Source organism: Narcine bancroftii, chromosome 6 (assembly GCF_036971445.1).
Source record: "Narcine bancroftii isolate sNarBan1 chromosome 6, sNarBan1.hap1, whole genome shotgun sequence".
Classification (NCBI taxonomy): domain Eukaryota; kingdom Metazoa; phylum Chordata; class Chondrichthyes; order Torpediniformes; family Narcinidae; genus Narcine; species Narcine bancroftii.
In genome coordinates, this window is record NC_091474.1 from 149,378,120 (window position 1) to 149,522,298 (window position 144,179).

Here is a 144,179-nt window from a genome sequence, read left to right on the forward strand (position 1 = left end):
TCCTCAGATAATTCAAGATTCAAGAAATAAAGGAATGTTCTGTGAACAGAAGAATGAAAATCAATCCCTGGTGCTTTCTTTGTTAGTCAAGTTAATCATGCCTGATCTGGACTCCATGCAACCATTTTTGTCCCATATCCCCTATTATCTTTAGCTAACAAAAAGATATTGACCTCAGACATGAACATTTTAATTGAGCAATTAACCCAATATCAACACCCATTTTAGGGAAAGGTTTTCCACTTACTATTGTGCGTTCCCGAATTTCACATATCTAATGATAAAATAGAACCGATTTCTTTTGGATTACTCTCCTACCCCTCATAATTCTAATGCCAAAACAAATAGTTATATTGCATCTATCATCAGTGGTCTGTTTGCTTTTAAGCATAAATTTTTTTTTGCCTCATAAATTAACCCTCCATGCCCTGTTCAGATAATCTGTGCTGTCACCCTACCAGGTTCAATGGCTTCTCTACAGAAAAGCTTTGACAGCCACTTATAGCACACTCATAAGGCTGAACTGAGAAGTGCATCAAATCCAAAGATTTAAAGAAATGTTAAAATAGTTACACCACTCATGTTTAAGAAAATGTAAATATGAGTTATCTCTCCTCCTCACAGCTGCTCCTGTCCTTTGAAATAAATGGAGTCATCTTACCTGTGCCTTGCTTAACCTGGTACAGATTCCACAGTCAGAATTCCCCATATAACTGCTGTCAAACTGATGTTGGCAGTTCATAATGAAGATTACAGACAGAATGATAATGGTTATCAACTATGTGACATCTGGGGACTTGAGTATCAGCACACCATCCTTAGTTTCAGAGGTTACTATTAATAATTGTGTAAAAAAAATGTCACAAATGTTGATACAATATACTTTCCTGAGGCTCTACATCTAAAATCTAACACAATGTTTCAGATGAATTTTGTTCCAGGCTATCACCACAGAAACAATATGTGTATTCCAACTAACTTGTATTCCAGTAATCTACTTGCATGTTGATTAATTTTTATATTTGAGCCTTTCGAAATCTATAAAGGATAACACCAAAATTCTTAGGTCCTCCCATCAGGAAAGAGATACAGAAGTTTCAGTGCCAGAACCCTAGAGAAACAGTTTCTTCCCACGGGCACTGAGACTGCTAAATAACTAATGAACTGCTCATACAATCCCTCCAAAACTCTACTTTGTATTGAACAATAGTTAATTATTTTTATATATGTACTGCATATAAATTGTTTGTAAATATGTGTGCTATGTCCATCTACATATTTTTATGTTTTTACACCAAATGCGAAGAACACTGTTTCATCCAGTTACAATTACTTATGTAATTGTATGACAATAATAAACTTGAATGAACAGAACCATAGAACACTACAGCACAGAAGCAGGTTCTTTGGCCCATCTAGTCCATGCCAGACTATTGTTCTGCCTAGTCCCATTGACCTGCACCCAGACTAGAGCCCTTCATACCCCTCCCATCCAGGTATCTCTCTAAATTTCCCTTGAATATCAAAATGCCAAAATCAGATTCACGTTCACCATTTCTGCTGGCAGCTCATTTCACCTACCACTTTAGCATAATATCCTAACTCCTGTACTCAATGTTTTGATTTATGAAGGCCAATGTGCCAAAAGCTCTCTTTATAGCCCAATCTACTTGTGTTGCCCCTTTCAGAGCATTATGTATCAGTATTCCCAGATCCCTCTATTCTACTGCATTCTACAATGCCCTACCATTTACCATATAAGTCTTACTCTAGTTTGTCCTCCCAAAGTGTATCACCTCAGACTTGTCATCATTAAACACCATCTGCCATTTTTCAGCCCATTTTTCCAGCTGGTCCAGATCCCACTACAAGCATTGAAAGCCTTCCTCACAGTCCACTACCCCACTATTCCCTCCCTTCCCCCCCCCCCCCACCATGGCAGCCCCACACAATTTTAATGTAATCTGCAAACTTGCTAATCCAATTTACTACATTGTCATCCAGATCATTGATATTGATCACAAACAACCATGGACCCAGCACCGATCCCTGACACACACCACTAGTCACAGGCCTCCAGTCAGAGAGGCAATCATTTACTACCACTCCCTAGCTTCTTCCACAAGGCCAATGTCAAATTCAATTTATAGACACCAAATAACTGCACATTCTTGACCATCCTCCCATTCTGGACTTTGTCAAAGGCCTCACTAAAGTCCATGTAGACAGCATCTACTGCCTTTCCTACATCAACTTCCATGGTAACCTCTTTAAAAAAACTCTACAACATTGGTAAGACATGACATACCACACGCTATTCCTCACCATTTCCTATCTATCTAAATACATATTATTCTGATCTCATAGGATACCTTGCAATGATTTAGCCAGCACTGATGTCAGGCTCACTGGCCTATAATTTCCTGTATTACTCTCAAGCCTTTCTTAAACAATGGAACAACATTAGCTATCCTCCAATCCTGTTATGATTAAGGACATTTTAAATCATTTTGCTAGGGTTCCTACAATATCTGCATTAGGTTCCCTCAAGGTCCAAGGAAATATCTTGTCAAGTCCTCAGTATTTATCCACCCTTATTTGCCTCAGGACAGCAAGCACTTCATCCCCTGCCACCTACTTAAGGTATATGGCCTCCCTGCTGTTTTACCTCACTTCCAGAAACACTGTATCTGCCTCCCAAATAAATACAGATGCAAAAAATCTAATTTAGAACTTCCCATCTATTTTGGCTTCATGGATGGATGACGACTCTGTTTTTCAATTTTGTCCCTTGCTATCCTTTTGCTGTTAATTTCACAAGCACTTGGGATTTCCCTTCATCTTTAATTTCTCCACAGTTCTCAGACTTCTGTTATTCAATATAGCATTTATTCTTTTTTATGTTTTCAAGATGTACGTCCACTAACTTCTCTGAACTGAAACCTCCTTGCCATTATGTCACTTTCTCTGTGTCTTACCATGACTGTTATATTACTACGGTAAAACCCCTGGTATCCAGCACCTATGGGGATTGGTAGATGCTGGAAAAGTGTATTTTCTGGTTGCTTGAAACTTACTCTTAAAATGCCTAACTAATACATTTGCATTAGGAATAAACAATTTAAAAGACAAGAATGCTATACTGTACTTACACTGAACAAACTTCACTTGCATGAATATATAAACCTTAAAGCATTTTACTTTATTTTCAGTCACATTCTGTGAAAACATTTTAACAGTCGGTGCATCTGCAGAGTTCCTCCCCCTCCACGGAGCTGCCTGAAAGATGAACAATAACATTACAAATAATTAAACCTCCCCTGCCTTCTCCAAGTTTAAAGATAATGCCTCTCTCCAGGGGCATTCTTACTAAGCAGGATTAAAGAAACACTTTAAGAGAGTCACCCCAACGGCGAGGGTCACCAACCAGCTCTTCTTCCTGGGTGATGTCAATGCTGCTTCACACAAATCTTCTCAAACAGCTGTTACGAGCAAAGCATGACCAAGGCACTCACTCTGCTGGCTGAATATTTGCTCCCATCTTCACCAAAAGTTTATGTGTTACTTCAGAGAACTTTTACAATTTTATATTTAACTTTTTTTATAATTTATTGTCCTCATTTTTTTTGATGGTTGCTTGAGGCAGCCAATTGCTTGAATTCCAGGTACCAGGGGTTTTATTGTATCTGGTTGCACATTAATTTCTGTTGATACTTCCCATGTTGAGCATTGCAACTTGGGCTTGTAGCAGCATTACAATGAGGTTTGCTTGGAAATTTGTTTTCATCTTTCACACATGTCCATCTGAGAATCAATTAATCTTCAGAGTGGTGATATGAATAAACAACATGCAATTGTTAAAATGTTTTCGATCAACTGTAGAATGTTGGCTTTGAGGTCAGCGACAACAATTTCATTCTTACATTCTAATTGTTAAATATGGTCTGAAGCAAAATGATAAAATTATCAAGGCTCATAATTCAGTATAATCAGTTTTCATATTTCTCTTTAATGTACTCCAGAGAAAATATAAACACTAATATAAACACTAGTAAAACACAGGATTCTGTTGACACCATGGTTAAGTGAAAAAGACACACAAATGCTGGAGAAACTAAGCAGGTTAAACAATGGCTTTATGTAGCAAAGGTGAAGATACATCACCAACATTTTGGGCTTGTGCCCTTCATCAAGTGTGGGGGAGCATGAGAGATGCCTGAACAAAAGAGGGAAGAGGGGAGGGGGGTGGTGAGGGTGGGAGATGATAGGTGGGGGTGGGGGGGGAGGACCGCAGGAAGGGGGGAGGTGGTCTAGGCTAGGTGAAGAGAGAACAAAAAGTAGGAATTGTTATAACTAGTTAAAGTTGGGGAGGGGGAAAAAAGGCAAGCTGATTTGTAGAATGTTCACACCCTGGGGTTGGAGGATGCCCAGATGAAAAGTGAAGTGTTGTTCTTCCAATCTGTGGGTGGTCAGTGGGGGGTAGTGTGAAAAGCCATGGACAGACGTATGAGCTTGAGAGTGTGGCTCAGAATTGAAATGGTTGGATACGGGGAGGTCGCTAATTTCTTTGTGCTTTAGATAATATTCTTTTTACTGTTAAACATTGAACACTATTCACAGACATTGATGTCCTTTATCTTCAAACAGTAGTCAAGCTAACAATCACTCAGAGGTGCTTATCCCCATTTATATAGTGGACTATCTGTGTTTTAATGTTCCTTTTCACAGTTCTGAGCTGAACCCTACATGTACTTGTTTACAAGAATCCTTTATTGTCCTGCACATAAATACATTTTCTTGGTGGAGAGCTTGTTTTCTTGTTGTAAAGCACACAAAGAGATGCTACTCGCCCGGTGCCCCCACCAGTAAGAGAAAGAGAAGCAAAACAGAAACCCTTCAGAGACACCAAGTGTCTTTATAACATTAAAAAAACATACATTCGATAATGATCAGCCCTTTTGTCTATTCCTCCAACCCCCTTATTTAATTTGATAATTTTCCATAATCACCAGTGTCCATTAGTTAGTCCATTGACATTTAGTAAACATCCTTATACTGTTTAATTTTCAGCCATTATACCAACTTATTTTGATGAGAAATGTTCTGGTATTATCAGGATTTTGAAAGATTAGTAAATAAGATTTACTGTAGAGATGATGGTAATGTTATTTTTTTGCACTGAGTCATATCAATAACAACATCCACAAGTGATCATCAACAATATATACATAGTGACATTTTTTTATTTTCCCCCACTTCCTCTCTCCCCTTCCCCACCCTCATCAAAAATCAATAAATAATAAAACACTTAAAACAAAGAAATAACCAAAAAAAGGAAAAAAGTTGTATTGTCTCCTTTCACACTTACTGTGCTCATAATTATGTTGTTTTACGAGATGAAGGTTTGTGGTCGGCATTCTCCGACATATTTTAGGTATGATTCCCAAATTTGTTTGAATAATGTACACTTGTCTTTCCGATTGTATGTAATTTTTTTCTACTGGAATACACTTGTTTATTTCTGTATACCACTGTTGTATTTTAAGGTTTGTTTCCATTTTCCAGGTTGTCATAATACATTTTATTGCTACTGCTAGGGCTATCATAATAAATCTTATTTGGGCTTTGTCTAATTTGAGTCCTAATTTTTTTGTCTTTTATATTATTTAACAGAAATTTTTTTGGATCTTTTGGTATATTATTTTTTTGTGATTTTGTTTAATACTAGGTTTAGATCTTCCCAGAAAGTTTTTACTTTTGAGCATGTCCAAATTGCATGTAATTTTGATCCAATTTCTTTTTTGCAATGAAAACATCTATCCACTGCTGTTGGGTCCCACTCTTTTAATTTCTGAGGAGTGATATATAATCTATGTAGCCAGTTATATTGAATCATATATAATCTACTACTTACCCTGTTCCTCATTGTTCCTAGACATAGCTTCTCCCATGTTTTGTTCTTTATCTCTGTGTTTAAATCTTTTTTCCCAAATTTGTTTTGGTTTATGCTTTATTTCATCTTCTTTTTTATGTTGTAATTTGATGTACATGATTGTAATAATTTTTAAAATGATCATTATGTCTGTGATTAAATATTCATAGTTCCTTCTTTCTGGTAATCTCAAGCTATTTCCCAGTTTATCTTTTAGATAAGTTTTCAATTGGTAATATGCAAACATTGTACTTTGTGTTATTCCATATTTATCTTTAAATTGCTCAAATGTTAATAAATTATTTCCCAAAAAGCAATCTTCTATTTTCTTGATTTCTTTTCTATCCCATTCCTTGAAAAATAAATTGTGTATTGTAAAGGGGATTAATGGGTTTTGTTTTAATATCATTTTTGGTATTTGATAATTTAGCTTTTTTTCTTCCAGGTGTATTTTTTCCATAATTTAAGTATGTGATGTAGTACTGGTGAATTGCTATATTCCACCAATTTTTCTTGACCTTTTAAAAGGCTACAGGGTCGATTCTAGGCAAAGTGAAGCCATGGAATGATGGATAAGGATCTTTGACCTGTAATATTAAGTTTGATTCTCTTTTCATGGACACTGTGTGTGTTTCCAGTTTTTTTTTGTTTTCAATAGAGATTTCTGCAATTATTTTATTTTATGGCTCATATCTGTTGAGTTGCTTTGCAACATTGGTTTTCAGCCTGACCACAGGGATTTGAGGTACAAGGTGGACAGTTAAATTAAAACAAGTACATATTCTGGTATGGCCTGATCATTCCAGTTAGTTCCTAGTTACTATAATCAAAAAGTCAGTCAGTCGTGTCTGTGTCTCCAGGTGAATGATTTCTCTTGCATTCTATTCAGCTCACAGCTTGACTTAAAAGTTCATTTGAAAATCCTGTTGTTTCCTTGTGACACACTGGGATATGAAGCTTGGCCAGTTTATGCAACTGAAGTTGCATTTATAGAAAAGCTGCATGACGCTAGTTTATTTTGTGTTTAACGTTGGCCTCGTCATTAATCTTGGTGTATTTAAGAAACTTTATTGTGTTTTCCCCTCAGTAAATTCTTCTGAAAACTTAGATGGCATTCAAATGAGTTAAAATACATAAAAGATGATGAGAACCATTGAAAAAAGCCAAATCTGTTTTGGACAAGGGCAAAAAAAATAAAACAGTGAAATCCCTAAAATTGATATTATTGCAAAAAGCAATATATTTACTTTGAGAAATGATGCAGCATGCATTTATTTTTACATTTTTAAGCACCTGGGATACTTTTGAAGATATTTGCCAATTTTACCCAGTTGCATCAATTTCAAACGCAGTCTTTCAAAAACTATAAAGTCCTGCGCATTGGAAACATTCCCAGATTGCCTGGGGCCATTTCTCTTTGTTACCCATTCTATCTTGGCATGAATCATGCAATAAACACCACTACAAAATAATATCAAAGCTAAGGTGGAAACATGTTGCCTATTTTCGAGATGAAATGTAAGGACAAAGGTACTGTTAAAAGCATTTTAATGCTTGAAAATTTTCTGCTGTAGATGAATTTGCAAAGAGAAAAGTAATAATGGACATTTCTGTTGTTAATAATGATCAATAAATAGACCAGCAGTCAATTAAAGGTAATAAATGATCTTTTTTCTTTCAGTTCTGACAGTTAACCTGCATTATACAATTAACTATATACTATTGTTGGACATCAAAATAACACAGTGCTTACAACACACAATCAAAATGTATTTTTGAACGAGTGAGCACCTGCCCCTTTCTACAGTCATCGTCACCTTAGGCTAGACAGTTCAAATAGCTTTCAATTATTTTATTCCCATGTGGCTGTGATTAAAGAGTAGTCTAAACTGTCAAACAAATACTCTAAATCATAGGTTTGTTGAGGTTTGCAGATGAAAAGTGGACATTTTTAAAGTTAATCTTTTCTCTGACTCTAAATTTATATTAATGATTGTCATTCCTTAGCTGTGCTTCTAAGGGAAGGCCGTAAATTATGGTTGAAGGAGAAATAAAATACATGTTGCCCAAGGCAATATTCAGCAATCTTATTAACTCCCTTGGTGTTAAATAATTATTTACATCCTGCTGCTGCCTTTGACACTTTGTGGAAGTCATTTTGTTTTTTTGGGTGAATGGTGATAATGTTCTGGACTTTGCAGGTCTTTCTGGCAGTTTTGCCACAGCAGAGGAAGAGCTTGCTGCAGTTGCTCAGCATTTACCCTGAAGAGTCTAATCTCGGATCCTATTGCAGGTTAGACTTGGAGCAGAACCTATTATGAGAATATTCGTTTGAATGAATCCAGCTGTAAGGAGGTGGGGGGGGGGGGGGGGGGAAGATAAAGTGAGATACTAGAGACTGGAAGTACTGGAATCTGGAGCATAAAACAAAGTGTTGAGGGGACTCAGCAGATCGAGCAACATCTGTTGGGAAGAAAGGAATTGCCAATATTTTGGTTCAAGGTCCTGCAATCCCTCACATCTACTGCTTGACTTGTTGAGTTCACTCCAGCAGTTTGATTTTGCTTTGGGAAAGATAAAGTGAAATCTTTTGAATTATTTGTGTTTTCTGTTATTAATGCATTGAACATTTAAGATAATTTTGGAGATAATTCCTATTTACTATGTTTAATTTAAGTCAATTTTAAAAACCTGAAACTTTTAAAATGTTTCTGGAAGCAAAAAGTGTGTCCTTCCAAGCCTTATAGATAAGTTTCATGGAGAGGGACTCTTGTGCTGGACAACCCAGGTGCGTGAATACTATTCAGTGAGGCCCCCTGGCTCTGGATAATCGTGGCTGTCAAGGTTGCTTTCCCTGACGTGCACAAGGTAAGGGCACAATTTCATTTTGGGTCTTCATTTTGGCTCATCCTTTATCTCTACAAAACTTCATGCCAAAACAAATTAAGTTTTGTTGAGCCATAACTTCATGCCACAAGGGGGAAAAAAAAATTGATCTGGATGCAATGAGATCCCATAGATTGGGAATAAAATTAATTACTGGTAAACTGGCATTCTAGTTATGTGAGAAAATAAATTGCTAGCAGAAACTCTTTACTGTCCTCCTCATTCAGTGTCATGGGGTATGGTCTCTAAACCCATAGAACAGTCAGAAACCTTTGCCTTTATCACTCGGTCTGGTTGACAGTACCTCTTAAAAATGCAGCAATTCCCTAGCACTGTCTCATATTATTCAAGCAACAACTTTCTGATTCAGAGATGCATCACCAACTCCATAAAGCTGACAGATAATTCATACTGCACCATGTTTTGCTATTTCTTGAGGAGTCATCATAATGAAATATTTGCATGTAATGATCTGTTTATTCTAGTGATCCTGAGTCTCACTGCTCATTCCACTGTCATTGCTGGACATTTCTAAACCAAAACACGGAAATTATTTGCCAGAAGCAAAGAAGGTTGTTAGATAAAATTAGAAATATTAGCAGCAGGATGGGAAAATATAGCGAGCATTGGTCACATCAAAATCCTAAGTACAGCCATATTCCAACTCTCATAACTTTGATTTCTAAAATATATGTCGCAGAAAAAAAAATGACCAAGATGCTTTTCAGAAGAACTTTTAAAACTGCAAAGTAAAAATTTGCCTCCAGGTAGAAGTTTACATATTTACAATAAGCTGCAAAAAAAAAAGAGTTCATTTGAACCCATATTCTCCTTCATTTGACCCGTAGTGCATAAGCACCTTGTAAACTGTCAAGATGATTGAACTAATAAGTGAAAAGAAAGGACGGACATTGTAATGCAGACACACAAGGGATAGTGGATGCTGTAAACTTCAGCAAAATAACAAGCTGCTGAATGCACAAGGAGCTGATTGACATTTAGGAGTTTGAGTTCAGCGCTGTCTTTAAGGACTTTGCATATTCTCCTGTGTGTTTTCTCTGATTTCCTCCCACCCTCCAAAAGAACATGTGGGCTTGGTAGGGTAGTCTTATGCTTGTTCTTTCAAGAAGAACAACATTACGAGTTTAACACTTAACCGACTTTATTTTCCTGAGCTGCTTCAACTGACTTCCATTGATTACCCCCGTCATATGTCGCCTTCGGTTTCTGCCAACTACTGGGAAATGTAGCCCTTATTTGAACACATAATAACATGGTTAGTAAGATGTAATTAGACAGCATGAGTTTCATGGGATGGAAAGGCTGTATCATTAAAATTTAAAATTAAATTAAATCCTGCATCTGGACTGAGAATGTGTAGAAGAGACAGACAGAACAAGGAAGTGAGAGGGAGAGATGAGATAGGCAAGTGGTACATAGAATGAGATGAGGAGAAGGTTGATAGGAAGATAGAGACAATAGGAGGGGTGGAGTTAGGAGATAGCGGCTGGTGGGTCATAGGTGGAAAAAGAGAGAAAAACAGGGGCATTTGTGGCCAGTTGTAAAGGAGGATGGAGGTAGAGTCAAAGATTGGAAGGTCATAAGTGAAACAAGAAGCCACAGATACTGGTGATGTGGAATTAAGCAAGGGAGGGATGATGGACAAATGAGACCCCTTCAGGAGATGGAGTTGGAGATTCCTGAGGTTAAGTGTGTGAGTATAATAGGTAGATGGGATCTGGTAAGGGAGGGAAATGAAACTGGGTAATAGGGGATTAGGAAAAGGGGATGAGAGAACCTGAGTAGACAAAATGATAGAGAAAGAAGCACAGGGGGGGCAAGTTAGCTGAAGATGGGAAATTCAATGTTTGTGTCATTGGATTGCATACTAACCAGGCAGAATATGAGGTGTTGTTCTAGTTTGCTAGAGGAAGGCCAAACATAAATAAGAAGAACTCCACCTCATATCCTACATCAGAATATAGAGGTACAAAGGGAAATTAATGATGAAGGTTGACCTAGAAAACAAATTGAACTGTATTCATGTAGCAAAGGGAAACAGGAAAAAGACATCATTCCTGCTGGCAGAGGAAGGAGCCTTGTGTAGACTGAACTTTAAATCAAATAAATGACTGCAACGAAAAGTGCAGAGTGGAGTAAGTGCAACTTCTCCATTACTCTGGCATAACGCTGCTGGATCCTGAAAGTTGCTGGAAGCTGTCTGCACATGATATACCATCAACATCAACTGCAGGGAATACTTTACCATCCAATGAACTGTGCCTCAATGTAGTAACACACCAATTACTGTCCCAACATGATACAAGGCAGGTAACGCCAACAGCAGAAACCTTCAGACACTGCTTCGGTGGTTTGGAGTCAACCAATAAATGGTGAGGAAGTAGGTAGTTGGTGTGATGCACCTGCTGTGCAGATGGCAGAGAACCAGTGGATTATACAGCAGGGAACCAGCAGATTGCACTCAGGGAACCTACAGTGTATGTGGCAGGGAACCAGCAGATTGCACTCAGGGAACCTACAGTGTATGTGGCAGGGAACCAGCAGATTGCACTCAGGGAACCTACAGTGTATGTGGCAGGGAACCAGCAGATTGCACTCAGGGAACCTACAGTGTATGTGGCAGGGAACCAGCAGATTGCACTCAGGGAACCTACAGTGTATGTGGCAGGGAACCAGCAGATTGCACTCAGGGAACCTACAGTGTATGTGGCAGGGAACCAGCAGATTGCACTCAGGGAACCTACAGTGTATGTGGCAGGGAACCAGCAGATTGCACTCAGGGAACCTACAGTGTATGTGGCAGGGAACCAGCAGATTGCACTCAGGGAACCTACAGTGTATGTGGCAGGGAACCAGCAGATTGCACTCAGGGAACCTACAGTGTATGTGGCAGGGAACCAGCAGATTGCACTCAGGGAACCTACAGTGTATGTGGCAGGGAACCAGCAGATTGCACTCAGGGAACCTACAGTGTATGTGGCAGGGAACCAGCAGATTGCACTCAGGGAACCTACAGTGTATGTGGCAGGGAACCAGCAGATTGCACTCAGGGAACCTACAGTGTATGTGGCAGGGAACCAGCAGATTGCACTCAGGGAACCTACAGTGTATGTGGCAGGGAACCAGCAGATTGCACTCAGGGAACCTACAGTGTATGTGGCAGGGAACCAGCAGATTGCACTCAGGGAACCTACAGTGTATGTGGCAGGGAACCAGCAGATTGCACTCAGGGAACCTACAGTGTATGTGGCAGGGAACCAGCAGATTGCACTCAGGGAACCTACAGTGTATGTGGCAGGGAACCAGCAGATTGTCCTCCGAAGAACAAGCAGAATGACTTTCTGCTGACATCTTATTTTTTTGTCTTACCTGTTCTCAGGTCTACTGACTCTTGAGTTAACTTCTGAATTATCCTCCTAAATATTGAGACAAAGGCACAAGGTTACTTGCTTTGGATATCCTGTTCCTTAAACATATTTTACTTGAAAAGAGCATTGAAAACAATAATTTATTTCTTAACAATATCTAATTAAGCTTGTGAGGTGATTGACTTTTTAGTTGTCAGTCAATAAATAGTTTGGTAAGCATTCTCTTAAGAAAATAGATTTTAAGCTCTTAAAAAATATCCCCCTTTTTTTAATCAAGGAAAAGCAGGTGGTTATACTTCTTTAATTCCACACTTAGTCATCCTGTATTGAAATTGCAGTTTCAGGACCTATCTCTGAGACACAGTCAGTCTTGGCAGAGAAAGGTGAGGAGTGAGAAGCAGAAATCTGGTTGGGGCATTTACAATACCGTTTAAGTTTTTTGGGGGCATTTTGATTTTGTTGTGGTCTGGGTGGAGCAGGAAGAGCCTGGTAAAAGATTAGGAGATGTTGAACTCAGACAGGGGTAGGGGGAAATGGATGGAGAGGGAGGATGTCCAACCTAGATATCTCCCTCAGCAGATTTCAGATTTCAGATTACAGATTTATTGTCAGAGTGCATACATTACGTCACATACAACCCTTGAGATTCTGTTTCCTGTGAGCCCAGCAGAATTACCACTTGTGGGTAGTACAAATAAACTGTACTCAATATGCACATGTAAACAAATAAAGAAATGTAAACAAACTGACTACAATACAGAGAGAAAAAAACCCAATAAAGTACAAAAGTAAGAGTCCTTAAATGAGTCCTTGGTTGAGTTTGTTGCTGACGAGTCTAATGCTGGAGGAGGAGGAGCTGTTCCTGAACTTGGTGGTGCATGTCTTGTGGCATCTATATCTCTTTCCTCATGGGAGCAGTGAAAATAGAGCAGGTACTGGGTGATGTAGATCCTTAAGGATTGCTGCTGCCCTCTGACAGCAGTGTACCCTATAGATGTTCTCGATGGTTTTGCTTGTGATCTCTTGGGCTGTGTCTACAACTTTCTGGTTGGGCTTTCTGATCAGGGATATTGGTGCCCACCAAATGGGGACATGATGCAGCCATTTTCCACTTTTAGAAATTTGCCTGGGTTTCCGATGTCATACCAAACCTCCACAAACTCCCGAGTAACTAAATGCTTTCTTCACATCAATAGATGGAGGTACTTTCAGACCAAGAAGTCCAATCTTGGCAGCAAAACAGACATCAGGCAGGTGAGGAGCATGATTTCCAATCAGCAAACAGTTCAGTAAAGGGATCAAGCTCAAGACATTTCAGAAACGAATGCAATGCAAATCTTTCCATTTTTACCTTCATTCAACATAAAAGCTATAAAACAAGCTGTGGCCTATTTGGTCTTACTTCTGATGTGAAGTACTTTTAATGATAGAATGATGGACCAATTGCAAAAGTGTGAGTGGAGCAAAGAGAGGCTGAAAAAGTTTGGTGAGGTTTACCAAACCACATTGAATTTCAGAAAGTAGTAATTAAATTGATAAGGAAAATGTTTGTGGATAACATCTACAGTATATGGACTGCCAGAGGTATTCTGTAGTTCCTCAGCTGTAGCTAAAATTAAAATTAAAACTCGTGGAATTAAAAGCAATTACATTCGAGGTCATCCATTGTTGACCAAACCATGATACACCCAAAGATGTTTACAATGAAAAGCTAGTATAGTGGGCATACAAATAGATTCAGGGGTTTGTGTAGTCAGAATGGTAAAATATAAAATTCAGACACTAAAATAAACCTGAAAAGGCTAAAAGATCATTAGACTTTAAAATCAGTGGTTTGTAATAAAGAATGATGTTTCAGCAATAAAGCACTGGTTAGAACAAAGATGGAGTATTCCTGCTCTGAGCAACACACCTTAAAAAGGAAGATTAGCTTCAGAAGAAGATATTTATTATCTACATGTGATACATGTGTGTTTCCTAAAGGGTTTTAGTCAATCAAATGTTTTTTTTTACAATGACCAAGTAGTCTTTAGGTTATTATTGCTGCAGACAGGTTTACTGGCCAGATTAATTTAATTTTTTTGGATTTAATTCCCTCTCTGTTGTAATTGGGTATGATATCAAGGCTCAGGCCATTGAATGTGAGCCTGTTTACTTCACTATAATGCTATTTTTAATCATATCTGAATAAGCTGAAACATAAGCAATAATTTAAACCCTTAAAAAAATGGCAGCAGTGCTGGAGCTGTTGCAACAGCACTGTTGCCACCGGTGCAGAAGTGCGGAGAGCAGAGACACATTGCTCCATTGCAGGTTTCTACCGCCCAGTCCAACTACCCATGTCTCTCTACAGGCTTTAAATGGACTGTAAAAGGAGCCGACTGGGATTTATTTTAAAATTCAGGAAGTGCAGGATCTGGGCCCAAGATGGCCATGACTGTGTTCGGCAGTGGCCTCAAGGTCATACACACTCAGGGGAAGCAGAGAACTGGCTCTAAAAGAGAAGCACAGGAGATAGCAGATCAATTATAAGGTCTGTGGCTGAAGAACACACAGGCTATGGGTGACTCAGTGGGGGGGGTGGGGGGGGGGTGGGTGAGGAACCCATGCAGGCTGCCTGCTGCTGGCGACTATAATCAAAATACTGGAGAGTAGCTTTGGAACCGAGATGCAAGGGGGTGCTGAGGGCACTGAAGGCTTTCCATGCATGTTGGAGGTTTGGATCTGGAGCTCAAGTTGCTGATGGTTTGAACTGGACGCTGTGTTGCTGAGGAGGTTGTGGGAGCACTGGAGATGAATCCATGGACACTCAGTGACTCTGCAGGGACTCTCTTGAGTTTCTCTTTCTTTGACAATAAGGGGCTCTGGGTAATTTCTGCTGATGGCAAATCTTTGCCTGCCCTATGGCAAACCAAAGAGAATTTTGTTTAATATTACATCTATTTTTTCAAAATTTTTATTTAAAAAAATTTAGACATGCAGCATGGTAACAGGGCCATTTCAGCCCATGAGTCCATGCCTCCCTATTTGCACCCAATTAACCTACACCTCCGGTATGTTTTGAACAGTGGGAGGAAGCCAGAACCCCCGGGGAAAACAGACAGGAGAGAATGTTTTAACTTCTTACAGATAGTGTGGGATTCGAACCCCAGTCCCAATCACTGGCACTGTAAAGGTGTTGCGCTACCCGTTATGCCAACTGTGTTGCCCTTGTTGAATCTAAATATGAGGTGTGGTTGGGGTGAGTCGGAAATTAAAGCATAAAATCGGAAATAATCCAATCTCCTTCATAGTTCTCTCTGTCTCACTTTGAACAGAGTCTAGATGAGGAACATGATGAGGAACAGGTCAATTCATCCTCAGGAGGCAGGTTGTCCACTCAAAGGCTTTATTGTAGGAGCCACAAGGCTCCTAGCATCAAGAAAGCATCAGGAGGTCCAAAAGATGAAAGAAGCGATGTGCTGAATTGCTGCTGGGCCAGGGAGAAGAAATATTTACAACTGCTGCAGCAAACTTTTACCATAACTAGACACATCACCTCTACATTCTCCACAAAAGGCTCAAACATAATTGAACACCTCATGCAGTCATTTTTGAACCACCTCCATCCCAAGCTGCTGATGACCTCTCTGGCCCCTCCCTATCCATGAAACTTACCAGCTTCTACATGAATGTTTTAATTTTACAATCCACCACCCCCATAATTTCTCAGACCCCCAAAGTTCCCTGAAACCTATTCTAAAGCTCTCCCTGCTGTGACAATCAGATTGACTTCCAGGCAAGAAAACTATTCAAAAAAACTGGGATGTGCCTTGAATTTATAACTTCAGGGCAGTCAGAAATCATAAATCCTTTCCCAATTCAGATTCCCCACTACCTCACCACTATACATATGTAACCTTCACATAATGACATTTGGCACCTTATAAAAGTGGACGATGGTTTGTAGATTTGTTTCACTGCCATCCTTTGTCTAATGTTATTGCAGTATCAAAGTTTGCACTTCTGAACTAAGCAGTTGACAAACTTAAAATATTCTGATCCTATGATAGCTATATTTCATAAATGAAATAAATCCAAAATGTTATACCCCTTTTATTTTTTCAATTAAAAACATCAAACAATTCTCTAATATCTAGAAGGCTAATAGCCACTCACAGTGATAGAATTGCAATTTACATTTCATGGTCCTGGGATTAGGATTAAAAATCTTTTCAATCAGTAGACTGTCAGTTATGATAAAAATCACACTTAACTCATTCCTCTGGCATCATATTGTGCTAACTGCATGATGCACATAAAATTGGTTTTCCAAAACATATGCTATTACTTTCTTTAACTGCTCTCTTTCTTAATAAGAAAACATCATCTTGCTTCATTTAGAATCTCTGTGTTTTTGGATGCTTTTACCAGTTATTACGATTGATTTTCAGAGAACCTTGGTGTTGCATGAATCTTATTCTTTCAGAGGCTGGAATTGTGCAGCAATAAATCTTTTTTTTCTCTGAACATTGTACTTCACCAAATTAGAGAGCACTCAATAGAACTGTTGGAATGAGTATAAATAGCTGCTTAATCTTTATTTTTAACTTCCAGAATTTGTATAATTGTATCCTTTAAATAAGCTATAACAGTTTTAAATTCTTTATCTACTTATATGATTGGTCATATCAATTCTATTAAAATGAATACCTTATTTTTTGTATCTTTTCCAATCTATACCAATTTTCATGTTCATTTCCATATCCTTTTTTGATTCATTTGAATCGCTCATATCTTCCCACATATGGCAAGGAAAACGCCCCCACTTAAATAAAATTCATCTTCAAAAAGCTAAAAGGAATGGTGGACTGACACTTCCTAATTTTAGATTTTGTTATCGGGTGGTCAATATACAGAATTTGATTCTTTTGCTACATTTTGATAATCGAGTTGACTGCCCTTTATGGGTAGAGATGGAACTGAACTTTACTAAGAATACTTCCATATTACCAATGTTAGGGTCCTCCTTATCCTATTCTTTATATAAATTAACTGATAATTCAATAACTAAACATAGTTTGAGAATATGGACACAATTTAGAAGGTTTTTCTGGATTTCAGGGTTTCTCTCTTGCCAGCCCTATTATATCTAATCACCTCTTTCAACATTCTTTACAGATACTGCCTTTATTGATTGGTACAGATTGGGTACTAAATTTTTCTAAAATCTTTTTGTTCATAATAATTTTACTTCTTTTGAACAATTGGTGGTCAAATTTAACTTACCTAATACACTTTTTTTAGATATTTACAAATTAGACATTTGATTCAGTCTCAGATCCCTGACATTCCAGCAATCCCCAAGGTGAACATCCTTCATACACTCTTTGATTGATAATTTTCTCATAAAGCTCTTATTTATAATAATTTGCTTGTTTTAAGAACAGCCTCTTTAGTTCAAATCAACAATGATTGGGAGCAGGATTTGAATCTTTCACCTAATAGCATAAGGTGTTGGATTCTACTGTCATCTGATTAATATAACCTCCTTTTGTGCACAACATTGTTGCAATTTAAAGTGGTCCATGGAGTACATATGTCAAAAGTTAAATTGTCTCATTTTTATTCAATTATACATCCTCCATGTGACAAATGTAAAATTGGTGATGGCTCTTTGGTTGACGTGTTCTGGACTTTCCCTAGTTTTGAAAAATAATTAGAAAGATGTTTTTGAAACATTATCGGTGGCTTTTAAGTTCAAATTGGAACCTTGCCCTTTAATTCCTCAATCATTTCAAGATGATGATGTTTTACTGACTTTAATTCAAAACCAAATTTTATCTTTTACTTCATTGATAACCAGACATGGAATTTTGATTAAATGGAAACATAATACTCCACCTACACATACACAATGGTTATGTGATTTTATGTCTTGTTTAAGATTAGAAAAAAATAGATAGGCCATTACAGAGACAAATATTAACTTCCAAAAGACATGGGGCCCATGTATGGACTATCATCATAACCTAAAGAATTAGGGCTGTTCTGAAACTTTGGTGCTGTGCTGCCCATCTCCAGGTTATTGTCACTTGATCCCTACATATTATTTTTCTTTTTTAAGTTTTTTTGTGGTTTTAATAAGGAACATACTAACAAAAAGTGTATACTAACAATAAGATAGTATGGACAGTTACATAAACTAAATAAGATATTTTGTAGATCACGCTGCTCTCCATTACAAGCAAAATCTTCGCTAGGATTCTCCTAAATAGAATAATACCTAGTGTCGCCGAATATGTTCTCCCAGAATCACAGTGCGGCTTTCGCGCAAACAGAGGAACTACTGACATGGTCTTTGCCCTCAGACAGCTCCAAGAAAAGTGCAGAGAACAAAACAAAGGACTCTACATCACCTTTGTTGACCTCACCAAAGCCTTCAACACCGTGAGCTGGAAAGGGCTTTGGCAAATACTAGAGCGCCTCGGATGCCCCCCAAAGTTCCTCAACATGATTATCCAACTGCACGAAAACCAACAAGGTCGGGTCAGATACAGCAATGAGCTCTCTGAACCCTTCTCCATTAACAATGGCGTGAAGCAAGGCTGCGTTCTCGCACCATATCACTAACATACATACATTGTAAATCATATTCTAAATAGTATATACCTTTATTTGAAAAAAAAATCTACATTAACTTTTAACTTTGTGGTGGGGGTTTTGAATTTTTTTTTAACTTTTTTGTATGTTGTTAAATTCTGTTTCTTTAAAATTATTGTGCTCTGGGTTTTTTTTATCATGGATAGATTTTTCTAATGATTTCTTTTCTTTTGAATCTTTTGAATCTTTTGAATCTTTTGAATCTTATAGCACAATATACAACTGTACTGTACAATTATTTGGTTATAATGAAAACACTGAGAAAAATATTTTAAAAAGAAAGGAATACTGTAAATGATTTCAAGATTTGCCCAGAGTAGGGGAATTAGTTACCAGAGGACATAGGTTTAAGGTGACAGGGGAGAAATTTAATAGGTGCCTGAAGATTATTTTTTTACAAAGGATGGTGGGTATAGGGAATGGGCTACTGGAGAAAGTATGGAGGCAGATATGATTGCAATGTTTAAGAAAAAAAATTGGATAGTTATATTGATAGAATGGGTTTAAAGGAATATGGGCCAAAGGCAGACAGGTGGAACTAGTGCGGGTGGGACATTTTGGACAGTATGGGCAAGTTGGGCTAAAAGGCCTGTTTCCATGTTGTATGATTCTAGTTGTGAGGACTTTCAAACTTAATTTTTAGTTTCTTGTAATGAGATTCTGAGAAAAGTCTGCACTGGCAGGTGTGACATCTTCCAGGTGAGGTTAAATCAGGATCCAACTGCCCTCTCAGATGGCCATGAAAGATTCCAAAACATTCTTCTGAATAGAGAAAGGAAATTTTCTCTGTGACCCTGGTCAATATTTATCCCACCACCAACATGTTAATACATATCATCAGGTCATTATGGTAATTCCGTTGATCAGTCTGGGTGCACACTGGCGACTGACCATTCCCTCATTACAAAAGTGACTAAACTTCAACTATATTTTTAAAACTGTAGTAGGTTTGGAATGCACCGAGGTAACCAGATAACTGCATTAACTTTTCAACATTAAAATATTAAAGCAATTAATCTAATCCCCCATTCAATATCATCCATCTAAAAAACATATCTACTATTTCAAGTTTATATTTTACTCAGTTTGGTTTCCTCGAATGGACTGTCACAACATTTGTGAAAGGTTTTAAACTCTATCATTCCAAGACAGAGTATCATCGATCAGAGTATAAAATCATAATCTAAGTTATTGTTGGATGCTTTCTTTATCTATTAATATTCCCACTGACATCATATTAATGACACCTGCTTCATTACATATCTGTGTTAATAGGAAAAGCTAGTGTCACAAATTGCTGTCTGCAGCAGGATCACGACACAAAGCAAACAGAACCATATGTCAATAAAATCTGCAGATTCTGTGCAGTACACAAAAGTGCTGGAGAAACTCAACAGGTCATGCAGCATCCGGTGGAGGTAAAAGGCAGTCGATGTTTCAGGCCTGACCCCTTCATCTGTAATTTTGAAAATCTGCCAGACTCCTGAATAAAAAAGGTGGGGGGAAGGGGGGAGGAGCACAGGTTTACAGGTCAGGATATATGATGGAGGGTAGAAGAAGCTGAGGGCAGAGGGTGAGGGAACCCCGATAAGCCCCTCTCCCTCTTTCACTTCTCAGCTTCTTTCTCTTTACCCCCTCTCACCCGCAACCACCTAATGAACCTTACCTGCATTCTATGCTCCTCCCCCTTCCTTTTCCCCATCCCCATCCCACTTTTTTATTGCTTGATTTTCCGGCACATTTGATGAAAGGCTCAGGCCTAAAATGTTTTTGTTTTTTACTTCCTATGGATAGTGTATGACCTGCTATGTTTCACTGGTGCCTTTGTGTACTGCATCATCAGGCAATGCCTGGATGGTTATTACAGCAACATCTTCCTTCTCAGTGCAATCAAATGAATTCAATAAGAACAGAATACAATAAAAAATGGAAAATAATTATCATTGTCTGCAAATGATTACTGGGACTAAGTGCATCAGAGGATTTTGTGTTAATTGGGTTTCCATAATTCGAAAACACAATATAATAAAGAAGATGTGGATTTAATAAAAACAAATATAATTATGATGAAATTTAAAAGACATATATTGCTCATTAACCTTCCTCTGGTTTTTTTTTATACAAGCATATAAGGATAGGAGGTCTATCAAGTCATATACTCTCACAACCTGATCCATCTCTGTGCTTTCCTCCCTGCTGATGTTTTATTCCCATTTCCATTAAGTAATACAAGTCATTAAATGTTCCCAAAAAATGTCTACACTTCTCATCAGGTCTTTGAAATGTCTTGTATTTCAACTGTCAAAGGTTGGATATCAGCTATAAAAGGGGCAGGCTTATGTCCATCTATGTCTGTCCATTGACATAAACTAGGAATTCCATAAGAACAACATATAATGAGCCCAGACTCTCTGACACCTATACCAATTCCTTGGCACAAAACCTCCCTGGAATTCCGGTGGAGGTTTCTAGCATCGATGTTTGGTGATACAAACTACCAAAAGATTCGGACTGCGATTTTACTTGCACCCTTAAAGATAAAGGAGTGGGAGAAATGTCAGAAGTTGTTACTTTAACAGAACAACTCTGAGTACAAGGTGTATATGCACCAAAGTTCTTACTTGCTGCAGCAAACAAGTATATTTCATATATCAATAAACTAATTCAGGGCAGAAAGACAAAGTCAATATAAAGGATAGATAGATAATAAATAATAACAGTTGCAGTTCATGCAAAAAAGTAGTGTTTTTTTTAGTGTGGACAGGTCTTTTTTGGTGTCTATGCTCTATGGTTAGGGTAGTCTGGACAGGTTCAACTCCCTGACAAGCGCTAGAAAAAAAAACTGATCTTGAATCTAAAGGTTCAACTAAAGTTTGCTACTCTTCGATTTTGCCCACTATCTTTTCAAATGTACCACCAACGTCACTTATTAGGCAAGTGTTACATTTCCATAGATGAGCATAATTAAACTAGAATATGAATAAGGTATCATATAACTGACAATTAAGTTTTAAAAGCCTTGTGGGGGTTAAACTGATGTGGTTTCGGGACTTGCTAAAAGCGTTTTATCTTGTGTCACTTGAGTGCAAGGAGGCACATGGCTCCTAATGATAATTAATGCAAGGTTTCAAAGTCCAGAATGAGAGGTAGAGGCTCTTGAATTATGTTCAAGTGGAGTGCTGCGCGTAATTATCTCTTTCTACATGCTGAAAGAGCAAGATTGTAACTGTGCTGGCAAAGATATCTGTCTTCAATCGAGCAGTTGTAGGAGATATGGTAATGGATTGCACTCAGATACCTTTACTGCAAAGGGTATAAGAGCATGTTTCATGACTAAAGTCTTTACTTTGAACCTTAGATGTTGTCAGGCTCTTGAACCTCCCCATCTTTTTCTAACCATGACCATTAACTACTTACTCTTTGACCACAAACTGAAATGTCATTTTATTTTCTTGCACTAACTGTAACTGTGAATATTTATTTATCTATCCTTTGATATTTATTATCACTTTTTCTGTATGGACACTTTGTTATGATCAATTCTCACTATTATACTTGGTGTATCTTATGTATGTGTTTGGCTCCCAGAAGAAAGAATTTCATTTCATCTGTCTGTCTTTGGCTTGGCTTCGCGGACAAAGATTTATGGAGGGGGTAAATGTCCACGTCAGCTGCAGGCTCGTTTGTGGCTGACAAGTCCGATGCGGGACAGGCAGACACGGTTGCAGTGGTTGCAGGGGAAAATTGGTTGGTTGGGGTTGGGTGTTGGGTTTTTCCTCCTTTGTCTTTTGTCAGTGAGGTGGGCTCTGCGGTCTTCTTCAAAGGAGGTTGCTGCCCGCCGAACTGTGAGGCGCCAAGATGCACGGTTTGAGGCGATATCAGCCCACTGGCGGTGGTCAATGGGGCAGGCACCAAGAGATTTCTTTAGGCAGTCCTTGTACCTCTTCTTTGGTGCACCTCTGTCACGGTGGCCAGTGGAGAGCTCGCTATATAACACGATCTTGGGAAGGCAATGGTCCTCCATTCTGGAGATGTGACTTACCCAGCACAGTTGGATCTTCAGCAGCGTGGATTCGATGTATATTGTACTTACATATATGACAATAAGCTCTCATTGACATTGACATTGGCATGCTTCCTTCATCTTCACTTTTAAGGAGAGATATTAACAGACAAATAGTTATACTACAGAATATCTGAAGCATGACTAGTAAATGCCAAATTATATTCAAGCCACACAAAGGACCAGATAGTGACCAGCTCCAACAAATGAAAGTCTACCCATCAAACTCAAAATCATTAACCATTACCATTAATCATTCGTATCAACATCCCAACCATTTTGATAAGGCCACATTAATACAGATTGGTTAGCATGTTAATACTGGGGGTTTGGATAATGATATTGAGTTCACATGGTCGGAGGTTGGTGAGTGACAAAAGAGAGGCATGGTGGTGCACCAGGTCATGTTGCCTCACAGCACCAGTCACCAGTGACCCAGATTTATTCATGGCCTTTGGTGCTGCCTGTATGTTGCTTGTCTGTTCTTCTTGTGATCACGTGAGTTTTCCATCTCAACTGAATTTAAGACATGGATGTTCCACTCCAGATGGCACTCTCAAATTGTCAGTGAAAGAAAAATCAAACTGTCTCCCCTCTAAACACTTTCAGTAAAACAGTAGTCAGAAGATGGAGCCCATAGAGAAGACAGAGGAGGAGGTACTTGTTATCTTGAGGCAAACACAGATATATAAATCCTCAGGGCTGGACCTTGAGGGAGACCATGCAGAAATCTATCAGAGCTATTTAAACTATCCTTAGCCACGGTTGAGAATTGGAGGATGGCTAATGTTGTTCCTTTGTTTAAGAAAGGCTCTAATAATAATTTGGGAAATCATGGGCCAGTGCGCCTGACATCACGTGTGGATAAGCTATTGGAAAGTATTCTAAGAGACCAGATATATGTATTTAGATGAACAGGGACACATTAGGGGTAGTCAACATGGCTTTGTGTGTGGTAGATCATGTCTAACTAATCTTATTGAATTTATTGAGATAGTTACCAGAAAAGTTGATGAAGGAAATGCTGTGGATATTATCTACATGGACTTTAGTAAGGCCTTTGACAAGATTCTGCATAGATGATTTGTCAAGAAGGTTCAGTTGCTTGGTATTCAGGATAAGGTAGTTAACCAATTGAGACATTGGCTTTGTGGAACAAGCCAGAAAATGGCAGTTGATAATTGCCTCTCTAACTGGAAGCCTGCGACAAGTTGTGGTGCTTGATTTGTTATTGTTTGTCATCTATATCATCAGTCTGGATGATAATGTGATAAATTGGAACAAGAAGTTTGCAGATAACACAAAGATTAGATGTGTAGTAGACAGTGAAGCAGTCAAGTTTTGGTTTCTTCCATAATTTTCTCGTATTGTCTTCATTAAAAAAAACAACATATTATGTTACCCCAGGTGAAAGGAAAACAAGATTTTTATCTAACTTTGCTGTGGGCCTTGTAGGGGGGGGGGAGGCGGTAATGATATGGTTGTATGGACTACAGGCACAGGCTGACCCGCCTTTCTGATGACATCCTCTCCTAGACTCCTCCCTGGACTCCTCCCCTATGACCCAGGCCATAAAGGTCAAGTCTCCTCTCCCTCTTCTCATTTCCCTAGCTTGGACCCATGCCAGCAGTCTCGTGTGTAATAAAGCCTATCGTTCCCCTCAGTCTTTGTCTCTGTGATTATTGGGGCAACTGGTAGTGCCCAACAATTTATTACACACGATTTTTTGAAGGTCTCCGGTAATGGAGAAGTTGCTGCACCCTGAATGGCCAGAGTTAGATCCCCAAGTCCCAGGTGCATCCAAACTCTTTGAACAGTGAGTGAACTGTTTCAATAACTTCCTCGAGGCCACCACTGGGGTAGTCCATATAACCATATAACCATATACAGCACAGAACAGGGCAGTTTGGCCCTACTAGTCCATGCCGGAACAAATCCCCACCCTCCTAGTCCCACTGACCAGCACCTGGTCCATACCCCTCCAATCCTCCCCTCCATGTAATTATCCAGTCTTTCCTTAAATGTAAATAACGTCCTTGCTTCAACCACCTCTGCCAGAAGCTTATTCCACATCCCAACCACCCTTTGCGTGAAGAAATTTCCCCTCATGTTCCCCTTATAATTTTCCCCCTGCAATCTCAAACCATGGCCTCTGGTTTGAATATCCCCCACTCTTAATTGAAAAAGCCTATCCACGTTGACTCTCTCTGTCCCTTTTAAAATCTTGAACACCTCCATCAAATACCCCCTCAATCTTCTACGCTCCAGAGAAAAAAGCCCCAGGCTGCACAACCTTTCTCTGTAACTCAAACCCTGACATCCTGTCAACATTCTCGTGAATCTTCGCTTCACTCTCTCTATTTTGTTTATATCCTTCCTATAATTCGACCAAAACTGTAAATAGTATTCCAAACTTGGCCTCACCAATGCTTTCTACAATTTCATCATAACATCCCAACTCTTGAATTTAATACTCCGATTTATGAAGGCCAACATTCCAAATGGCTTCTTCACCACTCTATCTACCTGAGTATCAGCTTTGAGGGTACTATTTACCATAACTCCTAAATCCCTTTGTTTCTCTGCATTCCTCAATTGTCTATCATTCAATGTATATGACCTATTTAGATTTGCCTTTCCAAAATGCAACACTTCACACTTATCCGTATTAAATTCCATCAGCCATTTCTCAGCCCACTCCTCTAGCTTTCCTATATCTCTTTTTAAGCTACGATAATCTTCCTCACTGTCCACAATACCACCAATCTTTGTATCATCTGCAAACTTACTTATCCAATTTACCACCCCTTCTTCCAGATTGTTAATATATATAACAAACAATAGTGGACCCAGAACTGATCCCTGAGGAACTCCACTAGTCACCGGCCTCCAATTTGACAAACAATTTTCTACCAGTACTCTCTGACACCTCCCATCCAACCATTGCTGAATCCATTTCACTACCTCCTTATTTAAACCTAATGCCTCCACCTTTTTTCCTAACCTCCTGTGGGGAACTTTGTCAAAAGCTTTACTAAAGTCTAAATAGACAACATCCACAGCCTTCCCTTCATCAATCTTTTTTGTAACCCCCTCGAAAAACTCTATAAGATTTGTTAAGCATGATCTACCCATGACAAAACCATGCTGACTACTTCCTATCAATCCCTGTTCTTCCAAATATTTGTAAATGCCATCCCTCAGAACACTTTCCATCAACTTACCCACCACAGACGTCAAACTCACAGGTCTATAATTTCCTGGCTTACATTTGGACCCTTTCTTAAACAGTGGAACAACATGAGCCACCCTCCAATCCTCTGGCACTACCCCCGTGACCAGTGACATCCTAAATATCTCTGTTAATGGTCCCACTATCTGTACACTGATCTCCCTGAGTATCCTTGGGAATACATTGTCCGGACCTGAAGATTTGTCCACCTTTATCTTTTTTAACACTGCCATCACTACCTCCTCAGTTATCCTTATATGATTCATGACCTCCCCACTATTTTTCTTTACTTCAACTGGTACAATATTTTTTCCCCTAGTGAATACTGAGGAAAAGAAATCATTTAAAATTTCCCCCATCTCCTCTGACTTTTCACATAGCCTACCCTCCCTATCTACAAGGGGTCCAATTCTATCCCTCACTAATCTTTTACTTTTAATGTACCTATAGAAACCCTTTGGATTTATTCTTACTCTGCCTGCCAAAGCCTCTTCGTGCCTCTTTTTGGCCTTTCTAATTTCTTTCTTAAGATTTTTTTCTACACTCCTTGTAGTCCTCTTTCAATTCAATTCCGCATCACCCTGCTGTTTATACCTCTTGTACACCTCCCTCTTTCTCCTAACCAAATTTCTAATATTCCTCAAAAACCAAGGCTCCCTATGACTTCCAGCCTTTCCTTTGATCCTCACTTGGACATATCTACTCTGTACTCTCAAAATTTCTTCTTTGAATATTCTCCATTTTTCATTTACATTCTTTCCTGAAAAAATCATGTCCCACTCAATACTCCCCAAAGCCATTTTCATTCCTTCAAAATTTGCTTTTCTCCAATCCAGGACCTCAACTTTAAGCCCTTCTTTGTCTTCCCTAAAACTACCCTAAAACTAATAGAGTTGCGATCACTGGACCCAATTTGTTCTCCAACATTAACCTCAGACACCTGTCCTATCTCGTTCCCTAACAGGAGATCCAGTATTACACCGTCCCGAGTCGGTTCCTCTACGTATTGATTAAGAAAACTATCTTGCCCATATTTGACAAACTCTAGCCCATCCAGTCCTCTTACTGTATGGGTATCCCAATCAATGTGAGGGAGTTAAAATCTCCCATGATCACTACCTTATGTTTATTATACATATATGCTATCTGCTTACAAATTTGTTCTTCCAATTTTCTTGGCCCATTTGGTGGACTATAATACACTCCTATTAGTACCCTCATGCCTCCTCCACCCCTCAATTCCACCCAAACAGCCTCACTGGATGATCCCTCCAAACCATCCTGCCACCTCATGGCAGTAACATCCTCCTTAACAATCAGAGCAACTTCTCCCTCTTTTTTACCCCCTGTTCTATCACATCTAAAACATTTGTATTCTGGAATATTTAGTTGCCAGTCCTGACCCTCCTCTAACCAGGTCTCACTAATTGCCACAACATCATGATTCCAAGTGCCAATCCATGCTCTAAGCTCATCTACCCTGTTCACTATGCTTCTTGCATTAAAGTATTTGGACGAGAAGAGGCTGAAGATCCTGCAGGCAAGAGTCGGCCAGAGGGCTTTCCAGGCCATCCGAAGCAGCCTGACCTACACCAAGGCAATGGATGAACTACAGGCACTACGAAGTCTACTCCCATTACCTGCTTGCGTCCAGAAAACAACAGTCTGGTGAGTCAGCTGAAGAGTTCATTCAATCCCTGGTCACACTGGGAAAAGACTCTTTGGGGAACCCCATGGCCACGATATCGTTGAACCAGTGGATGGGAGATCTGATCAGAGATGCCTGTGTATCAGAATTGAGGTCGGATTATATCTGACAAAATCTCCTAGAGGAGGATGAACTCCCACTAAAAAGAGCGATCCAACTGATCAGAATGTTAGAGTCAGCCCAGCGCCACGTGGAGTCAATCGCAGGCAGAAGTGGGCCTACCACGTATGTGCTGCCATGAGGGCCGCCATCTTGGGACTCAGCATTGTGGGTTACCGACCCGACCGCGACAATGGTGATGTTGGCATCATCGAGATGCAATTTCTGTGGGCAGACTAGGCACTCAAGATGCCTCTGCTCCACGAAAGGAGCCACATGCTCGGGCTGCAGGAAGAAGGGCCATTATCAGAAGATTTGTAGGTCCAGAACTCTGTCCAGGAGCAGTGCGGCATGTGTGCCTGAGGAACTTCTGGTATCGATCACGTGCAAGGTAAGGGAGGGTGCCATTTTACCCCCTACTGCTCTCATCCTCTACGCCGCAGCCTACCACTTCGAGGACGTCACTTCCACCCACCACAACACCACTTCTGCCTTCTTCCCCGACGAGGGCAGTGTGGTCAACAGAGAAGACCCATCTTGGGCGTCGGGGCTCCCCACTGACGATGACAAGGAAATACCTGTCCTAGCATTGGTCATCCTGAACCAAGCCAGTCCTCACCTGATCACAAACTCCATGATGTAGATCGAGGTGAATGGGCACAAGATGATTTGCCTCTGTGTCACTGGAGGCACAGGAAGCTTTATCCACCCCAACGTGGTCTGCAGACTTACCCTTTCCGTCAGGCTTATGACCAGATCAGTATCGATGGCAGCAAAGGACCAACAAACTTGTATCTGAGGGTACTGTGTAGCATCTCTAACGGTGGGGCGGGGGGGGGGGTGGTGGGGGGGAATGTTACAATGACTTTGTACTGTTGATCATGCCCCAGCTCTGTGCACCGATCCTCCTGGGTCTTGACTTCCAGAGTCAGTTCAGGAGTGTGACGATGGCTTTCAGGGGCCCCCAACCGCCACTTACCGTTCACAACCCCCCAGCTCTTAGATCCCACTCCCCAACCAAGCACACAGTTTCCAGCACCGTCCTGCAGTCTCACCACCCTGCGGGTTGCCCCTCTGTCACTATTTGCGAACCTCACCCCGGACTGTAAACTGATCGCCACCAAGAGTAGGCGCTATAGCACTGAGGATATGGAGTTCATCTGGGCTGAGGTTCAGCAACATCTGGCAGAGGGGATCATAGCCCCTAGCTCCAGCCCCTGGAGGGCGCAGGTTCTTGTGGTCAGAGAGGCAGGTAAGCCCTGGATGGTGATTGGCTATTATGCCCCATTATGCTGATAAAGCCCACCCCCCCTGATTAAGTCCACAACCTTCCCATTATCGGCGGAAGCCCAGGCTGCATTTAACCAGATCCGAGGAGATATCTCAAAGGCCAAGATGAATGCCATGGATGAATCCCTCCCCTTCCAGGTGGCGAGCGATGCCTCCGACTTCGCATTGGCTACCACACTTAACCAGGCAGGCAGGCCGGTACCATTTTTCTCCCGCACCCTGCACGGTCCCGAAGTAGGGCACTCCTCTGTCGAGAAGGAGGCACAAGTGATTGTTGAGACAGTGCGCCACTGGTGACATTACCTGGCCGGTAAAAGCTTACTCTGCTGACAGACCAGAGCGCAATAGCCTTCATGTTCAATGTGAAGCAGTGGGGTAAAAACAAACATGACAAGATTCTTAGGTGGAGGATCGAGCTATCCATCTATAATTATGATATCTTGTATTGGCTGGGTAAACTCAATGCCCCCCCCCAGGTGCCTTATCCTGGGGGACGTGCGCCAGCATGAATTTTAACCGTCTCCAGGCCCTTCACAATAATTTGTGCCACCCCGGAATCATGAGGCTGTACCACTTCTTCAAGACTTGGATCCTCCTGTACACTGTAAAGGACATCCGGTCCTCGACCAGACGTTGCCAGATCTGTGCCGAATGTAAGCCGCAGTTCTACCAGCCAGAAAAGGCACACCTCATTAAGACCACACGCCCCCTTCCAACCTCAAATAGGAATGCCTACTTCCTGACGGTGGTGGGCAAATACTCTAGGTTCCCCTTTGTTATACCCTGCCTGGATATGACCTCGACGATGGCTCTTCACCCTGTGCGGGTACCCTGACTATATTCTTAGCGACCGGGCGGTCCTCATTCATGAGTGAGGAGCTGCGACCGTACTGGCATAGCCACCAGCAGGACCACCAGCTATAACCCCAGGGATAATGGCCAGGTGGAAAGGGAGAACGCCACCATCTGGAAGGGGGTGCTCCTGGCCCTCAGGTCTAGGAACATGCCAGTGTCCCCCTGGCAGAACGTTTTGTCCGAGGCTCTCCACGCCATCTGGTCGTTGCTATGCACTACTACTAACACCACCCCACATGAACACCTCTTTGCTTTCCCTATGAGATCAGTGAATGGTTCATCCATCCCTCCTTGCTTGGCAACACCAGGACTGGTCCTGCTATGGAAGCACATCAGGGGCCATAAGACGGACCCACTGGTGGAAGTGGTGCACCTCATTCACGCCAACCCCCAATATGCGTTTGTGAGGTATCCTGATGGCCACGAGGACACTGTACTGATCCGAGACATGGCGAGGGCCGGAGACCCTGAATGGCCCTGCCTGCCACCGACCAGACTACGGATCTGATCACACTGCACAGGAGCACAATCCTGGAGTCCAAGCCACCTGTCTCGCCGCTGAACCTCCAAGAGTCTACCCACTGTGAGACAATGGACCATCCATTCCCCCGGGAGTCCCCCACTAGCATCCTGCCCCCAACGTTTCCCACCTCAGCCTCTCCCGTGATGGTCTCCTCTCCTGAGGAGCAACGCATGGACACACTGGCCCCTCGGCAGTCCAGCAGAAGAAGAAGAAAGTCACTTGTGCAACTGAATCTCTAGTCTGAGGGAGTGTCTGCCTTTCCGTCCATTTTTTTCCTCCCCTTTTTATTTCTTGTTATTGTTCCTGTGGTCTCTATTTTAAAAATAGGGGTGAATGTAGTGATATGGTTGTATGTACTACAGGCACAGGCTGTTCCGCCTTCCTAATGACATCCTCTCCTAGACTCCTCCCTGGACTCCTCCCCTGTGACCAAGGCCATAAAGATCGAGTCTCCTCTCCCTCCCCTCATTTCCCTAGCTTGGACCCAGGCCAGCAGTCTCGTGTGTAATAAAGCCTATTGTTCCCTTCAGTCTTTGTATCTGTGATTATTGGGGCAACTGGTAGTGCCCAACAGGAGCAGAGTGTTGTAGGGTCTCTGTTGGCAATGGCTGGTGTACAGGGGTATAGTAGGGGCTGAGTCTAGGCATGATTAAATCAAATGTCGTTCCTCCGTGTTTAGAGATGTCACAATCAATAATAAAATTGGATTAAAAGATTCTTACACAACTTTTCAGTTTTCTCAGTCCTGAGGCAAGGTTTCAACCGAAAACATTGACTGTCCATTTCCCTCCTTGGACACTGCCTGACTTACTAAGTTGCTCCAGAAGTTTGTCTTTTTTTTTGCTGTAGGTTCAAGGATCAGCATTCTCTTGCACTTTTCATTTGCGTGAGGGAACATTTTTCAAAATCCTATTAGAAATACACAGCACAAAATCTTTTTTTTTAAATGGTTTGCTTCCTGAAAAGAATTTGGAGATTATGATAGACAACTTCAAACTGAACACAAGATGATTTCATATTTGCATTATCACATAGGAATTTGGAGAAATACTAAATTAATTTTTATTGAACTTAGCATGTTTAATCGGATAATGATGCTGACAGTTCAACTGACCTATAAAAGGGTTTGCCACTGATTTTCATTTGTACTCAGCATCTGATGCCTCTCATTTCAGTGTCCAACGATAGTCAGCCAGCATTGAGGGATTCCAGTTGCCCTGATACGCCTTTGCTTTTCCATGGTCGCAGTGCCTTGTAAAACCTTTTACCTTGTTCATCACTGACTGCATCAAGACCAGCAGGGAAGCGGTCCAATTGCGGATGCAAAAAATGAATTAGACTGACCAAAACAACATGTGTTGTGGGCAATATACTAGTGAATTTAAAATATGACAGTGAATCACAAAAATATTAGCAGCCCAAAATCCATAAAATATACCCAAAATGGTTCAGAAAGCGAAATCTTCATTGTCCAGTGTTATAAAGGTTATCAATTTGTTGTCATGGATAAGAGTAGCTCCTCCAATTTAAAGTCAAAGTTTTCAAGTGTGTTGGAAAATTGAACTGCATTTGGGAAAAAAGTCTATAGTTAAATACCAAAACTGAAGATCTAATGATATGATGGAGTAGCAGTGTTGTTTTTAAAATGTTGGATGCCTAAAAATCTGAGCTTTCCACATCCATGATCATTACTTTGGATAATAAAAAATGATCAAAATTAGCTGTAGGCAGTTCTAACAAGAAAGGGAGATCCCAGGAGAATATCTACACATAAATGCCAGGCAGATTCTTTTACTGGAGTGCAACAAATATTGGAGAAAGTATTATTCTACATACAATCTTACTGAAGTGAGCTTATCTGTATATTTTGAGCTATCAGTGTCAGGAAGGAAAGAAATGGAAACATTAAGATGAGAACAAAAACACAGAATCCTGAGAGGGGAAAGCCCTACAGCAATGATCCTTTCTCTCATGATCTCTGCAGAAACATTCTGCAAAGTTTCTCCTTCAATGGAATGAGAAAACAAACACTCTCACCTTGACATGAATGTTCAATCAAGGGCACCAGGCACCCTTGAAAGCTTGACCTTGATGTCATCTGGAGTTTGCCATCCATTTTGTGCTGATGTGGTAATGATGCCTCAACTTGGCTTAATGTTAATCATCTAGAATTGTATTAGCAGTCTCTTTACTGCCGTATTAACTGCTTCTGTTCAAACTAATATCGATCACAAGTGTATTGATTGAACCTTTCTTTCCAGTCACCAAAGAAGGCAAATGACAAAACTGTGAAGAAACAATTACTTTTCAATAAGGAGTGAAAATTAGCAGCAGTCAGATAAATAAATTCTAAATACTGTAGACCGGTGGTTCTCAATCTTTTTCTTTCCACTCACATTCCATTTCAAGTAATCCCTATCCCTCTGTGATTATTAAGCGATCAATAAAAGTGATATGTGAGTGGGAAGGGAAGGTTGAGAATCACTGCTCTAGACCCAATTGTTACTGAAATATTTTGCTTGAGAAAAATAGTATTGGACAGCCAATCTGCAGAGTAGATCACGTTCTCTACATTCGTAGTTACCAATAGCTCTGGGTGTTTTACATCCTTGCCCATCTGAGATGGTATAGATAATTGTTTGACTTGCATTACTTATCCCAACTGAAGTTACTGAAGTATGCCTCTGTCTGTAAGAAAGCTCTTTATTCCTACCATACAATGGTGTCCCTGCTTAAAACATATTCCATTTCCCTTATGATGCTCTGGGCCATGCAGAGTTTATGAAAGACACAAAATAAATGTGAAACCAATGATCATTGAGTAGATGTTTTAAAGTAATCAGAAATCCAACACTGATACATGCAATACCTTACTTAAAAACCTGCAAGATTCATACTTACCACCCCACAGGGCTTCTGACTGTTTACAGATTTCCTAATATTAAATTCAAAACTTCCATTTTACATAAGTAATTATCCCACTCCAATAGTGTGGGTTTGCCCTTTTTCAAACCTTCATGAAAATTTCAGTTTAGATTTTATGATAATTGGGTTATAAATGCTCTTGTTGTACTATGCGTACACATTTGAGCATTTTCTTTCGAACAATCTGATCACCCAATTATTCCAGAAATGGAAAGAGGAAGCAATTTTGGAGCATTCTCACTGCTATCCACGGGATGCATCAACATATTCCGTTTACTTCAATATAGTCTGCCAGCCTTGCCACTGAGAGGGATAACAGCTTTTTGAACATTATCACCTCTCAGATCTAATTTAAGTAGAAGTCAAGCATGAAACTGCTTGATTGTTATTAAAGTCCAACATGTTCAGTAATGTTTTTTGGTACAAGAAACCTGCTGCTGTTCTGATGAAATATCTTTGGCCTGAAAGGTTAACTCTATCTCTCTCACCACAGATTCCATCTTTCTGCTGTACACAGTCTGGCACAGAAAAGTGACTTTTTGCTGCTTCCTAAAATGGTTTGGAAAGGATTCACAATGAGCAATCAAGAAGAAAGCTCGCCAACACCATTCTAGGAGAATGAGACATGGGAAATTATTTTCAATATGATAACTGAGAACAAAGTCACTAGTCCTTGTGGGTTTTTTTTTTCCTATTTCATTCCATGGTTTACTGTCTCCTTTGATGAGAAGTAGTTTTAGCAGGACATTTTTGGAACTTCAAGGTATCGTTAATATTTACAACTCTAATAAAGGCCATTTGGCCTTCTACCCATTGGAATTTAGAAGACACTCAATTGACCAAATTGACTGGTTCATTGGCCCTCTCTTCCTGTTTTAAGCTTTTTTATAACACAAACATCATGAAGATATGTTGCCTTAATAATTTTGCTCTATAACTCATTTATTATTAACTAATTATTTCATTCCCTAATCTCACAATAAATATCTGTTCTAAGTTTCAATGTGTTTTAGATACTGGGTCATGGAGTCAGGAAGTAAGATGTTAAAATGTAACACTATAGGCTGAGGTCAATATCTACACTGCACACCACTAAATGAGTCTATCTCCCAGTTGCTAGAGTAAGTGGTATATTTCACTAGATGCCAGACAGGTATAACATCTTTGGACATTGATGAAATGAGAGATTTACAGACAATGAGAGGATCATTCTAGGAATTAGGAATTCAAATGCTGAAACACATGAAACATAAAATGGATTAGATTTAAATTTAAATTCAGTGCAATTTAAGTGGATTTAAATTCAGTTCCCAGAATGAGATTTGAATTTAATATTTTCAGATGAAGATTGGTTCTCTACTCTCATCTTGATTAATTAATTATTCCTCATTTTGTGCAAGGCACAGAATCTTGAATTTTAATGAATGTTTATTGCTCCTAATTATAGATGATGAACAATTCATGATAGATTCTTTTCTTAATTTAAATCAATTATATGATAAAATTTTGGTTGGAGGTGATTTTAATTGTTTAGATTCATTGTTAGATAAATCTCCAAAATCGATTATTAGAACAAAAATGGCTAAACAGTTAATGACAGTAATGAAAGATATGAATTTAGAGGAGATTTGGAGGAAATTAAACCCTTAGGAGAAAGACTTTTCATTTTACTCATCTCAACATGACTCTTATTCTAGAATAGATTTATTTTTAGTGTCAGTGCAATTACAAGGACAAATTTTTAAAGCTGAATATAAGAGTAGGATTTTGTCTGATCATTCTTTGTTGTTAATTACGTACTGGTTCTGAGATAATGGAACATGTGTATAGATGGAATTTACTCTATGTTGTTGAGAAACCCTGAATTTATTAAGTTTATGAGGAATCAAACACAGTTGTTTTTGAAAATAAATGTAGATTCGGTCAGTAGTAAATTTGTTTTATGGGATGCTTTGAAAGCTTTTTTGTGGGGACAGATTATTAGTTACACAGCTAAAATTTAAAATAAAACATTTGGTTGAGACTAATAAACCAGAGAAGGAGATAGAGATTTTGGAAAAGATTTGCATCAGGATTCTACATAAGCTAAAAAAAAGTTTGTTTAACTATTTTGAAATTATGGTATAATTCATTACAAACATAAATTCGAGAAGTTATTGCAGAGGGCTAAACAGTGCTATTATGATTTGGGTGAAAGAGCCCATAAAGTATTAGCATGGTAATTAAAAACTGAACAGGCCTCTAGAACAATAAATGATATGAGACATTACTTGCTAATTACTTACAAGCTTCAGGAAATTAATGATGGATTTTGTTCATTTGATGAGAAATTGTATACTTCCAAAATATTGGAAGAAAATGCTAAAATTGATACTTTTGTGTCTGAATTGGCTTTATTGTTTATGAAGAATATGGATATTAAGGACTTTTTCACTGTTACTGAGGTGAGGGATGCATTGTGATCAATGTCTGGTGGGAAATCTCCAGGAGAGGATGGTTTTACTTCTGGATTTTATAAAGAATTTCAGGATTTATTAATTCCTATATTGATGGATGTATTGAAGCAGGCAACAGAGACTGACTCTTTTCCAGATTATTTTTCTAGAGCACTTATTATGGTTATTTCTAAGAAAGATATTGTCCCATTGAAAGTGGGATCGTATAGACATTTTCTTTATTAAAATTTAGATTACAAAATTGTTGCCAAGGTTCTAGCTAATAGAATAGCTAAATATTTACCAGATTTGATTCATGTAGACCAAGCAAGTTTTATTAAAAATTGGTATTCAGCAGATAATATTGTGAAGTTGATTTCCTTAATTAATATTTCTCGGGGGCAATTTGGCTAACCTATGATAATTGCTCTTGATGCAGAAAAGGCCTTTGACAGAGTGGAATGGAGGTTTTTGTTTAAAATGTTGGAAAAGTTTAGATTTGGGCCTCTTTTTATTTGCTGGTTAAGGCTTTATATATAAATCCTATGGCTAGAATTGTGACAAATGGACAGGTATCTTCTTTTGTATTATCTAGATTGACTAGACAGGGTTGTCCTTTGTCACCAGTTTTATTTGCATTGGCCATTAAACCTTTGGCTCAGGTAATTAGACAAGATAATAATATTAAGGCTATTAGGGTGAAAGTGGATGAATATAAAATAAATGTATTTGCAGATGATGTTTTGATATATTTAACACAACCTATGCAATCTTTGGGGAGTTTACATGCAAGATTGGAGCAATATGGTGAATTATTGGGATATAAGATTAATTGGGATAACAGTGAAATTATGCCTTTGGCGGATTTGGATTATTTGTCTTGTAAACAAATTACAAAATTTAAGTGGTCTGATTGAATTAAATATTTAGGAATTATAATAGATATTAATTGTAATCATTTATATGAAATGAATTATTTACCTTTGTTGTCTAAAATTAAATATGATTTAAATTGATGGAATGATTTACCAATTACATTGATAGGATGGGTTAATTGTATGAAAATGAATGTCTTTCCCCATATTCAATATTTTTTTCAGTCTATTCGTTGTAGAATTCCCCCCAAAAAATTCAAAGATTTGAATGCTTCGGTGACAAGATTTTTGACAAAAGGTAAAATGGCAAGGATGTTGTTCCAGAAATTGACTTGGAAATATGCTTTAAGAGGAGTGCAACTTCCTCATTTCTGAATTATTATGAATCAGTGCAGTTGAAACTTATTAATAGGATGTTTGAAGTGGGTAAACATTTGGAATGGGCTAATATTGAATTATCTCAGATTGATGAGAAGAAGATGGATTATTTTATTCATAAATGGAATTCTCAGCTCTTACAGAGTTATAATTTACCAGTGTTGAAACATTTAATGGAGTTATGGACAAAGAAGAATGGAATTATAGGTACGGAAGGTAAAATCTCGGCTAAAACTCCTTTATTTAAAAATAAGTTGTTTTTTTTCATTAAAATAATCAGCTTTTGAAAGTATGGAACAGAAAGGAATTAAATTTGTGGAGGATTGTTATGAGGCTGGGTATTTTATTTTGTTTCATAGAATGAAAGAGAAAAATGAAATTTGTTTACTTATTATCAAGTTAGAGCCTTATTGTTAGATAATTTATTTTAATATTTTAATTTATTATAATAATACTCTATTACAGAATGAAATGTCTAAGAAGGATATTCATAAATCTAAATTAAAATGAGAAAAAGATTTATCCATATCTATTTCTCAAGATGAGTGGAGAACTATATGTGAGGAGAGTATGACTAAAATTGTTAATGTCAGGTATAGATTGGTTCATTATAACTTTATTTATCAATTACATTTAACTCCTGAGAAGTTAAGGAAACATAAATGTATTTCTTCTGATTTATGTTTTAGGTGCCATAAGCAAGTTGGCTCTTTCCTGCATTCTACTTGGTTGTGTGAAACAGTAAAACCTTTTTGGAATAGAATTAAGGAATTTTAGAAGTTTCATTTAAATTTAAAATTTTGCTTGATCCTATGGTATTTTTATTGGGGTCATATAAAGAAATCGAGTTTGGAATTAAAACTAGTTAAGTTTCAAATTGCTTTTTTGAGACTGGCATTAGCTGTGGCTGGAAAATGTTTGGCAATTACTTGGAAAAATTAGACTAATTTGAGTATTCAGTGGTGGCACTCCAAAATGAGGTCTTGTATACCACTGGAAAAGATAACATACAATTTACATAATAATTATCCTTTCTTTGTTAAAGTTTGGAGCCCATATATGAGAAATATTGGTTTGAATTTGTAATATTTATTTTCCCCACAATCATTGTGGTTGCACTAAACCATGGAAATAATTATATAAGTTGATCTGCTCTTTTACTCTATCTTTTCCTTTCTTTTCTTTGGCGTAGTTTTGAGGGGGGTTGGGAGGGGTGGGTGTCGAGGATTATATGGGATAAAATATTATGTATTTACTTATATTCTCATTGTATGGACTTACGTTGATTCATAAATAAAATATGCAAATAAAGGGAAAGACGTGGGCAAGTTTTTGAAACAAATCATAAAAATACATTTACCATTAACACTTGAGCTTTTTCTTTTGGGAAATGTGTATGATTTCGAGCCCCAATTGAAGTTGTCAAAATATCAATGAGAATTTTTTTAAGTCACATTGGTGGTGGCCAGGAGATGTATAGCAATTACATGGAAATCTGAATCCCATCTTAAAAATGATTGTTGGAAGAGGGAGATGCAAATTTGTATTCCCTTCGAAAAGGTGACATAATTTTTAGAAATGGGTATGATACATACTTAAAAATATGGAAACCATATTTATATATTATGGTTTGGATATCTAACGTTTTCTCTTCTACACCCCACCACCACTTTTTTTAATCTTAATGGTTGAACCTTATCATGTTGGTCTAATTAATTATTATCCTGTTTTTCTTTTTGGGAGGGTAGGGGGGTGCTAGTTATCACAACAGCTTTACATATATATCTGTATTCTTTTTCATTTTATACTTTTTTTTTCTTTCTTCTCACCTTTATGTACTGTCAAGCAGCCCTGCCCAGCAGTCCTCCATAGTTAAGTGGAAGTGGTGCATTGCAGACCACATAGAGGCCAGCCCTGAAATGGTGATCCACTTATGTGATCAGGTCATGTCCCTCCCCTAAAGTGATGCCTTCCCTCCCACCCCTCGAATGCAGTATTGTCTATTAGAAGTTCAATAAGCATTTTGTGAAGAACCTTTCAATAAACTAGATGCTCCATGTTTGAGCATTTTGTAAGTCTGTATATACTTGACCAGAGAGACTGCAATGGACTTTGTTAGAGATTATGAAATCACTGGGAACACATTTGGAAATGTAAACCCTCTTCACCTGTGCACTAGCTTTAGTTCAGATTCCCCATGTTCAAGATCAGCTTTAATAAGAAATCTCTTCTCATTTTCTGAGGGGAAACAGTTCAAACAAATTAGGAGACTGCATATCATCTGCAGAGCATTTCAACCAGAGACAAGGGTCATCTGAATACATAAGGTAAAGCAAAACCCACAAACCAAACTTCGAAAATGAAATAAGAATAATCTTATCAATGTAATTGAATTCAAAAGAGTTGATATCTTTAAGACTGACAAGGCAATAAATTACTGGTATAATGTAATGAATATGAAGTAATTATTATGGAAATAACAAACCAAAGAAGCATGAAGATTAAATAGGTCGAAGAAAATTAGACATTGCCAAATCACTTTCTGCAGTTTCACACTACTGACACAGTGAGTAAAGAGCTCTGGAGGATACATCTATGAAGTTATTGGCACAGAGCTTCACTGCAGCCACAAAGGAAAATTACACAGTGAATTGAACTGCCCAAGGGATGAACTGCAAATCAAATAAACTTTTGCCAGGTGTGAGTTAAACCAGAGACAAAAGCTTCCTGCTTTTTCTGCAGTTCTGCATTAATTGTTTGAACATTATTAATTGAGTAACCAACAAAAGTTAGTGCAGACATGAAAGCTTAAAATCTTAACAAATATTAGATATGTAGTGGTTGACCTTTTGAAGTATACAGTATATTTTCACCCACAACAATTGATTGTCATGAAGATTAAGGTTGCCTGTCAGGCAGTACATTTCCCGTGCCTTCTGTGTGTTGCCCAATGTGGAAGAACACTGACTCATGATTATAGAAGTTAATGATAATCAAAAGAGCTATCTATATCCATATTAGATATGAGAATTGGTGATGCAATTATTAGTGAGAACTCCCAGGGGCTCTCACACCTTACTGTAAACTTTTGTGTCACCACCTTTTACTTTTTGCGCTGGGTATGGGACTGGAGTCATACAGAGGTCAAATACAATAAGAACAGCAAGGTTCCTTCCCCAAGAAGAAATCATGTCAGGTGAATTTGATTTAAACCATAACAAGGCAGAATGTCTGAAGTTTATCAGTGAGAACTCCAAGAAACCCAAGGGAAATACCTTGAATGATTTTCTATCATCGTCTCTGTGGGACATCTTTTCATTTTACAAGGTTACAGCTGTATGTTCAGGTAAGGACATTTTCAGCTCACTATCTGAATCAAAGGAGGTCTTTAGCTCACTGAAATGGTGGTGAAGTCGGGATTCTTAATATATTTTAAATCAGAAAATGCTGGATGTCTTAATCTGGTCAGGTGGAATCTATGGTGAAGGAATGGGGCTAACACATAAGGTCAATGACCCTTCATCAGTTCACCATCTAGCCTGATGAAGGGTCAATGACCTGAAATATTAATGCTGTTTCTCTCTTCACAGATGCTCCTGATCTTCTGCGTATCAGCAACACTTTTATTTTTATTTCAGAATTCCAGCATTGCAGTTTTTTTTTTTTTGCTTTTTTTAATTAAGGACTGACTTTGTGAGCTTTTGAAGAGCCATTCCATACAAGACTGCAGACTGAGACCTGGGAATTGACAATGATGAATGAAATACTCCACTTTTGATTGGTATGACCAGCATGGGTTGAATGGCCTCTTCCTGCACTATATAGTCTTGCAATGTTGTGGTACTTACATGGCAGCGTGGATTCTCAGAGTTTAATAGTTGATAACAACCTCCTTATTCATTTCTGAGTAGTTGTCTGGAGAGAAGCAGGAAGACTAATCAGTCACCAATGACAGGACCACCCATCTAGCTACAAAAGAGGTTTGACTGCTGCTCATTGAAGCATAGTCTACATGCTCACCTGATTTTGGTTTCAGTGTGAACAATTCTAAATGCTCTCTGCTGGTCGTAAGATCTTGAAGATACTGTGAACCCAATTAAACTGCTTTCCTGCCTCAATCTTACAGTGCACCAGCCTCGGCTAGAAATCCAAATGTGCATTTGGTATAATTTTGTCTTTGCTATGTATTTTATGTTGAGTGAGAACTTGAAATAATGAATATACAGGGGTGAGGTAAGACAGACTTTGCTTTCATCTCATTCTCCCTTAGTCTGCCAGTTTGTAATTGCTTCTTGAGGCAATTGCTTATATTTGTGAAATGTTTAATACAAGTTTTGGTTAGTTTTAACATAGCTGTCCTGGAGATTATTTTGTGGTGCAAATGCTGCAGGTGAATAGAGACCTGGCCACGTGACCTGAAGGAATATTATCATCTGTAGATCTTGGCTCCATTATTAGGTTCAGATTAAGATTCAGATACAGGGAACTTTGCACTATGATTGCTACAGCAAAACAACAAATTTTGTGACATTTTTGTGGCAATAAATGCTGATTTTTATTCTTTTTTTTGCACTTTCAAAACTTTATTTATTAATTTTAACATATGAAGAAAGTAAGTAATTCACGTACAGAAAAAATACAAAATAAAATAATACAAGTACAAAGTAACATAGTTAATACAATACCAATCTCGGCATCTCCCCCTAACAACTAAAAACTAAGACTAAAAAAAAACTATTTTAACCCCTGAACCCCCCCCCTCCCCACCCCCATGATAAAAAGTGAAGAATTAATACTATTAGTATAATTTTAAAAATATATATATATATCTTTAAATAAAGATCGATATATATTAAAAAAACAAAAAAATATTAAGTATTAATTATTAATCCAATTTTTTTAATATAAGAATATATAGAAAAAACAAAAACAAAAAGAACTTAAATGAAAAAAAAACAACTAATAATAAAAAAATTTAAATAAAGAAAAAAAGAAAAAAAAGAAAGAAAAAAAAGAAAACATATATATATATATAGAAAAAATATATAATAAAAAAAGTTTTTTTAAAGAAAAAAAAATGATTAATTCAAACTTATTTAAATTGTATATAATCAATAAATGGAGTCCACTTTAACTCATAAAAAGACATCTTATCTTGTATAGAAAATGATATTTTTTCCATGACCAAACAAAACTTCATCCCTGAATACCACCTATCTAAAGACAATACATTTCTATTCTTCCAAGTAATCGCTATACATTTCTTGGCCACTGCCAGCGCTAAGTAAATAAAAGAGATCTAGTAATTATCTAATTCTAAATCAATCAACGGTTGCATATTCCATAATAAAAATATATCAGGGTCTAATACAATATGAAGATTATATAGATTATTAAATACAGATTGAATACCTTTCCAATATTGTTGTAACCGATCACATAACCAAACAGCATGTAAAAAAGTACCAGAAACCTGATCACAACGAAAACAAAGATCTGACTTACTAAAACCAATTTTTAAAAATTTTTCGGGTGTTAAATATAATTGATGTATAAAACTATAATTAATCATCGCCAATCTAGCATTAATCAATTTTCGAACACTATTACGGCAGATTTCAGACCAATCTTCTTCAATTATTGTTAAACTTAAATCTTTTTCCCATTTCATTTTATCTTTATCCCAATCTATTTTACTTTCACTTTCCAACAAAATATGATACAAACCTGATATATAACCCTTTTTTGGAAATGAGAGCACATATTTCTCAAAATCAGTTTCAGACAGTAAATTCATTTGACGACCGCATACCTGTTTTACAAAAGATCTTAACTGATAATACACAAATATAGAATAACCACTTATATCAAATCTCTTTTGCAATTCTACAAAAGAACAAAAATGACCTTCTAAAAAACAGTCAGATAAATTATGTATTCCTTTCTCCTCCTATTGTTTCAAAATACTATTAGATACCGTGAAAGGAACAAGTTGACTATTATATAATGGTAATCTTCCCGACCACTTATTTTTCAATCCCATTTTATGTAATTTACTTGTCCATAAATTCATCAAATGTTTCAATATTGGTACATCATGAGTCGTAACAAATTTTTATTCAATCGAAATAAAAATTCATTCGAAAATTTTTCAGAAATAACTGCCAATTCTATCTGTGCCCAACTAGGCGTATCTTGTGTGGCCATTAATGCGCCAAGAAATCTAAATTGAGCTGCTTCATAATAAAATTGAAAGTTAGGTAGCCATACCCTCCAAATTGAAAATTCCACATCAATTTTTTCAACGCCACCCTAGGAAATTTTCCTTTCCACAAAAAATCCCTAATTACTTTATATAAATCCTTAAAAAATCTTTTTTGTAAACAACAAGGAATTGATTGAAATAAATATTGTATACGAGGAAAAATATTCATTTTTATAGTATTAATTCTTCCTAATAAATCCAAAGGTAAATCTTTCCATTTAACTAAATCTGCCTTAATCTTCTTCATTAAAGGAAGATAATTAAGTGAATATAAATTTTGGTAGTCAGTATTAACATTAATTCCCAAATATTTAATTTGTTTCATCCACTTCAAATTCATAATATTTCTAAACATTGAATAATCATCTTTACTAATTGATAAAATTTCACTTTTAGTCCAATTAACCTTATAACCAGATAATTGACCATAAATCTCTAAGGAATCTTGAAGTGCTGGCAGAGAAACATCAGGATCCACCAAATAGATTTATTTTATAATCTTCATTCAAGACTCTCATACCTTTGATACTATCATTCTGACGTATTAATTGTGCTAGAGGTTCAATAACTAAAGCAAACAAGGCGGGTGATAATGGACATCCTTGTCTAGTAGATCTTGTTAAATTAAAGGATTCTGAAAGCAAACCATTAGTAACAACTCTAGCTTTCGGACCATTATACAAAGCCCTAATCATACCAATAAATGAGAGACAAAACGAAAACTTTTCAAGTACTTTAAATAAAAACTTCCATTCTACTCTATCGAATGCCTTTTCTGCATCCAATGAAACCACCATTGGATAATTCTTCTGAGATTTAGATCTATTTATCAAAGTAATTAATCGTAGAATATTATCTGAAGCATGCCTATTTTTTATAAAACCTGTTTGATCACGATGTATTATCTTTGGTAAATACTGAGCCAACCTATTAGCCATAACTTTATCCCCTATTTTATAGTCTACATTTAACAAAGATAGCTGATTTTTATTCTAATGGTAATGTCATCTTCCCCTTCACCATTATGAATCTCTGTGAATTTAGGTCAAAGCACAAGTGAGAAGTGATGCCTCTTCAAATCATACAACTGGGTGAGATAGACAGCCTTCATTGTGGAGAAGATCATGGAAGTGAAGGAAATGAAACAAATAAATTGTGATATCCTGGACCATATACAAAGTACCAGAGAGGAGATGTTGGGGACTTGGAGTGCATTAGGGAGGCCAATTCTTCAGAGCTAACCAAATGCATCCTTGGAACTTGTGGAATAAAATGGAAGAAAACATTGAGGCTCATGCAGAGATAGTTGCATCATTTTTTTGGCCTTGGGTGAATGCTAGAAAGGGAAAGGATGGCTAATGTACTATTTTTTTTTTAATTAAAGACAAGCCAGAGAAGAACAGGCTGGCCAGCCTGATGTCAGAAGTGTGAAAGTTGCTGGAAGAGATTCCGAGGCACAGGATTGACTAACATTTTGATTGGCATGGACTGATTATAGCCAGACAGAAGGCTTTGTGGGTGAGGAATTATATCTCAGAATCTGATGGAGTTTTTTTGAAGAGGTGACCAAGAGAGTTGATGAGGGGAGGGTAATGGATGCTGTATATATGGACTTTAACAATGACTTTTACAAGTTCCCTAATTGTAGCTTAGTCTGGAAGATAGGATCACAAGGGTGAGCTGCCCGATTGGATTCAAAATTGACATATGGAAAGAGACAGAGGGTAGTAGAGAAGGGTGACCCTTCTGATTGGAAACCATTGACTGGTGTTGTGCCGCAAATTTTGTGCTAGGTTCCCTATTCTTTGCCATTTATATATAAAAATTGGATTTCAATGTGTTTTATACAATGAGTAAATTTGTGGATGACAACAAAATTGGAGAAGTTGTGGTCATTGAATATGGATATCTAAGTTTATAACAATATCCAGATCAGTTGGAAAATTGGGACAAGGACTTGTGATTAGAATTTCAAGTTAAGTCACCTTTATTTGTCGTTCATACCGTGTTCACTCGGTAAAGATGAGATAGCATTTCTCCAGGACCACAGAGCATATTTACATAAATATCGGCTCGAATAGAAGTTCAACACATTTAAAATATTAAGATTTATACATTAACATTCCACCATTTCCAAACCCCAATTGTTCTGGGTGTTTAGGAGTCTGATAAATATAATAATGAGTTTATTGTCACACACATATATAAAATGTATATATGCCCAAAATTCTTACTTGCTGCAGCCAAACATATACTTCAGTTTTAAAAAAAAATTGCAAGTGTGAGCTGTTGCCCTTTGGCAAGTCAAACATGGCTGGACCTGCGCAGTGAATGGTATATCCTTGGTCGGAGAGACCTTGGGATAAAATTACATGATTCCTTGAAAGTGGTGACTCAGGTTGATAGAATGTTTTCAGGAAGAAAACATTTGGTACGCTTGCATTCGTTGGCAGGATAGTGAGCAGAAGCTTGAGATGTCTTGATAGAGTTGTACAAGGCATTAGTGAGACCATCCTTGGAGTATTGTGTGTAGTTCTGGTTTCTCAACTATAGAATGAATATAAATGAGTTAATATGATTATTTTCAATAAAATTATTAAAGGACTGGAAAGCTTAAGTGTTAGGGTCAGCTTGAATAGGTCGGTTCTTTATTCCTGCAGTGCAGGGAGACCTTATATAAGCATATACAATCATAAACAGAATGGATTAAGTGAACGCTCACAGTCTATTTCCATAGAACCTTTGAACATTACTGCACAGAAACAGACCCCTTCACCCTTCTTGTTTGTGCCGAATGATTTTTTTTCCCTAGTCCCACTGACTTGCTCCCAGTCCATAGCCTTCCAAACCTCTCCCATCCATGTACCTGTCCAATTTATTCTTAAATGTTAAAATTGAATCCACATTCACCACTTCAACCGGCACCTCATTTTAGACTGCCACCACTCATGTTCCCACTAAACCTTTCCCTTTTCACTCTTAACCCATGTCCTTTGCTTTGTATCTCACCTACCCTCAGTAGAAGAAGCCTATCTTTCTATCCCCCTCATAATTTTAAATACCTCTATGAAATCTCCCCTCATTTTTTATGCTCCAGGGAATAAAATCCTAACCTGTTTAACCTCTCCCTGAAACTCGGTTCCTGAAGTTCAGACAACATCCTAGTAAATCTTCTCTGCACTCTTTCTATCTTATTAATATCTTTCCTGTAGTTATGTGACCAAAACAGCATACAATACTCCAAATTTGGCCTCGCCAATGTCTTAAACAATCTTAACATAACATCCTAACTCTTATACTCAATACTTTGATTTATGAAGGCCAATATGCTAAAAGCTCTCTTTACAGCCCTATCCACCTGTAATGCTGTAATGGAAGATTTAAATCGTGTATTTTTTTACTTTTGCAGCCTTTGCTTCTGCAAGGCTGAGAACCTGCTTGTTTTTTAGAATCAGCAGACATAAGCTAAATTCCACCGAGGGGCCAGAGATGCAGTTATCTGACGAAAGGACATCTGTGTACCAAGAAGATTTAATCTTCCTGCTTGTTTTGGTCACAGACTGTCAGAGCCCTAGCCTTGATGCAAAATAAACCATTGTATTCAAAGTGATAAGCTGAAAATTATGTTATTCGATAGAAACCTAGCATGCTAGCTTGCTCACTTATCTTTCCTGCTGTGCTGGGAATAGGTGCTTGGGTAAGCAGTTTTTGGGTAATATAAGCCATGGTCCCGTTGCTGAAGTTTGAGACTTTCCGAGAGGTGGCAACATCTCTCAGCAAGAAGAAGAACTTCTAGAGTCCAGCCAACGTCCTGGTCGGGGGAGGTGGAGAAGCTGCTACCGGCGCCCTGACAACCTACTACAAGTGTGCAGTCGTTGCCTCGCTTTGGCAGTTGGGACCAGTCCAGGCATTGATAAGTATAGTTGGGGAGGGCTTGCATATTGTAGTTTGTATTGAAATCAGCTTTTGAATTTGTAATAAACATTTGTATAATCTGAACTGCTCTCGGTGTGTGTGTCTTTTCTTTCGGTAGCTCAAACACTGTGACCAATCTAAAATGAACAAAATGAGAGGTATAACTTTACCCAAGACAATTGGCGCAGCGAGCAGGGTTGGTCTCAAGATGTTTCGCCGAAAGAAAGAGGTGAGCCCTGAGCAGTTCTTGATTCCGGGATGGACTTCCAAAGTCGGTGGGTTTGGCATGTTGGCCAATACCATGTCTTTGTTGGGACCACCCATTAGTTGGGATGAGAAGTTAGATTCATCAAGTGCGCTTCGGAGAGCGGGTTGCCTCTCCTTCGAGAAAGTAAATTTCCTGTTAAAAAGAGGATGCTGACGGATGGTTTTTGGCTGCTGGTCACAGCCTTACGCCACTCCGTTCAGCGTGAAGCAGGATTAGTTCAAAGGGAAGTAGAATCTCAGCACAAGAGAGAGCAATTAGAGGAGGAGCTAGAAGCCATGCGACAATGAGTGAGATTGTTCACACCAGTCAGGACCGAGCCAAAAAATGAGAGGTATAAGTTTACCCAAGACAGATGCCACTTTCAGGGAATTATGTATCTGTATTCCCAGATCCCTCTGTTCTACTCCATTCCTCAGTCCCCTACCATTTACTATATATGATGTTTCTTGGTTTGTCCTTCCAAAAATGCAACATCTCACACTTGTCCTTATTAAATTCCATCTGCAATTTTTCAGCCCATTATTCCAGCTGGTCCAGATCCATCTGTAAGCTCTGAAAACCTTCTTTGTTGTCCACAACAATGCTTCCAATTTTTGTGTCATCTGCAAACTTACTGATCCAATATACCATATTATCATCTAAATCACTGACATAGATGACAAACAACAATAGAACCAGCACTGATCCCTGAGGCACACCAGTAGTCACAGGCACCAGACTGAGAAGCAATCATCCACCACTACTGTCTGGCTTCTCCTCTCCAGGCATTGTCAAATCCAGTTCACTACTTCACCATGAATACCTAAAGCCTGAACCTTCCTAACTAACCTTCCATGTGGAACCTTGAAAAAGGCCTTACCACATACAAAACCATGTGGACTATTTCTAATCAGTTCCTGGCTATTCAAATAATTGTATATCCGAACTCGTAGAACACCTTCCAATAATTTACCTACTACTGACATCAGGCTGGCTAGCCTATCATTTCCAGGGTTACTTTTGGAACCTTTTTTTAAATAATGGAACAACGGGATCTACCTTCCAATCCTTCAGCAGCGCACCATGGCTAAGAACATTTTTTTAAATTATTTTTATTGAATTTTACCACCCTAATAAATTTTATTGAGTTTTATCAGAAAAATAAACCATAAAATAAAAGGGTACCAATTTTGAGCCTTACTATTCTTTTCTCTTAATATACATGTTGAAAACCTTAGGATTTTCTCTCATGTGTTCTGCCAAAGGAATCTCATGACTTCTTTTAGTCTTCCTGATTTCTTTCTTGAGATTTTTCTTGTGTTGTTATACTCCTCCAGTACCTAATTTGCTCCATGTTGCCTGTAGCTGCTATACATCTCTATTCTTCCAAGCTAGATCCCCAAAATCTCTTGAAAACCAAGGTTCTCTATGCCTGCAACCTTTCCTTTAATCCTGACAGAAACATACAAACTCTATTCTCTCAAAATTTCACCATTAAAGGTCCTTTCCCAAAAACAATTTATCCTAATCCACACATTCTAGATCTTGTCTCATTTCTTCACAATTGGCCTTTATTCAATTTAGAATCTCATCCCAAGGCCCAGACCCATCTTTCTCCTTAATTAATGAAATTAATGGCATTATGATCACTGGACCCAAAATGTTCCCCTACACATAATTCTGTCTCGTTCCCTAATAGGTGATCCAGTATTGCCTTCTCTCTAGTTGGTACCTCTCTATATATATTTAGAAAACATTCCTGAACACAATTTGACAAATTCTGAACAATCCAGCCCTTTTACAGTTTGGGAGTCCCAGTCAATATATGGAAAATTAAAATCTCCTACTATCACAACCTTAGGTTTCCTGTAGTTGTCTGCTATCTCCCAACATATTTGCTCCTCCAATTCTCGATGACTATGGAGTGGTCTATAATACAACACCATGAGTGTGGCCATACCTTTCTCATTCATCAGTTCCACTCATATAGCCTTAATGTACAAGCTCTCTGGTTTGTCCTGCCTGAGTACAGCTGTAATATTTTCCCTGATCATCAATGCCACTCCTACCCCTTTCATTCCGCCCCTCCCCCATTCTGTTGTGTCCAAAACAACAGAAGCCTAGAACATTGAGGGGACAGTCCTGCTCCTTTTGAAACCACTATGTCATAATGTCATAATTCCCACATGCCAATCTGTGCTCTAAGCTTAGCTTCCTATCCTACAATACTTCTCACATTGAAATAGATGCACCTGAGATCATTTCCACCACGTACAACCCATTGACTTTGATCGGAGCATGCAATTTTTACATCATTGCTTCCCTCCTCCACTCCTCTATCTGCTCTCACACTCTGGTTTCCATCCCCCTGAAAATCTAGTTTAAACCCACCAGACCAGCACTAGCAAACCTTCTCACAATGATATGAAACCCCCTCTAGTTCAGATGCAAACCATCCCCATCGGAACAAGTCCCACCTTCCCTGGAAGATAGCCCAATGATCCAGAAACCTGAAGCCCTCCCTTCTTCACCATGTCTTTAGTCACATGTTAAGCTGCATTGTCCTCCTATTTCTAATCTCACTAGCATGTGGCATGGGTAGCAATCCTGGATGTGCGGTCCTTCAACTTAGTGCCTAATTCCCTGTACTCTCCTTGCAGGACCTCCCCACCCTTCCTACCCAGGTCATTGGTCCCTATGTGGACCACAACATCTGGCTGCTCACCCTCCCTCCTGAGAATGTCATGAACTTGATCTGAGATTTCTCGGACCCTGGCACCAGGAAGGCAATATATCATCCGGGATACTCGATTTCTTCCACAGAGCCTCTTATCTATCCCCCTAACTATGGAATCCCTTATCACTACAGCTTGTTTTTTCTCCTTCCTTCCCTTCTTAGCCACTGGACAGGACTCCATGCCAGTGACCTGTTTGCCATGATTTGTCCCTGGTAGGTTCCCCCCAACAGTATCCAAAATTATGTATTTGTTATTGAGAGGGATGGTCAAAGGGGTGCCTCCCTAGTAGGTTGTTCCCTTTCCCTCTCCTGACTGTCACCTATCTACACTCCTTTTGCCTCCTAGGTATGAAACTGTCCTGAATCTCCCTTTATCACCCGCTCAGCCTCCCAAATGATCCAGAGTTCATCCATCGCCAGTTCTAATTCCTTAACCCAGCTTGTCTGAGCTGCAGCTGAGTGAACTTCAGATTAACTCATCAATGATACTGGTACTGCTGGCTTCCCTCACAACCCATGACCTTCAAGAGGAGCATTCCCCTGCCTTGACTGCCATTCCCACTGTTTATCAGAGAGGGGAAAAAAAAGATATCTAAAACATGCCCTTATCTGTGCCTACCTGCTGAATGCTTTTTGTTCCTCCAATAAGTTGACCTTTCTCACTTCAACTCCTGCACCACCATCTTAGCCCCACTTCACTGAAGCCCTTTGAGCTAAAACCTTTCCAATGTGACTCAGCCCATTCCAGCAATGACCATTCTCTCCACTACCCAGTCCCTCACTTTTATAGTGATGTTTTGATCACCTGACCTCAATGCCCTTCAACTGTTGAACTCGATTGCCTAATAAACTGGTATCTTGCTGAGCCTCTCCTTTTTCATCCCTTTTGTCTTGAACTTCAACTTGATTGCCCAATCCCAGGGAAGGCAATTCTAGAACTAGAGGGCACAGGTTTAAAGCGAGAGGGAAAAGATTTAAGAGGGACCTGAAGGGCCACTTTTTTCATTAACAAGGTAGTCTGTAACTGGAGCAACTTCCTGGAGTAAGTTATAGAACTGGGTACAATTACAACAACCAAAAGACATTTTGACAGAATATGGATAGGAAAGGTTTAGAAGTATATTGACCAACTGTGAGCATATGGATCTCCTCTAAGAATGTTCAGCATGTTGAACATGTTCAGAGTTGAGCTGAAGGGCCTGTTTTGTGCTGTCAGCCTCTTATAACTCTTAACTGCGCAGCTGAAAGCCTCTAACATTTAAACCAAAAGCATTCTCAAAGGAGACTAGGTTCAGTTGGGAAGATATCTAAGTGGCCTGAAACATATAAAAATTGCAGATTCTAGCCACTAAAATGCTCAATTCCAATGGTCTGTCTCAGAATTAGATACAAGTGCAGTAAAATGTCTTTGCTCTTGCACTCAGACCCTCCTTCAATAACGTCGATTATCCAACTTGCCTTCTGATTAGCTTCAGTACCTGCATTTTAACATTCATGGATTTGCATTCAAGGGTATGAAGGCTCTTATGAACACCAACACTTTTCACTAACTGACCTTTTAAAAGATTATAGATATTAAAATGATCAACTTGTTGTGATAGCATAGATTCTATCACCAATGTGTATATGTACACATGTACAGATGGTAGTGTAGGATGACTATGATTGGCTGAGAGCATAGCCACACCTACTGGCAGGTCTTAAAGGATTGCTCCTAGCCAGACCAGGTCATTCTGGACTGGTCGACCTACTTGTGATATGCTCCAGTCTTTTAGTTAATAAAAGCCTTGGTTTGGATCAACGTCTTTGGTTCTTTTGACGCACATTACACTTGTTTCTTGCAAGTGCTAGCTTTGTGCATTTTAGCTACTTCATTTGTGTGCACAGCATTCATTCAGACTATCAATGGAAACAGCAAAACTTTTATCAATTCATTGCCAATTAATATAAAAAGAAGATTTTGTTATTTTTGTTTGAAACTGTCCAATAAATAAAAGAGCTAAACTGCTGAAATACTCCAGGGTAGGTTTTTATCATCAGACAAAGAGTTTGACGATCCTTGCTATAGATCTCCACTTGCAGTGCATATACATCTATCACGTGTCTGAATTATGAGCAGGTTTTTGCAATGAACCTATTCACCTGGAAATTCTCATTATATCATAATTTTGAAATAATTTCAAAATAAACTATTGTCTCATTAGCCTGGAGTGAAAAATAGGCACTTTACAGCTGGTAATTACAAACCATTTTCAGTTTTCATTATCATCGACTCCAATACTCCAAGCATTGAGACACTGACAGTCAATAGTAAAGCAGAGAAATATAGTGAATTTTCTTTTTTTTACAATAAAAATACTCCCCTCCCCCTCCCCCCGCACTCCATATCCCCAAATCCCACCCTCCTTCCTCCTCCCTCCCCCCTGATAGACCCCAAAGTAGGAAAAAAGAATGGAGATTTAGACCATTAAGCAAAGCTATACGTTAAATTGCCATGGATTGAAGCCTCACCATCACAGCAGACACCAGAAATTAAACATTTTAACCCCATGTAGTCCAAATAAGGGCTCCATATCTTAGAGAAAAAAAAATTGCCTCATTAATTATGTTTTTTTTTTCCAATGGAATGCATGACTTCAACACCGTATGCCATCTCTGTAATCCTAAATCAATCTCATCTTTCCAAGTATATTTATGCTCCAAATCTTGATGATGAGTTTATTCAAAATTCCCTTTTTTAACCTGGCTCAAGCTTTTGAAAAATGATTGATGGAGATTTTAATTGTATCCTTTATTTGATAAATCTCCAAAAATAGTTATTAGAACTAAAATGACAAAATGTATTTTATTATTAATGAAGGAAATGAATTTGATTGATATATGGAGAAGATTGAACCCTTGGGAAAAGGATTATTCATTTTATACATTTAGGTATGATTCTTATTCTAGAATTGATTTTTTAAAAATTATTGGTGCAATTACAAGGAGAAATAACTTCTGCTGAATATAAAAGTAGAGTATTATCAGTCCATTCCCTTCTTTTAATATCTTGTATAGGCTCTGAGAAAAATTGAAAGTATTTATAGATGGTGGTTTAATTCTTCATTGTTGAAGGTTGAATTTTGTAATTTTAAAAGAGACCAAATACTACAATATTTGAAAATAAACATAGACTCCGTGAATAGTATATTTATATTGTGAGATGCTTTGAAAGTGTATTTAAGGGGCCAAATTATTAGTTTTTCTACTAAAGTAAAGAAGCAATATTCTAAGGAAGTTGATAAATTAGGAAAGGTTTTAGAGAAAGACATACAAATATATCTGACAGAGGTGTAGTAGCCTATCTCACGATATTACCTTACGCAAGTGGCAATAAATGACACCGGAGTCAGTAGAGTCGGGAATCAGTAACTTTATTGAGCTTAACCACAGCTTTTATAGTTACCACTGCACGTTTCACACTGAGTCTTCTGGGATGCAGTAGTGACATCACTTTCCAGCCTCGGATGTCAGATGCCATAAAAAGTGAGGGCTCTTATTCGTGCACGTTTCCTAATTGCTAGTGCCTGACCTGCAGCTGGAAGACTGGGACGTCGTTGGAGGATATGCACTCTGGTAATGCGCTTGCTTAACTGTTGTGGCTGTGCGCGATTCTGCTGTATACATGGGGCTCCTGCGACACCCCCCCCCCCCCCCCCCCCCAGAATCGTGGCTGCCAGATGCAGGTCCGTGATGGTAGTTCAGCCTGGGGCATACTCTGGGATGTTTCAGAGGTGACATGATCAGTCTTGAAAGGTCAGTGTGTGTCAGTTTCAGTCGTTCATTGTAACACCTCTTGGCCCCCTATGTCCAATGTAAATACTACTCCTTCTCACCTGATTATCCTAAAGGGCCCCTCATATGGACATTAAAATGCTGAGCATTTCTGACATTTCCTAACCATCACAAATTCCGCAGTCAGTAGGTCGTGTGGCACCTGATGTTTGGAACTCCCATGGAAAAACATGGGATAGGGTTGTTTTGCCCTATTGCCATCTCTCACAAGATGTATGATATCCAAGTCAGATGTCCGATTGATGTCTCTATCGAAATGTACGTCACCTGGAATGGATAGTGGAGCTCCATAGATCATCTCAGCAGTCAAAACTGGCAATCCTTGCTTTGGTCCCGTACATATTCCCAATAACACCCACGGTAATTCATCCATCCAGTTTGGCCCCTGCAGCCTTGCTTTAAGTGCCGACTTTAAATGCCTATGGATCCGTTCCACAATTATTCAAGAGGGTAAAGAAAAAAAACTAGATCTAGAAGAACAATATCCTATGAAGATGGCCAAAGTAAAATCATTAACTCAGGCTTCAGCAAGATCTATCACTCAAAGGGAAATTCCCCTTAAAGGAGTTTTGTGACAGAGTATTTAGAGGTGGTTTGGGAGGAATTGTTAGAACAGCTTGCACACACACATTTTAAAACACAATATTTGCAGCACTTTTGCAGAATGCTTTTTTGCAGGAGGCAATAAAGTATCGACAGCAGCTTGCCTGGGAGAGTATGTGATCTTTGCAGGCAGAGGAGAACTGTTTTGCTCTCAGAGAGGGAGGGTGTGAAACAGAGAGATAGGAGACAGAAATCAGTTCCAGAAGGACAAGCTGGCAAACTTTGAAAGGCTGCCTGGTCAAAGAAGGAGATTGGCGGTATGAAAGGTGACGTGAAAGAAAGAGGATCATCTGGAGAACCCTGAAGGGGGCAAGTTTCGTCAGCAAGACTGATTGAGAAGGAATCAGTTGCAGATGTCCTGGAAAAGGAATCTCTTCTGAAAACCAGCAAGAACCCTCCTGAGTGGTAACCATTTACCTGTTAAGGAGCAAAGACTGGTGAGCTTTGTTAATGTTAACTTCTGCGCACAGTACAAGAATTGCCTGCAACCAATGAGATTGGACTGTGATCCAAAGAACTTTTCTAATCTTAAATATACATTACACACACGTAGGTGTTAGAAGAGGGATTAAGTAGTTAGGTAGGTTAAGTAATAAGTTAAAGTTCAATTCTGTGTTCTTGTTCAATTATAATTAAAAACTCCTTTTGTTTAAGTAACCCTGTGTTATGATGCATATCTATTGCTGCTGGTTTCTGGGGTCCTCTGGACTCCATAACATTTTATGGGGGCTCATCCGGGATCTGAACATTGCAATTTGATGATTTATTAGTTGATTGGGTTTTTTTTGCAAGCTATTGTATCTGGAATTTTTGCAAGTTATTTTTTGCAAGCGAACTTAAAGCTGGAAAAACAGCAGCAATGGAAGTTGATACTTTTTTGTTACAACCATCACCTGCAGAGCTGCAGAGCATGAGAAAAGAGGAATTAATGGCTATTTCTAAGGCATTGAAAATTGCTGAAGTTAAATATTGGTTGGAAAAAGTACAAATACAGAGGATTATAGAGAAATATTATATGTGAAGGAAAATTTGTTGAGGACTAAGAAAATTTTCCAGAGAATAGATCTTTTGATTTGCAATTGGAATTGGAGAAATTGAGGGGGCAAGAAGAAAGGGAGAAACATAACTTTGTGTTGCAGAGATAGCAATATGAAGCTGAAAAGCAAAGAGCAGAGGCTGAGAGAGTGAGGATATATAAGGCAGTGGAAGCTGAAAAATGGAAGAAATATGAGTTGGAGGTAATTGAAATGGACAGTTATAATTAGAGAAGTTAAGAATGAAGATAGAAATAAGTATGAAGACTGCTGTAACTCCTGAGGAGGGGTTTTTGGCTAGTAGAGAGGTAAATCTGGTGCCTCCTTTTGATGAGGGAGAACCAGAGGTTCCAGTTAAAAATTTTAGAGATACTGGGGCTGCTCAATCATTGTTAGAAAGTGTTTTAACTGTGGATCAAAGGACTGACACAGGGAAGTCAATTTTGATTAAAGGTGTTGGAGGTGAGGTGGAGTCAATATCACTTCATAAGGTTGTGATAGATTCAGAATTAGTCAAAAGACCTGTTGTAGTAGGAGTAATTCCAAAGTTACTCATGCAGGGTGATTTGGCAGAGGATAACGTTCGGTCAGTTTTAAGATTGACAAATTAGCCTAGTAAGCATGTGGTTAGAGAGGATGGTGAGATATATCCTACATGTGCGGTAACTAGATCTGTGACGATGGAAATGATAGCCGCTTTCAGGAGATCTGATAGAAGATTAGGCGCCTGCAGGCACGGCTAGAGGAGTTCAGCTAGCACATTTAGGTGGCCACGGAATGGACGGCTTTCTGGCACCTAAACGTGCCAGCTGACTGCTAGCCTTCTAGCAGCAAAAGCCGGCTACTCCGGACAGGTACCTAGTCCTGCCCACGCTGACCTCGCGTCATAGCAGCGCGTCAAGGCATGCCAGACAAACAACTCAGGCATGACTTGACTCCCGCTGCCAGTCTCCCCCCCTACCCCCACCCTCACCCGCCCGACTCCCACTGCTGCTGAAGGTCTCCCCCCCTCCCCCTTTGCTTGCCTGACTCTCATTGCTGGTTCCCCCACCTCGCCCACCCAACTCCTGTTGCCAGTCTCCCTCCCCCCCACCCCTGAAGCAGCATCGGGTGTCAGGCAGGGAAGAGTGGGGGGGGGGGAAGGCAGTGGCAACGGTAGTCAGGTGGGTGAGGGTGGGGGTGGGGGGGGAGACTGGCAACGGGAGAGGGTGCAAAATAAAATTTGAAGAAGTGTACTTTAGTCTTGCTTCCTTGTCTCAGGAGCTGATGGCTGAAGACGTCACTGCGACGTCATCAGCCCACCCCCTGGCAGTCCACCGCTTTTAGCTGCCACAATCGATAGTTCGAGCAGGAAAATTATACCTCTCGGTGAAGGGTTAGGTAAGTAATCCTCCTGGCCAGCTTTTCCGGTTTCAGTTGGCCACCCGACAGCCGCACAGGAGTATTCTCTGCAGCTTTAGAGTCGGGCTTTGTGGTCACCTGAAAGTGGCTGATGACAGCTGAAGAAAATCCAGTTGATAGAGATTTGCCCAGTACTTCTGAAAGAGCAGGGTTATTGTGAGAGTGAGGATTTCTCTTTGTCAAGGAAAGAGTTAATTCAGCAACAGAAAATAGATACAGATCTTGTTGTCTGAAGGAACAAAGCAGTAACTGAACAGGAGATTAAAGAAATGGCTTGTGGATATTACTTGGGGGGTGAATTGTTGTTGAAACCTTATTATGAGAATAAAGATAGTGGAGAACAATCTGTATCAGGTGTTGGCTGTTAACAGAGTGGAGAAAGTGGTGGATCATAAGATTATGGAAACAGGATCTTGAGAGGGTAACCTTAAAGAAACCATGGTTCCTGTGCGCCTGTCTAACTCAACAAATTTGGAAAATTTGAAAGAAAAGTTAGGCCATCTTAAGTTACAAGAGCAGGTGCAGTTGAAAGAATTACTTTTGAAATACACAAATTTGTTCCTTCATGTTCCAAAAAGGACATCAGTGATTTACCATGATGTAGATGTTGGAGAAGCAAATCCCATATAGAGTAAACATTCAAAAGAGTGAAATCATGGATCAGGAGGTGGAATATATTTTGAGGAATGACATTATTAGACCTTCGAACTCAGATTGGTTCTCCTTGTATTCTGGTACCAAAATCAGATGCAACTGTTAGGTTCTGTATGGATTAGAGGAAGGTTAATTCAGTAACTAAAACAGATGCTTATCTTATTCCGAGAATAGATGACTGTATTGATAAAATTGACAAAGCAAAATTTCTTATTAAGTTGGATTTGTTGGACCATTACTGGTGCGTACCTTTAAGTGAGAGAGAAAAGAATATTTCAGCTTTTGTAACTCAATCCGGTTTATACTCGAGTATAAAGTGTTACCTTTTGGCATGAAATATGTCCCTGCAATATTCCAGAGGATGATTAACTTGGTTATCCATGGATTAACTCATACAGATGCTTATATTGATGTCTTGGTCACGAAAAGCGACACATGGGAAAAACATCTAAGGCATTTGGGCAAGTTATTTGCAAGAATATCCAAAGCAAACTACACTGTTAATTTAGCAAAGAGTCAATTTGCAAATACCACGATAACATACTTGGGTTATGTAGTTGGCCATGGCAAAGTTGCACCTATTCAAGCTAAGGTGAATGCAATTTCTGAGTTTCCTATTCCCAATGGCAAGAAAACAGTGAGAAGGTTTTTGCAATGGCAGGATGTTACAGGAAATTTTGCAGAAATCTTCCTTTAACCAATCTTTTGAAAAAAGGGGAAAAATTTGTGTAGACTAAAGATTGTCAGGCAGCATTATAAAATTTAAAGGAGATGTTATGCCATTGCCTTGTTAAAATCTCCTGATTTTGACAGACCATTTTCTATAGCAGTGGACGCCAGTGAGGGAGCAGCAGGTGCAGTTTTATTGCAAAAACAATGAAATTGACCATCCAGTTGCCTACTTATCAAAAAAATTCAATGTTCATCAAAATAACTATTCCACTATTGAAAAAGAACTATTAGCTATCATATTTGCTGTATCTTGGTACCTCTCATGAGCCAATTGTTATATTCATTGACCACAATCCTCTAGTGTTTTTGAATAAAATGAAGAATAAAAACAGAAGATTGTTAAACTGGAGTTCGATATTATAAGAATATGATCTGTAAATTAACCATATCAGAGGTGTAAATCACTTGATTGCCGGTGGTTTGTCAAGGTGTTATAATTGATCATTTATAGAAATACTCTCGAAATTGAATTACTGTACTGTAGCATGTTATATATTGTGTATTGTTAACTCTTTAGTAATTTTAAGAGAGTTTAGTTATAACTGAATTTTAAATCAAGAGTTAAAATTCCCTTGATAGATAATGTTACTAACTTTACTAATTTTTTATATTAAGTTTGAGTTAAATATATGTTTCATCTTAACTCCGTTTGTTAAATATATGCATTTAAGTTTGATTTAAATATGTTTTTTAAGTCTGATATCTTAGTATTAATTACTTTTCTTTTTGTTAGTATTTTAATTGGTTATGTTTTTGTTTTTTTTTTGTAAGTGGGTTTTTTTTCTCACATATATTATTAACTTTATTAATTCTTCACTCTTTATTTTTGGGGGGGAAAGGGGGGTTGGACTAATTTGAGTTGGGTTATTAATGTGTAATAATTATTGGGGAGGGTATAGTTTATTTAGATTACTGATACTGTATTGTAATTTTATTATTTTATTCTTAATTTTTTTTAATGTAATCCTATATGTTATTCATGTTATAAAATCTTAAATAAAGCTTAAAAAAAAGAGTTAAAATTCCCTTTAAAGGGGTATTGTGACACAGCATTTAGAGATGGTTTGGGAGGAATTGCTGGAGCAGCTTGCACACACACATTTTAAAGCAGAGAATATTTGCAGGACTTTTGCAGAATGCTTTTTTGCAGGAGGCAACAAAGTATCGACAGCAGCTTGCCTGGGAGAGCATGTGATCTTTGCAGGCAGAGGAGAACTGTTTTGCTCTCAGAGAGGGAGGGTGTGAAACAGAGAGAGAAGAGACAGAAATCAGTTCCAGAAGGACAAGCTGGCAAACTTTGAAAGGCTGCCTGGTCAAAGAAGGAGATTAGCGGTATGAAAGGTGACGTGAAAGAAAGAGGATCATCTGGAGAACCTTGAAGGGAGCAAGTTTTGTCAGCAAGACTGATTGAGAAGGAATCAGTTGCGGATGTCCTGGAAAAGAAATCTCTTCTGAAAACGAGTAGGAACCCTCCTGAGTGGTAACCTTTTTCCTGTTAAGCAGCAAAGCCTGGTGAACTTTGTTAATGCTAACTTCTGTGCACAATACAAGAATTGCCTGCAACCAGTGAGATTGGACTGTGATCCAAAGAACATTTCTAATCTTAAATATACATTACACACACCTGGGCTTAGTGTTAGAGAGGGGATTAGGTTGTTAGGTAAGTTATCTAATAAGTTAATGAATTCTGTGTTCTTGTTCAATTATAATTAAAAACTCCTTTTGTTTAAGTTATAAAATAACATTTTTTTCTTAAAATTATGAAGCCCATATTCGCCACATGTTGGTTTGAATATGTTAGAGGCCCTTGGGAGCCCATCTCGTTGGTAATCCTTAACTCCATTATTATATGTATTGAATTAATCATTGTTACTGACATTCTCCTTGTTCCTTTTTTTTCTTTTTCTTTATTAGTTTAGGATTATTTGGTGGGGGTGGGAGGGATTAGGGTTTTTTTGTTTTCTTTTTCATATATATACCACATGTATTCCTTTTATGAATACTTTTATTTGATATTTATGTATGATGTGGTTTTAAAATTCTTAAATAAAAATTTAAAAGGAAGTTTGTGAAAATAGTATTGGTGGTGGCAAGAAAGTGTATTACAGTCACGTGGAAGTAGGACTCGTCTAAGTGTCCACAGATTACATGCAGAAATTCACAAGTCTATCCTGTTAGAAAAAAATTACATATGATTTGAGAAATAAGTATATTATATATTTACAAATATGGAGTCAAATGTACAAAAGATAGGTATTGTGGTTTAATTTTATCTCTTCCAATCGCTGATTCCTACGGCCTCACCTATTAGTGCAAATAGTTATCTGTTGGTTAAAGTCCTCGGTGTACCATGGCCTAACTTAGGACAATCCAGAATCTTTTTTCTAGTTTCATTCTTTCTTTCTCCTTTCTTTAATGTGTTATTATATAGTAACAATGAAAATGTATAAGTAATGATTGATTTTGTTTTGGGGGATTGGGGTTAGAGATGGTTTTAGCTTTAAGGGGAGGGTATATTTCCTTTTAAACTCAGCACTAATCTGTACTAATATGATGGATGTATAAAAATGATTATATACTACTCGCATGAAATTTTTAAATTACAGTATTTGGAAAAAAAGAATATAAGCATTATGAAATCCATTGCAGGAAGACATGCCTGGCAGGTTGGGCCATTGTAAAACTATTCTGCAATATTACCTTTGGCAATACGTATATATTAATTTATTTTCAGAAATAAGCTTGGATATTTATTGTAAAGAGGTAGATTGAGAGAGTCTAGATTAGCTAATTTTTTCTGATTTTATGAAGTCTGCCTCTGACATCAGAAAATACTGGATCATTCATTAACTCATGATTAAAATTGTTTTTTTTTCAAAATCTGGAACAGTAGCAACATAATGAGTTTGTCTTCATTGTTCAGATTCTGACTTCTGAGTCAGAAAAGAAATTCTCATGACTTATCTCATGATAACAAATTTACTATTGTTTAGCAAGGAAGAAGTATGCATTGTTGGAGGAGATGTTAAACTGAGAATCTGTGAGAAGCACCAATACCTTAAAGAAGAGGTGGATTCAATTTGGAATTTACAGAAGGTGGGATGAAGAAGAGGTGACCAATTCACTTTCAGTGATGGGCAGAAAGTTGATGAAGCTGTGTGCCTCCATTTGATAGTGGTTCCATTTTAAACCACAATTAAGTGAGAAAGCCTGTATCTATGAGAAATTCTGACCACTGTGACCAGACTGTACAAGCTAATCTGTAGGCATTACATGTTCACAATCACAGCCCCCACCTGTGATAGTACCGATTCTATCACCAATGTGTACATGTACAGATGGTAGTGTAAGATGACTGTGATTGGCTGAGCGTGTAGCCACACCTACTGGCAGGTCTTTAAGGATTGCTCCTAGCCAGACCAGGTCATTCTGGACTGGTCGACCTACTTGTGATATGCTCCAGTCTTTTAGTTAATAGAAGCCTTGGTTTGGATCAACAAGTCTTTGGTTCTTTCGACGCGCACTACACCATCGTGATTTTCTCCCCCTCCCCAACAGTATCATCACCATTGCTTCACTGTTGTTATCAATGATCTGGTGGATGCTTGTTTTATATAGTGCGAGGTTGGAGACTGTGCCTTATAATGAATGGGTAATGGTAGTGGTAGAGGTAGGACACTTGGGGGAGGTAGCCTTCCTTATTTTCCAAGGAATAGATTACCTCCTTATAAAATGAAATACCTTACTTTTACCTAAATTGAAATGTATTTGTCTGCTGTGATTGCCTTCTCAATATTCTGCAATTTCATCCAATCCCTGCTCATTCATTTTTAAAGATAGAAAAATTGTAGAGGGGGAAATGCGTACAAGATAATCAACAGGATCATTGTACATTTATTTAAATTATTCAATTGATATAGGAGGGTCATTTTGTTTTATGGGACGCAATGAAAGCTTTTTTACGAGGTCAAATTATTAGCTATGCATCTAAAGTAAAGAAAGAGAGAATTAGAGAGATTGAAAATTTAGAGAAAAAGATAACTGTTAGTGAAAAAGAATTTCAAAAAAATGCTACTGAAATGCAAAAGAACCAGTTAACTAATTTAAAATTAAAGTATAATGAATTACAAACATATCGATTTGAATGTTTAATGAATCGAACTAAACATAAGTTTTATGAATGGGGTGATAAAGCTCATAAAGTTTTATCATGGCAGTTAAAAAAAGAACAATTATCTAGGATTATACCAACAATTAGAAAAAAATCGGGTATTACTTTTAGACAAAAAGAAATTAATGAGGAATTTTGTAATTTTTATAAAAAATTATATACATCTGAGTGTAAAGATGTAAGTGAAGATGCAATAGATTCTTTTTTGAAAAATATTAATTTGCCACAGTTGAATCAAGAAGATAGACAAGCACTCAAAGTCTTGTGGATGATTTTCCAACTTCCAAAACTCACGGGATCGACCAGAAGCGCTAGTGGAAATATTGGAGGCAAGGAGTGTACGATCATCTAATGGCTCACCTCTCCATCCCGGGTTTTCTTGCCCTTTCGTATAAATCTTTTGGATCCCCTTGTGGCAGAGCAGGCATATCTTGAGGCCTCTCTGTTGTATTCTGGCGCTCCACTTTAAAGAGATCCCGACCAAGGTACCATGATGACCTGACAAGGGCTTCCCCCTGTTTTCCCAATTGAGCTAAGCATATTGGCCCAATAGGTGGGCAAGATGGAGACCTACTACGTGTAGAGCCCTCCCCTGTACTCCGGTGGACAGTATAGATTTTATTCTCGTTCCCGCACCAGGAACATTCAGGGAACAAACAGTTCAGACTTTCCTGTTGAATTAAGCATCCTGCCTGTGTACCTGACCACTCCTCAAAATACTTAACTTTCCAAACTTCCCCTTTATCTTTCCCAGTGTGGCCCCTTCTCCAATAGAACTTCACACAACCAAACTGAGAACAGGGAGGTATGGCAGATTTTTTACATTCCTTCTTCCCCTTTTTCTTAATACAGTGAGTAACATTAATCAAGAAACATCCCGTTACAATAACACAAAATAAAAGATACATATTCATCATTTTCTTAGATTCTTCTTCCGCAAAGTCAATTTAAATTCATCGGTATGTCGTTCAGATTGCCACTCTGAGCCTTTGGGGTCCTTGCAATTTTCAGGGGAAGACAAAAACGTTTTACTCGTTGTACATGTGTCCAACCTCTCTCTCGGGTCCGAACAGCAGTGTCTGTAACTAAAAGGACACAATAAGGACCATCCCAGGTTGGCGTCAGCTTAACGTCTTTCCAACACTTTATCGATACCCAGTCACTGGGTTGAATGGTATGTATGGGGAATTCTAAAGGTGGTGTCTACGCTAGAATTCCCCTCCTTCTCAAATCAGCCAATGTGGTGGAAAGCTCCTGCAAGTACTTGGATATAAATTGATCATTTTCCTCCGGTATTGGGAGGTCTGCATGTGAGCCCAAACAAGGGAGGCCAAACAGCATTTCATACGGGGAGACGGCAATATCCCGGCGGGGAGCAGTACGAATATGGATCAAAGCCAAAGGTAAGCATTTAAGCCAGGGGAGACCTGTCTCAGCACACAGGCGGGTAAGCTGAAGTTTAAGTGTTTGGTTCATACGCTCAACTCGTCCTGAACTCTGAGGGTGCCACGGGGTATGCAATTGCCAATCTACACCCAAATATCTACAGACCTCCTGCAACACATGGGACGTAAAATGGGGTCCTCTATCCGAATCAATAGTCTCGATAATACCATATCGCGGGATTATCTGTTCTAGAATTAATCGAACCACTGTTCCGGCTCAGTCATTTGAAGTAGGAAAGGCTTCAACCCAACGGGTAAAATGATCAATAATTACTAACAGATACTTATAACTACCGGACCTGGGTAATTCGGTGAAATCAACCTGCATGCGCTGAAAAGGGTGCACAGTCAGGTCCCGACCTCCATTCATGGACTTACGCATAGAGGCTTTATTAACTCGTTGACATAGGGGGCACCCCTGAACACTTTGCTTAGCGAGGGTATAAATACCAAAGCAATAGTACTGGCTACTAAAGGCATCAACCAATGCCTGCATTCCCCAGTGCGATTGCTGATGGAGTCCGATTATAACCTGTCTTGCTACGGCCTGATTTAATACTTGTAACCCATCTATTGTCCACCACAATCCATATCAGGTTTTATACATCCCCTATGTCTCCATCTGTCTCTGCTCTGTCTCAGTAAAAATAGGATTTTTCTATAACTCCTGGGGTGCAGGTAACAACACATGCATTTGTATAGTCTCTCCCATAGAGGCTTCCTTTGTGACCTCATCTGCCTGTCTATTACCTCGGGCTTCAGGGCTTTCCCCTATTTGGTGTCCCCGCATATGGACCACAGCAACCTCCGTAGGCAGCATTAAAGCATCCAAGCATTTAATTATTAAATTTTCATGGACCAATTTTTGACCTTTTCCTGTAATCAGCCCCTGTTCCTTCCAAATTTTTCCAAAGGTATGTACAACCCCATAAGCATATTTAGAATCTGTGTAAATTGTTCCCACTTTTCCTTGTAGTCCCTGGAGGGCTCGATACAGCGCATATAACTTGCATGTCTGAGCCGACCAGGGACCGGGGAGGCGACCAGCTTCGATGACGGAACCGATTTTGCCATCCACTATGCCATATCCACTGTAACGGGTTCCTTCTATACTACAAGAAGAACCATCTATAAACCATCTTTCTCTCTCACATAGAGGCTCATCTCCTAGATCACTCCGGATCTTAGTCTGCAAATCTATTATTTCCAAACATTCCTGTTCTAACTGGTCAGAAGTTGTCTCACTTGATGGAGATACCAAGAATGCTGCTGGATTCTGGTCCCGATTAGTAACCAGCATCAAGTCATCTCGGTCCATCAAAATTGCCTCATATTTTAGAATTCTCGAATCAGTCAACCACCTCCCCGCACGCTGTAACAGAATAGTTCGAACTGTGTGTGGGGTGTGGACAGTCATTGGTGCACCAAAAGTAATCTTGCGACCCTCTTCCACCAGGACAGCTGTGGCAGCAATGGCCTGGATACACTCCGGCCATCCACGACAAACTGGGCCCAATACCTTGGACAAAAACGCCATTGGTTGCCGGAGCCCCATTCGTTCCTGGGTCAATACCCCTGTAGCTACCCCACCCTTTGCATTAGTAAATAAATCAAATTGTTTATTCAAATCAGGTAATGCCAACACTGGAGCCTTGGCGAGACAACTCTTTATCCTCTTAAATCCCTCCATTTCTTCCTCTGTCCAAACTGCAAGAGAATTATCTTGGCCAGCTAACTTATCATATAAAAATTTTCCAAGACTAGAATAATTTTCTATCCAAATTCGGCAATATCCCACCAAACCAAGGAACTTCCTGAGCTCTCAGGTATCCTTGGGAGGTGGGATCTGCAAAATACCATGTATTCTTTCCGGGCTTATTCGCCTACTTCCCTAACTAATTAGATGCCCCAGGTATTTTACATCTGGCTGCACAAATTGCAATTTCGCCTCACTTACTCTCAACCCATTTTCTCCCAGAAAGTTTAACATATCCACCGTATATTGTTTAACAGACTCTTGTCCTTCCCCCGTAATCAATAAGTCATCCACATATTGTATAAGCTGACAATCCGATCTTTTTGGAGCTTCTTCCAACACTTGTTCTAATACCTGGCCAAACAGATTAGGGGACTCTGTGAAGCCTTGCGGAAGAACTGTCCAGCGATACTGGTTCTTTCGTCCAGTATACGGGTTCTCCCATTCAAAGGCAAACATGTCCCTACTGCCCTCATCCAGAGGGCAAGCCCAAAAGGCTTCTTTCAGGTCTATCACACTAAACTATTTACTAATTGGATCTATTTTTCCCATAATAGTATATCGATTAGGTACAACGGGATATCGGGCCAAAATTACCTTGTTTAACTCTCGTAGGTCTTGTACCAACCGATAAGTACCGTCTGGTTTTCAGACTGGCAGTATTGGGGTGTTAAAAGGGGACATACAGGGTTCAAGCAAACCATCCAGTAGTAGTTGATCGATTATGGGTTGCCATCCCTTCCTTCCATCCATAGAAATCGGGTACTGTTTACGCCTAACTGTCTGATTGGGATCCTTTAACGTGACCCGAAGTGGGGGAACATCCAACCCCCCTCTATTTCCCTTCTTCGCCCACACTTTGGGGTCAATCAATTCGTGATCTTCTTGTGCCAATGTATAGAACTGGACTCCGATCCCCTTCCCCTGGGGCGGAGTCCCAATGCCTAACGAATCCTGCAAATCTCGAACCAATAGACAAACTCCCACCTGAGGGACTAGTAGAATATCTCCCCTTATCACCTTTCTCCCCATTTGTATCCTAAGGCCCCTTAATTCAGGAAACACAAACTTAGATCCCTCGACCCCTGAAATAATCACCCTCCCGTTTAAAAACTGTTCCCTTGGGTTTGGTTAAAATACTAGAACGAGCAGCTTCCGAGTCTACCATAAAAATCATATCTTCTTCGTGGGGTCCTATGCTTAAGTTTACCAATGGTTCTCCATGCTGCCCCACAGCACTCTTTACGAGAGAACCCTGACTCCCCTAATCTTCCTCCTCCATCAGGACATAGGATCGTGTGTCCCTGGCCCTCTGGGGGAATTCCCTCTTGAAGTGTCCCTCTCTTTTACAATAGTAACAAACCTTGGGCCCTGTCTGCCATCCTTTGTTGGGACCACCTCTTAGAGCCCCCACTCATGGTCGGGGACCCTGGGGTTCGTCCCATCCTTCAAATCCTGGCCCTTCTCTTTCTCTCATTCCCATCCATCCACCCGGACCGTTGGTCCGGCGTCTTTGACTTCCCTGCTGTCCATTTATGACTTCCTTTACCGCCTGCATTAATATCTTCACCTTTCCTTTCTGCTTATCCTCACTCCTTTGGACATATGCCCTTTGGGCTATTTGTAGGAGCTGGGATAATCCCTGTTCATGCCAATTTTCAGTCTTTTGAAGTTTCTTTCGTATATCTGGGGCTGAGTTTGTAACAAATCCTGTCAAAACTAATTGTTCCCCAAATGGTGACTCTATATCCAATCCTCCATATTATTGTATTGCTGCCCACAGTCTAGTCAAAAAGGCCGAGGGGGTTTCGTCTGGGCCCTGGGAAACCTCGAATGCTTTCTTAAAATTCTGTCCTTTTGGTACTGACTCCCTCACTCCCTTTATCAGGTTCACCCTGTATTTTTCCATCCGGGTGCGACCATCTACGGTCCCCTTAACCCAGTGTGGATTGACCAGAGGGAAGTTGTCCTCTCCAGCAACTGCTCCTGGACCTCCCTGATGTTCCCGATCCCACATCCTAATTCCAGCTTGTCTAATCATTCCTCTCTCATCTAAAGAAAATAAAGCTTTGAATATAGACATTAACTCATTCCAGGTGTAAATGTTAGGTCCCAGAAACTGATCTAATTGCTCCACACAGGCTTGAGGATCTTCAATTAAAGACTTAATTTCCTGTTTAAAATTTCTCACTTCTGTGCTAGTCAAGGGGACATTTACAAAGCCTATTCCACCCCATGGACCTCCAAAGGGTACCTCGCGAAGGGGAAACATTTGCGCCTGAGAAAGATCCGGTCCCCAGGCTCCTGATGGAACTGGATCTTCCTTATGATGTCTGGGACCCAAAGCAAATTTCCCAGCCTTCTCTTCGTGAAGTTTTTCACACTGCTCTTCTAATAATCCCGTACAGTCTAGGTTATATACCTGGGGGGTAAGAGGCGGCGGAGGACCCTTAGCTTGTACCTAGTCCTTATCGTGTTTTCTCATTCATTTTCATTGATGAATCTCAGAGGGGTTGGAGTGGCAGACATAGGAAGGGGAGGATAAAGCGGGCGGGGAGGAGAGGGCAAGGGAGGAGCCGGCTTAGGATATGGTTGAGGTAATGCCTGCAAGGGGTCCCAGTTTTCAGGAAGAGGAGCCAAAGGCTCCTGTTCCTTAGATTTCGCCGGATCCCTTGTATTCATCACCATCTGGTCAAATTCTACAAACAACCAGCAGGCAGCATAATCTCTACTTTCGGAGTCCTCAGGTCTATGCCCATAAAGCCAGGTATTCAAAGCCTGGCATACCCAATCCTCATCCGAACCGTATTTTGGCCAAAATACCGAAGACCCCTTAATGGATTTTTAGGCCATTCATGGCAACAATATTGAATCATTTTCTTTTTGTCTTTCCCGCGGGTTTTCCCCACACCCCAATTCATCAATTGCCTTCCCAATGGGCTTCCTGGGGGAATTCTGTCAGTCGGTCCTATTCCCGGACATTTCTTCCTACTTCCTCCCCCACCCATGGAAAAAAATAAAGTCTTACCCGGCTGGCGAGCCATCCCAGCACGTCACTTGTACGGCTGTCCCATTGTTTGTTCTCAACATCTCTTCTCGAATATCACTCGCTACATCCACTGGCCGGACACTCGATGACCAGGAGTCCGGCTAAATCAGCCGGGGTGCACCAACCCCTTTTCAAACAAGCACCAGTCAGTGGAGGGAGTGTGATCCCGGACGAGCCCCAAGTTGTAAGAAGTGCCTTTGTGTCAACAAAGTATGCTCGAGACAAAAGTTGAGAACAAAGAACATTTATTTATATTTACAACATTGCAAGGTTGGGTACTCTCCCCCTACCTCGGGAAAGTACACCGAGGGCGGGAAGCTTCTTTGTTTTTATACATTTTTCAATTCACCTCCCCTTACATTTTTCTTACATTTATCCTTTTTGGATTGGTTTGGCACTTTTCCCTATTCGCCTGACTCTTGACTGACTCTGACTTTCTCCTATCCCATACTCACACCTCCTTTCCCCACCCCCTATTAAACAAGGCCTTTGTGTGTACGTGCATATTTCTGTATCTGCTTAAATTCCTCTGTTATCTTGTCTCTACTTTTTCATGCGCCATTTTACACAAAGAACATTTTAGCTATCTCCTTGCTTTTTCTACCTTCTATAATTGTTTCTAAGTTCCATTAAAATAGTAACTGTTTCTAAACTCCTACAATAATCAAAAAGTAACTGTTTCTAAACTCCTACAAAGTGACTGTGAAACTTAGCATCAGACTTTGAACATCAGGTTCCTTTTACTGGATACATTAGCAGAATCAACACGGAAGCCCTGGGGAAGGCAGGTGCAGTGACCATGAGACTAGCTTATTGAATGAAAGGAGAGTGAATAATTTGCTGGAGAGGCCATTTTAAGGAAGCAGCACAAAAGTAAACATCTCTTTGACCTCCTTTGTAGGAATGAGAAACCCTCTTGTCCTCATTGTGTGGTTATAGACAGAATGTCAGATTTCCTCCTTTTGCTTATAGAGGAATGAGAAGACCACTTCGACTGACCCATGAAAAGTTTTTAAAGTTGCAGAAGAAATATTGCTTTCTACCCACGAAAAAGGTTCTAACTGCAGAAGAAGGACATTTCTCTAAGGGTTTCATGAGTAAGTAATGGTCTCTTTCACCCACTTCAGGAACTGCTAACATCATCTTAATACCTGCATGTCTCACCTATCTTAAAGTCTGCATGTCTGACCCAACCAAAGTCACGTATCTCACCATTCTAAGGCCTGTGTACATCTCAACCATCTTAAACCCTGTGTACCCATGTCATCACTGAATTTCTAAAACTGAACTTTGAATTGCATTCCGAGAATTGAGCCTTGAGTTATAATGGCTTGGGGTATTTCACACACACCAATATATTTGTGCATAGTTAAAGTTAAACAATTGCATATAAATGTAGTTAAGTTTAGATAAGTTAGTTAAATTAGATTAGGTGTTATATAATTGTTGATTAATAATTAAAATTATTATTAGTGAGCCATGGTTGCAATTAGTGAGACGTGGTTGCAGGAGGGATGTGATTGGCAACTGAATATCCCTGGGTTTTGTTGTTTTAGGTGTGATAGAGTCGGAGGGGCAAGAGGAGGTGGGGTTGCATTGCTTGTCAGGGAAAATATTACAGCGGTGCCTAGGAAGGATAGATTAGAGGGCACATCCACAGAGGCTATTTGGGTGGAACTGAGGAGTAGGAAAGGAGAGGTTACACTTGTAGGGGTGTATTATAGACCACCCGGAGGGGACTGAGACCTAGAGGAGCAAATCTGTAGGGAGATAGTAGATATTTGTGATAAGCACAGGGTTGTAATTATGGGAGATTTTAATTTTCCACATATAGATTGGGAAACACATTCTGTGAAAGGACTGGATGGGTTAGAGTTTGTGAAATGTGTGCAAGATAGTTTTTTACAGCAATATGTAGAGGTGCCGACCAGAGAAGGAGCAGTGTTAGATCTACTGTTGGCAAATGGGATGGGTCAAGTGACGGAGGTTAGTGTTGGCGAGCACTTCGGGTCCAGTGATCATAATGCCATCAGCTTCAATGTCATTATGGAAAGAGAGAAGTCAGGGCCAAGGGTTGAGGTTTTTGATTGGGGAAAAGCTAGATTTGAGGAGGTGCGAAAGGACTTGCAGGGTGTGCATTGGGACAATTTGTTTTATGGGCAGGATGTAGTAGAGAGATGGAAGTCTTTTAAAGATCAGATTTTGAGAGTGCAAAAGCTTTATGTGCCTGTTAGGTCAAAAGGAGGGGCAAAAGGTTTGAGAGAGCCGTGGTTTTCAAGGAATATTGGAAACTTGGTTCGAAGAAAAAGGGAGGCGTACATTAGATATAAGAAGCATGGAGTTAAGGAGATGTTTGAAAGATACATTAAGAGGAATCTTAAGAGAGGAATTAGGAAAGCTAAAAGAAGGTACGAGGAAACTATGGCAAGCAGGGTGAAAACTAATCCAAAAGAGTTCTACAAATATGTTAATGGTAAGAGGAAAGCTAGAGACAAAATTGGTCCCTTAGAAATGGGAGAGATACTGAACAGTTTCTTTTCTTCGGTATTCACTAAGGAGAAGGATATTGGGAGATGTGAGATAAAAAAAAGCAAATTGGGTAAATATGGGTAAATATGGGGAATATAGAGATTACAAAAGGTGTAGTTTTAAGGCTTTAAGGCTTTTGAAGAATATAAAGGTGGATAAGTCTCCGGGACCAGACGGGATCTTCCCCAGGACATTGAGAGAAGTGAAGGAGGAAATAGCAAAGGCTCTGGCGGTAATTTTCCAAATGTCATTAGATATGGGGATAGTGCCGGAGGATTGGCGCATTGCGCATGTGGTTCCATTATTTAAAAAGTGTTCAAGGAGGAAGCCTGGCAACTATCGGCCTGTAAGTTTGACGTCTGTGGTAGGTAAATTAATGGAGAAAATTCTTAGAGATAGTACTTATAAACATCTGGATAGACAGGGTCTGATCAGGAGCACTCAATATGGATTTGTGGGAGGAAGGTCATGTTTGACCAATCTGATTGAATTTTTTGAAGAGGTGACTAAGAATGTGGATGAGGGTAGCGCAGTGGATGTTGTCTATATGGACTTCAGTAAGGCCTTCAATAAGGTACCACATGGAAGGTTAGTTAGGAAGGTGCAGTCTTTAGGTATAAATTTTGAGATAGTCAAATGGATTGAACATTGGCTGAAAGGGAGAGGCCAGAGAGTGGTAGTGGATAATTGTCTGTCAGGTTGGAGGCCGGTGACCAGTGGTGTGCCTCAAGGATCTGTATTGGGCCCATTGTTGTTCGTTATATACATTAATGATCTAGATGATGGGGTGGTGAATTGGATTAGTAAATATGCAGACGATACTAAGATAGGTGAAATAGTGGATAATGAAGAAGGTTTTCAAGGATTGCAGAGGGATTTGGGCTGCTTAGAAAAGTGGGCTGAAAAATGGCAGATGGAATTTAATGCTGATAAGTGTGAGGTGCTTCATTTTGGTAAGAAGAATCAGAATAGGACATACGTGGTAAATGGGAGAGCATTGATGAATACAGAAGAGCAGAAAGATTTTGGAGTAACGGTACATCGTTCCCTGAAGGTAGAAACTCACGTGAATAGGGTGGTGAAGAAGGCTTTTAGTATGCTGGCCTTTATCAATCATTGCATGGAATATAGGAGTTTGGAGGTGATGTTGAGATTGTATAAGACGTTGGTGCGGCCTCATTTGGAGTTCTGTGTGCAGTTCTGGTCTCCTAATTATAGGAAGGATATAAACAGAGTGGAGAGAGTGCAGAGAAGGTTGACCAGAATGTTACCTGGGTTTAAGCATCTAGAGTATAGGGAGAGATTGGACAGATTAGGTCTTTATTCTTTGGAGCGTAGAAGGTTGAGAGGGGATTTGATAGAAGTATTTAAGATTATGAAAGGGATAGACAGAGTGGATGTGGATAGACTATTTCCGTTAAGAGGAGGAAAGATTAAAACAAGAGGACATGAGTTAAGAATTAAGGGGCAGAGGTTTAAAGGTAACATGAGGGGGAACTTCTTTACTCAGAGAGTGGTAGCCGTGTGGAATGAGCTTCCGGGAGAAATAGTGGCGGCGGAGTCAATTGTATTATTTAAGAAAAGGTTGGACAGGTATATGGATGAGAAGAAGATGGAGGGTTATGGGCATTGTGCAGGGAGGTGGGACTAGAAAGGGGTGTTTGGTTCAGTGCGGACTAGAAGGGCCTAATGGCCTGTTTCCGTGCTGTAATTGTTATGTTATGTTAAATTTTAAACATAACTCTGAGCTAATTTTTATTGCTGCTGAATAGGACTTATTTGAATATGCTGGCACACTCCATAACATGGGACCCAAGCTATTTTTGCCAGATTACTGGAGTTCAAATACTCACACCAAATAGCAGTCGTAAAAATAAACTGATAATTAAAATGCATTATACGACTTTTAAGACAGACATAAATTGGGCACACATCATAGCTTTAACAATTTTCTATACAGAACACCATGGTTCCTCATGGCATTCTGAGATGTTATATTTGGCGAGGTTTTGTATGTCTAGGTGACAAAAATTCTTTTCCTATGCAACCACTGGTCCATTTCATGTAGTACAGCTAACTGAGTATTTGCTGCAGGCGGGGCTAGAAGAGAGAAGATAGGATGAAGTGCCCTTGTGGATATGGTTGGAGAAGATACTGGAAGTAGTGGAGATGTTTGGAGAAATGATGATAACACTGAGAAAATTGGCCGTAACTTGAGTCTCTTGAGTTTGTAAGAGGATGTGGAGAACAGGCATTTTGTGTTAGTGGATGGCACTAGCAACTCCCCTGGAGGGTGGGAGAGTGTAAATTGTGGTGGGAAGATGGAGGAGTGGGATGTCAGCAAAACTAAGGAGTGTTATTAACCTCGCAAAGTAGAGCTCATTCCCATGTCCACATCAGTGGTGATGAGGTGGGAGCATTAGACAACCCTAGGTTCCTCAGAGTGAATATCTCCAACAAACTATCCTAGACCAACCAAGTCAATACAACAGCCAAGAAGGTGCTCCATGGCCTTCACTTCTTCATGAGTCTGAGAAAAATTTGGAATGTGTTGGGCATCCCTCAACAACTTTAAAAGAGTTAATTAGATTTTAGTTTTTTGATTTTCTTCTTTGGCTTGGCTTCGCGGACGAAGATTTATGGAGGGGGTAAAAGTCCACGTCAGCTGCAGGCTCGTTTGTGGCTGACAAGTCCGACGCGGGACAGGCAGACACGGTTGCAGCGGTTGCAGGGGAAAATTGGTTGGTTGGGGTTGGGTGTTGGGTTTTTCCTCCTTTGCCTTTTGTCAGTGAGGTGGGCTCTGCGGTCTTCTTCAAAGGAGGTTGCTGCCCGCCAAACTGTGAGGCGCCAAGATGCACGGTTTGAGGCGAGATCAGCCCACTGGCGGTGGTCAATGTGGCAGGCACCAAGAGATTTCTTTAGGCAGTCCTTGTACCTTTTCTTTGGTGCACCTCTGTCACGGTGGCCAGTGGAGAGCTCGCCATATAACACGATCTTGGGAAGGCGATGGTCCTCCATTCTGGAGACGTGATTAATTATATTTAAAGGGTAGATAGTTTTTTTTAAAATCATGGATGAAGTAAGTTCCATCATATTGTTTCTTTCTAACGCAGGCTTTCAAACAGGGAAAATTTTGCAAATACTCTAACTGTACACTTGATTCAAATAAAGTTTAGGCAGTGTTTTATTTTCATTAGTTTATCTGCCTAGATGTATTTTGATGACTGTTTATACTGCTTTCAGTTTGGTTTTGTTCTCCTTTCTTAAAATAAAAAAAAATAGATGTAAAAGACTAAGGTGCAGGTTGTTAACAATAGAACAAGATCAGTAGGTAGTAAGTGAACAATGCTACACAGGAAATAAACGTCTGCTGTTCCAAACAGGCAATACCTCATGGATTACATTACAGACACCCTGTGCACCATCTGAAACTGAAACATGTGACCTCTTCACAGAGGCAAGAAACCAGATGGAAGTCAAGATGGAAGTGAAATAAATTTGGAAAAATCATCTTGGTCTAACAACACTTAGACTTGGTGATCAACTCGTCCACGAGTTCACTCCGGGCAGCAGTAATAATGTGCTACCTTTATTTACACAGAGTAATTGCTATCCTGGCCTGAAATTTCTTCAGTTTGTGCCTCAAGGATTTTAGCAAATTGACTATCTGTGTATGAGGCCCAGAGGATGGTTATACTCTGGGGAATATAAAAACACTTCCAAAACATTCATCATTGTCTGGGCTTAACTTTAAAAAAAAATGGATCCATGATTGCCTGTCATTTATTTAATTCAAAACAACTGCCCATTCAAATATTATCAGTTCCTCTTATTGTCAAAAAAGCCTGAATCAATATCCAGGCAATCTTCTCACCTCCCTCTCCTAAATGATGTTTCTTAAGGAAGGAGTGCACTTTTTCTAATATTGACAATGAGGATGTTTTATACTGGGAAATAATCAATTTACTCATTTCTGTAGTAAAAACACCAAAAATGCTGGAGGAACTTAGATGGTTTATTCAGCATGACCTGGGTGGTGGGTCTTTGAGGATAGAGGCTGCTTTTTTAAGACACTGCCTTTTGTAGATATCCTTGATGAAGTGGTCTGGTGCCTGTGATGTTACAGGCCAAGTTAACAACCCTCTGGAGTTTATTCTTGTCCTGAGAGTTGGCGCCTCCATACCAGACAGTGATGCAACCAGCCAGAATGTGCTTCACAGTATACCTGTAGAAGTTTACAAGAGTTTTCGGTGACATACTGAACTTCCTCAGACACTTCACAAAGTATAGCCACTGGCAAGCCTTCTTGGTGATTGTATTAAAGTGGAAACTCCAGGTCATCTGAAACTGGACCAAGATTGTGCACAAGAAATGGTATTTTATATCTTGCAATCAGAATTAGATAAATATATCTAATTCTGTAAGCTATTAAATAACCAGACTTCTCCCTCGGCCACATTCAATAGTGATTGTCTGCTTGATGCTTTCCCTGTCTATGTGACATTTTTCTAAGTTGCCCATCAATTGCCAATCAGAAGCCAGTCATCAAGTTCCCTTTTCAACCGCATGCAAAAATAAACCGACCACGTTGCCAAGCTTCATCTACAAGCTTGATATTCACTCAAGTCTTAATAATGCTGGAAAATTTGTAGAATGTTCCCAAAACATCAGCTACAAAGCCAATGCAGTCAGGAAGGTGTGATTTTGGGGGCGAGGCATTAACGCGTAGGGAGATGTGGAAAACACCTCTCCTGGTAGAATTAAGTATTAAATAACTTTAATATTTAATATTTTTCTATAGGTCTTAAAAGATGGCTGCAAAAGATTCAGAACACAAACTGCAAAAAAAAAACAGCTATAACTGAATTTACTGTGATGGAAGAAACTGGGCCAACCTTGAAGACTCGGCCTCCGATCCTGGTTCCTCTCCAGCCTCGTTCTTCAAAGGCTCTGCGGGTAAGAATCCAAACTCCAGTGCCAACTTATCAGGGAGTTGGAGAAGATAGCACTGGAGCACGGAAGAAAACTACAGAGTTGACTGTGGAAGCAACGCGCATGCGCAGTACTTTGTGCATGCCCACCGTGGAACTGATCAAATCAGAGTCTATGGACCTGGCTTCTTCTGTGGTTGCAGGTTAAACAAGGGCTAAGCAGAAAGACCATCTGCAGTTTCAACCATTAGCACCTTCCATGGAGGAAGAAGAAGAAGAGGTAGGAGCGGAAGAGGAAAGTCTTGTGCCATAATCACAGGGAGAGGAAACAGAAGAAGGAGACCAATACATTCAAGGTAAAATGGGTGCATATTATGTTACTCCAAAACCTCTTGATCCACAGGTTTTCGAAAAGATTTTTTAAAAAATGATTCAATTAGTGAAAAAATGGATGCAAATTTTGCTGGTGAAAGCAGATTTTACCACTCATTTGGGAGCTATTAGTGAAGAAATGACAGTAATGAAGACAGATATGGCAAAGTGCAATAAATCTGCTGACAAAGTTAAAATTAAGGTTCAAACATTTGGAGAAGATTTTCAAGAATGTAATATGCAGATAGAAGAATGTAAAGATACAGTTGATAAGACAGAAGATTCTTTTACAGTGTGGAAAATTCAGAAAAAAAGATTTATTTCAAAAAGTTGACATGTTGGAAAATCAGAATAGAAGAAATAATGTAAAAATTGTTGGTTTGCCTGAGGACTTTGAGGGCAATAATCCGGAACATTTTTTTCAAAATTGGCTCCCTGAAATCTTGGGACCAGAGAATTTTCCAAATGGTTTGGAACTTGATAGAGCACATAGAGCTCTAAGGAAAAAACTGTATCCGGGACAACTGCCATGATCTATTTTGATTAAATGAATACGTTAGCAAGATAGAGAAATAATTTTGAATATGGCAGTTCAAAAAGCCAGGGATCGATAAACCCCTTTAATAATCCAGGATAAGAGTATTTTTAATGCAGATTTGAGTAATGAAATTGTCAAAAGAAGAAAAGAATTTAATCCTGCATAGTCAGTTTTGTGGAAGAAGGGATATAGATTTGCTTTTCAATATCCAGCAGTTCTTAAAGATTTTTATGGACAATTTCAAGCATAATTTTTCACTAATGAGTCTGAAGCTTTGGAATTTATCAATTCATTACCTAATATTAAGCAATATCAATCTTATTCATCTCAACAAATGGAAGGGGATTAAAAAAAATCAAAAGGAGGGATTTCACCAGGAAGACAGCCGACTGAGGTTCAAGTTGAAATCGACGATGATCAAGTTAATAGAGTCCTTGAAGAAGCTCATCGTACTTGACTGATAGAAATTCTGATGTTCTGTCTGGGGAGGAGGATTCTCTTTTTTCCGCTTTCCTCTTCCAAGGCCTCGTGCCACAAGTGGCAACTTCTCGTCATTAAAGGAGTTAGCGCTAACCTCATTGGCGCTTTTGGGGTTTTTTAAATTACTTTATTATCTTCGGGGTTTCTTACTTTCTATCTTTGGAGGTGATATGTTTTGAAAGTTTGCTGTGGACCTGGGATGACTCGGGGTGGAGAGGAGAGTTCAGTATTTTAAAAATTAAATTATGGTAACACATGGTTTGAATTATGTAATGTTTAATGTGAACAGGCTCAATAACCCAATTAAAAGAAAGGGGTTGAAAGTAGATTTTGCATTTTTACTGTTAACTCATTTAACTGAGAAAGAACATTAAAAGTTAAAGAGGGAATGGGATGGTCAAGTTATACCTTTGTCTTTTAATTCTAAAGCATTTTAATTAATAAAAACTTGCCATTTAAATTACAATCAACAGTTATTAATCCTGTTGGTAGATTTGTGTTGGTAAATTGTCAAATTTATTCAGAATTTTAGGTTTTTATGAATGTGCGTGCTTTTAATATAGATGATGAAAAATTTATTCAAGATGCTTTTTCTTAATTTGGTACAAGTAAATGGAAATATAATAATTGGTGGAAATTTTAATTGCTGTTTGGACCCAATTTTAGATAAATCCACAAAATCTTTAATGAAAACAAAAATGGCTAAAAGAATATTGACATTAATGGAAGAATTAAATTTTTTATAGATATTTGGAGAAAATTGAATCCTAAAGAGAGAGATTATTCATTTTATTTTTATCGGTTTGATTCTTATTCTAGAATAGATTTTTTCTTAATTTCGGCTCATTTACATGGAAGGATAGAGTATGTACAATATAAACCTAGAAATGCATCAGACCATTTACCATTATTGATATCGTTCAAATTCTGACAGAAGTGAATCAATTTATAGATGGAGATTTAATTCGTCATTATTAAAAAATGTAGAATTTTGTGATATTATAAGGTCAAATGCAGATGTATTTAGATACAAATGTTAATTCAGTTGATAATAAATCTCTTCTATGGGATGCATTAAAAGCTTATTTAAGAGGCTTAGTTAATCGACAAAAATTATCTTCAGGAAATAGATAAATTAGAGAAGGAAATTGTAATTTTGGAAAAAAATTTACAAACAAACCATCAGACAAAAAGGGTAGAATTGATAAATAAAAAATGCATTATAATTCTATTCAGACTTATAGGATTGAGAAATTAATTGACAGAACTAAACAAAAATATTATGAATTAGGAGAACGAGCACATAAGGTTTTAGCTTTGCTATTGGAAACAGAGGAAGCATCAAGGATTATTAAGGCTGTCAAGAAGAATTTAAAAATTACTTATAAATTACAGGATATAAATGATTATTTTAGAGAGTATTATACTAATTTGAATTCATCTCAATCATTGAATAATGAAGAAAAAATTAATTACTTTTTACAGAAGCTTCAACTTCCATCTTTGAATTCCCAAGCTCGGAAAGATTTAGATTCTCCATTTACATTGAAATAAGTTATTAAGGCTTTAAATTCTATGCAAGATGGTAAATCTCCTGGTAAATATATGTTTACATCTGAATTTTATAAAAAATGTAAAGACTTATTGATGCCTTTATTAATGGAAGTATTAATAGAAGTGACATAACTTGTTCATTACCAGAATCTTTTTTCAAATAGTGTAATAACAGTAATACCTAAGAAAGGTAAAGATTTACTAAAACCTGATTCTTATAGGCTTATATCATTATTAAATGTTGATTATAAGATTGATGCTAAAGTTTTGACTAATAGAGTAAATGAATATTTACTTAAATTGGTTCATTTAGATCATTCTGGATTTATCAAGAAAAGATACTTTGCTGATAATATAGCTAAATTAATTAATTTAATTCATAGTTCTCAGAGGTAATCGGGTTTAGCATTAGTTTTATTGTTAGATTGTGAAAAGGGTTTTGACAGATTAGAATGGAATTATTTATTTAAGGATTTACAATAATTTCAATTTGGGCCAATATTTATGAATTTGATTAAAGTTTTATAAAGAAATCCTTTGGCTAGAATAGTTACTAATGGACAAGTTTCTTCTTCGTTTTCATTAACACAATCAGCTATACAATGTTTTCCCTTATCTCCTGCATTATTTGTTTTAGTAATTGAACTGTTGGCATAATCAATAAGGCAAGATGTTAGTATTAAAGGAATTAAAGTGAATAAGGAGCATTAAATATTTTTTTGCAGATGATGTATTGATTTATATAACAGATTCTGAAAATTCTTTAATTTCTTTATATAAAAAAGTTAAAAGATTATGGAGAAATATCTGGTTAAAAGAGTAATTGGAATAAAAGTGAAGTTATGCTTTTAGTAGAAGGAGATTTTGATTGTTGTAAATGTGTAGTTCAATTTAAGTGGACATATAATCCAATTAAATATTTAGGTATTAGAATTGATAGAAATTTAGATAATTTGTACAAGTTAAATTATGTTCCATTATTTAATAAAATTAAAAATTATTTAAACAGATGGAATGACTTTAATAGGCAGAGTGAATTGTATTAAAATATAAGTTTTTCCAAGGATGAAATATCTTTTTCAATCTATTCCTTGTTTAGTGCATCCAAATTTTTTTTAAGATCTTAATTGTAAGGAAATATTTATAGAAGGGAACAATGAACAGGGTATCTTTGGAGAAATTAACTTGTAAATTTGAATTAGGTGGTTTACATCTTCCACATTTTCAGAATTATTGTAAAGCTGCTCAATTGAAATTTATTAATCCAATGTTTGATTTAAATAAACCTTCTATTTGGGCGAATAGAGTTAGATAAAATTGATGAGAAGTCTAAGTCAGAATTTATTTATAAATGGAATTCAAAATAGTTAATTAGTAAGGATCCACCAATTCTGAAACATTTAATTGAAATATAGAATAAAATTGATTATGATATAGGTGGAAAAGGAAAGATTTCAGGGAAAATGCTTTTATATCAAAATAAACTTCCTTTTACTGTAAATAATCAGTTTTTAAAGTCATGGAATCAATTGGGGATTTAAAAAGTTGAAGATTGTTTTGAATCAGGGTTGTTTTTTATCTTTTAATCGAATGAAGGAGAAATTTCAAGTTCCTAATACAGATACACAATCTTTTATACGGACATCTAAAATCCGGAAAGCTCCATAAACCGGCATTTTTTTCCTGGTGCTGGTACAGCAGTGGGAGAGAGACAGAAGCACGACTAGGTTGGGCAGGGGGAGGGAGTCAGCAGCACTACTCAGGCTGGCAGGGAGAGAGAGATGGCAGCGCAACTCGGGTGGGCAAGGGGGGTGCGAGACGACAGCGCGACTGTCTAGGTAAGGGGGAGAGAGATGGTAGCATGACTTGGGTGGGCGGGGATGAGAGAGAGAGACAGCAGTGCATCTCAGGCCAGTGAGGGGGGGAGAGACATGGCAGCACGACTCAGGTGGTCGGGGATGAGAGAGAGAGAGACGGCAGTACATCTCAGGCCAGTGAGGGGGGATAGACATGGCAGCATGACTCAGGTGGGTGACAAGGGAGAGATACGGCACCGCAACTCTGGCGGGCGGGTGAAAGAAAGAGATGGCAGCGTTACTCGGGAGAGCAAGGGGTGAGAGACGGCAGCACATCTTGGGTGGGTGGGGGGGAGAGAGACAGCAGTGTCACTTGGGTGGGTGGGGGAATAGAATGCAGCACGACTCAAGTGGATAGGGGGAGAAACGCCAGCGCAAGTGGAAGGGGGTGGATACAGCAGCACAATTCAGGTGGGCTTAAATCTGGGGGGGGGGTGGCTTTTATGAAATCCGAAAAAATCCAAAATTTGGAACACACTGTCCCCTTAGGGTTCCAGATAGAGGATTGTGTACCTGTAATACATTTTTTGTTATTATCAAGTTAAAACTTTTTTATTGGTAAAATTAGTGTGGTGATATGTAATTACACCACTAGGTCACCAAGGGTCATCCCGGTGACCTTTTATATAAAGCAATCCAGAGCTACAGTCTAGCCTTCCAGGTTTGTCTTGCAGAGAGACAAGACCTCTTAGTATACATATTAGTTTATTAAAGCTGTCTTATACTCACACTGCTGTTGTGGTTATTGTCAGTACAATTAGGTCAGAGTTTAAAATTACCTAGACAATTTGCTTTGGAATTATTGCTTACAAACAAAGAAATAAATAAGTTTATTTCTGAAATGTATAAGTTATTACAAAATAAAATGCCTAAGTTGATTGTTCATAAATCAAGAATGAAATGTTAACTTGATTTAAATAGAAAGATCGACAAAAATGTTTGGAGAAATTTATGTAAGGACAATATGACTAACATAGAAACACAGAAGATAGGAGCAGGAGTTGGTCATTCGACCCTTTGAGCCTGCTCCGCCATTCAACGAGATCATGGCTGATCTTAAAGTTCAGTACCCCGTCCCCGCCTTCTCTCCGTAACCTTTAATACCCTTATACTGAAGAAATATATCTAATTCCCTCTTAAATATATTTAATAAACCTGCCTCTACTGCCCTCTGTGGCAATGAATTCCACAGATTCACCACCCTCTGGGTAAAGAAATTCCTCCTCATCTCAGTCCTAAATGGTTTGCCTATTATCTCAAACCATGGCCCCGGGTTCTGGATTTTCCCATCATTGGAAACATCCCATCTGCATCCATTCTGTCCAGTCCTGCCAGAATTTTATATGTCTCTATGAGATCCCCTCTCAATCTTCTAAACTCCAGCGAGTACAATCCCAATTTGCACAATCTTTCCTCATAAGTCATTCCTGCCATTCCAGGTATCAGCCTGGTGAATCGCCTCTGCACTCCCTCCATTGCAAGAACATCCTTCCTTAGATAAGGTGACCAAAACTGCACACAATACTCCAGGTGTGGTCTCACCAAGGCCCTGTACAGCTGCAGTAAGGTATCCTTGTTGCTATACTCAAACCCTCTTGATATGAAGGCCAACATGCCATTTGCCTTTTTAAACGCCTGCTGTACCTGCATGCTCGCCTTCAGAGACTGGTGTACAAGTACCCCTAGGTCTCTCTGCACTTCCCCATCTCTTAATCTATTGCCATTCAAATAGTAATCTGCCCTCCGGTTTGTATTACCAAAGTGGATAACCTCACATTTATCCACATTGTAGTGCATTTGCCATGTATCTGCCCAGTCCCTCAATTTATCCAAATCACACTGGAGCTTCCTGACCCCCTCTTCCAAGCACACAACCCCTCCTAGCTTAGTGTCATCTGCAAATTTGGAGATATTACATCCAATCCCCTCATCCAGATCATTAATGTAAATTGTGAACAGCTGGGGTCCCAGTACAGATCCCTGTGGCACCCCACTGGTCACCACCTGCCACTCAGAAAACAAGCCATTTATCCCTACTCTCTGTCTTTTACCTGCCAGCCAGTTCTTAATCCATATCAATACTTTGCCCCCAATCCCATGAGCCTTGATTTTGTAAACCAGTCGTTTATGCGGGACCTTATCGAAGTCCTTTTGGAAGTCCAGGTACACCACATCCACTGGCTCTCCCCCATCTATTTTACCTGTCACCATCTCAAAGAATTCCAATAGATTTGTCAAGCACGATTTACCTTTTGTAAATCCATGTTGACTCCGTCCGATCCCTTCTCTGCTAGTCATATGCTCCGCTATTACATCCTTAATAATGGATTCCATCATTTTGCCCACTACTGATGTAAGGCTCACTGGCCTATAATTCCCCGCTTTTTCTCTACCCCCCTTTTTAAATAGTGGGGTAACATTAGCTACCCTCCAATCCATGGGTACTGATCCTGAGTCTATCGAGTTCTGGAAAATAATTCTTAAAGCATCTGCTATCTGAATGGCCACCTCCTTAAGTACCCTAGGATGTAGATTATCAGGCCCTTGGGATTTATCTGCCTTCAATCCCATCAATTTCCCCAAGACCATGTCCTTAGAGATACTGATTTCTTTCAGTTGCTCCCTTGCATTAGTCTCTATGTTTCCCAACATCCTTGGGAGGTTATTTGTATCCTCTCTTGTAAAAACAGAACTAAAGTAAGAATTTAATTGGTCTGCCATTTCCTTATTCCCCATATATATTCCCCTGATTCCGACTGCAAAGGACCTACTCTGCATTTCACCAAACTTTTCCTCTTGACATATTTATAAAAGCTTTTGCAGTTGGTTTTTATTTTTGCCGCAAGCTTTCGTAATTTATTTTTGCTCTCTTGATTAATCCCTTTGTCCTCCTTTGGTGCATCTTGAACTGCTCCCAGTCTTCGGTTGTGGTACTTTTTTTGGCCAATTGATATGCTATCTCTTTGGACCTAATGCTGTCTCTAATTTCCCTTGTTATCCATGGTTGAGTCACCTTTTTTGGTTTATTTTTATGCCAAACCGGTATAAATGATTTTTGCAATTTCTCCATTAGATCTGTGAATGCTTTCCATTGTCTATCCACAGTCAACTCCCCCATAAACACCATGCAATCAATCTTACTCAACTCCCGTCTCATACCATCATAATTCCCTTTATTTAAATTCAGGACCTTAGTCTCGGTTTTAATTTCATCACTCTCCATGTCGAGTGAGAATTCGATCATATTGTGATCGCTCCTACCCAAAGGGCCTCGTACAACAAGATTGTTGATTAGCCCCTTATCATTGCATAATACCCAATCTAAAATGGCCTGCTCCCGAGTTGGTTCCTCAACATATTGGTCTAGATAACCATCCCGTAAACATTCAAGGAATTCCTCCTCCTCAGTATTTTTACTAATTTGGCTATAAATATATAAAGGTTAGAAATATAAGATATCGATTGGTACAATATAATTTTTTGTATTTAACCCATCAGAAATTAAAGAAATTCAAATTCATTTCTTCAGGTTTGTGTTTTAGATGTGGATAAGAGATGGGTACTTTGTTTCATTTGACTTGGACGTTCTAAATTTAAGAATTTTTGGATACAAGTTAAATTGTTTTTGGAGCAAGTATTAAAGTGAGTTTACCATTTGATCCAATGTTGTTTTTATTAGGGAATAATAAATCGATTGCTTTAGGATTGAGAGTGACTATGTATCAAATTGAATTTTTACGTTTAGCTTTGGCCATTTCTAAAAAATGTTTGGCTATTGCTTGGAAATCTGATTTAGTTTTAGGAATGCAAAGATGGCATACTGAAATGAAATCCTGTATTCCTTTAGAAAAGATAATGTATAATTTGAAGGATAAATATCATTTTTTTGTAAAAGTATAGAGCCCATATTTAAAAACTCTTGGTATGAAGATTTAATCTCTCAGTCTGCTCCGGTGGACATCTAGGTCTCCACAGCTAAAAGGTTGATTATTGTTGTCTTTAAATGATGATCTCCTTTCTTCTTTCTTTGTAGGTGAAAGGGGGAGGAGGGAGGGTGTTATTGGAGTGAATGAGGGAGGTTGGGAATTTATTCAATTATATAATATTTGTATGAATATGTTATAATTAATGTTATATGATTTAAAATTATTTAAAAAATATTTATAAAAAAGGTGTGATCTGGTCAACCACTAGAAAATATCAGTCGAATAATTATCAAGGCGGCATATATAGTCAGGAAAGGATGACCTGGTCAGTAACCAGAAGATATACATCATTGAATTACTGGCAGATCAGAGCAGTGAAAGTACATGGAGACAAATTCATAACTTATAGTGTGGAACATATAATGTACAAGCTATGAATGAGAATGGACTGCTTAGTCCCTCAACACTGTTCCATCACTTAACAAGATCTGACTGAAACCTCATTTGTGCGTTCCCACGTTACCTGCAGAAATCTTTTATGGCCTTACTCATCAGGAAGATATTTACCTCTACTTGAAATTTGCTCCAAAGGCTCATGAGGCATGGAAAGAAAATATTTTGCTTCATCTCTTTCTTAACCACCATAACTTTTGAGGTTTAAACAGAAATCCCCACACAGAAATGTCATCTCCACATTGTCAAGACCTCTCAAGATCTTATATGCTTTAATCAAGTCCCCACTCATTCTTATACACTCCAAGGGGCATAAGGCTAGCCTGCTCAATCTTTTTTCAGAAAGTATTGATTTAGTAAACCTCTAAATGGCTTCTAATGCATAAACATCCCTCTTTAAATATATCAATACTGTACATAGTATTCCAGGTGTGGAATCACCAATATCAGAAGCATACATTATATAATTCCCACAGCAATGTATGATAACATTTTGTTAGCTTTCCTTGTTATCAGCTGTAGCTGCATGCTAATCTTTCAGAATCAAGTACTAGGACATCAGACCCCTCTCTATCCCAGATATACTACAGGCTCTCATAATTTCAGTACAGTGCTCTTTGTTTAACTTTTGCTGCTACAAATGGTCAATTTTATTTGTTTCCACAGGGGAGACCATTTGCCTCTAATAAAGATTCACAAAAAAAGGACATTTTTGTATATTTCATTGACTGAAATTTTACAGGAATCTTTGCTGACTCACTTAACTTATCCAACTCTTTGTAGCTTTTCATGCACTCTATTATAATGTTACTTGCATATTGTTTTCTTCATCAAGACCCCTTGGCTTACCAAGGCACACTCGGTTACATGCAAAAGTGCCCTTTCTCTTCGTGGGGCCATTTTGTTCCTGTTCGTAAATAGGTGTCTTTTCCATGGTTTCTTGTTTACGAAAGGGAAACAATTTACTGCAGAAACACATACAAATAACTGTGATATTTAAACAGATTTATGTTGACCTCTTCCATTCGAATAAATTTATCCAACAGATTTACTCGGAATAAAGGGGGAAGAGGGTTCATTTACCTCTCATTGCCTATATGCTCCACTTTGAAAAGAAAGGTTAAATCTAAACAAATAAACCAGTGAATTTTATATCATATATCAAGATTTACTGATGGCCTTACGTATAAATACCTTTGATTTAGTGCAAAACTGTTAAGTATAGTGGTTAACGCAACACTGTTACAGTGCCGACGACCTCGGTTCAAAACCGACGTTGTCTGTAAGGAGTTTTCCCCATGTCTACATGGCTTTCCTCTGGGTGCTCCGGTTTTATCCCTCCCTTCAAAATATATAAGAGTTATAGGTTAATTGGGAGTAGTTAGGGGGCATGGGTACATGCTGCCCACTTACCATGCTGTAGTCTAAATTGTTTTTTAATTAATTGAGATTGCAACATTTCATTTTATCACAGGGGAGATTGTTTGCCTCAAATAAAGTATCACAAATAAAGGACATTGCTGTATATTTCATTGACTGAAATCTTACAGGCCTCAGCAGAACTATCTTAATGCAAATACAAGTGATACATTTACACAGTACTGGCCAAATGCAGACATATTATTGTTTCAGTGGTAAATCCATGTGGTGTTATTACATTTTATCAAGTGAATGCGGTTGTTACTGTAGTTCACGGCCTATAATTAGATGTGGTTCAAAAGTATAATTGTTGCTCAGTGAGAACCAAACAATGTCATTCATGTGCAAGGGTTTGGCACTGTGAGTTAGATAGAGTACGCCTACATGCACTGCAGGAGGATGTAATAGCCTAAGGTAAACCAGACTGAATATATTTCTGAAATGTAATTTGTAATGGAAATGTGCTTCTTAGAATAATAAATCATGCCCATCATGGTAGATTGAGTCATTAAGCATATTGGTCTGGATGGTTGTTTGGATAATAAGAGAAAAGTTATGGAATATCAAGCAATAAAATTATTATAAATCTTTGTGAAACTTTGCAATTTCTCAAATCTGTGTTACATAATTTTAATTCAAATTATATCTGGACTGAAAAAAATTTGAGCTTCATCCTACTTAAATACTGTGATAATTACATAGTGGACAAAAGAATGTGTAAAATTGCCACATATTTATGATAATTTTACTTTATTTTTATCAAGTGTGTTTGGGATGAATTACATCAAACAAAATTCAACAAGCACATAAAGTAGTGGGTGAAATAACCAAAATATTTGTTTAAAAAATCATTTTAAAACAGCATTTTAAAGGAAGAAATTGAGGTGGAGAATGGCACAGGGACGATGTCCCAGTCTCAGTCAGTCTTAACAAATGGAAAACCTCAATATCGGCCTTTGTCAGCAGTAAGACTGAATATATTTTATTTGAAATATCTATATTCAGTTAAAAAGTTAAAAGACATTTTCTTTAAATATGATGTTAATTAAAGTTCCTAAAACAATTTAAAATGTGTTGAACTAAGCCGATTTTTATAATACCCCAAAATAACTTGTTTACTAATCTGCTGAGTTTCTCCAGCATTGTGTTTTTGCTTTCTAATCTTTTATCCTAAATTTCTCATCATAATCAGAAGATTTTCCAATCCCAACCCATAGGGGTGAACAGACAGGCCAGGAAAATGGGATTTACCAGCAATCCAGGACTTGTGTGTTTGACCGAATATTTGTGGCATTCAGGGATGTCTGTGTCTGAATGGCGAAGTGGCAATAATTCTAAGCAGAGATTTTGGAAATACCCAGCACATGCAGCCTAACCATATTAATGAAATTATTAGCTTTTAAAACATGGCAGGTTTATTAAATGGAAATTTCACATCTGTCTTTACTAGAAAAGAACAGAGATTCACAGTTTAGATACCAGATCTGTGTAAGCTTGTTTAATGTGCGAGAGGGTTAGAAAGTTATTAACATAACTCAAGCATTGACAAATGGCCAAGTAACGTAGCCAGAAGCTACAGACCATTATGTTTAACATTATTTTAAACTGATGCTGAGAGATCTAATGGATGATCGGCAAAAATAATCACCAAATCTCTCAAGGATTCATGTTATTTCATCTGGGGTGCTGGAGTTTGTGAACACATTATTAATGTGGTAAACAGGGAAAATTCTCTTAGCTTTCTAGAAAGTTTAAGATAAATGTCCCCATCTGTGAATAATGACAAAAGCAATGAATAAGAAGTATGATGGAGCTTGGAAATAAAACTTATGAAGTTTTATAGAAGTTATAACAGAATCTTCTTCTAATTGAATTTGAGATAAAATTTTCAAGTTGGTTGTTGATATGCGAGCAGAAAGCAGGATAAAATACAAACTGTACTGCAACCAGATTTAGAAGGATATGGATCTTCTCATTAATTTAGCTATTAAGTAGTAATTAATTTGGAAGGATGGAAACAAAATGAGGTATTAAACAGATATGATTCAGTTTGCTGATCAGGCAACAGACTGAATGCATCTTGATTTTTATTTCTAGTTTAGTATTTGATAGAATTCGGATTTCAATTATTTCCAATTAAAGTGTTACGGATATCCACTTGCCCTGGAAGTAAATTTTTGAATGGGAAATTCATTTGTCAAGTGTTACAAAATTTGCAAATGAATGCATCAGTCTCGTATTAATCTCATATTTTTCAAGCATCAAGTGAGTTATTTGCTCCAATTTGCTGTACAACAACTTTGTGAATGCATCCATGTCAAAATGTTAGCATAATTCAAAAGGCATTCTTCATGTACCAGGCTCTTCCCATTTGTCCCTGAAAAGGATCGAGTGCAACTTCAAACTGAGATGTTTTAAGCTTGAGGTACTGATAGATCAGAGGGAATAAATGTTTGAAATGCAATGAGAAATAGTTGTTTTGGATATCTGAAGTGGGAGTTGAAAGGGAAGGAAGAATCCTGCAAAATCTCAAAAAATGTATAAACATGAAATTGGAAAGCAGAACAAGAATACAGCTGAAGATGAGAAGAGGAATCAAGATGAGAAACAAACCAGATGTTCTGAAAAAAATATAATGGAAAAAGAACCAGAAACCAAAACCAAACATAAAATGAAATAGAGTGCATGATGAATTGATGTTGAATTTGACTCGCATCAAAAGTGAGAAGAATTAAATAATCTAGAGAAAGAAAATGAAATGGGATCAGGTTAGAGAATTGGACAGTGAAAAAAAATCAACATTCTTGTATTAGTTGGGACATTTCATTTTTCAGATGAATACATTCTCCATGCTTCACATGAATTTGTCTGTTTCCTAATGTGACTTGAGGATTGCATTCTCCACATTCAAGGAACAAGCAAAGTAAGCCTTGTCAGGTCATGCTTGGCTGTTCTTCCAGTGAAGAAATGCAGTGAGCATATCTGGCTTTAATTTGCAACAAGAGCCCAGCCAGGTTGTCAATTCAGGCTTTTGTGGGAGGGGAATTTCGACCTCAGTCCTTGGGGTAGATTTCCGCACAACATTTTACGTGGAGTTTTTGTAGAGGTGAGATAAATAGTCAAAGAAGAAGCCCATTCAATATATTCTGTGTGGCAAAGTTACAATTTACAGGCTGTTCATAAATGTAAAATTCAAAGGGATCAAAGAAAGAAAGGCAAAGTTGATTTAAAACTATCTCATATGCAAAGGAAAGGTGACTGAAAGACTTTCCAGTGGGATCCCACAAAGTGTCCTTATTCCTTTTGCTGATGTACATTAATGATTTGGGGTTAGGACCATCCTACAGAGATTTGAATTCACATGTCTGGATTGACAGTTCAGTGCAGAACTGAGTGAGGGTTGTGGTCAGAGAGGTTCCATTTTTTAAATATTTAAAATTGGGGCCCCCACTGATCTCTCCAATGATATCAAAGATCCCTTACTTCAAAGAGTAAGGAAATTTCCCCTGCTATCATAACCAAGAACTATTACTCAAGCAACTTCACCAAAGTTAACATCTAGTCATTATCACAGTTTATTGTGGGAATCTGCTGTTTGTAAACTAGCTCCTCTAGTTTCTATAGAGTAGCTCAGTAGTTATTCCATTGTAGTTATGTATAACTCAGTAATTATTCATTAGTTGGTACATATTAAAGGAGATGTGAAAATCATTATTTAAATCACTATTTTGAAGAGTTGGGTGTTGGAGGTGTTGTGACTGTGAATGAACCACTGGAGATTGAAATTGGTCATCAATCCTTTTTCATCATGCCAAGCAGGCATTCTGGAGATTGAATATGGAACTGGTGAGGCCGCACTTGGAATACTGCATGCGAGTTGTGGTCTCTGTACTTGAGAAAGGAAATACTGGCTTTGGAGGTAGTGCAAACCAGTTTACCAGTTTGATTCTGGAGATGAGGGAGAATGAGTTACCTGTGACTATATTCGCCTGAATACAGAAGAATGAGAAGGAATCTTGGGAGTAGATTTAGGATAGAGATAAGGAAGAACTGCTTCTTCCAGTGAGTGGAATGTGCAGAATTCTCTGCCCAATGAAGCAGTAGAAGCTGCCTCATTAATTGTATTTTAGACATAGATAGATTTTGAACAATGGGGAAATTAAGGATAATGGGGAATAGGTTGGAAAGTGGAACTGAGTCCACAGCCAGAGCAGCCTTAGCCTTAAATGGCAGAGCAGGCTCGATGGACCAGTTGGTCTACTCCTGCTTATGTTGTTATGTTCTTATGTGGTCATGAGACCTGGTGCAGAAATACAGCAGTAAATTGAGTGTTTATGCTCTTGAGACTAAAGATAACAGCAAATGTTTCAATACCATTTTAGTATGACATAATTTTCTTCAATATTTTGAGTCTTACAATTGGTCCCCTTGAATTACATATTTACAACAACAGGAGCACACTTTTCTTGAGCGTTTCTGTATGTTCAAGCACCTTTGTTAGGAAGAAGTATTTCAACTGGATGGTCTAAAACTTTTGAGCAGAGAGAATCCAGATACTCAAAATGAATGTTGTGAGGGTTAGCTTTCTGAATGCCTTCTCAGCTATTTTCAAACTCTGTCTCCTGACCAGCCTTCTGATGTGGGTCAGTAGTCTGCGCTGTGTAGACAGTATTGTTATTTTACAAAGTTGTACTTTTCAAAACTGATTACTGCTAGTAGTTTACACTTGAACAGCTTTTTTTGAAGACTGACATTAATATATGATACCCACGCAATTGCTGAAGCTTGTCGAATGTCTTATTTGACGCACGTTTAAAAATTTGGAAATGATGCAAAAAGCAACTGTGTGTTTGATGGTAAGAAAAAAGACAGGTGTAGACCATGCAAGGGAATACTCAGTCAATGGCAGTAGAGCACTGTAAAAGGACCTTGCAGTGTAGGGTTGTAGAGTAAAATTGTAGATTATGTCCAGAGGTCCTTGCAAGTGGCAGATCAGTTGGGTAAAGTAGCTCAGTGGTTAAATATGGCACTTTATTGCCAAATGTGTAGATTATATGAATTAGAATTATATAGAGCAATGTGTAGACTAAATTGTGTAATGTAATCATATAATGTTGCTTATCATCTTACAGACGACTTTAAATGTACTGGACAGGAGACAGGGGAAATGTATGAAAATTTTGCCATGACTGGAGAATTGAAGAATAATTCAGAACAAAGGGGACTGAGGGGAAATTTAAATGATGTTTATCAAATATTAAACGACCAAAAGAGAGTTTGCAGGAAGGGCTGATTTCCCTGACAAAGAAGTCAATCACTAAAAAAGTATAAAATAGAGGCATGAGGATAGAGGCATGGAGGTTTGGGGTGAAACATGAAAGTCTGCAGATGCTGAGATTATAGGAAAAACACACAGAAGTGCTGGAGGATCTCAGCTTGTCTGGTAGGGTCCAGAGGAGATAGTTTCAGGCCTGAGCCCTTCTTCAAAGTACAAGCAAAAAATCAGGTAGGCATCTTAATTATAGACACGAGATTGAGTAAGAAGAATGAGAGGGAGAGGAGCCCAGACCTAATAGTCAAAAGGTGTTAATTGGATATAATAAGAGATAAGGTGAGAATTGATTTTGGCTCTGTTGAAGGAGACAGAGGGGAAAAGGGGGAGAGAGAGGGACAGGCAGACAGAATCAGAGACAAAGCAGCGAGAAAGGAGGCAGGGCTTAAAAATGTTGGAGATGGGGGAATTGATTTTGGCTCTGTGAATGGAGATAGGGGAAAGGGATGTGTGTGTATGTGTCTGTGAAAGAGAGACAGAGGGAGACAGACAGCTGGAAGAAAGGAGACATGGGAATGAATTCATTGGGAAGGGGTGGTCTAATGGAAACTAGAGAAGTTGATGTTAATGGAGTGGAGGTTTGGAACTCGCAAAGGGAATGATAATGGCAATCTCAAATACTTGAAGTGCTCTGTATACAAGCTATGGGCTAATGAGGTTGAGCTCATCCTCGGGTAATTAAGACCTGAAGAAGCTAAACTATCTTTCTGTTTTGTGAATGTACAATTTTACAGCATAGAGAACTTGAAATCTCCCCAGCCTTATTTCGATATTGTTAATGTTGATGTTTAGTTTATTGTTATGTTTGCCAAGATACTTTCTTACTTTAGCATGCTATCCAGGCATTGCAAAAAAAACTCATTATATTTTGGTGGATTTAAAATATTCACAGAAAATATTGTAAAAACAAACAACAGTCAATCTGAGTTTCAGATTAATCCACAGCAACTTCCTGCCAGTACAGGAGTGGCTCAGTCATCGCTCTGTGCCATTAGTCATGGTTTCAATAAAGGTGGCCTCCATGGCTGCCATATTGTTTCTCACCTCCGTGTTAAGTAACTGACAAGTTTAACGCTGAACTCTTCACATTGATTACAATGAAATGTTCTTTAAATTTACAAGCACATGTACTGAGGTCAAATTTCAGTCCTAATCATTCACCCCTGATAGATCATTAGATTTTACTGACTCTGATATGGAGCCTCCACTCACTCAGCATGTGACAAAGTATCAATGTGTTTTTGAAATTGATTGATGTTACAGATTATTTATCACCCACTGAAAGCTCAATGCCTTTTTATCATTGCGAGGGTGGGGATAAATGGAGAGTAAATCAGCAGTAATGGGGTTTGGTGCTTTATTTTAGTGAAAAATTGAATCAACCTTTTGGGCTCCACTGAGAATGCCCAGGGGACTCATCAGATAAATCATCCTGACAGGAATACTTCCATTGTAAACGATGAAGACCATGCCCATTAAAATTATAGTGCTCAGTGTTGCTTCAGTTGCTTGACCAGCAGCTGAAAGAACCAAACTTGCAGACCATTGAAACAAATCCATTTGTAGATAGAGAACACTTGATTAATAAAGGCCCATGATAATGTTTTGTAGGAGGCAATACTTATACTTGTCTTTTTGCTGGAATTATGATAGAAGTGTATGTTATTGTCAGCTATCTGTTTAGCTTTGTGCCAAATAGTTGATGATTATCTGGTAGCATTGGGGGGGGAGGGGAAAGATGCTGAATTCTTTGTTGCAATTAACATAAATCTGCACAATTTTGGGACAGAAATAATTAGACTACTGCCATTGGTTTGATCTTTGGGAGAAGCATAGAGTCATACAGCATGCAAATCATTCTACTGAGCTTGAGCTGGCTGACAAGCAAACATTTGGATTCACGTTAAGTTAACCCCAGTTCTTTCTTATCCATAAGGGCAGCAAGGTTGGTGTAGCAGTTAGCACAATGCCTTTAAAGCACCAGTGATCAGGACCAGGGTTCAAGTCCCGTGCTGTATGGAAGGAGTTTGTACATTCTCATTGTGGCTGCATGAGTTTTCCCTGGTGATTCTGGTTTCCTCCAACTGTCTGAAACATTCCAAGAGTGTATGTTAAATAGGTGTAAATTGGGCAGCCCGGACACGCGGGCCAAAATGGCCTGTTACTGTGTTGTATGTCCAATTTTTAATAAATTAAAATTCTCATCAACCCCTCTCAGATTTAATCACCCTCATGCACATTAGCTCAATTAACAGTGGCTACATAATCTACCAATGTGCATGTCTTTGATATGTGAGAGGACTCAGGGGAAATCCCCATGATCACAGAGAGAACGTACAAACTTCACACAGACAGCATCTAGGTCTGGATTGAATCCTGGATCACTGGAGCTGCGAGGTAGCAGCTCCACCAGGTGTGTCATGCTGCTGAATGAAATCATAGAAAATTTATTTCAATTCAAAACAAGTAACATGAGACAAGAAGAAAAAAAGCAAAATTGCAATAAATAAATAATTAAAAAGGAGGAAACATTAACTATTGTGAGATTATTTTAGTGGTAACTGAACCCTTTTAGAATTTTGTTTGGGATAGTTGCCAGAAATTGGGACCCTTGTATGAACAGTTGGCAATATGAAAAACATTGACGCAAGGTTTCAAATTCCTGATACTCATCCACAGTCACTTGCAATTAATCCATAATAAAACAATAGAGAAGAATTTGGGAAACCAAGTTTGACAAAACTGCTGTCATATTTTATGTTTAGCAATGTCAAATGAAGGAAATTTACTATTCCTTCCATAGATAGCATCACCTAAAATAGAGCTAACAATTTTAAAACAACTTTATGGAATGGATCCTTTATATTTTGTATAATGCATCTTAAGTATAGTTCAAAAGAACTTGATTGGTATATTCACAGAGACAAGTGATCCTTCACAGACATGAAGTGTGTTTCAAGAACCATATTTTCAAGGTGATCATTTTAGATTTTTCTTAAAAAAATGATTTAATTGTTAAATTAGCAGAAATTGGCTCTCTGGTTGTAAATTGTGGATGAGGAAAGGAATTACCAGAAGGCCACATGTAGAATGATCATTGTGGAATATTGAAATAAAATCAGCCACAATGTTTGAGGCCTCTCCATTACTTCAAGGTATGGGCTGAATTACCTGCACCTATTTTTTTTTCAAATCATGGGAAAATAGGTGGTTAGTCAATTGTCCTTTTGTATTTCTGAAACACAAGAGGGAGCTCGTTGTTTTCTGAAGGAACAAGTATGTCTTGGGGCTAAATGGCATTATTGCCTCCAAAACAAAATTGCACATGCCTTGGTGTTTCAAATCTAAAAGGCAACCTTAGAATTGCTTGTGAGCTTATTGTATAGTCAGTGCAGGGCCACACTATTCATTGACTACAGTGTCAGGATGAGGACATGAGTTTGAGTGGCGAGTGTCAGTTCAACCAGCTAGCAATGCTTAAAGAGAACCCAGTCTGCTAAACTTGCAAAGAGTGTCATAGTTGTGGCAGACATTAATGACAGGCATTTTGGATTCTTTCTGATCTGCCAGAATAGCTCAACAGGTGAAGGAATGGGTTCTGAAGTTTCACAGTATTGCATTGGAGGGCTCATTGGAAAAGGCCCAAACATGTTTTTGGAGGGGAAGGAGTGTGTTTGGTAGGGTTTAGGACACAGGAAACACATTTAGAAGGTAGTATACAAGACAATTAGAACCACCAATGCCATAAAACACAGTTCAAATGTCTAAATGCAGTAAAACTAAAAGCTCAGCTCTGTCATGCATACCGTCAAGGTCTGTAGGATTCATTTTTTGCAACCCACAAACCGCACCATTGTGTTGTTCAACACACATGACCATGACTCAACAAAATCTATCAACCAAGACAATCATAGCAGCCACCCTCTAGTTTGTCATATTACTTCAAAGTGCGTCAGGCTGCTGAACTATTACACCTTTAGAACTTTTGCCTGGACATCAGGGATTAAATTGTATGATGTACAGTCTCATACCAGCTGCAGAATCAGTAAATGAGGCCTCTTTAACTTGCAGTTGTCATGCTGAACTTCCAATGGGCATCGGGATCTCAGCGATTCTCACCAATCTGCATTTTTGTTGTGATCACTGATCTCCAACAGGAAGAAATTAAATGCTATCGGCCATTTAAATAAAGAATCCCTTCCTTACATGATGATTGGTTGAGAGACGAAAAATGCTGCATTTATGTCTTGCTTCAACTTGCATGGATTTAGATATACATCTTCATGGCATTAGTGACGCAAATGTACATCAGCACAGATCCTCTATGAAAGGTTGGCACAACATCGAAGGCCTCCACTGTGCTGCACTGTCTATGTCCTATATCTATTGCAATAGTGACAATACCAGGAACCTTATTTTGATGAGGATGTCACTGCTAAAGTAAGGGTGGCTCACCCATTGTTCCTTGTTGAAATTTGTTTTGGATAACTGCTGCTGGCCAGGCTACTTGCTAAATGTTTTTTTTCAATATCCTTTTCTTTCTCCTTCCAGCCTTCTCCTCTGCTTTACCCCTATTCTTTTACCCACACTGCACACCCAAACTAAAATCAATTAATTCACCAGCAAAATGCTTCAGGGTGACTTTACATTGCCTATGGTCTTAGGCAAGTGTGAGAATGTTCATTAAATAGGAAAACACATAGAATTGCAGCAATAGCTGTGAGAAATCAGAAATCAGCTTGTTGGGAATTGATGGTCCCTTTGGGTAGCTGTGATAGTGAAGTCCTTTTTTGAGGCTGAATTTGAATTTGGACATGCACGGTTAAGCAAAGGCCTGCCTAACTGGTGCTGAAATGGCAGATGATGATTCATCTACTCTGTACATAATTTATGGACTTCAGCTCTGTGGCCAGTGTAGCTCATGAAATACATTTTTATCCAAGCCTTAGATATTGTTTCAAATCTAATATGGCACATGCACAGGCCAAAATCATCCAATACATAGCATACTTTATGGCTCTTACCATTAGAAAACTCCATTCCATTAACTACAACAGTGTAGGAATTATCTCAGAAATAGATGAATGGATCTGCAATGATGTTGCACATATCTTCCAAATATCGTTTCAACTGTTTTTCAAGTGGAACTACAACCCAATCCAATACTTGCTCTTTTTGGGGTTATTAAACCAGACATAGTGACTTTTTCAGTATCTGCGCAACAGGTTGTGGCCTTCTCTACATTGTTGGCTAGAAGAGCCATGTTATTCAAATGGAAAGACTCAAGACTTCCAACAGTGTTTCAATAGTTCTCTCATATTAGGTCCTGTTTAAATTCAGAAAAAAAATCGGATATCCCTACCTTTGTTTTTTGAATTATAGTATGAATCAAAAGCTACAAAATATATGTAATATGCAGGATAAGCTACTGAGACTTTTTTTGGTTAGTTTTCTTTTCTTTTATTTTATTTTAATAGCATAGTTAGATGTTCGTTTATATATAAATATAATATTTTTTAATGTCTTCTATCTTCATCCAGTGCAGTGGAGGGGGGACCAAGTTTATAATATTTGAAGTTTTATCTTGAGATTATATGTGATATTGTATTTTTAGTTTGGTTCCCTTTTCTTCATTGTACCATATTTATTAGAAAAATGTATGGGCTTTCTCTGGGGGCTCTGGTTACCTCCCACTCTTCAAAAACAATGGGGTGTAAATTGGGCGGCACAGACTCGTTGGGCTGAATTGGCTTGTTACAGTGCTGTATGTCTACATTTTTTAAATATTAATTATTTCCCTTAGGATACTTTTGATTACATTAAAAAATTAGAGGGATTTGATGCAATGTTGAGACAAGGGGGTGAATGTTGTATAGGAGAAAAGAAAAGGTTTAATCAGTCAGTAATCTCCCATTTCTAAAAATAATTTGTATGTTTTCTCAGTAAATAATGGATTTGAGGAACTGCCCTCACAACACAGAGAAAATCTAATTGAAAAGCTATTGTATTTTTATAAATTATTTATGAAGCTTTCTTAAATTATTTATTTCATCTATTCATCAACATCAGATTTAATGTGACAATTGCTCAAATTAAAATGGAACCAAATTGAAAGTAATTTCCTTCCTGCTGGATTTAAAATCTGATGTGTAATACAGAATGTCGTGAGTAACCTTTATTTCCTTTCTAACATACAAATAAATGCCACTGGATATGTTGTTCCCTTGTTATTACAAAATAATCCCATGGATTATTGCCATCAGTGGAAAACCATATTTGAAAATAATGTGTTTTTAACCTTGTTGGGGTTGTTCCTGAACAACAGTGAAACAGAGCAAAATCTAAAGTTTGCAATTTAGTCTGCACCTTGATGCCTGAAATTAGCAAAAAATTTAAAACATTGATATTATTCTCATGATTCATATGCTTGTATTTTGTGAGTTCATTATATTTATTCAAGATTCAATTTATCCCCGAAATTACCAGGTCTTCAACTGAAAATTGTATGTATTGTCTGACTAGATGTTAATATCCCTTATTGCACCCCTGATACTTGCAGCCTAGAATCTGCGGGGTAGCCAGGTGAGTGGTGGTATCCTTTTGGTTATCAAGTGGGCATCCTCCTTCCTCAGTGTTTCGCTGATAGACCTGCAACACCTCCAGGGGTTTCAGCAGTGAATCCCAGCGACCTGGGCTCACCCCTAGGTGCCATTCACTCACTTTGGGGTCCAGATGGAATCCTCCTCCTCATCCAGAACTACTGAGAACCCTTTTCAACATCTCTGGAGAGATCTTTGACTGCTTGTAGGTGTATCTTTCCTCGCACTCCCACCTCCTGGAGTAGCCTTGATTTCCACTCCAGATGTGGCCAAGCTGTGGTGTAATCTGCTGTTGTCAAACATATCTGCACATTCTGGGAGTAGGCTTGTGAGGAGCACTGTGACTCTGAAGGAGTTGAATTCAGTCCAGAAGAAGTTATGAGGGACTGAGCTGAAGACATTGGGGAGATCCAGGAACACCACGTGAAGATGTGTTCCCTCCTTCTTGACAGCCTGGATCTGATGCCAGATTGTGCAAGCATGTTCCAGACAGCCAGAGAAGCCTGAGATCCCTGCTTTCTGGATTGATGTATCAATCAGATGGTTCCTTTACAGATATCTTGACAGCCTATGAACCACCAAATTAAAGAAGATTTTGCCCTCAATATCCGGGAAACTGATCTGGCAGAATTGGCTGATTTCTTATGAACCCTTATTCTTTGGGATCAGCATTTCTCCAGCTCTTTGTCAGGATGTTGGTTTCTCCTAGTTATGCCATACTACTTTCATGAGGCTCCAGAAGCCACCTCGTACATTTTTGTAGAGCCTGAATGGCCCCATTGGGACAAGCCCTTGCTCGATGCACAATTTTCTCCACCTCGCTCCATCTAGGTGGGCTGATATCAAGTTGGTGTTCCAGTGAATGGATAGGTGGCATTTCAGGTGGGATGGTGTATTCTTGGCATTGGTTGTCTGTGTAGAGCTTTTCCAGGTGTTTTTCACGTTCTGTCCTTGACATTGAGAGACTTCCACTTTTCTCCCCTGAAAAGAGATCCTTCATAAACTAGAAGGGATCTTTATAGAAGCGTTTTCTTGTCCGCTCTTTCCTGCGCTTCCTTATCAGGTTCTCAGTTCTCCCCAATGTTGCAAGCCTGCTCCGGATATCTGCTTGAAGCAAGGTTATGGCTTCCTTCTACTCCATTGTTTCTTCAGCTATCTTCTCTCTTTGACCAGATGATCTATCTCCTTCTGCCTCCTGGACTTAGTGGGGATCGTCGTTGTAGTCTTCTTACTCTCTTGCACTCCAAAATGTTCCTCCACTTAGCTAAAGATTAAATTCCTCAATCTTTCCAACTTCTTCATGGGGTTGCCTTTGAGCATCTCTAAGATGTTGCAGAGGTCAACACTGACCTCCCACAACATTGCCTTCTTGCAGGAATTTGGCCACTTGCTGAATGGCTTTCACCCCTGGGTCTTCTTTTCCATTGCCAGTTGAAATGGGCTGGGTTTGGGTTGTTCTCCTGTGCCATGCTCTTCCTCTACTCGGACAGGGGTATTGATGTCATGCAGACTTTGGGTTTTGTCCTGCTGCTGAACTTCAGTTGTCTGACTCGACCTGCTCCTCAAAAACTAGCTGTCAGTGTGAGGTCCCTGTTACCTCTTCTTCAGGCATCCTCTTCTGCCCTGATGTATTTTCAGGTCTCTAGTGGAAGTAACCATTGCCCAGCCACATATGCAACTTGGAGCTTGTGTCCTGCTGCAGCTATTGCATCCTCAGGCATGGTGATCATCCAACTCATTGTCTGTTCCATTCCTGTGTCAGTTACCAGGTTATTAAAATGGTGAAGCGGTACCAGGTCTTCTGTGGCATTTCTGCTGGAGATGAAACATAGATGTTGGAGCTGTACTCACCATTTAGCGAGATGGTTGGGCATTGAACTGCAGTGAGTCGTGCAATGCAGGGGAAAACGCCGAACAGGAGCCAATTCATGTGGACGCTGTGGATTAGTGAAGGGCTCGATCACTGAAGAAAATGGATCTCCAGATGTGGCTTAACGGAAGGGTCAAGCCGCTTGTGTTGTGGCGGTCCAGCGGTTTTCCGACTTCTTCAGGTCATCGCTGGTATCGAAGGACAAGGACAGAAGGTGGAGCAGCAGAGCTGGTGAGGGTTCGGGTGTGACCGGGATCTGCAGAGCTGAACTGATATTGAAGGACTCGGGGATGCTCTACCCTGGGCTTTGTGGTGACTTTTGAGGTTGGAGGTTGCTTTGTTCTGAGCCTCATGGCAGCCAATGCCGGAGTTTGGCAAGCTCCCTGAACTGTGACTGCACTGTATATACTTTCCCTAAAGCCAATAGGCTTTATAACATCTGTTCCATGGGGAATTGTTGAACCTGATTTGGGATGGCAGGGCATGTAATCTGCAGCAGTCTTGGAGATTAGGGGAAGTGTTCTTCTCCATCTGAATGCTCGACATTTTAACATCTTGTTGCGACCTGACTTTCTATACCATGTCTAAACTCTAGTAACTAATCATGAAGGACATGATGGTGCTGTTGGAGCCACTGTAGAGCTAATTCAGCAGTGCTGCAGCTGGTGCAGACCCACAGCGAGCGAGGGAACGGAGATGCAGTGCTTCCGCAGCGTCCAGCTGCTCAGTTAACTTCCATTGGCTCCAAGTGGGCTTTGAAGGAGATGACGGGGGTTTAATTTTGAAATCCAGTGACCGCAGGTCTGCGTCCAAGATGGCAGTGCCTACAGATCATCAGCCACAAGGGGCTGCAGACTCCGGGGAAGCAGAGGACTGGAGCGGGGCACCGGAAGGACGGTGACTGCGACGGCGGACCAGTGAGGGGGCTCTGGGGCTGAGGGAGCAGTGCATGCAGCAGGCTGCTGGCGACTAGAGGAGATGATCCCACGGAAGCGGTGGGCTGCTGCTGACTGCTGTTGGGAGACTCGCGCCAGGCTGTGGACTGCTGGAGACTGACTCGAACCAACTGGAGGGGTGCCAGATATTGGAACCGGGATGCGAGAAGGTGCCAAGGGCGCTGAAAGGTTCCTGACCATGTCGGAGGTTCGGATCTGGAGCTCGGGTTGCCAGTGGGCTGGACTCTGTGGCTGCGAAGGCTGCGGAAGCTCTGGACACAAATCTACGGATGCTCGGTGACTGTGGGGATGATTCTCATTTACTTCTCTCTCTCTCTGACTGTAAGAACTATAAGAGGTGCTTAGGCAATTCCTGCTGGTGGCGAATTTTCATGTAATATGACACTATTTTATTACTTTTGTAACTGTAAACTAAGATTGTTTTGTGTTGGCTGGTTTTACTAGACAATGACAATAAAGTGAATCATCATCATCTTCCCATGAGTCATCTCCCGCCCCTGCTCATGCTGACTCAGGGGTATCTTCTTCTTACAAGTTTTCGTAGCCAAGAGTGTGTGGGACCCACGCACCTTTGGTCTGTATCTTGATGCTCAAAATCAGCAAAATATTTTTAAAATTGATATTACTCTCACGATGCATATGCTTTTATTTTCTGAGTTTATTCAAGATTCAATTTTATCCCAGACCTCACTGGGTCTTCAACTGAAAATTGTGAGAATTCAGTGAATGTACTGGTTCAGAAAGGCTCACCGAATCTTTTTACATTTTCTTGGAACAGGTACATTGCCAAGCATGTTTTAAATGCTTGTTTGTATCATGAACATTTCAGTAATAATCTATCTAGAACAGGGGTCCCCAAATGCTTCCCAACCCTTTCATGGAATACTTGATCACTCATTGACCCCTAGGCATGGACAGGAGGTGGGGGCAGAACTGGACGGGGTTGGGAGGTGCTCACATAGGTACTGTATATACGAGCATAGTCGATCTCGCATGGACACTGACCTCCTCCTATTTTTGGCCTCAGCCACCTGCCCATTTAAACTCCCAACCATGGATCCTTGCCACCACCCCTACCCCCACTGCCCACACATCCAAACTCCCAACTGCATATCCTTACCACAGCGCCTGTTCATCCGAACTCCAGACTGTGGGTCCTCACCCCAACACCTGCCCATCTGCGCTCCCGACGCCTTGAACAATGCAGGTACACATGAGATCAAACGTTTGACTGATGTAAAAGTCAACCCCCTTTTTTTGCCCCAAAGTGTGGTCCAGAAATGTGATCATTACAAAAGTATAAAACATAGTACACATACCTCTTTCCATTCTCTTGTTTGCTCTAAGCTAATTCAAAGGTCAGTCGACCCCCCCCCCCCCAGTGTAAATGACCCCCATCGGTGTCATTGACCCCCTTTTGTCCCCTTGGATGCCCTTGGATGGTCCCTTGAAAATCAGGGGTCAATATCGACCACTTTGGATTCCCCTAATCTAAAAGTAGGTTTGATGTTTTTAAATTGGATTATTCATAGGTGAAAAACTGGACTCCATCATTAATATTTTTGATGTTGTTCCCAATGTGGTCAATGTTACAATGTCTTCTCACTGTTACCTTCAGGCAGAAGGTACAGAAGCTTGAGAACTCACATCTGCATGTTCAAGAACAATTTTTATTTTCCAACAGCTATCAGACTCTAGAAGATTATTGCCACACTCATCATGGACTTCCCTAACACCACAAAAATGAATGTCTGCATTATTGTAATGCCACTTTTCTTCCGGCACTACTATAAATGCAAATATTTGTATCTATCCACTCTTTGTATTTATTATCTCTTTTAATTAACTTAGTGTGTAGTATTGTAGTTACTTTTTTCCTTCATGAAATACCTCTTGCCACTCAGAGACTCTCTTTTGATTCTCTTTCCCTCATACTGTAAAGGCGCCAAGTGACACTAATGGCAACTCTTTGTCTGCAGGCAGAAGGCAATTTTGTGTAATATTATGTATTCCCGACTATTCCATGACAATAAAAGAATCTTGAATCAGCCTGTTCAATTGTAGTTAGAAATAATTTTGGTGCATATGTACAGTATATGACCATAAACTCAAGGTTGAAGATTCCTTTGTTGTCATGTAATATAACAGGTGTAATATTACACAAAATTTGCTTTAGTCTGACATAAGGCAGACAGATTCGTCATCGGCAGAAATTGCTAGGCACCTTTTACAGTCAGAGAAAGAGAAGCAAAAGTGAGTCCCAAAGTCACCGAGCATCCATGGATTCACCTCCAATGCTCCCCCAGTCTCCTCAGACTCCAGTCCAAACCATCAGCAACCCGTGCTCCAGATCCAAACCTCTGACACAACCAGGAAGCCTTCAGGGCTCTCGACACCCTCTTGCATCTCAGTTGCGATACCAGGTACCTCTTCAGTCACTCTCAAGTCAGGCTCCAGCAGTCCATAGTCTCGTGTGAGTGTTTTGATTGCATTTGCCAGCAGCCCACACCCTGCGCAGGTTACTTGCCTCGAGTTACCATCAGCTTGCCACCTGTGTGTTCTTCAGCCACAAAGCACCTCACAGGTTCGCTGCCTTTGTTACTGATTTGCAGGCAGGGCTGGCACTACCATTAGGCCAACAAGGGCAGCTGCCTAGGGTGCAGATCTTAGCGGGGTGCTCTCAGGGTGGCCAGAGGTCCGGTGTAGAGGGCAAATGTGCAAAAGGGTACTTACCTTATTAGTCAGCATCCATTGGCTGGGTGTGGCCATCTTTATTTTTGTGCACATGCATGAATGTCGGCTAGTGCATGCGCAGTAGGTTTCCGTTCTGATGTTGATTGGCGCATGCGTGGTGGGTTTGTATATGGTATTTCGGTTGGCGCATGCCTGATAGTTAAGGGCATGAATTTAGATCATTAGAGCATTGTACAACATAGTGACAGTGTAGAGGAGTGAGGGTGAGTGAAGGTCTCTTTTTTTTGTTTACCATTTACACAGACATTTACATGGATGTTTACATGGAACATTAATACATATGTTTGTTATTACGAATTGTTATATAATGTTTTTATAGATATTTCATAGAACATTAAAGAAGATGGTTACAAGTTTTATGTGTTAAAATAAAGGATTTAAATAGAAGAAGTAATTGAAACACGTCACGAATAAAGAGCCTCACCCAGCCTCCAAGTGGGTGGATAGTAGTCACCACATATTGGCAACAAATCTTGCAATGCTTGATTGCTTTGGTCAGAGTTCTTGGCATGCAAAAATTGCCATTCCATGATACACATGAGTAGTTGTACAAAGCTAGCAATGGAAATTTTTTTAAGTTTGTAGAATATCCGGCCCTTTTTGATCCTATCATGAATGAACGGTGGCACTGAGTTAAAGATCAAGAAACAATAACTATAGTTATCACGTGAAACATATGTGATTTTTCCATTATTAAACAATATTTCATCTCATTATGCCATCTATTAATATCAATCATTTTCGTATCTTTCCACATACTAGCAATACATTTTTTCGCTACAGATAATGCTAAATATACAAAAGCAAGTTGAAATTTATCTAATCCCAGACCTTTCAGAGGTTGCAAACTACCCAATAAAGATACTGTCGGATCTAAAGGTATTTTAATCTTATACAGGTATTCCAGAAACAATTGTACTTTCTTCCAAAAAGATTGTATGTATATATATATATATATATATATATACATGACCAAACTGCATGAAAAAATGTTCCAACAGCGTTACCACATCTAAAACAAATCTGATTCATGAAAACCATATTTTTTTAGCTTTTCAGGTGTTAAGTATAAATAATCATTGCATAACATGCATTTATCAGTCTAGTTACAGTATCCAATCATCCTCGGAAAAAATAAAACCAATCTCCGCTTCCCATTTACCTTTAGATTTATCCAAATCCTTTTTATCCATACCATCCTGTAATATTTGATACATAACTGAAATATAACCCTTCTCTGGAACCTTCATAAGAAAAGTCTCAAATTTAGTCATTTCAGGTAAAATCATATCTCTACCAAACACATGTTTTACCAAAGATCGAATTTGATAATAAAGAAACAAAGAATCTTATCAATACCATAACTGACCCTCATCTGATCAAAAGATAAAAATTTACCTTCTTTAAAACAATCTCCCAAATTTTCCACACCTTTAAATCTCCAATGTAATAAACTTCAATTATGTATTGAGAAAGAAATAAGTTGATTATTATACAACGGAGTCAAGGCCGACAATTCACCACTAGAACCTATTATATTCTTTTTCTTTGTCCATAACTTCATTAAATGTTTTAATATAGGCACATTATGTTGCTGTAACAAATTTACATTCCATCTAAACAAAAATTGATGTATTTCAAATTCAAAAATATTTACCATCTCAATTTTGGCCCAACTAGGGGGCCGTTCCAAATCCATCAATGAACTAATAAATTTAAGTTGGGCTGCTTCATAATAATTTTGAAAATGTGGTAAACGTAGTCCCCCTAGGTCATATTTCCAAGTTAATATATTCAAGGCTACTCTTGAAAATTTACCTCTCCATAAAAACTCCCTAACCATTTTATTCAAATCTCAAAAAAAAATTATCAAGTAAATAAGGAATAGATTGAAATAAATATTGTATACGTGGAAAAATATTCATCTTAATTGTATTTATTCTACCCAATAAATTAATAGGTAAATTTTTCCATTTAATCAAATCAGTTTTATTTTTTTTTATTAACGGAACATAATTTAATTTATATAAATATTGATGATTGACATCCATGATTATACCCAAATACTTAACTCGATCCATCCATTTCAAATTAAGAATGTTCTTATAAGCTGAATAATCTCTTTCATTCACTGGTAATATTTCACTTTTTTCCCAATTAACTTTATATCCAGAAAGACATCCATATTGCATCAAACACTCCTTCAAATGCAAAAGTGATTGAGCTGGGTTTGTTAAATACACCAATACATCATCAGCAAATAAATTAATTTTATATTCCTCATCTAAAACTTTCATACACTGTATCTGTGTATTCTGTCTCATCAACTGTGCCAAAGGTTCGATCACTAACACAAACAAAGCTGGTGATAAAGGACAACCTTGGCGAGTAGATCAGGTCAGTTTAAATGGTTCCGAAATCAAACCATTCGTCAGTACTCTAACTACCGGTTTACTATGTAAAGCCTTAATCCAACCAGTAAAAAAAGGACCAAACTTAAATTTCTCCAAAACTTTGAACAGAAAATTCTACTCAACTCTATCAAACGCTTTTTCGGCATCTAAAGATATCATCATCGGATAGTCTGAAGATTGTCAAAATCTATTAATCAAACTAATCACACGTAAAATACCTGAGGCATATCTATTCTTTATGAAACCTGTTTGATCCAAATGAATCAACCTATTTTAGCCAACCTATTCGCTAAAATTTTAGCAATAATTTTATAATCTATATTCAATAATGAAATCAGTCGATATGAAGATACTTTCAAAGGATCTCTATCTTTCTTTGGAATTATTGTAATTAAAGCACTATTCTTTGGAGAAGGTTAATGTGGACTCGAGGACTGGAAGAAAATCAACTAAAGATTTACACCTGAGATCTGTAAATAAGGTCTCTGCATTTGCAGAAATATGGCTGTGGCCCTTCCCTCTTTTGACCTTGTATAAAGCCTCTAACACCCTGACCCTTCCCCCAGAAAGCTCGGGTCACGGCACAGGGTGATGTCCTTGTCCATTGTGAATAAAAGCCGGTAGATCAGTGACTCAGTCCCAGCCTCCCGAGTTATTTACTGTGCGTCAATGTCATACTTATTTCTTAGGTTATAAGTAATTTTCTCAAGGGGACACAGCTATGCATTTATGAGTTCCAGCGAGCCATACCGAGATGGGAGTCAGACTTCCAAGTAACTACAATACACTTTCTGGCCTCTGTCAATGCAATTTTAACAAATTCAATTTGATATTTAGATGATTTTAATTTTGGTTTTATCCCCATTGTATTTCATTCCAATAATCTGTTTTAAAATATTTCCTAAATCCACCCAAAAAGGTCTCACTTTAGAACACGACCAAGTCGAGTGTAAGAAAGTTTCTGCCTCCTCACCACATCTAAAGCATTTATCTGATAAGTCTGACTTCAACTTATTTAATTTCTGTGGTGTGAGATAGGACTGAGGAAAAGAATTGTACTAATTCATACCTTACATTTATTGTATTTGTCATATGACCAACCTATCTCGGCTGCACCATTTCATCAGATGCAAGGATCGACAACGAGATAGACAACAGACTTGGCAAGGCAAATAGTGCCTTTGGAAGACTACACAAAAGAGTCTGGAAAAACAACCAACTGAAAAACCTCACAAAGATTAGCGTATACAGAGCTGTTGTCATACCCACACTCCTGTTCGGCTACGAATCATGGGTCCTCTACTGGCATCACCTACGGCTCCTAGAAAGCTTCCACCAGCATTGTCTCCACTCCATCCTCAACATTCATTGGAGTGACTTCATCTCCAACATCGAAATACTCGAGATGGCAGAGGCCGACAGCCTCGAATCCACGCTGCTGAAGATCCAACTGCACTGGGTAGGTCACGTCTCCAGAATGGAGGACCATCGCCTTCCCAAGAACGTGTTATATGGCGAGCTCTCCACTGACCACTGTGACAGAGGTGCACCAAAGAAGAGGTACAAGGACTGCCTAAAGAAATCTCTTGGTGCCTGCCACATTGACCACCGCCAGTGGGCTGATATTGCCTCAAACTGTGCATCTTGGCGCCTCACAGTTCGGCGAGCAGCCACCTCCTTTGAAGAAGACCGCAGAGCCCACCTCACTGACAAAAGACAAAAGAGGAAAAACCCAACACCCAACCCCAGCCAACCAATTTTCCCTTGCAACCGCTGCAACCGTGTCTGCCTGTCCTGCATCGGACTTGTCAGCCAGAAACGAGCCTGCAGCTGACGTGGACATTACCCCTCCATAAATCTTCATCTGCGAAGCCAAGCCAAAGAAAAAAAAAGAAAAAAATATGGTCCTTACATAAACCAGACTGGTTTTGCTCATCAACATGTATATTTAAGTCTTCTTCTTTTCCTGCTTGTATTAATAATGGCACCAGATTAGTTGGTGACTCTTTCTTTTGCATTTTGTGGACATGACAATAACTTGAATCTTAATCTTATTTGCCATACTCACTCCACTGAGCATTGACAGCTCGACCGTTGAGGTTTTCAAGAGTATCAAGTTCCTTGGAGTGAACTTGGTGGAGAATCTTAGCTGGTCCCTTTACTCCAGTTCCATAGCCAAGAAAGCCTAGCTGCACCTTTACTTCCTGGAAAGGCTGAGGAAAGTTCATCTCCCACCCTCCATCCTCACTACATTCTACAGAGGATGTATTGAAAGCATCCTGTGCAACTGTATCATTGCCTGGTTTGGTAGTTATGCATCTCGATCCACAAGACCCTGTAGATGCTAGTGAAGTCAGCAGAAAAGATCACTGGGGGCTCTCTTCCTACCATGAATGACATCTACAACACTCGATGCAGGCGAAAGGCAATAAACACTGTGAAGGACTCCACACACCCCTCACATAAACTGTTCTCCCTTCTGCCATCTGGTAGGAGGCACCGTAGCATTCAGGCCCTTACATCCAGATTGGGCGACTATTTTTTCAGGGTCCTGAAATCCCAGAACATATTTGGATAATGTGCCATGGACTGTTATTGTATACGTCTTAATATTTTAATGTGTTTAACTTCTATTCAAATGATTTTTATGTCAATGTGCTCCATGGTCCTGGAGAAACGCTATCTCTTCTTTACCAAGTGACTATGGTATGAACCATAAATAAAGGTAACTTGACTTTACTTAATCCCTATTTACTTTTTAATAAAAGGTACTGAATAAGTTTCTTAAAATATTGGAGTTCGTATAATAATTTGGTAACGTTAATACTTTTTTAATTGGTTCAATCCTTAGACTTCATTATTAGCTTCATTAAAACCAATTCAGTTCAGCATTACAATCCTTTTTGTTTCCAGGCAACCTTAAAGACATCAGGATTACTGAAAAATCCTTTACAATTGTCAAGTTCCCTTGACCAGAGACTGTCACACAGTAATATATCTGCAATTTTGCACACTTCCAAATTAAAGTTGACAGCAATTGCAACTAGAAACATCTGACAATTCTTCATTGTATGTGTTTATCATTTTCCATGATGCTATAATGAATCCCTTTCGCTTATTTTCAGATGCCTGTAATAGCCCCTTGGTTCATTCCGTGACTGCTTCTATGATCTATCTGACACACTGGGAAAGATAGCAGAGCGGCTGCCTCACAACTTCAATGGCCATGATCCGATCCCCATTTCTGTGCTATTTGTGTGGAATTTTCAAGTTCTCTCTGGTCACACGAGTACCTCCCCACTGCCCCTGCCCCCTCAACCCCTCCACACCTCCTGTTTCTTCCCACTTGCCAAATACGTGAAGGTCATTCAGATAATTGGTCATTGTAAATAAGAATGTTGGGAGAATCAGATAGGTTGGCATAAATGAGAGTTTGGTGGTTGATGCAAACTTTATGACCATAGGAGCATGTCTTCAAAGTTCAAACTTGTAATAAGTTGTAAATGTAATTAATATCTATACATTAATATTTGTGAGGTGACCGTTTCACTTCATGTGCATTCATATAAATGAAATTAAACAATATAAACAAAAGAAAGAAGTGGGGATCAAAATAAAATAAGTCTGAGGACAACTTCAGGAGAATCAAAGTTAGTGGGGAAGAGAAGAAAGCTGGAAAAAAGGAAGGCTTTAAATTGCCATGTTATGACTGAACAGGATGGAAAGATCTTTGATGAATAGAATTTTCAGTAACGCAATGGGAAGATGAAAAGTGAATGAACCACAAAGGGTATTTGAAAAGTTGTGCATTAAAGGACATTAAAACCACAATTGATTTGATCTTGATTAATTATTAATTAGTCAACTTATATTCATTCCCCTTTCCTGAAGAAAATAGTTTCAAATACAAAGCTCAATGTATTAAAATGCATCATTAATTTCAGATTTACTGTCAGATTACATACTCTGACATCACACACAACCCTGACATTCTTTTTACTGCAGGCCAGGCATAATTATTACTTATTGGGAGTGCAAAAATGAAACTGTACACAATGTACACATGTACAAAAATAAAGAAATGTAAACAACTGACTGAACCAATACAGCGAGGCAAAATAGGCATGTGAATTTTTGGGGAATAGAGAGGTGTGCATCATATGCAATCAGCAGAGCTTTAATTTAATTTGGAATCATGTTCAGCACAGACAGATGGACCAAAGGACCTGTTCCTGTACTCTTCTATGTTCAAAATGTTTGTTTCTTATATAAATTGATACGAAAAAAATGAGCCTGTCTATGCGATTAGAATATTTCTGTGCAGATGAATTTCATACATAAAGCATAATTCAATTAAATTAACAATTGCTGAATTACCTTTATATTTTCCATAGCATGGACATGGTTCTAACAAGAAATCCTTTGTCAACATGAAAAAAAACTGGTTGACTTGTTTTCATTTGATCATCTGTTAGTCATAGATACTGTACCTTCCTGTGAGCACTTTAAAATAAAGGCAAGAGTGTTAAAAAAACAATTAATGTATAATTTAATAATATTTACCTTGCACATCACGCATCATACGGTCTATCCTTTTGAAAGTGTTTAATCCAATAATGTGGTGAGCATTCAACTTTGTAAGATATTATCTTAATTGTTAAGAAATGCTGTGATTTTATTTTAATGAGGTAAAGAAAGGAAGAGAGAAAACAATAATGGAACATTATATGCCATACAAGTAGATTACTGATTGTGTCTCAAAGGTTAGTCTCATTTTAGAATCATAACATTCAGACATATTTAAAACTGATCTTGGAAAATGCAGGCTTGTGCTTGAACTTCAATATACCTCTTTTTGAAAAAAATAATGTTAACAGTTGCAAGGAGGGCACGGTGTGCTAATTCTTTTCTTTTACTTTATAGTTTATAACTGAAGGCAAAGAACTATCCAATGAGTCATTGCTTCTCTGTTACTTCTTCCTCTGTTATAAGCCCTTTACATCCTCCAGCAACTCTACAAATGAAATCAGGATGTGTTCCATGGATCCCATGCTGGTGTGTAAAATAATTGCTCCCGAGGATGGCATCTAGTAACCTACTTAGGCCATTCATGAGGGCCATGGGTCTTCTCTCTTTGGCTTGGCTTCGCGGACGAAGATTTATGGAGGGGGTAAAAAGTCCACGTCAGCTGCAGGCTCGTTTGTGGCTGACAAGTCCGATGCAGGACAGGCAGACACGATTGCAGCGATTGCAGGGGAAAATTGGTTGGTTGGGGTTGGGTGTTGGGTTTTTCCTCCTTTGCCTTTTGTCAGTGAGGTGGGCTCTGCGGTCTTCTTCAAAGGAGGTTGCTGCCCGCCGAACTGTGAGGCGCCAAGATGCACGGTTTGAGGCGTTATCAGCCCACTGGTGGTGGTCAATGTGGCAGGCACCAAGAGATTTCTTTAGGCAGTCCTTGTACCTTTTCTTTGGTGCACCTCTGTCACGGTGGCCAGTGGAGAGCTCGCCATATAACACGATCTTGGGAAGGCGATGGTCCTCCATTCTGGAGACGTGACCCATCCAGCGCAGCTGGATCTTCAGCAGCGTGGACTCGATGCTGTCGACCTCTGCCATCTCGAGTACTTCGACGTTAGGGATGTAAGCGCTCCAATGGATGTTGAGGATGGAGCAGAGACAACGCTGGTGGAAGCGTTCTAGGAGCCGTAGGTGGTGCCGGTAGAGGACCCATGATTCGGAGCCGAACAGGAGTGTGGGTATGACAACGGCTCTGTATACGCTTATCTTTGTGAGGTTTTTCAGTTGGTTGTTTTTCCAGACTCTTTTGTGTAGTCTTCCAAAGGCGCTATTTGCCTTGGCGGGTCTGTTGTCTATCTCATTGTCGATCCTTGCATCTGATGAAATGGTGCAGCCGAGATAGGTAAACTGGTTGACTGTTTTGAGTTTTGTGTGCCCGATGGAGATGTGGGGGGGCTGGTAATCATGGTGGGGAGCTGGCTGATGGAGGACCTCAGTTTTCTTCAGGCTGACTTCCAGGCCAAACATTTTGGCAGTTTCCGCAAAGCAGGACGTCAAGCGCTGAAGAGCTGGCTCTGAATGGGCAACTAAAGCGGCATCGTCTGCAAAGAGTAGTTCACGGACAAGTTTCTCTTGTGTCTTGGTGTGAGCTTGCAGGCGCCTCAGATTGAAGAGACTGCCATCCGTGCGGTACCGGATGTAAACAGCGTCTTCATTGTTGGGGCCATGGGTAGAATTTCTGCAAAGCAACATTTTGCAGATGCTGGAAATCTGAAATAAACATAAAGATTTTCTGGCAAATATTAGTTGCTCAGGCAGCATCAATGAAGAGATTAATTAAGTTAACAGTTCAAATCAATTAACTTTGGCAGCAGTAATGATGTGGATTTTCAGATCAAAGGGGCAGAGCTAATAAAATGATCCAGGCAAATCTGATCCATTTCCAAGGAAACTGGAATTTGCTGTAACGTACAGAAAATCCACAGACATGCATGTACAAACTTATTATCTCGGCAATTCAGGTAAATTGCTACATTTGAGCTGGGATGATAACTTTAACCTTAAAGTAAACACACAAAAAGCTGGAGAAACTCAGCATGTCAAACAATGTCCTTTATGTAGCAAAGGTAAAAACACATAACGGACATTTCGGGTCTGAGCCCGAATCGTTGGTTATGTATTTGTACCTTAAGGGCTCGGGCCTGAAACGTCGGTTATATATTTCTACCTTTGCTACATAAAGGACACAGTTTGACCTGCTGAGCTTCTCCTGCATTTTGTGTTTTTACTTCAACCACCAAGTCTACAGATTTTTTTGTGATTTACTTCTTTAACCTTAAAGATAATTACTTGCTGAATTGAGAGGAGAATTTTTTTTTAATTCAATTGTACACTGAAGGTGTATATATGACAATACAGATTTAATTATCTAGATTATATCACGTATAGTTAAAAAAGACAAGAATAGTAGGATGCAGAAATAGTGCATCAATTATGTATCAACCTACACATGCTTATTTATTTATTTGGACATGGCTCACAAATTAATAGATTTATTGCTTTTTTTGAGAAATCGAAATAGTGAGATTTGAGCTCTACTCACCAGTGTGAGAGTAGCTACAAGCTATCATGTAGAAACTCATGTATCCTTCTGCAATAAATGCATAATGAAATAAAATAAAAGTCCCATTCAAATGTTGCCTGACATTGAATAAAATAAAAATCTTTTGTGATTAAACATTTAGCACAGCTTTCAATTTTTCAGTGACTGTGCCCAGAAACATATTCAATGAATATTTTGATTACAGTAATGCATTGACTCCTTTATATTGCACATTTATTGCTGATAATTCATTGATAATTAGTTTTAGTAGATTTTCAATGATGTTCTGTCGATGAACAATTATGAATTGTTGCTACCCATGAAATGAATTTCAAGCTAATCCAATGGAAGTGAAGTATAAAACTCAGTAAGTGTGATACATACTGGAACATTGTTGAACAACAGGCCACCATCTCCTGTGCCATCACTAATCACGTCACTTCCAGTAATCTTTATTCCACATCATCTAACCTCATTTTTCTTAGCTGCCACTATCTAAGATCCAAAAACCATTTAACCATTTACGGAGCGGAAACAAGCCATATTGGCCTTTCGAGTCTGCACCGGTTCACTAGAACAACTCCACTAGCTCAAACCTCTCACTCACCACCAATAACCCTTCAACCCCCTCACCTCCATGTACACATCCAACCTTCTGTTAAATGACAGAAGGGACTCTGACGCAACTATCTCATTCAGAAGTTCATTTTATTCTGCCACAACTCGCTGAGTGAAAAAGCCACCTCTAATATTTCTCCTAAAGTGTTGCCCCCTTACCTTTAACTCGTGGTCTCTTGTTCCAACCTCCCCTGCCCTCAGGGAAAAGAGTCTGTTTATGTCTAGTCTATCTATTCTTTTTATAATTTTAAATACCTCTATCAAGTCCCCTCTCAGTTGTCTACGTTCCAGTGAATAACGTCCCAGTCTCCTTAGTCTCTCCCTGTAATCCAGATGCTGTAAGCCAGGCAACATCCTTGTTTACCTTCTCTGTACCCTCTCCACCTTATCTATATCCTTTCTGTAATTTGGAGACCAGAACTGAGCACAGTACTCCAAACCTGGCCTCACCAATGCCTTAAATAGCTGCAGCATCAACTCCTAGCTCTTATACTACGATTTATGAAGGCCAGCACACCATATGCCTTCTTAATTGCTACAACATCTTTTTACTACTTTCTGCTTTTCCTCCCTCAAATTATTCAAACTTGTTTCTTTCCTTAGCCTACTGACCCTTACCCTGCTGTCCTGCCTAACTTGAAACCCTGTCCCCAACCATACTAGTTTAAACACCCCCATGACAGACCTAGCAAATGCCCCTGCCATGAGAGTGGCCCCTCTGGGAATAAGATGTAACCCATCATTACGGTATAGGTCCCATTTTCCACCAAAAAGGTGAACTCTGTACCATAACCCGCAGGTCCCTTTGCTTCTCTGCGTGCCTCAATGCCCTCCACTTAATTATGTCCTATTCTGGTTATTTTTACTAAAATGCAACACCTCACACTTGTCTACATTGATTCCATCTGCTATCTTTCAGCCCACTCTTCCAAACAAACCAAATCCTTCTGTAATCCAAGAAAATCTACCTCACTATCCACCACTCCCCCTATTTTCGTATCATCCATATATTTGCTTACCCAGTTAACCACACCCTCCTCTAAATCATTAATATAAATGATAAACAACAAGGGACCCAGCACCGATCCCTGAGGCACCCCACTTGTCACAGGCTTCCAATCTGACATACAGTTGTCCACCATGACTCTCTGTTGTCTATTTCCCAGCCACCTCTGAACCCATGTCACAATCTCTCTACTAATTCCTAGTGACTGAACCTTCCTTATTAACCTTCCATGCAGAACCTTATCAAAAGCCTTACTAAAATCCAAATAGATCACATCCACACCCCTACCTTCATCCACCTTTTTTGTCACTTCCTCAAAAAACTCAACAAGGTTTGTCAAACATGACTTTCTTTTTACAAACCCATGCTGGGTACCCCTAATCAATCCCTGCCTGTCCAGATATGAGTGTATACTATATTGAAGAATACCCTCCATAACCTTCCCCACCACCAAAGTCAAACTCACTGGCTGTTAATTACTTGGCCTACACCTAGTGACTTTTTTGAACAATGGAACAACATTTGCAACCCTCCAATCTTGTGGTACCACCACCTCCTCCAGTGATCTTTGAAAAATCACTGTCAGTGCCCCCACTATTTGTTCCCTGACATCCCTTAAAGTCCTGGGAAAAGTCCCATCAGGACCAGGAGAAATATGACTTAATTGACCATAGAAGCTCCAAAACTCTCGCTTTACTAATCCCTATCCTTTCCATAACTAAGTCCTTTGCCTCACTTATCTCATATAGCCCAATGTCCCTTTCCCTCGTGAATACGGACGAGAAAGAATTGTTTAATATTTCTCCCATCTCATATGGTTCCTGATATAGTTCACTGGTCCCATCATCCAGTGGACCTATTCTATCCTTAACCCTCCTTTTACTGTTCACATATCTGTAAAAACCCTTAGGATTCACCTTCGCCTTATTAGCTATGGACTCCTCATACCTTCTTTTTGCCTTTCTAATTTCCCTCTTAAGGTTCTTCCTGCAATCTAATAACGACCATACATCTTCTCAATCCCTTGTTTTTTTTTTAATAATTGGTATAGGCCTCCCTCTTGTCCCAAAACATCTTCTTAATTTCACCTGTAAACCACGGTTCCCTCAAACCTTTAGTCTTCCCCTTCAGCCTGACTGGAACATAAAGATCCTGTACTCTCAAAATCTCACCCCTAAATGCCCCCCAAATTTCCTCTGCATCCTTTCCAGCAAAAAGATCAGCCCACACAACTCTCTGCAAATCCCTTTTCATTTCTCTAAATCTGGCCTTCCCCCACTCGAAGACCTTCAACCTCGGACCCGACCTATCCCTTTCCATCATTAAGCTAAAGATAATGGACCCATGATCACTGGATCTGAAGTTCACTCCAACGCTTACCTCCATCACCTGCCCCACTGCATTCCCAAACAACAGATCTAACACCGCTCCCCTTCTAGTTGGTGTCTCAACATGTTGCTGCAAAAAGTAATCCTGAACACAATGCATAAATACTAAGCCATCCTGCCCTTTAACTGATTGCGTTTCCCAATCTATGTTTGGAAAATTGAAATCCCCAACCAACACCACCCTATTTCTCCTGCACATCTCACCTATTTCCTTGCACATTTGCTCTTCTAGTTCCCTTTCCCCATTTGGAGGCCTATAATATACCCCCATAATAGTAACCTCACTCTTCTTATTTTTCAGCTCTACCCAGACTGCCTCCCTTGATGAGCCCTCCAGTCTACCTTGTCTCAGCACTGCTGTAATATCCTCCCTGACAAGTAATGCCACACCTCCCCCTCTTAATCCACCAACTCTGTCACATCTAAAGCAGCAAAATCCTGAAACATTCAACTTCCAGTCACAACCTTCTTCAACCACGTCTCGCTAATGATAATGGCACATATCAATCCACACCTTTAGCTCATCCAGCTTGCTTACTACAGTCCTCGCATTAAAATAAATACAACTCAGGGATCTCCTACATCCTACCTTCTGCATATCCTCCTCTCTTCCATTCTCACAATTTTCACAACAACATCTTTTTACTACTTCCTGCTTTTCCTCCCTCAAATTATTCAAACTTGTTTCTTTCCTTAGCTTACTAACCCTCACCCTGCTGTCCTGCTTAACTTGAAATCCTGTCCCCAACCATACTAGTTTAAACCCACCCCCCCTGACAGCCCTAGAAAATGCCCCTGCCAGGAGACTGGTCCCTCTGGGAATAAGATGTAACCCATAATTACGGTATAGGTCCCATTTTCCCCAAAAAAGATCCCAGTGGTCCAAGAACTTGAAATCCTGTCTCTTACTCCACCCCTTTAGCCACGCATTTAACCTCCACCTAATTCTATTTCTACCCTCACTGTCACGTGATACAGGAAGCAATCCAGAGATTACCCCTTTAGTGGTCTGCCTTTTAAGCTCCCTACCCAACTCCCTTTACTCATTCTGCAAGACCACTTCGTCCTTCCTTCCAACATCATTGGTACCAACATGTACCACAACCTCAGGCTCCTCACCCTCCCCTTTTAGGAAGTTCTGAATGCGCATAGTTACATCCCGGACCCTGGCACCAGGGAGGTAAACCACCATCCGGTTTTCATTATTGCGTCCACAAAAACCTCTGTCCGTCTTCCTAACCATTGAATCCCCTATAACTATCGCCCTTTTGTTTTATCCCTACCTTTCTGAGTCACAGAGGTTGACACCACACCTCTTCCCACCATAGTCTGACTATCCCCCTCCTCAGTACTCAAGGTGGAGTACCAATTTCTGAAGATTACAGACTCGGGTGCTTGCACATGAACCTGACCCCTCCCTTTCCTCCTCCTAATGGTAACCCACTGCCCCTCCTCCCGTGGCCCCTGTGTGACCACCTGTCTGTAGCTCTTGTCTACGATAGCCTCATTCTCCCTAACCAGAGTGAGGTCATCGAGCTGCAGCTCAAGTTCCTTGACCCGGTCCCTTAGATACTGCATCTCAGCCCACTTTGTGCACACGTGTTTGTCCGGGATATGTGAAGACTCCATGACTTCCCACATGTGACACTGAGAGCAGAAAACTGTCCTCACACTCATCCTTCCTCCTTCTCCTCACAGCTTACAAAGTAAAAAATAAACATTAAATTAACTGTGAATGTCTTACCTTTAGTCCAGCACGCTCGTCCTCAGTCTCTGCTCGCCTAAGCCTCTCGAGCCAAAGCCACTCACTCAGTGAGCCACTCCTCACTGGCCATTCCCCTATACTTACCTTCCTTTTATTGGCCCCTTGACCAATTAACCCCCTCATTCTTTCCAAGCTCCTCTTCCTACAGATAGTCGTCCGAAATCCAGTCGCCGTCTCCTCCGACTCACAGCCCAAACCAAGTAGGCCCAACCACCTTTCTTCTTTTCTTTGGCTTGGCTTCACGGACAAAGTGGTAAATGTCCACGTCAGCTGCAGGCTCGTTTGTGGCTGACAAGTCCGATGCGGGACAGGCAGACACGGTTGCAGCGGTTGCAGGGGAAAATTGGTTGGTTGGGGTTGGGTGTTGGGTTTTTCCTCCTTTGCCTTTTGTCAGTGAGGTGGGCTCTGCGGTCTTCTTCAAAGGAGGTTGCTGCCCGCCGAACTGTGAGGCGCCAAGATGCACGGTTTGAGGCGATATCAGCCCACTGGCGGTGGTCAATGTGGCAGGCACCAAGAGATTTCTTTAGGCATTCCTTGTACCTCTTCTTTGGTGCACCTCTGTCACGGTGGCCAGTGGAGAGCTCGCCTTATAACACGATCTTGGGAAGGTGATGGTCCTCCATTCTGGAGACGTGACCTACCCAGCGCAGTTGGATCTTCAGCAGCGTGGCTTCGATGCTGTCGGCCTCTGCCATCTCGAGTACTTCGACGTTAGGGATGAAGTCGCTCCAATGAATGTTGAGGATGGAGCGGAGACAACGCTGGTGGAAGCGTTCTAGGAGCCGTAGGTGATGCCGGTAGAGGACCCATGATTCGGAGCCAAACAGTAGTGTGGGTATGACAACGGCTCTGTATATGCTTATCTTTGTGAGGTTTTTCAGTTGGTTGTTTTTCCAGACTCTTTTGTGTAGTCTTCCAAAGGCGCTATTTGCCTTGGCGAGTCTGTTGTCTATCTCGTTGTCGATCCTTGCATCTGATGAAATGGTGCAGCCGAGATAGGTAAACTGGTTGACCGTTTTGAGTTTTGTGTGCCCGATGGAGATGTGGGGGGGGCTGGTAGTCATGGTGGGGAGCTGGATGCTGGAGGACCTCAGTTTTCTTCAGGCTGACTTCCAGGCCAAACATTTTGGCAGTTTCCGCAAAACAGGACGTCAAGCGCTGAAGAGCTGGCTCCGAATGGGCAACTAAAGTGGCATCGTCTGCAAAGAGTAGTTCACGGACAAGTTGCTCTTATGTCTTGGTGCCTGGAATTTAACGGCTTACCTGCCCATCACTCTCTCCAAGCTCCTCCCCCTCCAGATAGTCAGGCGAACTCCAGTCACCGCCTCCTCCGACTCTCAGCCCAAACCAAGTAGGCCAAAGCCCCGGTAAGCCCTGGAATTTAATGGCTTATTTTCACAGCTTATACTAGCCCTTAACATGACAGTCCCACTAAAAAGAAATGGCAGCTCATAATATGATAAAAGAAAATCTCTCCAAGCTTCTCCTCCTCCAGATAGTCGCCCGAACACCAGTCGCCACCTCCTCTGACTCACAGCTCGAACCAAGTAGCACAACCCATCTGCCCTGATAGACATATTACCTCCACATTTTCTGCCCCATTGAACTGGTATCGACATATTTCAACTCCATTTTGTCTCCTTTAGGCCACTCCCTTCACACCTACACCAGGCACACATTCATTGTTCTCCATCACTTTGGCAACTTTTGGTTTCCTGGGCTGGACCCTATACACATTAGGAAGGCATCAAGACTTGCTGCTTCTTGATTAACAGACCTAATCAATACTCCTACACCGCTACATCTCTCTGCCTGGCAGAAATATTCTTACCCTCATTAACTTCTCCTTTAGCTCATCTTCCATTCTCTAAGGCAAGTGTGTAGCTATGGGTACTCTCACGGATGCCAGCTATCGCTGTCTCTTTGTTGGATATGGTGAGCAATCCATGCTGCAAGCCTACATGGGCAAGGATCCTCTACTCTTCCTCCTCTACATTGATGACTACATTGGTGTTGCCTCATGCACCCATGATCAGCTGCCAACTTCAATGCTGATCTGAAATTCACTTGGTCCATATCTGGTAACTCTCTCATCTTTCTCGATCTCTACGCCTCCAGTTTGGAAGACTAACTTTCTGACTTCATTTATAAATGGACAGATTCCCACAGTAACCTTGACTACACCTCTTCCCACCCTGTCTCTTGTATGGATTTTATTCCTTTCTCTCAATTTCTCAGTCTCTAACACATTTATGCCCAGGATGAGGCTTTCCATTGCAAGATAGCTGATATGCCCTCCTTCTTCAGAAGATGTGGCTTCCCCTCTACTGCCATTAACTCAGTCCTTACAAACATCTCCTCTATTTCCTGAACATCTGCCCTGGCCCCTTCCTTTCCCCAGATGTAACAAGGACAGGGTTCCCCTTGTCCTCACCTACCAGCCCACCAGCTAAGGTACACACATGTGCATGCGCACACCTTTTGCAACCAACACACAAAGAAAATTAATGAGTGCACAAAAGGTTATTGACCTAAAATAATGTAGTAATTAATAATTATACTTATTTCAAGTTTACATTTTTGCACAAGCATTCAGTGCACACATACTTTTGTCGCAGGATTTTTTTTCACAACATAATATTTTTGTGCACATTGACTACTAAAAATTAGAGGGAACATTGCCCACCAGCCTTTGCCACTAACCATCCCTTGGTGCCTACCCTTGTGACCATAAGAAGTGTTCCACTTGCCTTTACACCTCCTCCAACACCACTCTTCAAGGTTCCAAACAGTACTTCCAAGTGAAACAACAACTCACTTGTGAATTTGTATGGGGTCATTTACTGCATCCGGAGCCCTGGTGAAGTCCCCTCTACATCAGAAAGATTGGATGCAGACTGGGAGATCATTTCAGTGAGCATCTTTGATCTCTCTGCTGCAACAGCAAGGACCTCCAAGTGGTCAACTATTTCATTTCCATACCCCTTTACCACACTGACATGCCCATGCACTGGCTTCATGCACTGCTAATCTGAGCTCTCCCACAAATTGGAGGAACAATAATTTATAATCTGTCTCGGCAACAATATCAACATCTCCAATTTCCCTTAACGCCCCCCCCCCCCCCACCCCCAGACTGGTCTCCCTCTCTCTATTACCCCTCCGCCTCCCTTTCTCCTGTTCTCCACCCCCTTCCCTTCCTTCTTCTATCAGACCTATCCTTCTTGGTCCTCTGTCCTCTCCCCCTTTCTCTTCTACCTTCCCCTTTATATCCACATATTACCTCTTGCCTGTCCCCATTCTCCTCCTTCCCAACTTTTTTATTCAGGTATCTGCTGATAAAGGGTTATGATTCGAAACATTGACTGACCATTTCTACCCATGGATGCTGTCTAACCTGTTAAGTTCCTCCAGCCATTCTTTGACTGCTTAAGATTCCAGAAACTGCAGCTTTTCTGTTTCTCTTGATTGTTTCTTGACTTGATTTACATGTATTCAATTGTATATGATTTTGATGCAAGCACAGCTGAACTAGAGTACAGAGTAGATTTTTTTTATCTTATTATGAGCTGCCATTTCTTTTCAGTGGGACTGTCATGTTAAGGGCTAGTATGAGCTGTGATCATTCACAACTACGGAGAGAACTGAGTTGGCAACAATCAGGTACAGACTGTGCCCAAAATTTATCCTCTGGAGGAAGCGAAGGAACATTTGTTGCTTTCATCCAGGGACACAGGTGGAGGGAGTCATGTGGCCATTTTAAAAGGAACAACACTGTGAGAAGCCATCTGAAGGAAGACTGTGCTGGAGTGGCTCTGTGCGGTGATTGTCAATTTGTTTGATTCTCTGTGTCAGGGAAATTATTGAACCCCATCTTGACCAGAAGAAAGGTCATTTTTGAAGGGGACTTTTTGAACCACCGTGACGAGAAGAAAGGTCATTTTGAAGGGGACTTGTTGGATCACCAAGACCAGAGAAAAAGGTCATTTTGAGGGGGATTTAGTGAACCCCACTGTGACCAAAGGAAAGGTCACTTTGTTTGACCTATATCAGGGTAAAGGAAACAGTGGACTTGCCTCATTGGATTGTGACCATCATGCTGCTTATTTTGACTGGCCCTTGCCAGGGTTTTTGAAGCTTCGTGGAAGTTACATATTTCAGTTCCCCCACCAAAAGGGCTGGAAGCAACTCGGCTAGGATTTGTTAGTTTTCAGCAGTCCAATCCCTCAGCCTCTCCCACCTTGTTTGTTATTGTATGCAGCATGACTGGATGAGTCAGAAGACAAGGCAAATCAAACAACTTAACTGTAAAAAGAGAGGGAGATAGAGTTCATCGCATGGTGTCTGAGCACAGTTAGCTAGTACTCAATCTAGCTAACACACCCTAATGGAGTTCACGCGTGCACAGTGCACTGTTGCGAGTACGGTGGCTGCAATGCGATTGCAGCGGGTGCTGAGCAGTTGACGGCAGTGGCTGTCTATACACCTCATCTGTAATTACTTTGAGTCTTCATGTCAACACTGGGTGTCTGAGGAGCTAGTTGACGAAGTAGACAAAGATGATATGGTCAAACAATAAACCTGGCTTTTATTAGCAGAAACTCATGGTACAATAATGAAAGACAATAGGTGCATATACGGTTATATCTAAGGGGAGTGTCCTTAACAGTAGAGATAATGCACAGCCAATGTTAGTACAGCAAGGCTCGCCCGAGGGGAGACAGGCAGCTTGGCAGACATTCGCCACAGTCTCCCCCCGGCAGAAGAAGGGTTAAAATCAAAAGGACAGCTGCTAGGAAAGACTGAAGCAAGTGATACATGCTTGGCCTTGAGATATTCTAACAGCCAAGAGATATGCCAGTATCTAGCAAGCAATCAAAATATAATGAGATGTTTTATGAATATGCCAGCCTATCAGGATGTTAATGAATTCTGGTGCTTCGTCTCAAAACAGGTGGCTCCTTTGCAACCTTGGGAACTGGTACAGAACCTGGGTCTGTAGTGTGAGAACGACTGACTTCGGGACCCACTCCTGAATCGCCAGCGTGAGGCAGTGGAACCTCAGCATGGCCATCTGAAAGCTTACTAGGAGTCACAGGCAGTGGGGGGGGTGTTGGGTGGGTCCAATCTCTCAGGCTCACTCTGAGTAGGGGTGCGAGTAAGGGGCAAACCAGGTGAGGCCAGATCTCAGGGGGTACTGTGTCAGTACTCACGTCAGGGAATTTAACATGAGCATAATTGGGATTAGTATGCAGTAGCTGAACTGGTTGGACTAGGGGGTCTGTTTTACACACCCGAGCATGGCTCTTCAGCAGCATGGTTCCAGGCTCAGATAAACAGGCTGGCCAGTCCATCACAGTTCCCGATTTCCTAGGAAAGGCAAACATACGTTCATGAGGTGTTTGATTTGTTGCAGTACACAATAAAGTCCAAATAGAATGTAATGCCTCAGGCAGCACCTCCTGCCACCGGGTAACAGGATAACCATGTGTTTTTAAAGCAAGATTAACAGTCTTCCAGACTGTAGCATTAGCCTTTTCAACCTGCCCATTGCCCTGCAGGTTTTAGCTTGTGGTACGGCTGGTGGCAATCCCTTTTCGTAGCAGGGCTCGCCGCAGTTCAGCGCTCATGAATGCTGAGCCTCTATCGATATAAATGTAATTGGGTAAACCAAAAATGCTGAAAATTCTGTCAAGTGACTTAATGACAGACGCTGATGAGACGTCAGGACAGGATATCGCAAAGAGAAACCTGGAATATTCATCAATTACAGTAAGGAAATATACATTTTTTGTTGTTGGAAGGTAATGGCCCTTTAAAATCTAAGCTAATCCTCTCAAAAGGTCGGGTTGCCTTGATGAGAGCGGCCTCCGGAGCTTTGAAGTATTGCGGTTTAAATTCTGCGCAAACAGGACAGCTTTTAGTCAGTTTTCTGATTTCTTCCAGAGAGTAAAGAAGGTTGTTAGCCCTTATGTAGTGGAAGAATCTCGTGACTCCTGGGTGGCACAGTCTGCTATGGATCTCTTTTAGCCCCTCCAGCTGAGGACCAGCAACAGATCGTGACAATACGTCAGAGGGATCATTTAACCTGCCTGGTCTGTACTGGATCTCATAATTATACGTTGAGAGCTCTATTCGCCAGCGTGCCATCTTATCGTTCTTGATTTTACATGTAGGCTACAGATTTCTGATCAGTGACAAGAGTAAATTTTCTGCCAGCTAGAAAGTGTTTCCAGTAGCGAACAGCTTCAATAATAACCTGGGCTTCTTTTTCAATGGCAGGATGTTTAAGTTCAGGTCCGCGTAACATGCGGGAGAAGAATGCCACAAGTCTGTCCTTTTGATTAAGGGTTCCTGCCAAGGGACAATCTAAGATATCAGTTTCCACTTGGAATGGGACGAGAGTGCAGCTTTGGCAATATCACCTGTAATTCTCTCGAAAGCCTCAAGGCCATTGGAGAGAGAGGAAAAGTTTTAGTGTCAAACAGAGGGCGTGCCTTCGTGGCGTAGTCCCAAACCCATTTGCAGTAGTAGGAAAAGAATCCGATGCACCTTTTAAGGGTTTTTGCTGAGTTTGGGGGTGGTAACTTCTTAAGGGGTCCATTCTTTCCAGGTCGGGGCGGATTTCGCCCTTGTGGACAATGTAGCACAGAACACACATTTGCCCTTGTTAAATTAAAGGTTGAGTTCTTTAGCAGTTGCTAAAAATTTCTTTAAGTTGTTGTCGTGCTCAGCCTGTGTTTTCCCACAGATAGTGACATTATCCATATAGGGAAATGTACCCTGTAACTCATACGTCCAAACAATCTTATACATTTCCCTCTGAAACACGGACACACCATTAGTGACCCCAAAAGGTACCTTTTTAAAGTGGTATAACCCCCCCCACCCCCCATCAGCCTCAAAAGCCATATAGGGCTGTTCCCTTTTCTTAATGGGGATTTGGTGATAAGCTGCTTTGAGGTCGATAGTGGAGTTCACTTTGTATTGCGCTATCTGATTAATCATTTCATTGATGCGTGGCAGGGGGTAGGCATCCAGGTTCATGTAACGGTTGATTGTCTGGCTCTAGTCAATAGCCAGTCGTCTCTTAGTGTGATTTTTCACGGCCCACCACGGACTCTTACTAGGTTCAATTACTCCCTCTTTAAGCGGTCTCTGGGTCTCAGCTTTGTTAAACTCATGATCTTCTTTGCTGTAAGAATGGCTCTTAGTGGCAATCACTGACACTCAGGAGGTAAATCACTGAAAAGGGAAGGAGCTTTGATCTTTAATGCAGACAGACCACAGTAACTAGCACAGGGGATGGTAAGTGTGGGTAGTGGCCCACCAAAATTTAACACTACACTGTTCATCTGAGATTGAATATCTAACCCCAGAACCAAAGGGGCGCAGAGCTCCGGCATAATAAAGAGCCACACATCAGCCAGGCAATGTCCCTGCAAATTTAAAGTAACTTTACACTTGCTCCATACAGTTTCTGTAAATTCACTACTATCTCTGCAAATTTAAGGCTCTGGCAACTCTCTCGTGGATGTAGCTGTCAGTACTCCCCGAGTATATTAGACAATCAAGAGTCTCACCATTCACCTCCCCCTTCATAGTCGACCATTCCAGTGTGTAACATCCCCAAAGCTTTGGAGTCAATTGAGCTATCACAGGGGATCTCATCTCGCCATCACTTGAAGTTGATTCAGTCTGCTCATCTGAAGATTCCCTCTTTTCACAGTTGTCTCCCATTCCTGCAGCTCCAGGACGCATTTTCTTGGTGCTTCTCTTCTTCTTCTTATCAGTGGGAGTTCTTTTTGCCTTACACGCTTTAGCAAAGTGGCCGAGTTTCCCAAAATAGCTGCAGGTAGCAAATCGAGCCGGGCACTTCTGTCTGGGGTGCCAGCTCTATCAGAGAAGTAGCATTTTTCAGGAGTTCACCCTTTTCTTTGCTTCGGGGTTCCAGCACTCCTGGATGTTTCCTTTTTGGTTTCTAGCATTTCACTGGATCGCATGCCACTTCTCAGTGTTTTGGCTAGAGTGACTGCCCGGTCGTAGGTTAAGGGCTCCGTCTCCAGAAGCCTCTGTTGAATGTAAATGGAGTCAATCCCGTTGACAAAAGCATGCAGCTTCAAGGCATTGTGGTGTTGTTGCACATTGACTGCCTTAACATCACATTCGTTTGCCAGCGAGTCGAGGGCCAGTGCACTTTCCCTGGGTTTCTGGTGTCTAGTCAGCAACTGGTGTCGAGCAAGCACCACATTCCGTAGCGCTGCATAGTAAGCAGACGGACGTACCCAGGCTATAGCCAGAGTGGTAGTTCCTTGCATTACGTTGAAAGGGACCTCACCCAGCAGAGAGTTCAGGTGGCCCCACTTTTTCACCTCATCGACCACGTTGTTTCGAGCCATGTAGTGATCAAAACAAGCAATCCAGTGGTTGAAAATTTCTCTGGCCCTCGGGGCAGTCTGGTTGATTATCAGCTGCATCCATTTCTGCTAATAAAATTGAAGTGCCAGTTAATGAAGTCGACAAAGACGATGTGGTCAAACAATAATCATGTCTTTTATTAGCAGAAACTCATGGTACAATAATGAAAGACAAAAGGTGCATATACAGTTATATCCAAGGGGAGGGTCCTTAACAGGAGGGATAATGCACAGCCAATGTTAATACAGCAAGGCTCGCCAGAGGGGAGACAGGCAGCTTGACAGACATTCACCACAGTGTCGAAGACTGACTTTGGAATGACTTTCCAAATTTGTGCCTAAGCTGTAATGGCTTTGGGTATCACACACATAGTTGGGGGTTAAGTTTAGTTAAGTTTAGTTACATTAGATAAGGTGTTAAAATATTATTTTTCAAATAACACTGTCTAAGCAAATTTCTATTGCTGCTGGTCTGTGACATAACAATTTTCATACCCAAAATAGCATATTCCCACCTCAGAGGAAATCAATTCTGGGAATCAGAATATTCAATGAAGAGAGACTCAACTGGATTGAACCTGCATTTCCTGAAGTTTAGATGTGAAAGTTAACAAAGAGCAATGAGGGGAACAGAAAGGAAAGAACTTGGAACTCTAGAGTCGTGGTGTCTTCTTATTGAGCATAGATGCTAACAAGGGCCCTGTGAGCTGAAACATTAACTCTTTTATGCCGGACATCCTGTGAGTGCTCAACAGTTTTTTTTTAAGTTTGTCTCATTTCCTATATCTTTATGTTTTGATTTTGCTGCTTTTAATCAGCTTTTTTGAACAGGCTCTGTGTCGTTTAATGGCTTATGTAAATTTATCCTCAGGCCCAGGTTTTTTTTTGCAACCTTTTAAAATTGTATCAATTTCTCCCATTGAAACATGCCAATTCTTCCTTCTTTGTGAGAAATTATCTGCCATCTTCTGTCCCTTTCATAAGTCTCCGTACACTGACATGTTGCTATCAATCTCAATACATACCAGATATTGAGGTTTTATGTCGCCTGGATTTTTTGAAATGATACTCCATATGCCCAAGACACTTGGCGATTAACAGATGCTAAAGATCGGCATTCGTTTAAGATTCATGATCCCTCTTCTGGATTCTATGCTTATCCCTCCATTCCTCACCGCATATCAGGAGTAAGCTATCAGCAATAAATCTGCTGGCAATGATTTCTGTTGGTAATAATTCTTTCTTTGCTTATAATATTTCACTTCCCTTTGTTTGCACTATCATTCATTTCTCTGTCTCAGTACTTGCTTAAACCTCTTAATTAGTCTGAGGGCCTAATAAAAAGCTCACCTGGATGAGACACATAAAGTCTGAGGCTGAGAGAGCTGGAAATGCTGCTGTATGTGACCCAGCTCCTGATATCTCGTAAGAGCGTTCAGAAACCTCAATACTATTCAGCACTAAGTAACTGGCACGATCCCAAACATTGTTTCTCTCCGTCATTGGCTAAGGTAGCTGCAGTGTGAACCATCTACACAAATGCATTTGAAGTTAGTCACATGAAGCTATTTCATCAGCGACTTCCAAACCCATGATCTCCATACCACAAAGGACAACAAGTGCTTGGGAAAACCAACACCTCTAGATCATCATCCTAAGAGTATCACTATCACTGGGTCAGTCGCAGAAATCCCTACCTAAGAGCGCAATGGGAGTCTTTTCTCTGGAAGAACTCCAATGGTTCAAGGAAGCAATTCACCACCTCATTCATAAGAGAAAAAAAATGATCAGCAACAAATGGTGTCCTTGCCATTGATGCCCCAATCCCAATACAAATTTAAAAACTAATTTTCATCTCTTACAACAGATCAAATCCCTGGAATTTCTCTCTCCTTCTGTCTGAATATTTCCAGTATTTTCTGTTTGATGAGAATTTAAATAATTAGAATAAAAATATACAAAATTTAAAAATAACTATCTTGAAATGTAATGAAGAAAACTTTACCACATTGCTATAAAAAAACCATTGATTCTGAAATGTACATATCCAGTAGACATGATTCATTTTTAATTCTGTCCATTCTTTGCTGCAATCTGAAGTGACGCAGAACGATGATACCACTGCATCAGAGGAAATCTCAGGTGGGGTATTAATAAAAAGAAGCAGTATCAATATGATGTAAATTATAAGAATGAAATCTGAGGAGACCAACAATGATCCATCTAGTCAAAGGAGAGATGATTGGATACCTCTGCTGTCAAGCCTTCTGAGTGAGTGATTGAGACCAACCAAAGAATCCTGCTATTTCTGTGATATCTGAGAGTTACTCATGTCATTTCTTCCCTGATTGTTTTGTGAGCAGTTTAATAGACTATATGCTGGATGTAATATTCTTCACACAAATAATGAACTTTTAAAAGGACAATTTTTTCTAAAAAATCTACAATTTTTCTTGTAAAAATTACACTCTAAAATGATACATTGCAATACAGGCAAAATATAACACTTACCTTTTCAATAACATTGCAAATCTAACAGCTTCCCTTTAATAAGAGTTATAACCAAGTAATATTCTTGCAAAATTAAACCCCAGTTCAATAATCATCTATTCTTATTTTTAATTTTACCGAAAAACAATCTTGGATGCAGGTTTTAGGGAATGGGTTGGATTGGGAATAAAATGTTTTAAGATCTATACCAACTGCAAAGAACCATGTGTGTCTGTTGAAATACTAATGTATTGTCTTTGTTTTCCTGACCATCAAAAAATAACTAATTAAACCATATCTGGATAAAATATAGTTTTAACATTAAATTACTCAAAAATTGTCTTTACATCGAAATAGACATTCAATTTTCTATGGATAATCAATTTCTGAGACCTGAATGCAGATAGATATTGAGAGAATGTTTTGAAGCTGGAAGATTTATTAATTTTGAATGAATGAAGAATAAATTTAATGTACCAAATTATGCTTTTTTTCTGTTATTATCAAGTTAAAGCTTTTTTGGTTGATAAGATAGGTCCAAATTTGACATTACCTAGTCAGTTTGTTCTAATTGCTTTAGTAGTTTCTAGGGAGTGTATAGCTATTTAAAAATCAGATACAGATTTAGGGATGGAGAGATGGCATGCAGAGCTTGGTAGTTGTATTCCACTTGGGAAGATATCTAAAGCAAGAGATGGACAATAAACAATCATTCTCATCATTGATGATAGGATTTGGGTGAGATTCAAGTATAAATAAACTTAACACTGTAATGTATAATTTAGTTTAAAAGAAAGCCCCTAAAATAGGAATGCATAAATCAAGATTAAGATGGGAAGTGGATTTAAATGGACAAATAGATGAGAAAGGTTGGATGCAACTATGTAGAGATAATATGATCAAAATTATTAATGTTAGATTTAGTTTGGTTTAATATAATTTTTTTACATCAGTTATATTTAACTCCTCCAAAAATTTAAAAAATAATTGAATTCTACATTATCAGATTTATATTTTAGATGTGGTCAAGAGGTTGAATCATTTCTGCATTCTACTTGTAAGTTGTCCTAAAGTTAAACATTTCTGGTTGGAAGTTGAATTTTTTTGGAATGAATAATGGGTTAAGTTCCCACAGGATCCGATGTCATTTCTGTTGGGTAATATTAGGACTAAAAGAGCTAAATTGAAATTAACGATGTATCAAATTGAATTTGTTCTAATTGCTTTAGTAGTTTCTAGGGAGTGTATAGCTATTTAAAAATCAGATACAGATTTAGGGATGGAGAGATCGCATACAGAGCTTGGTAGCTGTATTCCACTTGGGAAGATATCTAAAGCAAGAGATGGACAATAAACAGTCATTCTCATCATTGATGATAGGATTTGGGTGAGATTCAAGTATAAGATGAGCTGTTCAATTTAGAGGAAGGTTAAAACAGATAATGTAACGCAGGGTTGAACACTAGAGCCGCTTATTCATAATTTGTTTAGCAACAGATGAATTTATATCAATTTCTTCAGATGACATGCAACTGAGGAGAGTAAATAATATTGTGAAAGATTTAACGTAACAAAGTATTTTTTTTAATCGGTTTTTGGCAACCTGGTAGCAAAAGAATATGATTAAATTAGAGATGCTGGACTTAGTTAAAGTTAAAGAAATAGAAATATAACCTGCACTTTTGATAATATATATTTTTTAAACTTGTTAGAAGAACAAGCAATTCAGGGAAGCAAGAGAGAAATCAAGCTGAAAGGAGAACCAATTATTAAACGATAAATGGCACAGGAATTTATTTCTAAAGGTATTGAATCCACAAGTAGCAACATTATGTTTTAGCTTTCATGCGGCTCTGCGCAAGTCCCATCTGGAGTACAATGCATATTTCTGGTTTCTAACCTAAATGGATAAGGAAATACTAAAACAATTTACGTGGAACCAGAAATAATCGAAACATTGGGGTATATTAAGCACATTGGGAAATTTCCATTCAGAAAATGAAAGAGTTAGAAATGACTTGAGGGTAGCTCTTAAAATTATGGATGCACTTAACTGAAGAAAGACAAAGAATCCAGAGTCAGGGGTAATAGAAAATCAAACAGTACACACCCTTCAGCCCAGGTGTCTGTGTCATACATGATGTCCATATCAAACTAAAACCCTGCGGTTTGCATGTGACAAATATCCCTCCATCCTCTACATATTCATGAGTCGATCTAGATCCTACTTAAATGCTACGGTTGTATTTACTTCCGTTACGACACCTGGCAACCCTACTGCTCTCCAGTAAAAATATTTCACCTGCACATCTCCCTTAATCTTCTTTCCCCTCACCTTAAATGCATGACCTCTGCTGTACAATGCTTTTATCCTAATCAATTTATAACAGCCACCATCAAATTTAGGGTGGCGCAGTCAGTGTAGTGGTCAATGCTATTACAGAATCAGCAACCCAAGTTCCAAATGCCCCTGTCTATCCCAAGCTTGTATGTTGTCTCTGTATCTGCATGGTTTCCTCCTGAATGTTCTCGTTCCTCTCACGTTCCAAAAACACACAGGATTAGTAGGTTAATTAGTAGGTGTATTTGGGTGACCTGGGCTAGTGGACTAAAAGAGTTTGTTACTGTGCAGTATCTCTAAATATAAAAAAGAAATCAATGAGGAAATGAGACAATTCTTAAATCAAAATGGTGCTCATGCCTAGAGGAAGAGACTGCAGGGAACGGCTTAGGTGTATTTCATTGGAAACTGCATTAGCAAAAAGCAACGGAAACATAATGTTGAAAGATTTATGCTTGATTGACTTGGAGGAGATGTGTGAAGTATAGAGACAAGTGGTGGTTAGTTGCACCACATGTTTGACTATTGTACATTCCATGGAATTCTAAACAATTCTATCTTTCCCAGTTTCTAATGCACTAGGAGACATCCGACCATGTTGGGACCTGTTGTAGAATAGTAATAAGAATCTGAGAGTCTTATTACTCAACAGCTCTGTTAATCATGGTATGGGATATAGTGAGGGGTTAGTATAATGGTAATGTAGCGGCCCACACCTCGGGCCAACAGTGGAAATGGCCGTTGAACGTGGCGACCGGCAAGACCTCGCAAGGGCTGAGACACCCATTTCCATAGGCTGTCGGTGCAATGGTGAAGCTGGCCAACCACTGCTGGCTGATTGCAGGGGGTACAATCAGGGCCCAGATGCTGGGACTGACCAATTGGTGGCCAGCCTGCTCAAGCCACACCCTGGTGGTGACGCAGCCGAGCTCACAATAAAAGGCAGAGCTGCCCCTGAATAAACTCAGAGTCGAATATCCACTACTGGTGTGCGTGTCTTCTTTCTTCTGCAAGTTTCGAGCGACATCCCAGGAGCTATAACTGTGAGCATTAACCTGGCTGTAGCAGTAGCAACCCCACTACAGGGGACAATAAATGGACATGGACATTTATCTTATTTCTTCTAGCAGTTCCTATACTTTTAAATGTAGCTTTCTCTTGTCTGGAGGGAAGAACATACTGGAAAACGAGAAAAAAAAAGAGGCCATTCGTATCTCTCTCAAGTGGATAAAACACATAGGTTGATCACACAGAGAGCAGCTGCCACATTTCACAGGAAAAAAAGCATTCCGATGACAGCAACAAGCAGTATACTGATAAAATAACAGCATGGTTGAGCACTTGAAAAGAACAATATACCTGCCAAAATGCTTAGCATTCTCCATTTCTCGTTGATGTTTTCAATTAAGTAGTTTCGAAAATTCTTCTAAAGAGTGCGGTTATGCTATGACCACAGCCCTTTAACTGCCTTCCCTACATACTACTCGGACTGGAGTGCAAGCTTGTTCAGCAATCTCCTCACAGGCTCTTTCGTTGGTGTTGCTGACTGAAAGTTAACCCCAACCATTATTCAGGTTTACTATTTAATAACATAGGCACATTTAATGTGGTTTGTCCTGGTAGCTTCTCTTTGTGAAAGTATACAGTGTGGAGATGTGATCCATTTCCTTGTCACGTGTCCTCTGGAACTATTGCTAGTGTAATTAAATAGTGTTGTAGAACGTTGCTTATGCTGGGCCATGTATTGGGAGAAAGTTCCCCATTGGCTGCCAATGTTAGGGAAACAGCTCCTCAGATTATGTACAAATGACAACACAATTAAGTTTGATGTTATCACTGGGTCAACTCTCTGCACTGGGGATGCATAGCCATAAGAATGCTTCTATTTGCTGGAAGTCATCCATGCCATTAAATTATTAGGCATGTGGTTTCCAACTTTTATTGAGTGGCAAAATTTACCTAAGCAAACATAATACTTCTAGATATTAATATAATTCAAATTTACCTTATTTGTACTGACAAAAATGACTTAAACCACATTTACTAAATAATTATCTCAGTATTTTATTAATTAAGTCATTATTATTGAATTATTTTTATAACAATATCATGAAGTTCATATTTAATTAATCCTTAAAAACATTAACCAGAATTTTTAATTGATTAAGCTTAATGCAGGAAAATTACTGATGAAAGTACATATTAATTTTCTCTGAGAGTGGTAGAGATTTTCAGTTTGATTAAAAAAGAACTCTGTCAAATAGATTCTCGGAATTTATTGTCGTGTGCAAGTAAACAAAATTCAGTGTTTTGCACCAGTGTCATCGTGCAAACATTAATATTATAAACTATCATCCAATAATAAATACTTAAACAATAAAATAATATTGCACAAAAAGTAATTGCCACAACAATGGGATTCACTACCATATGACATGGAAGGAAATGTATCTTCAGTCAGCACTCCATGGCTGATGGAATGGAGTGGCAGGAAACTGCTGAGAGTGAATCTGATTCGCCTGTCATGTTAAAATGTTAGCAACCCAGTTTGACAATTGTCATTATTTACCTGCTTACTTTGCCTTGACCCTGTGTTTTTTTTGATGAATTTTTAAATCCAAAATGCAGCTGAAGAGTGGGAACTTTTGCAATGTCTGAATAACCAGAAAAACTAAGATTGTCACTGTATTTTGCACACTTAACTATTAAATAACCTCAATTCTCTAACGATAGGTGTGAGTATCAGAAAAATTAGATCTATTGTCATCAGCAGATAAGTTGATGGCATTTATTACTTGCACAACTTTAGTACTGGACTCCAGAGACAAATTTCTTCCTTGGCATGTGGTTTCCAACTTTTATTGAGTGGCAAAATTTACCTAAGCAAACATAATACTTCTAGATATTAATATAATTCAAATTTACCTTATTTGTACTGACAAAAATGACTTAAACCACATTTACTAAATAATTATCTCAGTATTTTATTAATTAAGTCATTATTATTGAATTATTTTTATAACAATATCATGAAGTTCATATTTAATTAATCCTTAAAAACATTAACCAGAATTTTTAATTGATTAAGCTTAATGCAGGAAAATTACTGATGAAAGTACATATTAATTTTCTCTGAGAGTGGTAGAGATTTTCAGTTTGATTAAAAAAGAACTCTGTCAAATAGATTCTCGGAATTTATTGTCGTGAGCAAGTAAACAAAATTCAGTGTTTTGCACCAGTGTCATCGTGCAAACATTAATATTATAAACTATCATCCAATAATAAATACTTAAACAATAAAATAATATTGCACAAAAAGTAATTGCCACAACAATGGGATTCACTACCATATGACATGGAAGGAAATGTATCTTCAGTCAGCACTCCATGGCTGATGGAATGGAGTGGCAGGAAACTGCTGAGAGTGAATCTGATTCGCCTGTCATGTTAAAATGTTAGCAACCCAGTTTGACAATTGTCATTATTTACCTGCTTACTTTGCCTTGACCCTGTGTTTTTTTTGATGAATTTTTAAATCCAAAATGCAGCTGAAGAGTGGGAACTTTTGCAATGTCTGAATAACCAGAAAAACTAAGATTGTCACTGTATTTTGCACACTTAACTATTAAATAACCTCAATTCTCTAACGATAGGTGTGAGTATCAGAAAAATTAGATCTATTGTCATCAGCAGATAAGTTGATGGCATTTATTACTTGCACAACTTTAGTACTGGACTCCAGAGACAAATTTCTTCCTTGGCATGTGGTTTCCAACTTTTATTGAGTGGCAAAATTTACCTAAGCAAACATAATACTTCTAGATATTAATATAATTCAAATTTACCTTATTTGTACTGGCAAAAATGACTTAAACCACATTTACTAATTAATTATCTCAGTATTTTATTAACTAAGTCATTATTATTGAATTATTTTTATAACAATATCATGAAGTTCATATTTAATTAATCCTTAAAAACATTAACCAGAATTTTTAATTGATTAAGCTTAATGCAGGAAAATTACTGATGAAAGTACATATTAATTTTCTCTGAGAGTGGTAGAGATTTTCAGTTTGATTAAAAAAGAACTCTGTCAAATAGATTCTCAGAATTTATTGTCGTGAGCAAGTAAACAAAATTCAGTGTTTTGCACCAGTTTCATCGTGCAAACATTAATATTATAAACTATCATCCAATAATAAATACTTAAACAATAAAATAATATTGCACAAAAAGTAAGGCAGCGTCTTTGGTTAATTGATTATTCAGGAAACTGATGGCAGTGGGGAGAAGCTGTCCTTGAGCTCCATCAGTCATGGAGTGCTGACTGAAAATAAATTTCCTTCCATGTCATATGGTAGTGAATACCATTGTTGTGGCAATTGTTCCATGATGTTAATAATAATTTAATGGCATGGATGACTTCCAGCCAATAGAAGCATTCTTATGAATATGCATCCCCAGTGCAGAGAGTTGACCCAGTGATAACATCAAACTTAATTGTGTTGCCATTTGTACATAATCTGAGGAGCTGTTTCCCTAACATTAGACTCCTGTACCTTTTACCGATGGTAGCAGAATGAAGAGGGAATGCCCTGGGTTGGGGGGTGGGGGGGTAGTCTTTGAGGATAGATGTTCTCGATGGAGTGAAGTCTGGTACCTGTGATGTCACAGGCCTAGTTAACAATCCTCTGGAGTTTTTTTTCTTGTCCTGAGATTTGGTGCCTCCATACCAGACAGTTATGCAACCAACCAGAATGCTCTCCACGGTACACCTGTAGAAGTTTATGAGAGTCTTTGGTGACATACTGAATCTTCTCAAACACCCCACAAAGTATAATTGCTGGTGAACCTTCTTGGTGATTGTATCAGCATGAATGCTCCAGGACAGATCCTTGAAGATGTGGATACTCAGGAATTTGAAGTTCTTTACCCTCTCCACTGCTGAGCCTGCAATGAGGGCAGGGTTGTGTTCCTCTGACATCATTCTCAGGTCCACAATCATCTCTTTGGTTTTGCTAACATTGAACACAAGGTTATTGGTGAGACACCCACAAACAAGCTGATTTATCTCCCTCCTGTGCACTTCCTCATTGCCATTTTTGGATTCTGCCGACAACTGTGGTGCCATCAGCAAATTTGTAGATACCATTGGAAATGTGCCTAGCCATGGGTGTATAATGAGTAGAGCAGTGGACTAAGCATGCATCCTTGGGTGTGCTAATGTTGATAATCAGTGAGGCGAAGACCTTGTTACTAATCTATGCCGACTGTGGTTCTCCAATGAGAAAGTCAAGGATAGCCGGTGCGATGGTTGTGGGTTATCCATGATATTGGCTTTCAGAGATAGTCAAGGATCCAGCTCCAGAGGGGGCGCAGAGGCCCAGAGTTTGTAGCTTCTTGACTAGCACTGAAGGAATAATGGTGTTGAAGGCTGAACTGATGAAGAGCTGTAGTCGATGAAGATGAATTGCTGTTTTTTGAGGTGATCCAGAGCTGAGTGGAAAGCCAGCAATATATCATCTGCTGTGGAGTGATTGTGACAATAGGTGAATTGCTGTGATCACATATTATTGTATAAGTATGGAATCTAAATTGAACTTTAAGCATTTGCTATTGGAGTACTGATTTCCAGTCGACCCACACTTGTTGTGTATCTCTTTTCAAATGATAATGGGAAATCCTCATCTGACAGTGACCTCATTTGTGAGGGCTGTGGATTTTAAAAGTAGAGACAGCTGCAAGAGATCTTTTATACTTTTAAATTTTGAAATTTATTCTATTTTGTAGAAGCATAACTATAAAGTATTTCAGGCCTCTGTTCAGAGCTCCATGAAACACGAGGAAATGGTTGTAGAATATGATTTCTTGATGACACCAACAGATCTGGTCAGGGAAGCAATATGACTTATATTTATGCAAAGATGTATAACAGATTAAAAAATAATAGATAGCTTTATTTTAAATCTCTTCTGTTTTATTCCTACATAATGCCTGTAGAAATAATAAAAAAAAATAAGGGGTGTGATACATTTTATGTGATCTTCACTCTATCAGAAAAATGCCCTTTGTTCCACCCACATTTTGCTTTTTCCTGATTTAACTTATTTCTGTCTTTATCAGGCTGATGCAGGGTCCCTCATCTGAAACATTAACTCTTCCTTTCACAGATGTTACTTGACCTGCTGAGCTTTTCCAATAATTTCTGGTGTTTTTTTTTGTTTCCAGTATCCGTAGGGTTTCAGGGGACTTTCATGCACACTGCCTTGGGCTTGTAAGTGATCCCATTTTACTGGGGCTTTGACCAATTATGCATGTATACATAGTAAGTAAGAAAATATCCAGACTCGTTTTTAATTGCAGGTTTTGGCAATTAATGGCATCTTCTGAAGAGGAATTAGATTGTGTTGCCATCGTTGGTTTTCCATTTGGACTAAGCAACACATCTTACTGAAAGAAAAGATGCAAGTACGTTTTATTCAGAACATTTTTGCTTTTTACAACTGGAATTGATTTCTTAGCATGTAGCTTTCTTTACTCGTAAGTTAAACCGCAGTAAAGGAACTTTGTAAAACTAACCTGCAGCCTGAATCATGGTAGCTGGTCAACTGCCTATCCACTGGGTTAATAACCGGAGCACAGCAAGTACAGTCCTCAACCTCCACTCTACAATGTCACACCCACCTTCTCTTTATTGAATACTAACCTTCTATTCATCTATTTTCCTTTAAGAAGTTGCCGAGCCTCCAAACCCCGAGAAAGTTTACATGCCATGTATAAACGGTAAATATAAATTGAATGATAATTTCAGCTTTACTGCTGAAAGAGTACATTTTAGTTTCACCATGCGACCTGCAAAATTATCCTCATGAACAATCACATTACCTCTATCAATTTACATCTTAGTAAATCATGGACCAAAACAACCCTCCATTCTACTTCCATTTGACGATCACACTCAGTCAAAATACATGCACAGAACTTCATGTTTCTGCGCGTTGTATTCAACTACAGTCTCTTCTTAATTGTTGCCACATTTAGCAATATTGAATTCTACAATTGCATTGATGTAATTAATGTAGGTTAGTTTGGATCAAGTTTATGAAAAAATGCAAGTTGAAAATTAATAGAAATCTAAAGAGGCAATCAGTGAATCATAATGAATGCAATAATGAAGCAGCATAACTGAAGATTCACTTGCAAAGCACTGTCACATATGTCTGGGTGGATTGTGACCGAAACCTTGTAATGTGTATGTTGAAGATAAACTCTTTATTTGACAAGCCAATTGATCACATAATGGAATAAGTCCCAGGTGATACATATTATCTTAAGTACAGCTTGCTGAAACATGATTTTAATCACATAATAAATATACCAAAGCATGTGTTCCATCTGGAATTCATGTTTACTTAGAAATTTGGAAATGGCAGGCAAGAAAAGCAAACTGGGAACACCTGGAAACAGAAAATGATCAGCCTTTTGATTTCTCTCAGGCTGCAATGCACATTGCTGAACATAGCAAAAGAAAATGGGCCTTTCTCTTTACATAAATTTGAAATTTAAGAACTGAGAACCATTTGAGAAATATTTCTGACCATCATAATTGTTAATTTTTAAGTTACTTTATTTTCCGTTCAATTTCAAATGGAGACATTCATCTCCAAAGCATTCAGTCGTTTCTTCCTCTTTGAAGTATCATTATTCTCTGGGAATGCAACAGTTTAAATCTTTATTACTTGCATTTGCTTTCTGTTTGGACATCGCTGAGTCACTACATTTTAGGTGTTGATTTAGAATAGCTTACATTTAAAACAATATTTTATTTAAGATTAATCAGCAAAATCAATAATTACTACATCTCTATACATATATAGTATGATCAATCATTTTTAAATAAATATATAACCCCTCCCCAGCCTCCCAACTAACACCCTCCCTCCTCCCTACCTCAGCTACAAAGAAAGAAAAAGGAGATCACTATTTAATCTTAAAATTTTGTAACTGAAAAGCTTCTTGGCTGCAGGAGCGAAGACATCAGCTGGAGCGGACCGAGACCTCATATTTTAACATCAACAGCTTTCAAGTAAGGGCTCCAAACTTTAATAAAAAAAGAATATCTATCTCTCAAATTATATGTAATTATTTTTCTAAAGGGATATAGGCTTTCATTTCATTATGTCATCTTTTTATCCCTAAATTTAAATCCGATTTCCACGTAATAGCTAAGCATTTTTTTAAAGACTGCTAATTATAAACACAAAAATTTCATTTGATACATATTTAGTTTCAATTTTAAAGCTGTTGATTTAATATCTCCTAACAAAAATAACGTTGGATCACAAGGTAAATTTATTTTTTAATATCTGCTCTAAAAATAATTTAATTTTCAACCAAAAAATCTTTTAACCTTGGTCCATGTCAAATAGCTTACATTGATCTGAGATCATAGAATAGTATTTCTATTGTTCAAAATTTGAAAACTGAAATTCAAAGAGTTAATTTTGAATAGTATAATAGAGGAAGAATATTGAAATGGCAACAATATGCAGAGTAAATATGGAAATATTATAAATAGCAGCACTGCCATTGATGTAGAGTGAGAAGTAGAGACACAGTGATCCTCCACTGCTCATCATTACGCCAAAAGCCCTGCACAGATTTAAAAGAGTCCAGTGGTGTTCTTTTAAATATCAGCAAATCCACCGAGCTCCAAGCTCAAGATGGCAACACCCATTCTTGGCTTCCGTGGACAAGCAGAGCACCGTAGTGGGAGAACACTCTTTTCTCCCTGTGCCTCGATGAAGACCACACAGGGAGGATGACCATAGCAATGGATCAGCAAGGGACTTGGCTGAACCACTCGCACCGGTTTGTGGGCTGCTGCAGACTGCCTCGGAGACCCAGATGCCAGGACCAGGATTCATGAGGAAGTCGATGGGGAGCAGTGGAGAGGTTTGGACAGCGCTGAAGGTGATCCATGGACACTTAGTGTCTCTGAAGAGATGCTTTTTTGCTTCTTTCTCTTAGTGGCAGGGTTGTTGGGTTAGCGACATCTCTTTGTCCTTTCATCATGGATATTGATTGACTAAACCAACAAATGAAATATTTTGAAGCAATTTGCAGTATACAATCTTGTCCTAACAGAGCTGTAAACAGCAAAACCACTTGAAATGACACGTTGGAAATGCAATCTGCTTGTTAATACAATCTCTCATATTCAAATCAAAGACAATAAAATAATGTATATATAACTAACTCTTTTAATAACCCAGAATGATTTACAAATTCTGATTCCAAGTTAGATAAACAGAAATTAAGCCAGATAAGAGCATCTTGAGAGAGTAATTGGAGGAAGGGAGATAAGGAGATGTTGGAAGGGAATTACATGGCTTGAGTTCATGGGAGCTGTAGAAATGGAAGTTGCCAGAAATGAAGAGCACAACTCCCTTTTAGGGTGTATGAGGTTACAGAGAAAGAAAATAGAAAGGCCATAGAAAGATTTAAGATGCTTTTGGTGTGGACCTTTCTAATATTCATTTGGATGACATTTCTCCTTGGCATTTCTGCTTGAAAAAAATGGAGTTTGGCCTATGAGAAAAGGGGGATAAAGTGGAGATAGACCAAATTCAAATTGATTAGCACATTTATGGTGATGACAGTGTTGTGCTTTAAGCCAGAGGATGTGAGAAGAGATGATGCTTGTGATTTTCTATCTATGACTGGCTGGAACCATATTCATGTATATTAGATTTTCAACGTGACAAGAAGAGGAACCTTTGACCTTTGAAAGCGTGCAATCCCACTCAACACCACCTCAATGGAATAGATTTATTGAAGATGTTGATCAACTGTGTCAAGAGACTAGACAGATGAAGAAAGATAAAAATAAAGGAATAGACTACCTTGTCATGGCCACTCAAGATTTTGTTACTTAGCTTTTTCAGTAGAAGCCAGAGTCAATAAACTAACTGAAAAGTTTCAAACAACTAATTCTGATAAAAGATAAGCAAGTATTTCGAGCACTTGGCAGGAACAAAATATTTTTGAAACAGGGTGAAAATTTGCAAACAAAAAAGGAATGTTCAAGAGCTTTTAAATTATTGAACTTTATTTTTGTTTCGAGTCCTGCAGAGAAAATGTTTCATTGTAACACACAAAAAGTTTCAGATCAAAAATAAATCCTTCTCAGAGCAAATAATTCCTTCCAGCACCATGTGGCAATTGTCCTATCACAACTTTTTTTCCATGTCCAATCTATCTGGTGATGTAGGAGATTGACCCCATGTTCAGCTTCCTTAAAGATAAAGCTGTGCAAAATCCCTCTTGATCCCTGAAAGTAATCATGTCAAACTCGAGGTTATTAATGCAGCCCTTATAATCTATAAATCCACAAGTTAATAATGCAATGTTTGATCCTTCTGTGATTGCCCCGAGAAGATAAGAGGAATGTCAATAAGATTATTGATGGTCAACCACACAATATTTGTAGGCCCTGAGATAAAGGTAATACTTAACGGAAGGTGCAAAAATAATGATCTTTCCCACAACTATCAACTTCATTTTCAATTTTTTTTACAGCACAATGACTTTTAGATGTGTTCTTAGGAAAAAAGAGGTTTTTTTTTTCTGGTAACGATGGAAATTTCACATCCATCCTCTTGTACAGAACTAATAAAGCTTCAAAATCATTTCGAGCTCATTGCACTACAGGCAAACACACAAGTGAAAAATGCATGAATTTGGCATGAAACGTTCTGTTTCAGCAGATTTCTTTTTCATAGTTCATTCTATTCCATGACATTACTATTGCTTAACGTCTTATTGCATAAATCTAAAACAGCTTGCACAGTCAGCCAAGATATAGAATGTGTCACTACGATTAACAAGTATAATACTGATCAATAAATGACAAACAGTTTCCCTCTACATGCAATATCTCTAAATCTTGAATTATCAGAGGATGGTTGGATCAATTTTTATCTACTGTATACCATTCACAGAAGGTAAACATTCTCCAAAAAAGCTCTAATGATATCTGACTTGTCTGACAAATATCAATTGAACTTAAGTATTAAGTGGTAGGTATGGCTCAATTTTTTCCTTTTTCTGAACTTCTAGATGATGAATTGAGAAGATGCCTGAGAATATAACCTGTTAATATTTCACTGCAGAGCATGCATCATGGTGTGCTGCAAAAGCATCCCATCTCACAATAATGCAAGAAAATATACATTTGCTTGTATAAATAAGGATTGCATAGTTTTGTCCATGAGCTTATGAAAACTGTTCATAAATATTAGAACAGATCTTTTGAGGAATCATGGGGTGCTGTGTCGCGACTTGCACAGTTTGGTAATGACCAGAGAAAGTCACAGAATATAATGCCTTGCCTTATGCACCATGAGAACTCCTGAACAAAGTGACTACAGCCAGAGATTGTCCCCCTGAATTAACATCCTCCTAAATACTTAGGACATGGACTTCTTTTTCTTTAGGTCCCACTAGCTCTTCATTATCAAATTTGACATTTCATCAATGCAAATATTTGTAGAGTACTGCACTTGACCAGGATCCCTGTAGAACATAGAATAGTACAGCACAGTACCAGCACGTTGGCTCACAATGTTGTTCCGATTTGTGGGCTGCTGCAGACTGCCTCGGAGACCCAGATGCCAGGACCAGGATTCATGAGGAAGTCGATGGGGAGCAGTGGAGAAGTTTGGACAGCGTTGAAGGTGATCCATGGACACTTAGTATGATAAATTTCTCAAGAATCTAGTAAAGCACTGGAATTTATGAATGAATATTCCCTGTACCATTAAAAATTATAGGGATTAACAGGTGACAGAGACCTGTGTGCTGAGACATTTAGGCCAGGGGAATCTCAGTTTCAATCACAGATTTCTCTATATTGATAAATGTTAAATGAAAGGAGAGGGAAAATTGTTGCACTAAATCCAGTAATTAGTTATG

General features: G+C 39.2%; 2 long non-coding RNA genes across 4 annotated transcripts; one reads left to right on the forward strand and one right to left on the reverse strand.

The window, feature by feature from the left end:
* Positions 1–54,245: 54,245 nt before the first annotated feature.
* LOC138737627 (uncharacterized) lies at positions 54,246–64,972 on the reverse strand. Of its 3 annotated transcripts, none has more exons than XR_011341084.1 (3): positions 64,570–64,972; positions 63,732–63,910; positions 54,246–54,649 (listed from the first exon to the last, which is right to left on the reverse strand). It is a non-coding gene; the product is annotated as an uncharacterized lncRNA (long non-coding RNA). The 3 variants fall into 3 exon arrangements; XR_011341083.1 differs by lacking the exon at positions 54,246–54,649 and adding an exon at positions 62,926–63,136; XR_011341082.1 differs by lacking the exon at positions 54,246–54,649 and having other exon boundaries at positions 63,630–63,910.
* Positions 64,973–65,074: 102 nt separating this feature from the next.
* On the forward strand, positions 65,075–110,841 carry LOC138737628 (uncharacterized). The gene is made up of 4 exons (XR_011341085.1): positions 65,075–65,184; positions 70,048–70,172; positions 76,406–76,891; positions 110,184–110,841. It is a non-coding gene; the product is annotated as an uncharacterized lncRNA (long non-coding RNA).
* The last annotated feature ends 33,338 nt before the right edge of the window (positions 110,842–144,179 follow it).